Source organism: Phacochoerus africanus, chromosome 12 (genome assembly GCF_016906955.1).
Source record: "Phacochoerus africanus isolate WHEZ1 chromosome 12, ROS_Pafr_v1, whole genome shotgun sequence".
NCBI classification, from domain to species: domain Eukaryota; kingdom Metazoa; phylum Chordata; class Mammalia; order Artiodactyla; family Suidae; genus Phacochoerus; species Phacochoerus africanus.
This window is the reverse complement of record NC_062555.1, coordinates 72,294,223-72,434,216: the sequence shown is the minus strand read 5'-3', so window position 1 is coordinate 72,434,216 and position 139,994 is coordinate 72,294,223. Positions and strand designations below refer to the sequence as shown.

Sequence of the window (139,994 nt, the reverse complement as noted above, 5' to 3'; positions counted from 1 at the left end):
CCTGGAAGGGAATCCAAGGGAAGTTATTTCATCAGCAGGAGACGAGCGCTGGGGTCGCCGGGGAGGGAACAGGGCCTTGGCTGCACCTGAAGTTTTTTCGCTAAAAATAAGAAGGAATTGAGTCCTATACACTATTAAAAAAATTGTCTAAGAATATGTATGTATGTATGTGTTGACATACTTCTTTCTGGGCATCTACCTGGACGAAACTATAATTCAAATAGATGCATGCATCCCTATGTTCATTGCAGCGCTATTCACAAGAGCCAAGACATGGAAACAACCTAAATGTCCATTGACAGAGGAATGGGTTAAGAAGGTGTGGTACAGATACACAGTGGAATATTAATCAGCCACAATAATCATGAAATAATGCCTTTTCCTTGACTAGAGACGATCATACTTAGTGAAGTAAGTCAGAAAGAGAAACACAAGGATCACGTGATATCACTTCTATGTGGAATCTAAAAGATGGCACAACTGAACCCTCTACAGACAGAAACAGACTCACAGGCGTGGAGAACAGACTTGTGGCTGCCGAGAGGGAGGGAGTGGGATGGATGGGGAGCTTGTAGTCAGCAGACCAGACGGAAGCTATTATTATACGTCGAGGGGAAAACAGCAAGGTCCTGCTGTGTAGCACCGAGACGTATGTTTAATACCCTAGGATAGACCGTATTGGAGAAGAACATGAAAAGAGTAAATATGAGTAAATGGGTCACAGTGCTGTACAGCAGAAATGAACACGACATTAGTGAATCAACTATACCTCAATAAAGAAAGAAAGAGAAAGAAAGAGCTTTGACAAAGCTGACCTTAGAAAACAGTTATTTATACTGAGATGCCACAGGGGTGGGAACTTGGACCACAAACTGGTTGGTGGGAAGGGCAGAGTCCCTGCCGTTACCAGCAGTGAGTGTTTAAGACTCTAGAAAAAGAAAAATAAAACACAACTCTCACTGGGGCTTCATCATAAATCTAAACACTTTGCTAATTGCCTGTCACCACTACAAATAATGTGCGTTTGGGGGGAGCTTTTTTTAAAAAGCCTTGGGAATAAATCAGAACTTTCAATTCATTTGGAGACAGATGGAAGGAAAAAAGGAGGGGGGGAACCTCTAGGATAACAGAGGAATCTGGAGCTTTATCTGAAAGGTGTTACTGTGTAACGTGAATAAGAGAAGGTAATCGAAAGTCAGCTGGACACGGTTTCCTGTACAGTAACATTTTCTTCTAGTTTCAAGACCCAGGAGCCAAAGTGGCCAATGGCACTTGGGAGGGGTGTAGAATGCGAGTCTCCTGCAGGTATGCCCGAGAGCCCCCACCTCTCTGCAGGCCTGCAGGGCCTCAGCTGTGCTTTTAGTGCCTCTTCTTCAACCTCTCCAACGACCATTTGTGGCTCGGCGACACTTGTTTTTTCCAGAAAGTAGAACTCCATGTAATATCAAATTACACCACGGCTAGTGCCATGCTCCTGAAAACCACTTCTCAAATCCCACCAAGAGTCTGACACACAGAGATGGCCTGTCCCTGAGGGAGGGTGTCCCTGGAGCATATTTGGCCCACAGTGTGCTAATTTCTTCGAAAGATGGCTGCGTTCCAAGAAAATGTTTAGAAATTTAAATGCAGAGCTTCAATTCAGGTGCTGATAATAATTATCACAGCAAAGTCACTGTGCTGAATTCCCTTTGGGTTTTACCAAGAAAAAATGTCAAACAGACATCAAATTTAAGATAAAAATCTACAGCAAATTATTGAGGGGTAACTAGATGGAATTCAGAGGATTTTAGGGCAGTGAAAACACCTGTATGACACCATAATGGTGGACACACTCCATACATTTGTCCAAACGCAAAGAAAGCACAACACCAAGAGTGGTCCTGATGTCAACCATAGACTCTGGGTGATGATGATGTGTTGGTGCAGGAGCATCCATTTTAGCAAATGTCCCATCTGGTGGGATTGCTGGTGGTGGGGATGCTGATGGTGGGGATGCTGATGGTGGGGATGCTGATGGTGGGGATGCTGATGGTGGGGATGCTGATGGTGGGGATGCTGATGGTGGGGATGCTGACGGTGGGGATGATGACGGTGGGGATGCTGACGGTGGGGATGCTGACGGTGGGGATGCTGATGGTGGGGAGGTTGATGGTGGGGATGCTGATGGTGGGGATGCTGATGTGGGGATGCTGATGGTGAGGATGCTGATGGTGGGGCTGCTGATGGTGGGGATGCTGATGGTGGGGATGCTGATGGTGGGGAGGTTGATGGTGGGGATGCTGGTGGTGGGGATGCTGATGGTGGGGGATGCTGATGGTGGGGACGCTGATGGTGGGGATGCTGATGTGGGGATGTTGATGGTGGGGATGCCGATGGTGAGGATGCCGATGGTGGGGATGCCGATGGCGGGGATGCTGATGGTGGGGATGCCGATGGTGGGGATGCTGATGGTGGGGATGCTGATGTGGGGATGCTGATGGTGGGGATGCTGATGGGGGGGATGCTGATGGTGGGGATGCTGATGGTGGGGATGCTGATGGTGGGGATGCTGATGGTGGGGGTGAGGTTGATGGTGGGGATGCTGGTGGTGGGGATGCTGATGGTGGGGATGCTGATGGTGGGGATGCTGATGGTGGGGATGCTGATGGTGGGGAGGTTGATGGTGGGGATGCTGATGGTGGGGATGCTGATGGTGGGGATGCTGATGTGGGGATGCTGATGGTGGGGATGCTGTTGGTGGGGATGCTGATGGTGGGGATGCTGATGGTGGGGATGCTGATGGTGGGGATGCTGATGGTGGGGATGCTGATGTGGGGATGCTGATGTGGTGGGATGCTGATGGTGGGGATGCTGATGGTGGGGAGGTTGATGGTGGGGATGCTGATGGTGGGGATGCTGATGGTGGGGATGCTGATGGTGGGGATGCTGATGGTGGGGATCCTGATGTGGGGATGCTGATGGGGGGGATGCTGATGGTTGGGGATGCTGATGTGGGGATGCTGATGTGAGGATGCTGATGGTGGGGATACTGATGGTTGAGGATGCTGATGGTGGGGATGTTGATGGTGAGGATGCTGATGGTGGGGATGCTGATGTGGGGATGCTGATGTGGGGATGCTGATGGTGGGGAGGTTGATGGTGGGGATGCTGATGGTGGGGAGGTTGATGGTGGGGATGCTGACGGTGGGGATGCTGATGGTGGGGATGCTGATGGTGGGGATGCTGATGGTGGGGATGCTGATGGTGGGGATGCTGATGTGGGGATGCTGATGGTGGGGATGCTGATGGTGGGGATGCTGATGGTGGGGAGGTTGATGGTGGGGATGCTGATGGTGGGGATGCTGATGTGGGGATGCTGATGGTGGGGATGCTGATGGTGGGGATGCTGATGGTGGGGATGCTGATGGTGGGGATGCTGATGGTGGGGATGCTGATGGTGGGGATGCTGATGGTGGGGATGCTGATGGTGGGGATGCTGATGGTGGGGATGCTGAGGTGGGGATGTTGATGGTGGGGATGCTGATGTGGGGATGCTGATGGTGGGGATGCTGAGGTGGGGAAGGCAGTGATTAGGGAAGGGCTGGGGTATGTGGGAATTCTCCGCATCTTCTGCTCAGTTTTGCTGTGAATTTAAACAGTTCTAAAAAAAATAAAGTCTATTTAAAAATCTATAGCAAATCATTGATCAAAGCTATTAAACTTCACTGAGAATCAAATTGGGACGTTATTTTTTTCCAATGTGACTGTGAGTTGCCTTAAATTGGAAGAACTGTTTTTTACCCACACAAAGAAGAAAAGGACATGCAAATCACCACCACCGGCTGAGGCAGAGGAATTCTGAGCATCTTCCCCAGCTGGTTCGTTTCACTCTTGCCAAAACCATCAGCAGACTTCCCACATCCTGGTACCCCCACGGCCACACGGACCCCTGTCCCAGTCCCCTCCTGAAACTTCTCTGCACCTCCATCAGGTCGCCTAGGTCAAACCCTGACAGCTGGAGGACCTCTGGGCTCAAGAGACCACACGCGGCCACAGGGCATCCTGGACGCAACCAGCATCAGCATCGGGACTTCTCTGCTGGTCCTGGAGCTTCCAGATTGTACTGCTGAAATTTGTCAAAGCCGTACCTTCCTGAGAAGTGGCGAGAGAAACATCCAGTTCTGCTTACAGGTCCCAGCACCTCCGACGTGTTCCTGGACCAGCAATGTTGACGTTCACCAACAAAGCGGATGCCTAGCCAGGGTTTGGAACTGTAATTATTTGTCCGTGTAAAGAGTCCAGGGCAGGTGACATTGCATCCTGCTGTTTAATTTACAAGGTAGGTTTTCCAGCATCACTGCATAAATTCCCACAGCCCCCCTCCCCCTCTAAACAGTATTATTACCCCTTTATGTACGAGGCTCAGAAAAGCATGAGGGACATGTGAGGTCATGGGAGGGGAGCAGGGGCCCTTGCTCAGCCTTCCTGTTGCACCACGAGCATTCCAGGCCACCCCTCTACTCTCAGAACTCCAACTGCTGCAAAGCAAGAATCGTCTTGTTTTTAGATCCACCTGCATCCCAGAACGAAAGAACCCATGAGGTGGCAGAGACATTCCGGCGTTTGCTCCTTGTTATAGCTAACTTGGGTCCGGTTAATAATACAATAACCAGCACATAATAGGCTCCAGGGCTAACTGGCCGCGATAGAGTGTATGTAACACAGGTCCAGCCTGAGAATACGCTTGCAGGTTTCGCCTGCACCCACGGCCAAAAAAAAAAAAAGAATTAATTCTATTTTACTATTTGTTGTGGAAATATGGCAGCCGTGTGGAAACCACCTGGAAGACAGGAGGCGGAGGCAGCCAATTTGTTTAAACAGCATCGAGGATCCATCGCCTGCACGGAAATGAAAGCCTTCCCAGCAAAATGATTTATAAATAAAAGACGAGGAACTACCGCATATTAGAAATGATGCCTTTCCTGCCTGGTGCATCGTAAAATGCTTCCTGGAGCTCACAGAATCCCGCACGGCAGGAATGTAAGGAGGAGACCAGTGTCGGGGGACGTGGGGGGCCTGTGTGGCCGCTGGGAAGGGCTGGGCTCCTGGCTGCGTGGTGGTCTGGGGTCTTAATAAACTGGAAGCAGCACAGCTGTGAACCTAGTGGAACATAATCCATGTAGCAGGACAAAAATTAGTCCCACACCATCTATCAGCACCGTTTCATCACCCCGAGAAGGGGGCTCTCTGACGTGAGGACGAATGTTTATGAACCATGCACATTTCCTGACATTTTAAAGGGAGAAAAAAGATGTGCCGTGCAAGGCAATATGTTTATTTGAGGAGTAAATGCCTGACTTTTTCAGCGAGATGGCCCTGAATGAGCCAAGGCCGGAGCAAGTGGCCGGCAGGGCGTGTCCATCGTCAGAGCATCGGCCGCAGGCCAGCAGGAGACCGGAGGGGACACCTTCCAAGAACCCGAGACTCTTCTTTGTCCACATGTGATGGATTTACTGACAATTCACATGAAGACTCAGCCTTCCCAAGAAAGCAGAGGAGGAAAAAGGCAAAAGACTGTCCTTGTCACATTTCAATAGAGACAAATGACTCAGCGCTCACAAAACCAGCAGAAACGGGGCATGGGAAGAATGCTCTGTGTGTTACAGGGACCGCTTTTAAGTACCTCTTAACTGAGTGTGTTCTCAGTAGATTCTCTCCCACTCATTTGCTTTACTTTTCTAATTTTTTTTTTCTTTTTAGGGCTGCACCTGCAGCATATGGAAGTTCCTTGGCTAGGGGTCCAATCAGAGCTGCAGCTGCCGGCCTGCACCACAACCACAGCAACAGCAGATCCGAGCTGCATCTGCAACCTACACCACAGCTTGTGGCAACACTGGATCCTTAACCCACCGAGCGAGGCCAGGGATGGAACCTATATCCTCATGGATACTAGTCAGGTTCGCAACCCACTGAGTCACAACCGGAACTCCTGTTTTCCTTTTTAAAACAATACGACAAGTACAGAATTACTTAGAAAAGTGCTGTTGACTAGAAATACAGGCAAGCCACATTGGTAATTTTAAATCTTCTAATTCACTTTGAAAAAGTAAAAGAAGCCAATGAAAGTAATTTTAATAATATACTCTGTGTGAACCAATATAACTGAAGTTTTATTTCATTAACTCATTGATACAAAAAATATTGATGCGGTCATTACCCACTTTTTGTCACACCTAGTCCTCAGACCCTGTGTGTGTTTTCCACCACCTGCTCATCCGGCTCAGATGGGCCACATGCCAAGAGTTCCGTGGTCACACATGGCCAGCGGCTGCCGCATTGCACAGCAGAGAATTCAAATATCTCGTCTTATCAGGTTCCAGAAATCAGATATTCTAAATAAAATTTTATTATAAAATGTATTCTACACTTCGACACTATTTCCTTGGCAATTAAGACGGCAAAAATAGAGCCATTTCGTGGGATGAGGGCATTTGGGGTCAAGTACAGCTATGGTTAAAGAGACACTTCTTACTCCTAAATGTCTGGACTAGGAGATCTCCGACCCGTCAAACGGGAAGCACGGCCCTCGTCATGCAGGAGTTTATCTCCTGTAGGAGGAAAAGTTAAAGGATTCTTGGTGCAATGAATTCCATCTTGCTTTTAACAGGACGTAGATTTAAAAAGCTGAAAATCATCATATTAATAATAACAATAGCAAATGAGTGAACAGAACACAAAAGAAGCAGACTCGCAGATACAGAGACATACTAACGGTTACCAATGCGGAGGCGGAGGGGTTAAGAGGCAAAACCAGCAGGTATAAAATAAGCTACAAGGACGTACTGTACAGCGCAGGAACCATAGCCAATATTTCGTGGTATCTTTAACTGGGGTACAGCCTTTGAACCTTGCGAATCACTCTGTTGTGCACTGGAAACTCACAGAATATTGTACCCCGACTGTGCCGCAAGAGAAAAGAATACGTCTAAAAAAATAATAGCAACAACACAACACCATCGACCGCACCCTCCATCCCAGAGCCCACGGTTATACAGTCCTCAAAACTCCGTGAAATAAGTGCTATTACTAACTGCATGGTATTTATTTATTCTTTGGCCACACCCACGGCATGCAGAAGCAAACCCGAGCCACAGCAGGAACAACGCCAGATGCTTAACCCACTGAGCTCCTAGCCAACTCCACGGGCTTCATTTAAAAGTTAAATAAATAAATAAATAAATTGGAACGTAGAGAAATAAATACCTTACTTAAAGTCACAGAAGCCGGCACAGTGTTCATCCCGCAGCCCCTCCCACCTCCCTCTGGTGGCCGCGTGGAGGTCAGCATCCCTCCCCGTCCCCGAGCCCCAGCACTTAGGACAGAGGTGATCCCTGGTGGTCTGTGTGTTTTCCTGGGAGAACAAAGAATACAAGGAAAAAGGAACGGAAACGTAACCCCTAAGAATTCCTTTTGACCAGCTTTCTAACTATTTTGAAGGGAGTCCAGGAACCCAGACCAGAGCTGCGATTTTACCCTGTAATTCAGGTCCATCGTGGTGAGAATATGTCACCCCTGAATCCTTTGTCCCCTGGATGCACAAAGCATTTGCTTGGGGACACTGAGGAAGATCGCCAAGCAGAGGGAAGGGGACCTTATGGGAGAGAGGTCAGGAAGGAGGAAGGGAAAAGAGAGAGAAATGAGAGAAAACACAGGAGGGCCAGCGTCCCTGGGAGCTTTGGGTTTTGCCGGTGCTTGTTCCCCTCTTGCTGAAGACGCGAGCCTTAGCTCAGTCAGGTGCTTCCCTCTCGTGTCTGAAATGCAGAATGCAGACGTCAGGCTCCAGAAAAAAGGAACCAAGTCATAAACCCCGTCCCTTTGCCGCTCCGGAGCCCACCCACCTGGGGGCTCATTTTCATTACCATCAAGAAAAAAACCCCAGGAGTGAAATAATTACCCGACTGGATGGCAGGCTTGCAAATCGGGGACTCCTCTCTTTTCCCTCCCAGTGGTTTCCACCCCCGAGATCCAGAACAGCCGCCCTGCACCAGTCTAATCGCCCCCCTCACAGGTGCCGCAATGACTTCTTTCCGACACATTTCTGGGTGGTTGCAGCATCGGTACCTCGCACGTTATTCGTGTAGCCGGTGGGCTGTTGTGATTCCGTTTTGCTTTCTACAGTTTTAGCCGCGATACTTGCTTCGCATCTGCAGAATAATTCGAAGTAAAGTCCCACCTGGAAACACGGACCATGAAGGCAGGACTTCGAGAACAGGAAACCACTTCTGACGTTGCTATACCTCAGTGTGCTCAGAGCTCTCAGGTCCCAGAACAAACCATCACATGGCTGCGTGGTGAGTATCACGTGTGACCAGAAAGAGCAAGTCAAGAGGCCGGAGCTGCTGAGTCTTCCTCCTGGACACAGCAGCATCCTGGGCACCCAGGGAGCATCACAGCGTGGGAGGCGCCACACAGGGGAAGGGACTGCCCGAAGCTTCCAGCATCCTTCTTTCTCTTTTTTCCTTTTTTGACCACACCCTCAGGATATGGCAGTCCCAGGCCAGAGACGGAATCAGAGCTGCAGCTGCAACCTACACCATAGCTGCAACAATGCCGGCTCCTTAACCCACTGCGCTGGGCAGGGGATAGAACCCAAGTCTTTCCTGAGTCCTTCCTTCTCTCTTAACTGAAGACTGGCTGAGCCATGGTCAGGTCCCAAACATTGCAGGCCTCCTTGAGCAGGCAGCAGCAGAACGGAGGACAGAGCCACCCAAATGTCCCTGCTGTCCAGACATTTTATGTGGATTTCTGCATGGAGATTGAAGATGTTGGAAAAATCGTAGAGTCCTCGGGGTTTGTGAAAGTCCTGCAGACTTGGCCAGACCGCAGGCCTGACCTTCTGTCTTCACAGGGAAAATGGAAACGGGGCTGGATATCCGAGTCCGCACCTCGAGCTGGGGACCTTCTCACAGAGGGGGCAGTGGGCTCAGCCGGGTCCGAGACACAAGTCTGATTTGCCGGAGTTTCTGTAGCCGAGGGGTGACAGAGCAGGCCTGTGACGGAAGCGTAAAATGTATTTGTCGCAAAGCCGTCCCTTGGGGACACTTTCTCCATTTCGATGTTGTCTTGTTATTCTGTTTTCAGGAGGTGTTTCCCCTGCACACTGGCTACTCTGTTAATGGGGCCGCCTGTAGGGGGCCCAGGACCACAGTTTAAACCTGCCTTGGTTTCGCACTCCCAAACCCTGCAGAAAATCAATCAGATCAAGAAGTGAAGAGAGCTCTCTCTTCAGTTGAACGTTGAGAATAGAATGAGAAAAACACCAAGTGTTCATATGTTTAAAAGAGCACCCAGGAGTCTACAAACCTACAGAAAATGATTAGACAGGTGCATCTGATCAGACTCGGAAAAGCCCGGATTCTGTGCCCATCAGCACCTCCCTTAGGCCAGGACCAGTGTGTGACCATGCCCCCCTCCTCATCACCAGGCCCAAGAAGAAGACTCTTCAAATATCTGAGAATCCAGTTGGAAAAATAAAGACGCAGAGAGACATTTAATAAACTTTAAGTTTTGCCTATGTAATAACTCCCGTTATTTTTAAAATCAACTTGGGAACAAGGACGGGAGATTTTAATCCTAGGACTTGATTATTTACTGCTGTGTAAATTCACGCTTCTCCTGAGGTCCGGCGACAAGCCCAAGCCTGAGGCGATGCCTGTACTACGGGACTTCGGTGTGAAAGGAAGACACTTCTTTACACCGATCGCCTTTCCATGGGGAGAGAAGACCCGGCCAAGGCCAGACGCACGGACCCCGCCTCCAGGGAGCCTCGCAGCCTCTCGAGTCCATTGGGGTGGCCAGCGAGGCGAGGAGGTTGATCTGTCCTCATGTTCTGGCGCCACACGTTGGGCCACACCACCCATTGCCCCTGCTGGACGCCCAGCCGGCAGACCACAGGTCACCTGGGATGGGGAGACTGAGCCTCTTGTTGGTTCTGTTCCTCCTGCCCCCCTGCCTCTCCTCCGAACTCACCCCTCCCCTTGCCCCGCCCCTGCCCCACCCCTTCCTCTTTGCCCCACCCTGCCACGCCCCCTGACCCGCCTCCTTCCCCTCCCCTGCCCCACCTCCTGCCCCGCCTCCTGCCCCTGCCCCTTCTTGGAGCGAGACCCTCCCAGAGCCCCTGAGGTTGGGAAATTGAGCGACTCTCGAAACTCTTCTCTCCTCTGGTTTCTTATCTAATGTCTACTTTGCACGCGCTCACCTCCCTGTAAAAATGAGTTGTGTCGCAATAACAAAAAGTAAAATCAGTAGTAACAATTAAAAACAAATAACCGTAATGATAAAATCTCCATTATCACTCATCACTGCTAGGGCCTTAAATTGTGCCTGAAGTGGAAAACAGCACGTTATGACAGGTGTGCACGTCTTTGCCAAGATGAACGTGCTTTTTCAATGTCCACCAAGAACCTGTTTCCCGTGTTTCAATACTTCAATGTTCTTTGGCAGAAGAGGTGGAAGCTGAGCTGATCCCGCAACGTGATCAATCTTATCCCAGACCCCACACATCTGTCTTCAGCCTTCAACCTCCAAGTGGCTTTCTCCTCTCTGGTTCGCTTTGGGGGAACAGGAGCCATTCCTGGAAACCTCCTCTTCCTGCGGTTAAACGGTCACAGTACTGCTTTTCCTCCTGTTTCCTCCACAGGCTCCCGCTCTCCTGTGATTTTATTCTCTCCTTAGTCATCGACGGTCTTGATCCCCTCCTGTGACGTGCACCTTCCCTTCAAGGGTAAATCCCTTTAATGTGAGGGTGAAGCAGGAGGCCCAGGGGACCAGGGCTCTGACACACATCAGCCCGTCAGCCAAGCTCCAGCAGGACGGCCCTGGTCTTCCCAGCCGTGAGCCAAGAAGTAAACAAACAACCACCAGTTCATCGACCCAGTTCACGCGGTGTGTCTGCGAGGCTCAGTAAAGGGCCTTTAATGAAGGCGGTGGCAAAACGCCTCATCCTTCCTCATCTCCTTCCTGACACATTTCAGATGGGGACAGCTTGTGTGTGTGTTACACAACCAAGAACTCAATTATGCACAAGCGAAGTTGGTACCCAATAGCACTTATTATCATGATGCTTTAAAATAAAACACTTATGAGTATCTCAACCTAGCATGGAGGACACCATAGACTGTATTAAAATATTTTAAACATCTTTATACAGAGAATCACTACGTACTTGCTTGCTTGCTCTAAACACTACGTATACAACCTAAGGAATAGACGAGGTGCCCTATTTTATTTCAAAAACCATGTGATTTCATGTCATTAAGAAATTGCCTAAACTTACATTAACATGGGTTTGTTTTTTTTAGATAATCACTTTTTTAGCATTCCACTGCCAAATTGACTAATCTTAACTATGCCTCGATGTACACCTGAGAGAGAGAACGAGGTTGGAAATGCATCTCTATAAAGAGGATAAGTGTTTTAGTAGTTTTCATTACAATGAACATACATAAGATATATGTCACATCATAAAAACACGATAGATACTGGACAATAACATCAAACATAGAAATGAAGTGAATCTCTCGATATTAGTTTTTTAGCCCATCTGTATGCAGGTCGCCAAACAAGATCTCTGTCTGGAAAAATATCCCCCATCACTTTGCTTTGGGCTAAAAGAACGTGGTCAGATACCCCCATCCATGGACCCGCTGATTTCCCAGAAGAAATCAGATGCAATCGAGGGAGTGTAATCTCATCCTAGAAACTACGTTTAAGAAAACACTAAGGTGTACTGGGGACCACCAGTCTCCCAGCTGCCAAGGTCAGCTGCTTCCACATAATGTGGGCTCCCCATGACTTCTGAAATGTGTGGGCCTCTAATTCAAAAGCATTGCCTTGCGGGATCGCAGAGGCTTATTTCACACGCCCTGCAGGCGCACTTGACAGAGTAGAGGGGCCCACTGGTGAATTTCCCACCTGCATGTGACTGACTCTCTCCAGGGTTCCGTGGCTGTCTGGCTGCAGTGTTACGATTGCAGCGTGGAACAGAGCTGTTTCTGCATCAAAATACGCTTCCTTTCCCGAAGTGTGTCCATCATCACAAGAAGCTCTTTCGAGACTGTTCTGATAGCCTTGGGGTTTTATCATTTGCCCAAGATGAGCTCCTTTGTGTGAATTTTATTTGTTCAACCTCCTGAGTGGTTCTGCCTATCTTCTCTTCTCTATGAAAATAAAAATAGTGGTATAGAATAGTCTTCTGAAAGCTTACACTTTATATCCTTTTAAGTTAAATATTCCCTTATTTTCTGGCCCAGCTCAGAGCTGGGGGCACAGTTAGCGCAACGCAACGTTTATACTGTACCTGTGCCAACCACATGCCCTGCATCTGGGTTCTTGCCCTCGGCTTCGGCTTCATGTTTTCAAGATTCGTCCACATTGGAGCTGGTGTCAGTGCTTCACTGTTTCACGGCTGACTCTGCTCTATGGAGACATCCCACTGCCTTTATCCATTTGTCTGTTTTGCTTTTTGATTTTTTGATGAACTTCTAGTTGATTCACAGTGCTGTGCCAATTTCTGCACTACAGCAAAGTGACCCCATCACACACATGTAGACACGTGTTTGTTTCCTTTTTACATCCGAACCTGCAGCCCATGGAGGTTCCCAGGCGAGGGGTCAAATCGGAGCTGCAGCTGAAGCCCGTGCCACAGCCACAGCAGACTGGAGCCGCATCGGAGACATGCACCGAAGCTTTGCAGCAACGCCGGATCCCCAACCCACTGAGCGAGGTCACGGGTCGAACTTGCGTCAGACATCATGTTGAGTTCTTAACCTGCTGGGCCACAGCAAGAGTTCCTATGTATACACTTTTCTCATATTATCTTCCATTTTGTTGTGTCCCAAGAGATTGGATCTAGTTCCCTGGGCTGTACGGCAGGACCTCGTCACTCATCCATCCTCAGTGTAATGGTTTGCATCTACCAACCTCCAACTCCCGTCCACAGGTCTGTGGATGGGCAGCTGGATTATTTCCACTTTTTGGCCGTCGGGAATAAAGCTGCTGTGCGCCCTTGTGTGCGAGTTTCTGTGTAGACCCGCGTCTTCATTTCTCCTGCGTAGATACCTAAGAATGAAATTGCTAGATCATCTGGTAACGCTGTTGAGCCCTTTAAAGAACTGCCAGAGGCCTTTCAAAGTGACTGCAGCGTGTTACATTTCCACCAGGAACACGAGAGGCTTCGGTCTCATTTAACACATCCTCTTGACGCTTAATGTTGTTTGACTGTTTGACTCCAGCCATTGCGGAGGGTGTGAGGTCGTCTGCCACTGTGGTTTTGACTTGCGTTTCCCTGATGACTAATAATTGCGTTGGAGAATTGGCTCTTGTGCTTTTGGACCATTTGTGTATCTTGTTTGGCGAAATGTCTGTTCGGGTCCTTTGCCTATTTTCAAATTGGGTTATTTGTCTTTCCATTACTGAGCTGTGAGTGTTCTTTGTATATTCCACATACAAGTTCCTTATCAGACAAATAATTTGAAGATATTTCCTCCCATTCTTTGCGGTGCCTTTTCACTTTCTTGGTGTTCTTTGAAAACCGGAGTTTGGGGAGTATTTTGGTATTTGGTTTTTGTTTTTGACCCTGCCAAAGGCATGTGGAGGTTCCTGGGCCAAGGATCAAACCTGAGCCACCACAGTGAAAATGCCGGATCCTTAACCCACTGAGCCACCAGGGAACTCCAAGAGTTTTAAACGTTTGATCATGTGTAATTTTTTCTTTCTCTTGTTGCTTATGCTTTGGGCATCGTAGGTAAGCATTCTTGGCCAAATCCAAGGTCGTGAAGGTTTGCCTCCTGAAAGCCAGATAGTTCTGCTCTTACCTTTAGGTCCTTGATCCACTCTGAGTTAATTTGGTGTTTAGTGTGCAGCAAAGGTGCAGGGCATGCTTCCTCACGTGACCATGTGGCCCCAGCACCGTTTGCTGAAGACTCTTCCTTCCCCATTCAGCGGTCTTGTCACTTCTGTCAAAAACCAGCTCTCGAGTCTGTGAGAACGTCCTTATAGACCCTCGGTGCAGTTCCATGGACCGTCTGTCTAGCCTCGTGCCAGTACTGCAGCCTCTTGACTGCCATGCCCTGCAAGTATGTGTTACAGCTGGGAAGTGTGAAGCCTCTAAATGTGGTCTCTTCCTCGGGATCATTGTGGCTCTTCTGGGTCCCTGGCAATTCCATGTGAATGTGAGACTCGTATCGTCACTTTCTCCAGGGTGGAGGCTGGGACTCCGACAGGGATCGCATCCACTGCAGATGACCTGGGAGAGTATTTCCATCGTAACACTGTTAAATATTCAACCCATGCACAGGGGACTTTTTTCTGTTTACAGTCAGACCGCAGAGCTATGTCGGGTTTTGTGCCAGATCCCTGGAACAAAGCCCATACTGCAATAAAGTGAGTCATGCACAATTTTTTGTTTCCTAGTTCATAGGAAAGTCTAACTTCGACCCTCGTCTATTAAGTGTGTAACAGCAGGATCTGAACACTGCGATGTACAGCCCTTAATTAAATAAATAAGACGTTATTGCTAAAACTGCTCACCACCCTCGGAGCCTTTAGGGAGTCATAGCAGTGGCCTCAGCTCCCACGGGCCGCAGATTCCCCATAACTAATATCATGACAACGAAACAGTCCGAAAACATTGTGAGAATTACTCAGATGTGACACAGAGACAGGAAGCGAGCAAACGCTGTTGGGGAAAGGCCACCATTAGACTTGCTGCACACAAAGTTGCCACAGACCCTCAATTTGTAAAAAATAAAATAAAGCCAAGTACAAGGAAATGAAGTGTGCCCATATGTAGATTTTTTGAGTTGCTTTCAACAATGTTTTGTAGCTTTAGCCTACATTTAGCGCTTTTGTTAAATTTATTCAAAGTATTTTATTCTTTTTGTGGGGTTTGTGGGTGGAGTTGTTTCCTTAATTTCATTTTCAGATTGTTCATTGCACGTGCATGGAAAACACCATTGATTTTTAAATATTGATCTTGTACCCTGCAATCTGGCTCAGCTCATTTATTACTTCTAACAATGTTTTACTGGATTCTTGGGGATTTTCAATACACAGATCACTGATTTTCATTACTTTCTGTATTGAACAAACCTTTCAATGGTGTGTGTTGCTTGCCAGCACTATTGTAAGCTCTCTACAAATATGAACTCATCTAATCCTTGGAACCAGCTCCTGAGCCAGGGCTGTGTTTATCCCCCTTGGCAGATGGGGAGCCATCTCTGCCCATCTGAGACCAGTGCAGGACCATGAAGGTGACTTCAGTTGGCCCAGCCTTTGTCCCGTGCTCACCAGCACACGGCCCTTCGCTGCTGCGGTCACTCTGCCCCCCCAGTCTCCCTTGGTTCACCCTCCTGCCCTCTCAAGGCCGAAAGCTCTGCTCTCCGGCTCTGCAGGGTTTATCCTCCCCCAGGAAAACAGGTCCCTCGCAGCTGGCAGTTACCTCGATGCTACAATGTTTCTCCCTGGGGTCAGCGATGGGCAGCCCTGACATGCAGGAGGTGGTGGTGGAGCCCAGAGTCCCGCTCCAGCGAGTTGGGTTTCCATGTGGGCAGGGAAGGCAGGTGAGCCCCCCGTGTGTCATCTTCCCATGTCCTTGGAGAGGACGGGCTCCTGGGATGGACGACCCTGCTGTGACTCAAGGTCCGGATGTTTCGCCCCGAGGTTCCAGAATCTGGGGCAGAGTTGCACCTGACGCTGATGCTGTTAGAAGTACAAGGAGTCCTCCAGGGTTTATTTACGGTTAATTTAATTGATCTTCATATGATAATAAAAGCAATAATGTTCATTGTAGAGAATGCGAAAAATACATCAGAATATAACGATTAGGAATTCCCATAACAGCTCAGCAGCAACGAACATGACCAGTATTTGTGAAGATTCAGGTTCAATCCCAGGCCTTGCTCAGTGGGTTAAGGATCCAGCATTGTGCTGTGAGCTGTGGTGTAGGTCGAAGACTCGACTTGGCTCTGGCGTGGCTGTGGCTGTGGTGTAGGCCGGCAGCTACAGCTCCAATTCGACCCCTAGCCTGGGAACCTCCATATGCCATGGGTTTATGCTAAAAAAAAAAAAGAAAGAAAAGAAAAAGAAAAAAAAGGCAAATAGTCCAACTCAGACGCAGAGAGCAGAACGGATTTCGGGGAGGGGCGGGAGCCACGCTGTTCCAAGGGGGTTAAGGGTCCATGACAATGACCTTGACAGGCCCAGAGCCTGCTGTTCGGCTTCCTGCTGGTGGAAAGGGGGTTTCCTCTTGCGAACAACTAAACTGAGTCTCAGACTGAGGCAAACTTGCCAAGATGGCCAAACAGCCAGGACTGCACCCACGTGGTTGCCCTCAGCCAAGCCCTGCGCCCTGTTCTGCTCGGCCTGCGCTCTCCCGCGCGCGGCGGGAGGCTGGGGCTGATGCCGATGGGGATGGGCCTCCGCACACCTGCCCTGAACCGAATCACGGAGACAGAGTTTGGGGTGAAGCAGGAAAGAGTAGCTTTCTTGCTTGGCCAGGCAAAGGGGCACCACAGCAGGATAGGGCCTCGAGGACTGTGCGCCCCCAAGTGGGCTGGTGAGGAGTCTCGCAGTGTCAAGGAGCGGGGCGTGGTCAGCTCGTGGGCCTCTCCTGATTGGCTGGTGGTGAGGTCACAGGGCGTCAGCATCATCTGCCTTCGGGGTCCAACCACACCCGGGTCTCCCCGTGCTTGTGGGCAGCACACAGTGGAATTTTTCCACCTGGTGGGGCTTCAGCGCCTGCACCACAACCCCAAGGACGCGGCTCAGAATATTATCTGTAGTCCTTGAAGAACTAAACCTCCTTGACTTTGTTGAATGGCTAAACTATTATTTTGTCTTGCTTGACAGTTTTCCTCTCTTACTCCTCTGATTCAGTTCATCTTTTGACGAAAGTTTTTCCACAGACAAAAGGCAGGCGGAGGCCATGTGTGAGGGCGTATCCTGGGGAGGCCCCCAGGGTCCTGCGCGGTTAGAGGGGTGGATGCGTGCCGCGCTGGTGAGGACGCCCGACGCTGGAAATGACACAGCACGTGTGTCCTGCGTGTCCCCTGGTGGGGAGTGAGGGCCCAGAGCTGTCAAAGACCCACCAAACTAACCCAGCCAGCACCAGCCACCGAGGCTCAGGAGGGAGCAGAGCTGTCACTCACAGAAGAGCCACCCTCACCTTGGGCCGGGTGGAGGGGCAGGGACAGTCAGAGGAAGGCCAGGTGACCCGGCAGTGGGCACCAGCATCCACTGTCCTCGCCCCTCACAGCGCCAACCCCTGGCCCCGGGCAGGAAAGGCTTGCACTTCAAAGACGATTTGTGGCGGTCTGTCACCTTTGTGTTCTCAGCGAAGAACGACCTGGGGCTGGCGCAGCGATGCTGGTGCCCCTGGCTGGTGCCGGCCCGAGGGACACTGTAACCAGGGAACCTGCCGCTTTCTATCGCTTGTTCATTTGCATTATCGTAATTATCCCTTCACGCTGGGCGTAGCTGGCTGGCGGGTGGAGGCTGAGACAGGACTGGTCAGACCAGGGCTCTGCAGCCCCTTGGGGGCGTCGTGCTCCCCCTGGTGGCCTCTGTGCAGGTCTGCACACCTAAGAGCCATTAGGGTGACAAGCAAACCCCAGGACAGTGCTGCCAGGAGGGATCCAGGGCCACACATAATCCCTTGTGCTCCTGGAGTGACTTGAATAAAATGACAGATGCGGCCGGGGTTTCTCCCAAAGCTGCCTGCCGTCGAGGGTTAAAGGGCAGGGTTTGCATTCGTGCAAGACCTTAAAAGCTGACGTGGAGCGTGTGAATCTGTCATAACCATCAAGGCTACATTAGATTAGCATCGTTCCCGTTGAGTCCGTGTCCTCACGGTGCATGGAACTGGGGCAGCTGAGGCTGCTCAGGCCTGTCCAGTGCTGCCCATGGCAGGCGCTGCTGGAAGTCACTCCATTCGATGCTCAGGAGGTGGACACCAGTGCTCCTCCCGCCGACCAACAGGAGGGGGGTCGCCGCAGCTGTGGAGCGGGCAGGGGGCGGTGCCCGGACTCAAGCCCAGGCAGCCATCCACAGAGCCTCCGTCCCAGCCGCCTGAATACACGGAGCCCACCCTGTGACGAGGACACACAGGGAGGCAGGGAGGCGGCCTGGAGGCCACAGCCCAGCGGAGGAAGACTGCTGCCCTTTGGTTCATCAGATCCAAGAGGAGGAGTGGCGAACAGGTTGACAACACTCTAGATGAAAAGCGAATTTATACACCAGCACACACGAGGGATGGCGAGAACGCGGGGGAGATGGGCTGAATGCTCGTGTCTCCGTGCGTGTGAACAAGCGGAATTCCACACCCTGTATCTCACTGTGGATGAACGGAGACGAGCTGAGCCGGGGAGCAGGCAACACAAAGCTCTGCTGGTAGCAAGAGCCTGGGGCTTTGCAGAAGCGCCCGTGCCCGGCCCGGGGCAGATGTGGACATCTGGACTCACACGATGCCGGAGAAGCTGCTGAGGATTCTAAGGGACGGGTCCAAACAGCTCCAGAGCCCACATGAGGGGCCCCCGGGGGACGAGGACGAGACATCTGAAGCTTCAGAAACGGTGGTAATTCAAATGAGGCAACTGTCAAATGCGGTGCCTGCCGTCCAGGAGTCCGAATGATGTTTGGCGACAACCAAGTGCTCATCTTGGAGGAAGGCAGACTCGATTCGTCATCCTGAGAACCAACGCACCGACCCTCCCCGGTGGACCCGGTGGGTCATCAAATCGCCAACAGCGGCAGCCGCTCTCACAGGACTGGCTTCTTCCCGGGGAAGGAAGGAGCCAAGACAGCTGGACACAGAGAAGGGCCGAGGCTCCAGGAGGAGCAGCCCCGCTCTGCTCTTCTACGTGAGCTTCACCTGAGGCCCCTTCCTCAGTCCACTATGCATTTTGCTGATTCGTTGTAGCGGTGCCGTTTTCTGAGGAAATGACTTCTGGAACCCATGGCAGGGTCTTGCAAACTCAGGCAGAGTTTTCTGATTTTTGTGCATCTTCCAAAAAAAAAAAAAATGCACCATTCACGTGCTCCTACAGGTTCCGCCCGCCCTTTCCTCTCCCACCTGAGCTGTGACATTCTTTCAGCACCTCCGTCCTTTCCCTCCCTCACCCAGGACCTCGCGAGGTCACCCTTGGGGACGAGAAACTCAGGGGACATTTATTTCTTGGGGCCGTGAGAGCTGCAAGGCTGAAAGGCTGCTTGATGGGCCTGAGGCTGCAAGGCTGCGTTTTCCACCCCCACCCCATCCTTCCCAGCCTTCGCCTTGTTCATTCCGGCCCTCAGCTCCGTCCCCCAGTGCCCCAGAGGAGCTGTGACCTGACTGACTCCTCGCCCTGGAGTCACACCGCTGCTCTCGGCTGGGTGTCCCGGCAAACTCGTGCCCCCCGCCCCATGCCCCCAGCACAGTCACGCCTCACAGAGGACCAAGGTCCCCCACAGCCCAGCCTCAGAGCACGAGGACATGAGGACTAAAGCGGAGACGCTCTTGTTAGAAGGAGCGAGAGAGAGACAGTTATCTCTTGGACAAAATGGTGGCAGGTTACTTGGGGTCCTGCCGGGGCTAATTTGACGGAGCTGTTCTCCGTGAAAGCTCCTGGAAAACCAGAGACATTGAAAAGCGACCACCTGGCCTGTGGTTGTGACCGGGAGACGGGTGGAGGTCCTTCCTGAGAACCACCCAAGAGCTCGGATATCTCACCGCTGGGACCCCGGAATGAGGCATAGCAGCGAAGTCTAACTGCATCTTTGCCAAGTTTGGGCACAAGCACGGGTGCTGCACTCCTGCCCACGGGCACAGGCATCCGCCCAGAGGCCCAGACCTGCGGACGGCACTGAGGACAGGCTGAGGCCACCTGTGGGGCGTGGGGGGAGGCCCGTCCCTGCCCCTGGCAGGTGGGGAACCCGAGGACCGAGGGGCTCCAGCCACGTCCAGGAGCCACGAGGTCTCGCCTCGCAAGCAGAACATCGGCTGGAGGCACAGAGCCGTCAGGACAAAGTGACTCGAACGGGCCTGCTTCTCCCTGTCGCCCTCCCGCTTCGGACCGTCCTCCGTCAGGTTGTAACCTGTGGTGGGGCCATTTCTCCCATTCCTTCGCACTCAGGATTTCATTGCCCAGCCTCTGGGCTCCGGGAGAGGGCGCTGGTTCTTTCTCCTGACTCCACTTTTCCTCCTTAAGCATCATGTTCCATTTCCTTAGTGACAACTTTGCCCAACTGCTTTGTCTTATAATCCACATTGTCCCCTGTCCCGGCGGAGCAGTCTTCATACCCGGAACCTCACCCACACGAACATCCTGTGTGAGGGCAACTCTGGGGTGTGGACCCAACAATCAATACAGACTTCAAGGGGAGTAGGAAAGAGGCCTGGAGAGTTCCCGCTGGGGCTCAGTGGTAATGAATCTGACTAGTATCCACGAGGATTTGATCAGTGCTTAAGGACCCGGCGTTGCCGTGAGCTGTGGTGTAGGTCGCAGGTGTGGCTCGGTTCTGGTGTGGCTGTGGCTGTGGTGTAGGCCGGCGGCTATAGCTCCAACTACACCCCTAGCCTGGGAACTTCTATATGCTGCAGGTTCAGCCAAAAAAAGCAAAGAAAGAAAGAAAGAGAGAGGGAGAGAGAGAGACAGGGAGGAGGGAGGAGGGAGGGAGGGAGAGAGGAAGGAAGGAAGAGGGAGGGAGGAGAAAGAAACAGATCTGTATTAAACCACCACATTTTCTTTTTTGTGTGTGTGACATATGTCTCCTTTTTGTGAAGTTTTATTTTCAAAAAGTTAATAGCTATTTAAGAAAATAAAATCACTCCAACAAGAGCAATATACAATTTTTTGTGTGTACACTTGGAACACCACCACCTTTTCTGTATTGAAGCACAGTTACAGTAAAATATAATATACGTTACAGGTGTGCAACATAGTGATTCATAATTTTGAAAGGTTCTACTCCTTTTACCATAAAATATTGGCTCTATTCCCCATGTGGTACAAGACATCCTTGTAGCCAAATCTCACACCCAGTACTTTGTATCTCTTACTTCCCTCCCTTGAAGGGAGCCGTGGGTGGACTTCACTCCCCGAGGGCGAGGCCAACTTGGCCAAGGCCACCACTGATGCTACACGGGGGGAGGCAGCTCCATGGGCCACTTGCATCCTGGAAGGGGCGGCATGGCACTGCCCGGAGCAGCACTCGCCGAGGAGGGGAAAAACCAAGCCTTCCCTGCTGCAGCCCTCCTGCCAAAGGGCCATCTGTGGCTGCAGCACGCGGGGTCCACGTCCCACCAGGAGCTCGCCTCACAGGCAGGGGAGCGCGGTGGGCCCTGCAGGGTTCACAGCGCTGACCAAGGGTCTCCCTCCAGGGCCTTCCAGCCTCAGGCATCCCCTCGCTGGCCACGGCGCGGCCACCAGGACCTGTGAGCGGCTAGTGGCGGGGTCTCTGGACACCCTGATTGGACGCGAGCCAGGCAGAGGACCGGCGATGAGCCTCACAGGGACCTCAGACGCATGAGGGGGTGAGGTCTCTGGAGCTCTAGAACCCGGGGCTCCCGATCGCTGCCTCCAGGACAAAGAGCGGTTATGGTGCATCCAGCCACTCTGCCCGAGCGGCCAGGCGGGACCTGTTGTCAGGACAGCCCACAGCACATGTGCCATGTCGGGGCACAGAAGGCGTCCGCACGGAGCGGCGGCCACGATCAGGGTCCCCAGGCATTTCCCCAGGGCCCTGGGCCATGCGGAGGCTCCAGCAGCCGCCCTGGGAGGGTGCGCACAGACCCCCAAGTTCAGCCTCAAGGCCGGGATGCGGCTCTCTTGGCCACCAGTGGGGACAGGCGGGTGGCCCCGTAGCATCAGGGCTGAGCTGCCCGAGGCTCTGGGTGAAGCAGGAATCGCCAGGTCATGACGTGCAGAGCAGAGCTTCACACAATTTGAGTAAATACTTGCAGGAAGGAATTTAATGTGTCTTCAAGATGAACCCGTCCAGAAGTGCTGTGGTAAAGGACATTCAACAATTTATTCACCAGGCATTGGCTTTACACTAAGAGGGGCCATGCACCGGGAGATAAGGGAGCCTAACTCACCCTGGGGGAACCCGAGCTCGGCGCCAAAGCTCATGGTCAAAACCCCTCGGCTCCCGCAGGGCTAAATGACAGGTGTCTCCTCCTGCAACTTTGACCAATTCGCTTTCAATGGCCCTAAAATGCAGCCTCAATCTAGGATGCTTAGGCTTCCTAGAACATGTTCCCTGGTCGTACTTGGATGATTAGCAGAGATGATTAGCTAACAAACTTGGGAAATTGTTTTGTGTGGTCAGTTTATGAAGAAACGGCTTTCAGGAACTGAAGGTATGAGGTTGGCACAGTCTAGAAAAATACCAAGTCAGGACCAGAAGGCTGAGATTAAAAGAAAGAAAGTTACTCTCCTTTTTTATTGTTGTGGTAAAATCAACGTGCCATAAAATGTACCAGCCTCGCCGTTTCCGGGGCAGTAAGTACATTCACGTTGTCGCACGGCCGTCACCATTCCCCTCCTCCAGAGCCTTCTCTTCCCACATTGAGAGTTTGTCCTCCTTCGTCACCAATTCTACTCGGCCCTGACCTCAGCCCCGGGCACCCACCAGCCTGCTTTCTGTCTCTGTTATTTGACCCCTGAGGGACCTCATGCCAGTGGCGGCATCATGCTGGGTTTGTGTCTCTGTGTCTGGCTTAGTTCCCTTAGGTCGCGTGTTCAAGTTTCATGCACATTGTAACGTGTGTCGGAATCCCCTTCTTTTTTAAGGCTGAATCATATTCCCTTGTGTGTCTGTACCCAGTTGTGCTGTCCATTCCTGCATCGAATGGACACTTGGGTTGTTTCCATGTCTTGGCTGTTGTGAAGAGTGTGCAAATATCTGAGTCTCTGCTTTCAGCTGGTTTGGAAAATTACCCAGAAGTGGGATGCTGGATTCCATGCCAACTCTAGATTCCATTTTTTGAGGAACCACCACTGTCTTACGGTGGCTGTACATCCCACCTTCTCTCCAGCGGGTGTGACTGGTGCATGTCCTCACAATGCTTGCTAGTTCCTACTTTGGTTTTGGTTTTGGTTTTTGTGTAGCCATTCTACCACGTGTAAGTGGTAGCTCCTTGCGGTTTTGATTTGCGTTTCCCTGATGATTAGCGATGTTGAGCATCTCTTTAGAGGCCTGCTGGCCACCTGTGTATCTTCTTCGGAGAAATGTCTACTCAGGTCCTTCTCCCACTTTTTACTGTTAATAATGTCAATCTCAGCACCAAGAACCTATGGCAACAGTCCGAACAGTCTTTCCTGAGAGACTTTTATTTACAAACGTCTCCCGAAAAGCTTGGCTGTGAGGTATGGAAGCTTACCTTTATCCAGGGAGAATCATGCAACCTCAAGCAAGTGCATACAAAGCAACTTAACATTCAGTCCATTAAGCACTCAGTTCCCTGTGTGTAAGGTCAACCTATTAAACAATGTTCCTGTGACCGAAAATGCTCTCTTTCATGATACAGTCAAGATAAGCGCCATTATCGGAAGTCATCTCTCCTGCTACCCAAAAAACGCACTTTCTAAAATAAAGCCAGGCAGCTGTCTCCCTGATTACCCTCATAGTGGTGCTTCTGTCCCGTAGTCCCGTCCCAGCTCATCACAGACTCAGACCTCGCACAGCCTGTTGTGTGAGCCCACCCCCTCCCCCAGCTCACCTGGGTGGGAAACAGCAGGGCGGAGGCTGAGCCAGGTCAGCTAGAGGGAGGTCCTCTGTCCCTTCACAGTGTCACAGTGTCATGCGCGATCAGATCCCATGTTGTCATTACTGCCCTTCCGGTCCACGAAATACCACCCGTCCTGTCTTCAGAAACACATTAAATGTTTAAGAAGCGTCTAGGGCTCTTTGGAGAAACAGAACCAACAGGGGGTACATTTTTTCTAGATAAAGATAGATAGTAAGAAATTTGCTCATGTGATTGCAGGGACCTGGTAAGTAAGGATGGGGAGGCCAGCAGGCTGGAGACCAGGGAAGAGTTGGAGCTATGGCTCAAAGGCATCTGCTGGAGAATTCCCTCTTGGTCCAGGGAGCTCAGTCATTCTTCTATCCAGGCCTTCAACTGATTGGACCAGGCCCACCACACAAGGGAGGGCCATCTGCTCTACTCAAGGTCCTCCTTTTTTTTAAATTTATTTTTATTGAAGTATAGTTGATTTACAATGTTGTGTTAGTCTCAGGTATACAGCACAGTTAAATATATATATATATATATATATGATTATTTTCCATTACGGTTTATTACAGGATATGGAATATAGTGCCCTGTGCTCTACAGTAGGTCCCAGTTGGTTATCTATTTGATAACATAGTGATGCGTGTATCTGTCGGCCCCAAACTCCTCATCTATTTAAACACTTTCACAGAAACATCAGAAACAATGTTTGGCCACATTTCTGGGCACCAGGGCCTGGCCGAGGTGACACATGGAATGACCATCCCAGGCAGCCAGGAGAACAAGATCATTAGAGAAACAAGAAGGGCGAACAGAATGTAAAAGCAGTACACACACACACACACACACACACACACGCGCGCGCGCGCGCCCGCAGGCACACGCACGCACGTGCACACACGCACGGGTCCAGCGAGCTGTCTGCACTTCTTCGCTGGTTCTGCGGCCCCTGCCTTTCGTAGCGGGACTGAACAACCACAAAGACACAAGCAGAAGAGAATCTGGAAGGAAAGACAGACTCAGAGTTGGAGTTGAAAACCACCAAAAACCCAGCTCCTTCCAAGTGAACCCGAGACGTTTTTCCATCTCGGAAGTGAGTCTTCCATGCCCGCCCCTCCCCATTCTCGTGGAATGTTCCATGGAATCGGGACAGTGGACTCGTAGGCGAAGAAGACCGCGCTGGCCTGTGGCTGCAGCAGCGGGAGCCGGGGCAGGAAAGCGGTTCGATTACGTTCCTGGCTGCGGTGAGGGGTCCCCCGAGGTGGGGGGTCAGATGCCGGAGTGGCGAGATTTTCCTCTCACTCAGGGCTCGTCCGCGGCAAGTGTCGCCGCCCGAGCAGGTGGGGTGAGGGGAGGGCTGGAGAGCGGGGTGCACCTCCGCCGAGGAGCCCGCACGGGAAGCCGGCACCTCGCCTGCGTGACGTTGGGAAATGAGAGAAAGTGGTTTTCAGCCCCTACGGGCCCCCGGGCAGCAGCAAATCCGCACGTGAGAGCCTCTACTTAGGGGTCAAAGACACACAAGCTCAGCTTTCACCTCTCACTTGAACATTTATTTTTGAACCAAGGAGACCTATTTCTTTCGTTTCTCCGGTCCGCTGCTCCAGAAAGAGAGGAAAATGAGAAAGACATCCACAACTTAAAACAAAAAAAAAACAAAAAACATGGAGGAGCTCCCATGGTGGCTCAGTGGGTTAAGAACCCAACTAGTTAGTATCCATGGGAATGTGGGTTCAAAGCCTGATCCAGCTCAGTCGGTTAAGGAACTGGTGTTGCCATGAGCTGCAGTGTAGGTCACAGATGAGGCTCAGATCCTGTGTTGCTGTGGCTGTGGTGCAGGCCGGCACCTGCGGCTCTGATTTGACCCCTAGCGTGGTGGGAACTTCCACATGCCATGGGTGTGGCCCTACAAAGAAAGAAAGATGACATGGAAATTTGGCAGGAACCAGGTTTGCAGAGGCTTGTAGATTTGTGTGGCCCTAAGCTATGCACTGTTCTCCCAGAGCCTCCAGAAGGAACCAGTCCTGCCAGCACCGCGACTGTAGCCCAGTGAGACCCCTTCCAGACTTCTGACCTCCAGAGCCATGTTATTACACATGCATCGTTTTAAGGCTCTATGTTCATGAAGTTTGTTTCAGCAGCACTGGAAACTAATACACTCACCTGAGGCCAAGGAGGAGCTGAACAGCTTTCCAGAATCACCTGGTTACAAACTAGAGCAGGGCAAGGATGGCCAACACCGTGGAGCCAGGCTGCTGTGGCCTCCATCTGCAGCATGTGATGGAAGCGGCCACAGGCTGGGCAAAGGCGGGACACGGGCTCAGCTCCAGCAGCTGCAACCTCGAGTTACCTGCAACACCTGTAACAGCCCTGTGGCTGCTCCCTGCCTCCTGAGGGCTGACTCCTGCCTGAGAGGCAGCGTCGTCATGGGGTTGATACCACCAACCTGGGCCCGGGTCTGAGTCCCAGACGGCCCTCCTCCTCCAAGCTGTGCCACCTTGGGGCTTGTTACTTAACCTCTCTGTTCCACCATTTCCTCTTCTGCAGAATGAAGGAATGAATGTGACCTGTCATCGGGTCAAGCTCTGCAGGTGACAGGAACCCCGCGGGAACTGGCTTTTATGATGATGGAGAGGGGGGACACTGAAACACATTTCAGGGAGAAGGAGCACTTTATTGATTTAGCACCTGCTGCGAAAGTTTAGTGAAGTCAATGGGCAACTTCACTGTTTTCAAGACCAAAGTTTACCCTTCGTTTTGATTGTCCCCGAATAGTCTAGTTTCGTTTCTGATAAAGAGCACCATTTATAGCCTGCCCCGTTTGTTGTGATTCAGGTTACAGGATCTCAGGAAGAAAGTCCGCTGCCACCCCAGCCATCACGGCCCCATTTCTGGGAAGAGGTTTACTGATGAATTGAGCCAAGTTTCATTTCCATCAGAGAAAATGGCTCATTACTCTGGGACGGGGGAAAGTGGCTAAAGGCACCCTGGCGTTTCCATCTCCTGGGCACTGCTTCCAGAAACCAAATGCAGCTACTCTGGTGCCCTTATGTGGAGCAGCTCGACTCCGGAGCCGCCCCTGGATGAAACGACAGACCCCTGTGAATTCACCCCATCTTTCGCAGGGCCCCAGAGAGGCGGGGTCAAAAAATAATGGTGATAAAGGGACACAGAGAAGTTTTGTCTTTGCTGCCAGACTTTAGTTGACTCTACATCGTGCTGCATTTAAAATGTAAAAATGGGGAGTTCCCCCTGTGGCTCAGCAGCAACAAACCCAACTAGTATCCATGAGGATGTGGGTTCAATCCCTGGCCTCATGCAGTGGGTTAACGATCTGGTGTTGCTGTGGCTGTGGTGTAGGTTGGCAGCTTCAGCTCCGGTTCAGCCCCCAGTCTGGGAATGTCCATGTGCCAGAGGGACAGCCCTCAAAAGAAAAAAAAAAGTAAAAATAGTAAAGTGTTAGGGTCTATCTTAAATAGTTCCATCCTTGTTTCCCTTTAAGCCAAACTCTTAAGGTTTACTAGGCTTTACTCTCAAGTTGGAATGTGGACTCACACCCGAGAATGCAGGGACCCAGGGACCCAGAACGCCCGCACCTGTCATAAGGTAACCCCTAAGGGATGGCTTCTAGAAGTGATTGTGGTATAAATTCTTTACAGACTTGAAAGAATTGCTTCTTGGCTTAAGCTGTACCTACTGCCTTCAATCCTTTCGGGCCTTAAACATCAAGCTTACATTCCAGAAGCAGGAAGACTTCCCTTTGCGGTTCATTTACATGGACCATTCAAATGGCTGAATGTACGTCCAAACAGAATGTGCTCCGTGCGGGAACGCTAATGACACAACTGCGAATCCATTAGTGCCTGAAAACACTGTGCCGGGTGACAGCAGAAAATCAGGTTTACAAAAGCCCCAACCTTGGAAAGAAACTTGCAAACTAGTATCACATACGAAATATTAGAAAACAAAGTATAAACTCTTGCCTCCAAAAGAGCTGCATAAACGGTAATGTAGTTCGGATGGAGGAAAATTGATCTTGGAGGATAAGGGGGGGCTTCAATGCGTACAAACTTATCGGACCCGAGAGGCAGTGTGCTTTCCTTTGCACCTGTCCGAGAGAGAAGATACAGAACTTCCGCCCTCAGTCCTGCGTTATTCCGCAAGCACCGGAGAAAGGGATTGTGAGCCTGATCGGGGATGTGCCTGTGGAGGAAAGGAAACCGTCAACATGATTCCCTCCCACTCCTCTCGGTCTGTCTACGCCCCAGCACCTGCTGCACAGGGAAGCGTCCCCATCACTGTGGAGGCTGGCAGGCTGAGCAGAACGAACCTCTCATGGCTCAGCTGTTTGTGTGCAAGAAAATAGTCCCTGTGTTTCTTCCAAAGTGGCTGCAGCAGCCGCCGTGTCCCGGGATGCCTGGTTCTCCAGCCCTGTCTACCCTTTGTCTTACCTCTTGTTGGGACTGTTCTAGTAGATGTGAAAATGCTCTCGTTGTGGTTACAATTTGCATTTTCCTAATGACTAATGAAGGTGAGCTTCTTTTGTGTGTTCATTAGCGGTTCATATATCTTCTTTGGTAAGATATCTATTCCAACCTTTTGCGCATTTTTTATGGCTTGTTTGTCTTCCTGTTATTGAGTTGTCAGAATTTGTTGTATAGTCTACATATAAATCTTTGTCGGAGATGTGTTTGTAAGATATTTTCTCCCAGTCTTGGCTTACCTTTTTGGTTTCTTGTTGAGATGTGTTTTGAAACACAAACATTTAGGTGACATCAGTTTGTCAGAGTTTCTTTTATGGACCATGCTTCTCGTGTCCTGTTTTTTCTTTATCATTTTAATAGAAAGGATACTGTTTCTATCAAGTATTATAAAACAGTGATTCTTCTTTGTTATTAGAGTTTGTTTTAATTCAAGTATTGGAAAGTATCTCCTCATATACTTAAATGTTTTCCACCTCCTGTTTTCCTTCTCCTACGTTCCCCCATTAAAAGGGATAATATTAAGCTTAAGTTCTAAAAAAGAAAGTTATTTCCAAACTCCTTGCTTTTAGGCATATCTTTCCTATCTTTTTGTGCCTTATTATTAATATTTAACCAATGGCTGTCGATAACTAGTTCCAAAGGGCCACAAAACAACGGTGCCATGCTGGGTAGTTGGTGTACTTTCTCTAGGTATGTCAGCCTGACACGTTGACTTATCCACAGGCAAGAAGACACGAGGGAAAGGCAGTTAAATCCATTTCTGAAGTTTGCCCACTAGTAAGTGGCTGAGCTAGATTCCAATCAAAGCCCAAAGCCCAAAGCCCGCGCTCATTATCTATAAACCATCTTTATTATAGTTATAAATGCATAAGTGGTTGTGTGTGGGGAGGTCCTTGAGAAGGGCAGCGGGCTGCCCGCACTTGCCAATCCCGATCCCAGGCGACTGGTCATGGGCAGGTGTCCTCGTCTAGTTAATGTGAACTAACAGGCCTTTCCTCACAGGACTGTGAGGGTGCTCACGAGAGTTAGACCCACTTAACGGGCTTGGGATGGTGCCCGGCCCAAAGCATGACCCTCACCAGAAAGCTGCCCAGCGTGACAGGTCCCACTGCCGGGACCACACTCCCATTGGGATCATGGCGCAGCAGGTCCATGAAACTTGCTGTGCTGAGCATCTTTGATAAAAGCACCCATGGCACTCCCCTTGTGACCCGGTGAGTTAAGAACCTGACTAGTATCCATGACGATGTAGGTTCAAACCCTGGCTTCACACAGTAGGTTAAGGATCCTGCACTGCTGCAAGCTGCTGCGTAGGTTGCAGATGCAACTTGGAGCTGGCGTTGCTGGCGGCTGCAGTTCCAATTCTACCCCTAGCCTGGGAACTTCCATATGCCGCAGGCACGGCCCTAAAAAGGAAAGGAAAAAAAAAATCTTCCCCTGCAAGGCAAAGTTATTCAGAATTATAGCATATTAGTGTCTCCGCAGTATTCGCCGGATGTGATTTATAAACATCACCAACATGGCAGCGAAAAAAATGATTGCAAAAGAGTAAACTCTCGAGTGCGTATTTTACCATCAATGATGGATGAAGCATGTCTCCCAGCACATTGTGGCGCCCTCCTGCAGAGACTCCCGGCATATAAATTCCTTCCTGGGTCAAGCAAGTATGACAGATATTTAGGAAAGGATCCCAATTACTGCAGGTTCAGATGTTTGAGGCATCTTCATTCAACAAAGTAGAAAAAACAAAGATACAGTAAAAAGTTGTAGCTGGAAGTTCCTTTTTGTTACTATGTAATTTTTAAATAGCTTTGTTTTAATAAGAGAATTTGAGGAATCTGGAGGCGTCAAGTGAGTCAAAATGACCCGGTTCCTTTGAGGTTTAGGAAAAATGGTGACACTCTGGCTTTCCTGTCCTTTCTGTGCAACTGTGAATATTCCCTCTCTTCACTGTGACTAAAATAGCTGAAGCTTCGTGTGAACTCAGCTCCAAAAGTCCTCGTCGTGATTCAGCATCTTCTTAAAGAGGTTGTTCGGAGGACTCGGAATCATCACTAATTCATATCTCTTGAAAGTAAAATTGCCTTCATTGGAGCCAGAGAAATACTCAGGCCTGAGTCCTGATGGTTTGCAAAATAACGCAGTGTATTTATATAACCCAACATCCCTCCGTTAGATCTCTTCCCTCTAAAGTCCAGATCCTTTAAGGGGATGTCACGATGATGGTTTATATTCCTTGGCGCCGGCTTCTTGACCGCAGGCAACGTCAACTCAGGGCACCTAGAGCAACTCACTGAAGGGGAACTTGAAAACAAAAAGCAGTAAGTCCCTCCTGGCATTCAATAGACCAGGCGCCGTAGAGAGAATCAATGGACTCTGGTTCTGTTCGCTCACAATTTGTCGGGAACTGGTGATCACCTTTGATCAGTGTCACTCAGCCACAGCCCTTGCTGGTCCCACCTAGTTCTCAGACCCCAGGACCCCGAGACCTCTATTTCTCCACCCAAGGATGTTCTTGTTTGTTACAGCTGCACCTACCGCATAGGGACGTTCCCAGGCCAGGGGGCGAATCAGAGCTGCAGCTGCTGGCCCACACCACAGCCACAGCCACGTGGGATCTGAGCCACATCTGTGATCTATGCCCCAGCTTGTGGCCACGCCAGATCCTTAATCCACAGATCGAGGCCAGGGATCGAACCCACATCCTCGTGGACACTAGTCGGGTTCTTAACCCGCTGAGCCACAATGGGAACGCCGCCTCCCAAGGTTTTTATTCCATAATTTAGTCCCTGCCTCTAAACTTGGTCCAAGTCCAGTCTGTATGCAGAGTTGACTTATGCTAAACTGTGCTCCCTGACATGTCCTGGAAGATTGGGGAGGTGGGTTATAGGAATGACGCCTTTCTGATCGGAGTGGTATCTTCCGTTCCCCTTGGAGCGTTGGTTTTCTTCTTTCTGCCGTGACAAGGGTAGAGCTCTAAGCTCATTTTCACCAGGGAACCATTTTCCTCCTAGAAGAGGGGCTGAGAATTCTTTGTTTGTGTTGCACTGTGACACGTCCTAAGGGGTAACTCTAGACACCGCCCCCCCCCACACACCACACACATCAGGATTTCTCAAGTACAGTACTGCTTATTCAAGCTCAATGTCATGGGGGTTAAACACGATGATAAAACATCTGAGACCTGTTGACTGTATGAACATGGTGGCTGACCAGATGTATAATGAGAACAATTCACAAGAGGACTGTGGAACGTTACTGCTCGGATGCTATAAAGGAGAGTTTCAACCTATACCACGATGGATAACTTTTTTTTTTTAAAGGACACTGCCACCTGTGCTGGGAAGCAGTCGCTTCTGAGGAAGGGCGCTATTGCAGCAAATTTGACATTTAAGATTCAAAGGAAAATATGGTGGTTCTGCATGTGCAAGGGATGGTGCCACGCATTTATTATAATCAATCCATGGCTGTGTGAGTTATTTCCCACTCAGGGAAACAATTTTGTGTGGATATTTCATCTCATAAACACTTAAGCCATAATGAGCCATTTCATTCTCAAAGCAAATCTGCTGGCGCCTAAGATGCAGTGACATAGCTTCAGTCTTCATCGCTTCTGCTGGAATTTAACAGAATACCCATATTTGCACATCACGCAGAAGGCTCTGCTCACGTCCTTCTAGTCTAATTTGCACAGATTTCCCTTGTGAAGGAAGAAGTGCTTTCTGGAGAAGTATTTTAAAATGCAGGTTCTGGGGAGGTCCTGCTGTGGATGGACTTTGCCCCAGCTGTGGCGGAGGTCGCAGCTGTGGCCTGGGTTCGATCCCTGGCCTGGGACCTTCCATATGCCATGGGCGTGGCCAAAAAATGGAGTAAAATGCAGGTTTTATTATTATTCAGGGATGATGGGGCCAGCAGGTCAGAGCAGACTGCCACTGGCAATAGGAGGGGCTCACACACCACCTGGGTCCGAGGGGGCACCAGGGTCAGCGGGGAGCTAGGGAGGGGGCAGTGTGAGGGCAGAGCCCCTGTGGAAGGGCTGGTAGAGTTAGGATTGGCCCCTTTGAATAATTTCAGTGAGTTCTGGACAGAAGGGGCCAGTTGTCAGGTGCCTGGCCCTGCTGAGGGGGCCTGGGGGCGAGGGGAGTGGCAGGGCCGACAAGAGCTGGGTGAAGGGGAGGTCTGAGGGTGGGCTCCCAGCTGGTTGCTTTGCATACAGAAGGTGCTCCCACAAAGCCCTAGGAATCAGCTACCCTGGTGGGGGAATCAGGTCTTCCAGGTGCCTAGGCAATAAAATGTGGGTCCTGAGAGCCCCACTTTCTAAGCTTCTAAATAAAATGATGCACTGAGACTGCTCAGGCCAGCGTCTTGTGCACCGTGTGTGCTCCGTAAACCTCGGCTCCATTTATATCACAATAATGGGATTAAAATCCCGGGGAGAGTGCCTGTGTGTTTTTAGCTGGGGTCTGGCCGTTCTGTCCTGTGATAAGCAGATTAGCCAACGAGGAAAGGGCCACGATGAGGGTTAATGCACTGTCCCCAAGTCAGAGTGATGGAATCCCCAACTGCACTGTTAAAACCCAGAAAGAGGAGGAGAGCAAAGCCGCAGATATGTGGCCATGAGCCCAGCGTTTCACAGGCGACCTTGTCCCACAGCTTGGTTACCGGTGGTAACCCCCAAAGAGCTCTAAGAACTGAAACGAAACAGAAAGAGTGACAGCTGGCCCCGGGGCTCAGCGATGCATCTGGTGGCCTCTAGGTCAGGGCGCCTCTTCTGGGTTGTATAGAGAAGTAGAAGCAGTCCATTTCAGGGGAAGGAAATCCCGCCCATGCATGAAGTCCAGAGAACTCTGCATCTTTCTCGGGACTGTGCACCCACGTCACTTGTCCCTCTTTGTCACCATTTCCTAACAGCCCTTTCGAATGTGAAGGCAGACAGAGCCATTCGCAAATACTGAGCTCAGAGGCACTTCTCCAAGCCTTGGTGTCCTAAGTAAGAAAAGAATAAATTCTGCGTTGGCTACTGCTGATGTCAAGTCCATGCTGTGTCTGAGGAAGCACTGGATGCTGACGGGAGAAAGGCCGAGCTGTCGAGTGGGGACCCAATAACCCCTGGGCATGTGGGAAGCTTTCAAGTCTACTCTTTGGCGCAGTATTCACGCTCTCCTTTTTTTTTATTAAGGTATCACTGGCGCACAGCTCTAAGGTGTTTGCCTTCTGGGTGTCTAATGGACGGCCTGGCGACTGTAGTTAACACCGCACTTGCCCTTGAAATTTGCAGAGTGGAATTCAAGTTCGTCTCATCGTCTCATCAAGAAACCTGCAAGGCTGCCTAAAGGGCTGTTTCTGTCTCCCTGCCGTGACTCTGGGGCCATCGTGTGGCCAGGAGACGGAGCACCTGTGCCAGAGGCTGGGCTTGCCTGGTGGGGGAGGAAGAGACCAAGGGTAGAAAGGGGGGTGGGTCTAGAGCTTGGGGGGCTGCCACCGGAGCTCCATCACATCCTCCTCCATCACGCACAGGCATGACGTCACCTGGAGGGTGAAGACCCTGTGTCCCCAACAGGCCCGAGGGATGTAGGTCCCAGAGGCAGAGGCCTCCCTGGGAGAGGGGAGGCAGTAAAGAGACACTTGCCAAGGCGCCTTTTCATTCTCCTGAGCTACTCTGGGAGAATAACCTGGTATCACATGACAGCTCTCCCTCTCTCTCCCTCTTCCTCGCTCCCGGCCTCTCCCTCCCTCTCTCCCTCCCTCTCTCCCTCTCCCTCCCTCTCTCCCTCCCTCTCTCCCTCTCTCTCTCCCTCTGTCTCTCTCTGCCTCTCTCTCCCTCTCTCCCTCTTTCTCTCCCTCTCCCTCCCTCTCTCCCTTCCTCTCTCCCTCTCTCTGTCTCCCTCCCTCTCTCTCTCTCCGCTTCTCTCCCCCCTCCTCTCTCTCTCTCTCTCTCTCTCTCTCTCTCTCTCTCCCTCCTTCTCTCCGTCCCCTCCCTCTCTCTCTCTTTCTCCCTCCCTCCCGGCTCCCTCTCTGTCTCTCTCCCTCTCTCCCTCCCTCTCTCGCTCCCCTCCGCTCTCTCACTCTCGTCTCTCTCCTCTCTCCCTCCTCTCTCTCCCTCTCTCTCTCCCCCTCCCTCCCTCTCTCTCTCTCTCTCTCTCTCTCTCTCTCACACACACACACACACACACACTTTCTCCCGCTGCAGTGGGAAGCTTTGGCGGGGCTTGGGTCTCTGTGTTCCAGCAGGAGCTGGGTCTGGAGGCGGAAGCCTGCCCCCTCCCCAAAAACGAGCGAACCCCGTGTGCTGGGTTGGGATTTTCCTTTCTCAATATTCCAGCCATGGAAACGCTGATGAAACCTTGTTTACTTGCAACTGCTTTTCAGATCTGTGTCAGTTTCCTGAACTCCAGCTTGAGCCAGGGAACAAAGCGAAGGTGGCAGGCAGGCCCGAGCCTGCACGTAGGACCATCAAGCGGGAAACTGGGCGCAGCGCCATCACCCAGGCACCGTGGGGAGGTGGGGCAGGGCAGGTGCGCAGCGCGTGGAGCCCGGTCCCTGCGGAGCCGCTCGGAAGAAGGGGCCGGCTCCCCTGTGGACACAGATGCCCGGTCGTCCTGCCCTTTGTGCTGCTGAGCGTGGGGCCTGGTCCCAGCCTTGGAGGAGTAACAGGAAGACACAGAGCAGGAAGACATCAAACAGGAAGGAGGGAGGCGGAGGGCACGGAGAAAGAGAACAGATGCGCCATGTCCCAGAGCAGGGCAGGACTTTGCATGGTTTTTGCTTTTTTTTTAACTGCTTTCCTGAAATATCCTTCGCAAACCATTTTTTACACCATGTATTTCACCAGGAAAGGAATCTTATTTGTCCCCCACGCCTCTGGAATAAGTTGCACAAAATAGCAGCTGCTCTTACGCAGCGGGATGCAGTCACACAGGCTCTGGCCTCTTCCTTTGCATTAAAGGAATCACTACAATCTCCACCCCCGAGCTGATTCCACCCAAGACACGGGGGTTCCTACCCCAGCAGGGGCGAGCCAGCCCCTCCCGGCTGCCTGGAAAGACGCCCGAGTGTCCAGCCTTGTGACCACGGGACTGCAGCCCGGCCCTGGCATCCGCCCAGGCCATCCCCAGACACGTTCCAGGGGTCCAGGGCTGGGCTCACAGCTCCAGGCTGGGCCATACAAGGAAGCCCTTGCCGCCAGGATGGCCACGGCCACTACCCCATGGGGTCGGAGGGCTGGGGATGATGGGATGGACACAGCCATGCTGCCCCCCCACACCATTGGGCTCTGGTATGGGTTTTGATGGAAAGCCACCGGCCCTCACCAAGCGACCCTTCCTGCTCTTCTCCCCAGAAAGGAGGGAAGTGAACCCCAGGGTCTGGAGGGAGGCCTGGTGGTGCATTTATTTCAGCACCTCACCCCCACCCTGCACTGAAGACCAGGCAGCCCAGGTCTGTCCTGGCCCCCAGGACAGCCAGCAGGGGCATGCGGACAGCTCCGGTCTCATGGATAAGCCTGACTCTCAGCGCCCAGCATGAGGACAGTCCCTCCTGGTTGCAGGCCCCAGCTGGCAGCTCCTGCAGTCCAAACTCCTAGCATCCTGGCAGCCTGCACCTGCCCAGCTGCTGGCCACTTCCCCCACCTGCTGTCCCTCCACCTGCTCTCCCCCGATTTGCTCTCCCCCCACCTGCTGTCCTCACACCTGTTCCTGCACCTGAGCTCTTCCCCACCTGCTGTCCCCGCACCTGTTACCACACCTGAGCTCTCCCCCACCTGCTCTTCCCCAACCTGCTCTCACTCCACCTGCGGGCCCCCGCCTGCGCCCAGCCTCCCATCCAGGTCTCCCACACCCCACAGCCACTGCCCAGCAGAGCACCCACACAAAGCCCTGCTTTCTTCCCACTCACATCCCTCTTTCTTGAGACCTCCATCTAGAACATTCCCAGCCCTTACCTCTCCCCTAGTCGCAGGTCTCATCACCACTCCTGGGGGCCAGCTGTAAGCCCCTAAGGACTCAGCTGGACCCTCAAAGGCGTCATGGTCATTCTCCAGAACTGCAGACCCAGTGCTGGCCCAGTCACAGCTGGCAGAGACTGGGCAACTAAGATACAACAGGTGAGTAGGAGGTCGAGGAAGCCAAGGCTCAGGAAAGGGGTGAAGGCCTTGAAGAACAGCCCTGAGCCTCGAAAACAGGCTGGCGTGTGGCTGAGAGCCTGGAGTTCACCGGACAGAACACCCACTGAGAGCTCCCCGCTTCACCTCCTGAAAGCAGGGGACACAAAGGGAGCTGGCTTAATCTCCTAGGGGGGATGTGTGTGCGTCCACACACACATATATAGTCATGCAGAGAAGAAGCACAGGCCAGGGAATGTTCGCCTCGGAGCAGCAGTCTAGAATGGGCCATCTCCAGGGAAGTCTTCCAGAAACATGTTTCATGGAAGAAAATCTTTGGACCTATTTGCTAATAAAATTTGGAGTCATTCCTGGAATGTCACCAAGATACAGCTAACAAGATATGAAAACAAGTTCCAATCATAGGGCCTCATTTTCCAAATGGAGAGTAAAGAACAGAACAAGAATAGCCTGAGGATGGCCCAGTCTCGGAGAAGAGCTGCAGCACCAGCTGATGAGCCTCTCTGCAGGATGCTCCAGGACAATTGATCTGGGCAAGACTTCCCTCTCCCCCCCCCCGCCCGCCTTCTACCATGTAACACCTTAGGGAGTTCCCACTGTGGTTCGTCAGGTTAAGAACCCGACTAGTATCCACGAGGATGTGGGTTCAATCCCTGGCCTTGCTCAGTAGGTTGGGATCCAGAGGAGTTGCCATGAGCTGTGGGGAGTCGCAGACAGGGCTCAGATCCTGCGTTGCTGTGGCTGTGGTGTAGGCTGGCTGCTGCAGCTCCAATTTGACCCTAGCCTGGAACATCCATATGCCTCAGCCTGCATGCCCTAAAAAGCAAAAAACAAACAATGACAACAACAAAACCCACTTTGGTACAAAACTCCCTCCAGAGGTTTCTAATTCTTCTGCCCACCTGGGAAAGTCCGCTCTGCTTGTAGGAGATCCTGCTGTATTATTTCTATGACTCCAAACCACTAGGAGTTAAGCAAAAGTCTGCAAAACCCATTAACCAAAAAGCAAGACTTTATAGAGAATCTTAGCATTTCCCCTTTTTAAAAATTTTTTATTTTTACTTTCTGGGCTCCAGGTGCCAGAAAGCTCACAGCCCAGCTTGTCGCTGAAGGTGGATGCCATGCCAACTGTACGCATGGGTCTGTATTTTACTCCCTCACCTAAGCTTTCCACTGGCATCTGACTCACCTTTCTGCAGGTCCTTTTGTTTTATTTTGTTTCGTTTTATCTTTTTTGGTTGCCTGACTTAAAAAAAAAAAAAATCTAGGAATAAGTTTCAAAAGAAGGTTCCTGAACCCTCCACTGAGGGCAGAATCTTGGAGCTGGAGAGGACAACCAGCAGCCAAGCAGCCTAAGACGGGCACCACCCATGCCAGAACGCGGTGGCCAGAGGGGGACAAAGGTTTCTATGTGCAGCTCCAGCGGCGAGAGCCTGGGAAGCAAATGCGTTCCAGCCAGAGGCCGAGGTCAGGTGAGGCGAGACCAGACGGGCTCCTTCCTGCCGCCTGGGGACTGGGTCTGGGGCCCAGTTGGGGGCTGAGAGCTGAGGCCCAGCAGACTGCCCCTCCCCTGTCAGAGACCCTGACCCACAGGGCAGGATGGGCCCTGCCGCCCTCCCCCTTTGCATCCATCCTCAAGGACCCAGCCCCGGGACCTACTGGGGTGGAAGCTGCTGTTTAGAACATGGGTCCTTAACCACACGTCCTCAATCCCCCTGTAGCTAGAGAACCAGCTTCCCGTCTCTAGGGGCTACAGTTACCTTGTCTCCTGAATCAGTCATCTTCCTTGCTAGTAGCAACGCTCCTTCAGGTTGTCTCCTGCCCTTGGGCTGGGTCTAAGCTCCATGGCCACAGGTGTTCTGAGCAAATCAGAACTTGGCAGGGCAAGGTGCATCCTGGAGCGGCTGCAAGGCCTCTGAATCCATAACTCCCACTCAGAATATGCCAAACACCACGGAACAGCCTGCATGGACTAAGCAGGGGTTCCCAAATGTTCTTTTTTTATGGTTTGGATTTTTTTTAAAATTAGAACACAGTTGATTTACAGCGTTGTGTCAATTTCTGCTCTACAGCATCGTGACCCAGTCCTACGTATATGTATATATACCTTCTTTTTCTCACACTATCTCCCATCATGTTTTAATCCAAGAGCCGGGATACAGTTCCCTGAGCTGTTCAGCAGGACCTCATTGCTTATCCATTCTGAATGTAATACTTTGCATCTACCAACCCCAAACTCCCAATCCATCCCACTCCCTCCTCCCTCCACCTTGGCAACCCCAAATCTGCCCTCCATGTCTGTGAGTCTGTTCCTGTTTTGTAAATAGGTTCGTTTGTGCCATGCTTTAGATTCCACATAGAAGTGATATCATGTGGTATCTGTCTTTCTCTTAGGAGAATCTCTAGTTGCATCCATGTTGCTGCCAATGGCATTATTTTGTTCTTTTTTATGGCCGAGTAGTATTCCACTGTATATATGTACCACATCTTCTTCATCCATTCATCTGCTCGTGGACATTTAGGTTCTTTCTTCCAGAATCTCTGGGATGCAGGACACAGGAGGCACCAGGGTAACCACAGTTTTTTAAAGAACAAACATTTGGCAGCAAGGAGAAATCTTGGGACTGATGCTTATTATCTGGCATTTTACCTGCCGCAAAGCAAGAGTCTATGCTAAGGTTCTCACGGTAACTGTGAGGGGGGGGACCCCAACACTTTCTAATGAGCAAGAGCTGATAAACAGAAATCAGTTCTCCTCACATAACTCGTGTTCCTGCAAAATCACAACCCAAAACTCCAGCCCGTCGGAGGGTTTGGGAGGAGGTATTAGAAAGTAACACCATATAGTTTAGAAAAACGGATCAACAAGAAGCAGAGCCAAGAACTTATTTTCAAAAGCTGTTTTATTTGCTAGTTGTTTGGACAGACCGTTGGTGACATTCGGAGAGATGTTCCAGAGAAGCTGTTGCGGAGGAGGCCACCTTCAGGGAGCCTGAGGGAGGGAAGAGTCGGGGAGTGGGGGTGCCGGGAGGTGGCAGCTTTAACCGTTGCTGGTGGTTAACAGCAAAAGGGCCGGTAGCTCGAGCGAGGAGCAGAGTTAAGGACTGCGAAGGTTTTGCTTTCTGTCGGTCTGTCTGTCTCTCTCTCTGTTTCTCTCTTTCCCTCTGTTCCCATCTCTCAGTCTGTTTCTCTGTCTGTCTCTCCCTCTGTCTCTCTGTCCCTCTGTCCCTGTGTCTGTGTGTTTCTGTCTCTCCGTCTGTCTCTGTCTCTCCTCCCATCTCTCAGCTCTGCTTGTATTTGTACAGCCTCTCTCCACCTGATACCCCGGTGACCCCCCAAACAGTCCTTCCCACAGGTCCTGGCAGCAGGGCCCGGGGTGTGGGGCCTGGAGGGCCAGCCTGCATCCTCTTCCCCTCGGGGAGATGGACAGAGGAAAGGAGCGAGTCCCTAGGGACCTGGTGGGTCAAGTGCATGGAACACGGCTCCTGGGACTGGCTGCCCGCTGGGGCCCTGGAGACAAGGGAGGGGCAGGGACGTGGACCGCAGGGCAGGAGGGACTCAGAACACCTCATGTGACAAAATGACATGATCAGCCCTGTCTGCTGCAGAGGTGCCTTAGAGGGGCAGAAATCGGCCCTAAATGAGTGGCCTATCCTGGTAAAAAGGCTGTATAGACAAAAGATGAGTCTGTCCCCGAGGAGGTTCAAAGGACCACATCATCCGGGACGAGGCCGCAGGGCCCGGAAGTGCCGCTTTACACAGCATCCAGGGAGGAAGAGGACCAAGCCTCAGACCAAGACCGTGGGAAGGGGCCTTTCGGCCCCATTTGGCCTGGGTTCCTTGTGCGCCAGCTGGACGTAGGCTCTAAAATATGATGGGGTCCCAACGGTGGGAAGCCACGGAAGCCACTGAGGAGGACTCAGCTTCCTGCCCCTTGGGCCTGTGACCAGGTGCCTCCCTCTGCCCTCAGCTGTGGCCTGGCCAGTTGCCAGGCTCACAGGCCCCCTAACTGCGCTCTGCACGCAGGGATCGCGTGTGTACACGTGACTGGAGGGAGAGGTCCATGGCTTATATCAGCATCTCACAAATTTACACCCCTAAATGTTCAGAGCTCCTGCTGCCAGCTGGCACGTGCCCCTGGCACACGCCTGGTCCATGGGTGTCCGTCTGCAAAGTGAAACGCATTACTGTTATAGCTTTCATCTCGGATATTCTAGCGTGTTGGCCCTTGAAAGCTGGCCATGAACCACCTCAATTCCGGTAAGGAAGCAAGGGAGCTCTAAGAACCTGTCATTACAAATTCAAACGTGTCAAAGTCAACAGAGAACCCAGGCCTCAGTGTAGACAGACAACATGCAAATTAGCAGGCAGATCTAGTATTTCACAACTAAAACGCAGAGTGACCAGGTTAATCGGACCGTACATCCCGGGCAGGGTTCTCCAAGAGGCACAGCCAGTGGGCTACCCAGGGAGAGGTGGGGGAGGGAGCCAGGGGGCACCAGGGGCCCTTCCTGGGCCCTGGGCGGCGGGGTGAGCGCCCGCGTCGGGGAGGGAACCTGCTTTACTCAGTTGACTGACTCGGATGGTAATCTCACTGGAAACATCCTCACAGACACATCCAGAGACTGGGTTTTGCCAACTATCTGGGCACCCGTGATCCAGCCAAGTTGACGCATAACATTACCCATCACGTGGCAACGCCGCTAAAACCATCCTGGTTTCTTGCCCTGACGGGGAAATTCCCAGAGACCTTCTTTCAGCAGCGGAGCCCTCTCCCCTTCCCTCTGTTCTCCGAAGCAACCGAGCAATTGCCGGGGAAGCTCCTCAGAGAGGGGAGGTCTGCTTCTCCCACCGTGTCAACGCGTCTGCCCTCCTTCTGCTGAAGGTGCAGGAAGAAGAGGAGGGGTCCCGCTACTCAGCTTCCAGGCACACACCGAGAAGGAAGCGGTTTTTCTGTGAGAGGCTCTGGTTTGCATGGCTGACCACATTTCCCGGAGGGATTAAACCCTTAAGGACCACGTGCTTCGCAGAAACCAGGAGACTGTCTTTCCTTCCGTGTTTCCCAGGCCAGATGTGGGCTCTAGGTGGTTCAGGACAACACGACTCCGTGTCAAGGGTCTTGGAGAGCATCCACTATTTTCTACCTCGTTCAGAGTCTAGCTGTTAGACAGAAAGCAGGATCACTTTAAAATGTGGACCAGGACACTGAGGACAACTGGTGGGGGTGGGGAGCATGCATCGAAGGCAGCGTTTCCTTGTTTAGCCAGTGCTTTCATTTACTCATGGACTTTGCAAAGTCTAGGGAAGGAGGAGCGGGGAGGCACCAGGAAAAGGGCAGATGGTTACAGAGCTGTGGTTGCAGATTAGCTCAAAGTCAGCTCAGGGGTGCGGGTGGAAGGAACCCGCCAAAGCTGAGGCATCAGAGGTAAAGCCTTCATCCCGCAGGGGGACAGAGGCCTCTCCAGTGAACCCCCCCAGCAGTGGGGCGTGTACAGAGCACACCCTCCCCTGCTGCGCCTTCAGATGAGACTCCAGACCCCAGCTGGTTGCAGCCTCTGAGGCCCAGAGCTGAGAGCCCAGCAAAGCCTGCCTGCAGCCCCGGCCCCTGGAATACTATTCCTGTGATGTAAGCGGGTGTGGGTATAAACCATCAAAGCTTGGCGTAATTTTTTAGGCAGCAAGAGAGAACTAGCACGTGGCATGGTCTGCTGGACATAAAGCTGGATGCTCGACAGGCGTGAATTCTCCCTCCTGGATCACCGAATTCTCTTCTAAGGCCAAAGTTTAAAAACCAAAAACACAGTACCTCCAGTCAAAGGGTTACTAAAACACATGTGCTGCAAGAGAAAAAGAGTGCAGCAGCTACATATTTTCACAGTGGCCGTAGCCAGCTCTACTTTGTACCCTGCGAGACTGAGCAATGGGCCAAAGCTTAGGGCCGTAGCCAGAATGAGGAATTCCTGTCTGAAACACAAGCCTGCTTAAGAGACCTAAGCTTTTGCCAAACAGACATAACCTTTGGGGTCTGACAATGCTGAACTTTCCTGTGTTTAGTGAACTGCAGTATTTTATTCCCAAAATGATACTTTTGTTGGAGGAAAAGACAGCTATAAGAAGCAGAAGAAATTAAAATGTCCAGATTTACTTACATCTTTATGCACGTGCACACACATAGACACACACCCCTGCCTCCTCACTTATGAAGATATCCTGAATATACTTTCATGTAATGTACAGCTTATCTTCAATCCCTAACAGCAATAGAAAACAATGTGTATATTTATATAATAATTTATTTAGCCCCATTGTTTGGACACTGAGCTTGTATCTATTGTTTTCTGCAGTACAGACCATTTGCTGTCATGTGGCCAACCCTCTAAATTACAAAAAATCAGTTTTATAAGAAGGTAAAGGCCTTTTGGCTAAATTAAAATTCGGTGTGGAGCAACTTTTCAAAGGGTAGAATGCTCTAGAAAAGGATGGATGATTCTAGAGCACAAATCCTGGGTCGGGGTGCCCTGGGCAGAGCCTGGCTCCCGTCCCGCACTGGAGGAGTGAAGGGCACCCACGGGCCACCTTCAGATGCCCACTCTCTGCGCAGCATCACTCACTCAGCTGAACTCATTGGCGCAGGCGCTCTCAGATTCTGCAGCCATCAGAATGCGCTGGGACTTGTTAAAAATGCTATTTCCTGACAGCATCTCTGAAACTGGACTTCGGTGGTACTGGTGGGGGGCGGGGGGTAAGGCCAGGAGATTCGGATGACCACAGACGTTTAGAAGTTTCTCCATCCCTTCTGGCCCAGGGCAGAGATCAGACCTCTGGCCTTGTCCACAGCAGCTATTTGTTTCTGTTTTGCAATTCACTGTTGATGCTCAGACAGCGGAGCAGGAGGATAAGGCAAGCGCCCAGGGCAAGGGCGCACTCCCCAGCCTCTCTCCAAGGCTGCCCGGTAGTAAACAGCTGTGCGTGCGCCTCCGTCTCAGGCTGTTCCAGGTGACAGGAGAGCCTTCATTTAAGCTCTTTTCCCTTTGTATCCGCTCCGTGCACGTTCGTGGTGCCTCTAGTAAGTGATACCGCCCCCACCGGAACGGCTGATGCGATCCTTTAAGAAGCTCTTCCCTCCGTACCCCAAGCTCAGTGCTCTGGGCAAGACTGCGCGCCCAGGAGCATCGGTCCGCGCGACCGCGGCGGGGAGCTGGCCCGTGTTAATTTCCCTGAAATGTCTGTCCCCGTTCATCCATCACCGGGCACTTTGGACGTGAACGTCAGGGAGTTCCCAGTGCAGCTGCGGAAGCGTCTGGCTGGCCACGCAGGACACTGCGGTTTCCTTCGCAGGCGCTTGGGTCTTATCGCCCGGCCAAGACTTTCCTGCCCTTCTCCTGCCCCTGCCATTCCCAGCGTCAGGGTGTCCCCGGGGTCCCCGCGCGTCCTCTACGGCCCCGTCCCTTCTCCTCGTGTGCCAGGCCCCCTGTGGGGACCGAACCAGCGCTTCGTCACCGCCCGCCGGCGACGCCCACGGTCGCTCCGCGCCCGGAGACTGGCGCGCGTCCTTCCTCCCCGACCTCAGACATCGCCCGCGGCTCCGAGCGCTGCCCCCGGAAGGAATCTAGCGGGAACCGGGGGTGCCGCTGTCGCGACGGTTCGGTTCCCCCCCGGCCGCCGCGGGCCCCGCGCCCAGACCTGCCGCTGCCCGACCCGCGACGCCCCCACCGCGGCGGCGACCCCGCCCACCTGGAGTGCCCGGCCGCCGCCGCCGCTGTCCCCCCACCTGCCGCGCTCCGCCCGGCTGAGGCCCCCCCCACCTTCGGGGCCAGCTCTCGGGTGGCGCTCCCCCCGCCCGCACCGGCGAGGCTCCGCCCACCTGCGGGAGCTCCCCACCCACCTGTGGTGCGCTCGCGTCCCCGGCCGGGCTTCCGGCCCGTCAAGCTCCTCCCACCTGCGAGGCGCTCCGCCCCCCCGCCCCCCAGGCCTGCCGCGCTCCCCCGGGAGGTGCTCCCCGGAGCCCGGCTCGCGCCCGCCGAGCTCCCCGCCAGCCGGCGCCCCCGGCCCCGCCCCCCTGCCACCCCCGCGCCCCCGCGCCCCCGCCCGCCCGTGGCTGCCCATTGGCGCGCGCCGCGCGGGCGGGGCCGGCGGTTCCAGAGGCGGCGGCGCGGGCGGGGCGCAGTGGCTGCTGAGCACCCTCCCGGCGCCGTCTCCGGCCTGCTCGCCATGGCCCACCACGACGACTCCCAGAACCCCAAGGGTTCCTTCCGAAAGTTCCTGGAGCACCTCTCCGGGGCCGGCAAAGCCATCGGCGTGCTGACCAGCGGCGGGGATGCCCAAGGTGCGCGACCGCCCGCGTGGCCCCGGGCGGGCGGCGAGTGGAGGGGACCGGGGAGCAGGGATGGGAAAGGGGACCGGGGACAAAGGCTGAGGTTCCCGGGAAAAGCGAGGGGCAGTCAGGGAGAAACGAGGAAGAGAGGTGGTCGACCAGGGGGAGAGAAGCCCCGCGCGCAGAAACCGCAGGGGTACCTTCCTGGAGCGGAAGCGGGCGCGGGCCCGGCAGCCTCAGGAGTCACTGCGGAGCCAGGGCAGGGAGGCATGTGGCAGTAGGATCCCTCGCTGGGAAAATCCGTTTTCCACCTCTACGCTTATTTTTTAAATTGCGGCTGGCGGTGGGGTCTCCGGGACCCCGTGCTCGAGGTCATTTCTCATCCGAGTGGTAGGATGAAGCCGGACGCCCCTCCAAAGCGTGACGACGGCGCGGCCACGTCCGAAGCCGCGGTTCCCATCCCAACTTCGTCGCCCACCCCCAATGTCGTGGAAATAACAGATCGGACCCCGTGGCGCGTCTGCAGCCTTGCAACCCCTGAGCGGCGCTGGCGGGGTCTCGGTTGCAGTCGGCGGGAAGCGGCTGGGGCGCACTGGGGTCCCCGCCTGAGGATGCCCTGGGGGCGGCACGGCCTTGCGTTTCCGCTGGGAGATTTTAAAAATGGTTTTCCGGCGCTCTAACCTCCTGTCCCCTTCCGGCTCGTCACCAAACCAAAAACTGAAATGGGTCACTAGGCCCTTCCCCCGACCCCCCCCCCCCACCGCGCCCCAGCCTCCTCTGGATGGGAAGGACCAGGAAGCGGGGACTCCCAAGCGTCACAGCACCGGGAGTGCGGACTGCAGCTGCCGCCCTCCGCCCCCAAGGGTGGTAGCTGATTTCGAGGAGAAGGGGACCCATGCTCCCGGGCCCGAGGCCTTACGAAGAGAATATTTGGATTTAAAGCGGGGATGACACAGCCGCGCCACGGCCCCTTGCGCTGGGCGCACGTGGGGGCGCAGGGGTTCCCAGAAGGCTGGGGTTTCCTGATCCTGGTCCATCCCTGGGTGAGGCGAGCCAGCCTCTAGAAAGTAGCGCCGTGCTGCCCAGGCGCTGCCCCGGCGGGTGCGTGCTTAGAGCCTGAAGGATCACAGGCCGGGGACGCCTCCTGAGCCGGGTTTTGGTTTTTATTTTACCCTCTTCCTCCTGTCCCGGATGAGCTGAAAGGCCCTGATGCCTCATCTTCCCCAGCTTCCTGGCCACGCTCCATGGAGGGATGCTTAAGTGATTGGTCCGGCGCCCTCGCCGGCCGCCCACCCTGCCCCGACCTTCTCTTCGCCCTTGAGTGGGGGCGGGGCCGGGCGGGTGCGGCAGGTGGGGCGCTGTGGCTGCAGCTCCGCCCGCCGCGGGCGCGTACGTGATGCCCGGCCCGTCACTGCCCGTGCGTCCTGCGCCCTCAGCTCTGGGCACCCCACCTGGGGCCGTGCGCTCCTTGGAACGTGGGTCCCCCGCGCGTGGGTCTGTTGGAAGCCCCTCCGTGTGCTATCGAAGGTGGCTTTCGCAGCATCAGTCGCCGCCCCCTGCCCCACAGGCCCGCCTTTGCCTCAGAACGAAGCTGGGCTGTTCTGATTTGGTCTTCTATTTGTTGTTCTAGTAAGGTGTCCCCCGGTAAAAACAATGGAGAGAAAATGCTGTGACATAGCAAAGGCTGGAATTGGGGGACTAGCAAAGTGAAATAGATGACATCGCCAGCATTGCTTAAATGAACACCCCAAGACATGCCAGTGGGTGGCCGCGCCCGGCCTCGCTGTCAAGGGGCCTCAGAGGCAGGTGCGCTGGGAGGTTAGTCTTGCCCAAATTAGGAAGCATCTTGATGGACTCTTACCCCAGACTTGGAAACAGAATAAAACGTTGGCACAGAAAGAGGAACTGGTCTCTTAATCCTCCTGGCTTCAAGGTCAGAGTTTCAAGGTTATTTTAGACCTAAGGTACTACTGTCTGTTGGGAGGAAAAAAATGGGTCATTCTTTTGAGTCCTTGTCCAAAAGTTTGCTCAACTACCTGGTAGCTGGTGCTCAGGCAATTGAGATTGTGATGCAACAGGCAGAATCAGCCTTCTCGCTGTGATGCAGGCTTTGCCACTTGTGAGCAGTTATGAATAAGAGAGGCAGTGAGCCCACACCTCTTCTAGTCAGTGGAGAAGGGTCCTGGGAGACTGAGCTATCCAAGAATGTGGCTTGGTCAGGGTCCTGTCAGGTTAACAGGAGATGGCACCACCCATGATGCCCTGGTGTTCTGAGCGGGCGCATCTTGGCGGCCCCTGGCGAGCCCACCCTGGCCGGTCTGCTGGGCATTTTCCCTCAGGCAGAGCCAAGGCTGCTCTCTCCGTTTCTTCTTGGGCTTCATGCCGAGCGCCACCTCCTGTTTTGATCCTGTCTGGGACCTGATTGAATGTTTGGAGGCGTTTCTTTCCGAGAAGCGGCCCTTGGGATGTGCTCTGGGTGGCAGACTCCCGGACCCTCTCACTGTTTTACCATTTTATCTTTTACCCTTTTATCTTGACTCTAAGTAATATCGGTGCTTGATTTTCCCTTGGCAAGGAGAGTTTGGCTCACAGCTGAAGACCAAGGAGGATTATCACATGTTTTCATTCCAGGGTAGTTTTCTAATCAGATGCACAATTGCGGAAAATTCCACGTGGAGATGGCCAGAGCTGCCAATGGCCGGGGACACTCCTAAGTTCTAGGAGCTTTATGGGCCTTATCTCCAGGCCTCATTACATCACTCCAGGACCCACAGGACTGCAGGTCTTGGTTTTGGAGGTGGGGAGAAGGACTCACAGAGAGAGAAGTAACCTCATTTAGACGACAGAGCTCCTAGGTGGCACTTGGCTGGATGTAACCCAAGTTCTATGAGTCTCATCCCGAATGCTCCCCACTAATCCCCGCCCTTAAAGGGCTCTTCTCAGGTGAGGCTGTAACATCTAATTCCTACTCAAAAGGGAGCAAAGGCCTATTGGCTCGAAACTATGCAGATGGTTTTTAAGCAGCTTTAAGAACAATGCGTTTGAGAGCATCAGCGTGGCTAAGTCGATGTGCCGCCCGATGCTGAAGTGATAAAGTGCTTGTTTTCTGATTTGTATTATTTTATATTATATGCTTATGGAATTATGATTATTCCCCCCCCCCAAATGAAAATCCCTCGGCTATATTCCTGACTGCCCCAGCCCTGGCCATTAAGGAAGGCAATTTCTAAGTCTAATTTTTTTTTTTTCATTCTTTGGGTGACTTCCATTGTCACCAGGAATGTCTACAAATTTACATTGATTTTTACTTTAACCTGAAATAAGTTCCAGGTCGATGGACAGACTTCCTGTGACGAGGTTCCTACAGCCAAGCAAGAGTGTGTCACATATCAAAAGTGACTCATTGTCTCAGACACAAATTGAGGGCTTTGGGAGGGCCCGGTGCTGCCAAGCAGGCAGAGAAACGGCCCCAGATGGTGGACTGAACAGGGAAGCTGTCCCTTTTGGCCCTTGGTAAAGTCAGCATGAAGACAGTATTTAGGGAACGCTCATGCAGATGGGGTCTGGCTAAGCCTGTCCATTCATAGGAAGAGTCACTAGTGGCTCGGTGACCGTTTGCTCAGCAGAGGCCCTAACGCTTCCACCTGTGACTCACCCATTTCACACATGGGCAAGTGAGCTTTGAGCTGACCTGACTTCTGAGTTCTAAGAGGTCGGCCTGGGCCACGTGGCCACCCAGCCGTGTGTTTCTGGCACCCAGCACAGTACATGGCACTCAGCTGGTACCCACAGGTTTAATGGTCTCCCCCCTGGAATCTCCCTGAGTGAGGACCACTTTCTTCTGCAGAATGGCAGGTGACAAAGAGATGATTGACCAAGCAATGTCTTCTTTGCTCATTAAGTCATTTTGGCGAATTAAGCCCTCACAAATCAAAAGCACTCTTTTAGGGAGTTCCTGTTGTGGCTCAGCGGGTGAAGAACGCAACAAGTATCCATGAGGATTCAGGTTCAATCCCTGACCTTGGTCAGTGGGTTAAGGATTCGGCATTGCTGCAAGCTGCATAGGTCGCAGACACAGCTCAGATCCCGCATTGCTGATTCCACCCCTAGCCTGCAATCTTCCATATGACACAGGTGCAGCCCTAAAAAAAAAAAAAAAAAAAAAGAGAGAGAGAAAAAGAGGAGAGTCATATCTGCAGAGTCATATCTGGAAACAACACATGTCTGAAGATCAGAACTTAAAAACCATGATCAGAAATTCAAGGTACAGAGTTCCCATTATGGCTCAGCGGAAATGAATCTGATTAGTATCCATGAGGTTGCAAGTTTGATCCTTGGCCTCGTTCAGTGGGTTAAGGAGCTGATATTGCCATGAGCTGTGGTGTAGGTCACAGATGTGGCTCAGATCGGGCATCTCTTTGGCTGTGGTGTAGGTCAGTGGCTATGGCTCCAACTTGACCCCTAGCCTAGGAGTCTCCATATGCTGCAGGTACAGCCCTAAAAAGACCAAAAAAAAATTATTTAAAAAAGAAAGAACCTCGAGGTACTAGTCAACTCGGGTCGATGTAGGGGTTCCTCTCTGAACTTGAGCGCTGCATCCAGGCCCTGCTGGCTTGTGTGGTCCTTGCATGCCCACCCAAGCCCTGCCCTCACACAGCCCCCTAAGGTGGGAACAGTGGGCATCTCGCTTCACGCGCCCTGGGCCCTTACTGTCTGGCTCTGTGCATGTTTGTCTGTGAAGGGCTCTTTCTCGCCAACAGTGTAATCATTATTTTAGCAAAAATTACTGGGTCTCAGAGGCGGCCCCTTAGAATGCTGGTGTTAACCCCATGAGTACCGTGGGAAATCCACGCATTTTCCCTTTTCTAACGCAGACGCCCTGGGTGACACATTTAAGTGGCCCTTGGAACCTAGACATCTTGACATCTTTCCACAAAAGCAGGTTGTTCCCTGTGGTTCCAGAAAATGGAAAGCTTTGACACAGGATGCCTTTCACCCCAGAGAACTGGGGCTATTTGAACACCATCTAATGCGCTGCCAGAAGCGGTTACACTGGAAGGGTGGAGAGAGGGTGGCCTCATGTTAAAGGCAGACACAGGACACAGAATTGTACACCTGCTGTGACTGTGATGATGCTGGGAAGGTGTGTTTGGTTAGAGAACAGATGGCTGAATGTTAGGAAAATAGCCGAGTCGCTTTCGAGGTATTCTCTCGGTGAGCTCCGGGTGCTGTTTTATTTGTGAGAAAGCGGCTGCCAGGGCCTTCCTCCCACCCTCTCCCACTGCCAGCCCTGCCTGTTCGGGGCTCAGCTTTTGTGCTTCAGGATGAGAAGCAGCAAGACCTGTGGCGGTGCAGCAGTGACCTGAGCAGGAAGGGGCTTCCTGAAGGGGAGGCCTGACCTCTAGTCTGGTGGGAGGGGAATTGTAGGTTTGCAGAAAGAGGTGGAAGCACCCAGCCCCCTCTCCTTCCCTCCCCTCCCCCTCCAGCCCCCTCCTGCCCCTCCCTTTCCTCGCCTCCCCTCCCCCTCTCCCCCAGGCACTCAGGCCCAGGGAGGCCCTGCTGCCCCCAGGGCTCTCGGCTTCCTTCTTTGTCCTGGGTGCAGACAGCCACGGGGGTCTGGCTGAGATGCAGGTTCTGGTTTCCTGGGTCCAGGGAAGGCCTGGTCGGCTGGATCCAGCAGGCGGTTCAGGCCATCTGATGTTTCCTATGATGGGATTCTGACCTTGACAAGGATTCTGATCCGGGAGACTGATGAGTGGGGGCCCTCGTGCAACGGCCTGAGTAGGTGTTCCTCTGAGTAGCAGGAGTTGAAGGGCAGCCAGCGGACAGAGGACCTCGTGCAGCTCTGGTGGAATATTCTCATTTCCCTTATCATTTAGTCATCCCACAGGTTAGGGACGCCTCCCCAGGTGCCCTAGGCTGGCAGTGGAGCCCCTTCTCCCAGGTGCCTGGGGGGTGAACATGCGCATTTGGTGCTGAGAAGGAAGCTGGACCTTTGGGCAGGAAGCCAGGATCCAGGGACAGCCCCGCCACAGGGGTGGGGGGCGGGAGGGGGCAGGGAGAGGGGCAGCAGGAAGCAGATGGGAGGCAGGTGTGGGGCCAGCAGGTGGGAGAAAGAGAGCAGGGCCAATGGGGGTGAGGAGGACCACAGGGAGGACTTGGGATTAACCTCATGGGACCTGGAAGCCCCCTGGGGTCCAGCTGCCTCTGGTGAGGGAGGTTTTGGGGAGAGGAGAGGGGAGGGGGCCCTCGTGTCCCCAGGACCAGCACTGGGCCGAGGGTGGAGGCTTGAGGGGTGGAGTAAGCACCCAGTGGGCCCCGTGGTGGGTTAGGGTTGGGCTGGGAGTAAGGGGTTCAGCTGCAGGTGGGAGCTGGACCTCTCGGCAGGAAGGCAGGCAGGGCGAGGGCCCAGGCGGAAGCAGGCAGGTGGGTAGAAGGATGCTCTTGAGGGCGGTGCTTGTACCAGGGGTTTTGTGGACACCAAGGGAAACCTCTGCAGGAAAGTAGCCACTTTGGGATCTGGAATGAAACATTCACCACTTGCCGCTGGGGAGTGTGGCAAGATGTACACACTTTGCGGGTGTTGGGAGCAGATTCAGGGCCCAGGGCTCCCGCAGAAACGCGGCCCCCTTATACATGTGGCTTTAAACCCATCACCACATTTAGAAATGCAACAGAAACAGGAAATGAGTTTTCAGCTTCTGTTTTATTCAATCCAATTTTCAGTCCATCATCAGTACAAAAGGTTATTAATAAGATATTTCACATGTTTTCCATCCCGAGCCCTTGAATCCAGCGTGCATCTCACCCAGTGCGTGTTGGCATGGTTGGTGGCAGTGCCGGTGGCGGGGGTCTGGAGGGAGGGGTGTGCGATGCAGTCAGGGCCAGAGGGGCTGACCTGGTTGTTCATGTTGAAGTCTGGTGGCACGCAGGGGACTGCTGGCAGTGGTCTGGTGTTTGCCATGGACGTCGGGATGCAGCACGTGGCAGGCATGCTCCCACCATGGCCCTGCCTGGAGTCCCTTCCCAGAGGTCCCCGTGTCCACCTGGCCAGAGTCCATCACCATCTCCCAGCCTCTCTCCAGGGGGCTGCTCCAGCCCCCCTGCCACCGCCATTCTCCCCCTTCGTCCTTGTCACCTCCGCCTCCCAGTGTGATGTGAGGGTTTGTCCTGTGTTGTTTACTGGCTGTGACTGTGCCACCACCTTCCCATCTCATCATACATCACCCAGCACTGCCCCAAGAGGGAAGACACCCCATGCCTGTGTCCTGACGGAGGGGCGGCTGAATGAATGAATGACTGAAGCCCCCACGGGTCTATGCCCCGTGGTCCATAGCCGCTAAGGCAAGCTCGGTGATGGGATGCTGCAGGCTGCTGAGAAGCTTGCGAAGTGGTTCCCAGGGGAAGCAGGGTTGTGACACCTTCTCCCAGGGAATTTCCCTCCCGCACCTGAATTATTAAACTGCGCGCTTCCTGGAGAACAGCAGCAGCAAGAATAAGACAAGGTGTGTTTTAAGTTTGCTTTCTGACATGTGCCAGCATCCTTGCTTTGGTGCAAACAGGAGAACACCAAGCGTGCGGGGAGAAACCTATAGGAGGTCTGGGCAACCAGACCTGACTTTTCAAAAGGGAATTTAAATGTTGAAATTACTAAAGAGTGATTATGAGCCTTGAGAAAAATGCAGGGGAAATGACCCAACACGCTCAGAAACGGCTGCGGATCACAGAGGAAATAAAACCCCAATTATTTTATTAGAACCAACACACTCCTTGTTTTTTACAAATTACTCGATGCTTGATTTTTATCAGAACAGAATCTCGGGGAGCATGCTGGCGCACTGCCTCACGGAGCCCAAGGAAGAAACTACCTCCATGACTGTTTGTGCTTCCTGCAAGATGCCGCAGTGAGAAGCTAGTTGAGACTAGGGGTGCAGCGAGAAAACAACAGTCTTCTCTTTCTATTATCCTAAGTTTTGCACCTACGTTTCTCACATTTACCACTTGGCTGCTCCCTAGTTTTTTCAAGATTTGTTTATTTTTGGTTCTCCTTACAAGTCTGAACGTTCCCTGAGGACCCAGGGTTTTTCTTGCAAATGATGAGGCAGTTACTTTCCAAAGATTAGGATTCTTACTTGTAGCAGGGTGAGAGTTTCCTGTGGAAATAACTGTGAAAGTTGTTTGAACTCCCCAGGCTGGCTGCTGAAACAAAACCAAAAGCTAGAGGAAGGACTCTGAATGTTTACTCAAAACAGCAGCTAGAGTGCTCTGCACCCCCCGGAAGGGCACCCTGCCCAGGACAGCCCCCAGCGGAACCCTCATCCCCGCCCTGCTCACCCGGGAGGCCGCCAGACCCCAGATCCAGAGGACCCGTGTCGGGACCCAGTCCGGATGTCAAAGAATGAAAGAAAATCTGCTTTTCCTGCTATCCTTGCTCCCTGTCCTCTGGACCCACCACGGGCCAGCCCGCGGCCCCCAAATTCCAGTGGAGGGCTGACCCTCCCCAAATGATTAAACAGGAACGGGTGCCAGCAGGCATTTTTTTCTCAGTTTCCTCCAGGGAATTAGGAAGACTTTCAATTCAAAAGCGGGAGTAGGGTTTCAGTTCCAGCTTCTCATTTTACTAGTTTCCTCCCCTTGACTGTTAATTTGCCCACTAAGAGCCTGACTCCCTCGGGCTTCCTGGGAGCTGCAGCCTGATGCTCAGGTGCTCAGCCCGTTATCACTGGGCTGTGGGCGGATCACCTTCCCTCGACCAATCAGAAGGTGGCAGCTCTGAGAGGCGGAGGCAAGGCGGGCAGGTGTAGCAAGACACCCACGCCAACTGAAGTTGATAAAAAGCAGCTCCACGCTGAGGCTCGCAGACGCGCGAGGCTTCATTCCCCGGGAAGGGAGCAGGAATGCTGTGCTCCCTGACCCGGGGCCCCCAAGACTCCCCTCCTGCCAAGGGGCCTGATGCTGGCTGAGAGGGGAAGGGCACCCCAGGGGGCAGGCCGCTTTCCCACGTGAGTCTGGGTCAACAGCACGGGGCAGGGGAGGAATTCAGGATGCAGGGCTGCTGTGAAAGTGGCCAGGCCTTGTGGGCAGAGCTCACCCAGGCTTGTTTTCACCCCACGGCGTGTCCCCTGGGGTCACCTCTGGATTAGGCTCTGCTTGTCACAGTTTCTTTCCTTCGGTCATTTCCTTTCCCACTTGCACTTTCTAAAATCTTCCAGTGCGTGTTCTGTATTCACGTCTCTATGGAAGACGCCAGGAATAAGTTCTCCAGACGTGGAGGGGTTGGAAAAGCCCAGCCGGGAGCCGGCGTTAACCTGCCTGCCTCCTCCCCAAAGCATCAGTGGGGCGCCAGCGTTTGGTGCTCATTCTCTTGATTACAGGGGCACGGAGTAGTCCAAGCATCACGGGGTCTGTGGGAAGGGGCTGGAGGAGCTGTGTTTATTCACTGGGTTAAGGCCTCAGGCCCAGGCCACAGGGCACACCTCGGTATGAGCAGGAGGGTGGGCGGGAGAAGGAAGCTCAGAAACGCCTGGAAGCTTTCCTGGAGGGGCCAAGCCCTGTCCTGGAGGTCAAGAGAGGGCAGCTCAGGGTCGCGGGGGCAGTTCTGGGATGCTGCAGGTGGAGCTGTGTAGACCGGGCCTCCAGGTGGGACCAAGCAGGTAGGAAGAGCCCCCCTGGCTGGGTGGAGGTCTCACCTCAAGGGTTGGGTTTTACAGGCCCTGGGAAATTGGGGGAGAAACATGGGCATTTCTGAGTCTGGGAGACGAGTGTTAGCTGATGCCAACACAGAGCACGTCTCAGAAAGTGTGACGCTGGGATAGGGACAGTGCGGCTGCAGGGTGTTTGTGTCATTGCCAAGGGGTGGCATGGGACAAGACATGGCATCTCCAACTTCATCTTTAGTGGTTTTTTACCCTTGCTTTTCAGAGTTTTAGATGTAGAGCAAAACTAAGGGTAAAGTACTGAGATTTACCGTCTACCCTGTGGGCCCCCCCCCACGTGCAAACCCTTGCTCACCATCAAAGCCCCCACCATCAGCATCCCCACCGTCAGCATCCCTACCGTCAACATTCCCACCAGGTGGTGCATTGGTTACAACTGATGCACCTGCACTGACACAGCATCATCACCCAGAGTCTGCAGTTAACACCGGGTTCACTCTTGGTGTCTCATGTTTTGTGAGGTTGGAAAATCCTCTGTGCTCTGCCTGTTCATCCCCCTCCTGCTCCTCCTCCAGCACTCCCTGGCAACCATATTGTTTTTTGCTTTTTTTTTCTTTTTAGGGCTGCACCTGCAGCATATGGAGGTTCCCAGGCTAGGGGGAGAATGAGAGCTACAGCTGCTGGCCTATACCACAGCCAAAACCTGTGTTCTCATGGATACTAGTCAGATTCATTTCCACTGAGCCACGACGGGAACTCCCAATTGTTTTGGTTTTTTTTTTTTTTTTTTGTCTTTTTGCTATTTCTTTGGGCCGCTCCCGCGGCATATGGAGGTTCCCAGGCTAGGGGTTGAATCGGAGCTGTAGCCCCCAGCCTATGCCAGAGCCACAGCAACGCAGGATCCGAGCCGCATCTGCAACGTACACCACAGCTCACGGCAACGCTGGATCCTTAACCCACTGAGCAATGGCAGGGACCGAACCCGCAACCTCATGGTTTCTAGTCAGATTCGTTAACCACTGCGTCACAATGGGAACTCCCCAATTGTTTTTTTAAATATGTCCGTGGTTTTGCCTTTTTCAGAATCTGTAATTTTTTTTAAACAAGAAGAACATAGTTACAAAATCCTTTTATATAATAACAGAGGAGAAAAAGCTACTTTAATCCTTTCAGCCATAGAGTGAATAATGTTAGAGGGAGACAGGATTCAGGGGAAATTTGAGAGAAAAATATCAGTTTTGTGGGCGGGGGCTGTTGGGGGTATCAAGAGTATCGGCTTGTGCAACACAGAAAAATTGTGCTGCTCTGAGGGAGGACACGGGACAAGGAGGAGATGAGGATGAGGGTAAATGATTTGCTGCATTTTGAAATGCTGAGTTTCAGGATATATGAGACAGCCACCAGTGAACCAAAAGGTCACTCAAGTCCTTCATGCAAGAAACTAGGTTTGAACATGAAGTAGTGAGACTAAAATACATAATGTCTGCATGCACGTAGACGTTTGCTGTGCATTTAACATGAATTTATTTCCAGGATACACAGCCCCCTCCAGCTTTTTCAGCTCCATGAACATGGTAGCCTTTCACAACTGTGGCCTTTCAGAGGCAGCAACCTTATTCTCTGGCTCCTCCTAGTTTGAAAATTTGTAACCATCTTCTGAGAGGGTTTGCCATACAAGTAGATACAAATTGAGTCTCTTTGTCTGTTGAGTGTCTTTCTGGGCCCCACAGTGCCTTCATTTGTTTCTTAGTTACCAAAAGTACTGCTTACTTTGTGGTCCGCCTTCTCTAAGATCTCTGACATTTGTTCCTGAAAGTTAAATGTACACAGGAGGTGGATGGGAGCTATTGTGGGTCCAGGAGCAGCTAGGTACCCAGGTGCGGCCTATTCTGGTGCTCAGGGCTGCATCCTCTTCAAGAGGGATGGGGTTCCCTTTTCGCTACTCTCCAGATAGCCTCACCCATCAGCTGAGACGATGGTACAGGGTTCTGCAGGTGTGAAATCCAGACCTGTTCACATAGGTCCAAGCTGCGGTTCCATTGCACAGATGGCTGCCCCAAAGGAGGGCTTCAGTGGCAAAGCCAGTTGGGGTGCAGCCGATTTATAAAAGTATATATTGCACTTTTAATTTTCTCTAAGGCCCTCTGAGGAAACGTGGGAAGTGGCCTAGATTTACCTTGATTAGGTAGTATTTATAGTATATCAGCTTGATTTGACTTTTCTTTTAATAAAATTGCATGACTTGTTTTGTGCTTAAGGCCACTGTCGAAATTTTTCTTTTCCACTGGTAGTGGGTAATAATTTTTCATCTCCTCTGCAGACCAGTGGGCTTCTCAGCACTGCTTTCTTTGAATTTGGCTGCCTGTAAACAAACCTCTCTCCTCTCTGTTGTTTTGTAATTGAATGGAATCGTGTACAAATTCAGCCCAAGGGGAGGTGGCTCATATGCCGAGTGTGCTTGCGGGGTTGTTCTGAACGCACAGCACTGAATGGGGAGTTCCGTCTGCAAGACGGGGCCTCAGGACGCGGGTCTCTGCCACATACTTGTTTCTCTTCCTCCCGGCACTGGTCCCCGGGGTGAGTGTCCTGACTTTTCACCTGAGGAGCCTTCTGCGAGGGGACACGTTTCCCCCACTGTCACAGATAGCAGTGCCAGCCTCGCCCAGTCTGGTCAGTAACTCCTGCCCCTCTCTCTTTGCAGGGATGAATGCTGCTGTCCGAGCCGTCGTCCGCATGGGCATATACGTGGGGGCCAAGGTGTACTTTATCTACGAGGTCAGTGTCACCCCTCCTGCTTTCTCCGACTCTCAGGAACCTGTGCCTCCTCCTCCTCCTTGGGGGGCAGCGGGGGGAGTCACACCTGCCTGGGGCTGCTGACCACAGGTGGAAGGTGGCCAGTGACGGTACACTCAGGCGGCCTGCAGGGAAGCCCAGGTTCCATGGGGGCCTCACGGGCAGGGAGCGGGGTGGGGGGGTTGCTCTCCCTGATCTAGAGGCACATCTGTGAGGTTTGTGTGAAGGAGCATTTTGCTGTCCACCTAGTGTTCCTCTAGGATTAATGACCTCAAGCTGGTATTATTTCCGTGTAGCTCTCGTTCCTTATAGAAGTGATAGAGTCACTAAAAAGGCAGGATGAGTTTGAGTAAACATTATGAAAAACCAGGAAAAGTGGCCGCTTTTAGCTTTTCATCATTAATGTAAAACCCAGACCACCTGCCCTGCATCTGTTTATGCCTTAATTTCAAAATGAAGCATCTGAAATCAGACACCAGGGAGAAGGCCCATCATCTCCCGCTTTTGAGACCCTCGCAGCTCAGGAGTTAGCTGTGTTTAGAGGGAAGGCAACCCTAAAGCTTCGACCACATGGTCTATTTTCAAAATCTAGTAGGAAAACGAACAAACAAACAAAACCTTGTATTTAGTTTTTAGGGAAAAACCCTTATCTTTAGTTTTTAAGTTTGTAAAACATAACAAAGCTTTAAAAAATGGAAATAAGACCATAGGTTTTGTGGGGGGTTTTTGTTTGTTTTTTTTTTTTTTTAGTTGCTTCATTCTTCCAAGATCACTGCCAACATTTCATTCTGATTCCTCCCGGTACTACATACATACATTAAAAGACTGAAAGAAAGTATATTAACATTACAGCAAATGTGTTTTGTTGACTAAGTTTTTTAGCCACCACTGAGTTAGGACAATTTTCTGTGTGTCGCATACATTCCATGACTATCGCTTAAATATCTGGGTAAAATTCCATCGAATTGATGTCTCACTCACCTGACTCTGTACCTGCTTGATCCCTGCACTCTCGCATCACTGGAAATATTTAGGTCACCACCCATTTTTCAACTATCCTAACACAGCAGGCTCGAGACGAATATTTGAAGCCGTTCTGTGCATTGTGTCCTTACTGTGAGCCCAGGATACGCACCCATGGAGTTAAAATGGATGGTGCTCGTAACGGGTCTGTGGTCTCGCCAAAGGGACCTCTTTGTTCCACAAGGTGGCCCCAGACCCCGCCAGTTCTGCATGTGGCCTCACCTCCCGAGAGCCCACTTGGGCTCCCATGTCTGTTTACTAAGTCATTTTCTCCACTTGTGAAGATGCTGCTCAGTCGTTGCTCTTTGGTCTGAATGACCATTTGTTCGCTGGAAAGATGCTTTTTCCTGGGCTTAGGTTTGCCTTTGAAAATGGTGGTTCTATGGGTTGGGGATTCGTATTTACCCGATTTGGGCCAATGTTAGCGTGGTGGGTTTCATCAAAGTCTCTCCAGAGCTGTAGTTTTGTTATTCTCTATTCGGGTGTGTTTAGGGTCAAATGGCCCTCGTGACTGTCCTGAGCCTCGCCTGGTGACCGATGGCCCCACCATGGACGTGGAGTGAGCATGTGGCCGCCGTACTGCGCTTGCCAACCTGGCTTCTCCCCCTTCAAGCTGATTTTTCCTGGTGCTGCTGCTGCGCACGCTTTCCTCTGCCACCTTCTTTTATTGTACCTTGGGGAGGGGGTTGCTCTGCCCTAGAACTTGAGAGAAGATGCCACCACCTGATATCTTTTCCCAATGAGAGAGAGAGAGTGGTGTTAAACGTTGTCTGGGGGTCCCCCCCCCCCTTCCTGGTATCAAGCGTCTCTGTTACAAGTAACAAAATGTTTCACATTCTGGTCAGGCTTTTCTGTTACAAGTAACAAAATGTTTCTGTCTCTGAAGACCAGTTTCCTTCTGCTTCCAGTTTCCAGCGTGTTCCCCAGGAAACCTTTGATCTCCTGGCACACTGCCCTTCTTGTCACCTCCCGGGTGGCAGTGCAGGTCCGTCCCTACAGTGAGTCACCTGATCTTCAAGATGACCCTGAGAGTCGGGAGGGAAGGAAGTCGGTTCAGTTATTTCATGGAAGAAATGGACCAGCCGTGGGCAATTCACTTTCTCTTTGTCACTTCTTGTCACCAGCGGGGCTGGGACGAGAGCTCAAACCCCATCAGAGCAGCGGAGGGGGCGTGTTTCACCTCCGGACGTTGCCGCCTCGGAGACCTCTTCTGCCGGCCCCGTTACCAGGGGGCTAGAGGTCCTTGGCACGGCAGGGAGGCATGTGAGCAATGCTCTGCTTAAACCAAGGGCGCAGTCTGCGTTTGTGGTGATTGTCGCTGGTGGGAAGGGGTGGGGGAGGGGCTGGCGTGCCTGTAGGCTCTGGGGGTCTTAGAACCGGCGGAGTAACTGGTCACCTTTAAGGCGTCCTCCTCAGATTGAAGGATTCTCCTGTGTGGTTCTGCTTGTTTATTGGCACTGCGACCCGTGGGCGTCTGTCTGTATTCTGGAGATGCTTTGACGCATCCGACCTCTACCTCAGACTTCGCACATTTAAAAGCGAAGGAGGTGGCTGCATCGCATAAGCCCAACACTGGGGCTTCCTTTGAAGAACGTTCGGGGTCTCTCTGGTGGCGTCTCATCATAGAAGAGCTAAGTTTATACCTGCCTGGTTATCAGCCAGGAAAGGGCACCAGGCCCACTTTCCTCATAGGTGAAGGGGTCTCAGTCCTGGTGTTCTGGGGCCACAGCACTCACGTCCCCCTGGGTGGGAGTGGGGACAGTTGCCCAAGGGAGCCCCTCTGCCCGCCCTCCTGTGTGGGAACAGACCCACCCCTGCAGGGGCACCAGGGGTTTCTGCACCTCCTCCATCAGGCAGATGCTGAAGGACCTGGTGTGGGTCAGCACAGGTGCAATTCTCACGTTCAGGGTCACTGCTCTACGGGCATCTTGGGGCATCCAACAGAGCACAGCTTCTGTGGGTCGGCACTGGGGGTGACCAGATCTTTGGAGTTCTTAAGCTCTGGAGGGAAATGGAAACATCCTGGAGGCGGCTGCATCTCAATCCACGTGGCCTAATGGAGGTGACACACTGCTCCCCCGACACCCCTCCTCCACCCCAAGGAGGGCAGCTTAGTGGTGCAAAGGGGCTCCTTGGTGCCAGCCTCACCTTGGGGCTCGCTGGAAATGCGTCTCTCAGCCGGCCTGGGCGGGGGCTGGGCACTGGTGCTGATCAGGGCAGGCAGAGCGCAGCCATGCCTTCGCTGCCGATGTGACTCCACTGGGTCTGGTTCCAAAATCCAAACATCCCGAAAATCTGCCAGTGTGTCCCCAGCTCATTTGGGTACAGTCCTCAGTAAGGCTGCATGTAACCCTTCATCACCACTTTGCGTGACCATCCCCGGGAGGGGATGAGGTCTGTTCACTCTGCTGCCAGTGGCAGGTGACACGGAATGTCCGTCCAGCTCCCTAAAACCCCAGCCTCCAGGATCCTGGCATATCTCTCCTCTGAGGGTCTGGGAACGACTGTGGACCCACATTCGTAGCTGAGTGACTCTAGGCATCAACACCTTAGCCTTCCAGCCTCTCTGCGCCCTCGTCTGTCCCATGAAAACCCTCTCCACCCTTCCTGCCCTTGGGAAAACTGCGCATCAGGCGAGGGGGCCGTGAGGCCATGCGGGCCTTTGACTTTTCTTCTTGTTGCCAGGGCTCAAGGGACCCACTTCCCTGTGGCTGTCTCTGGGCTATGGATGGCCACGCATGCCTGTCTGCTGCCCACATCATGTCCTGATGGACCTGGCTTCCTTCCTTGCTGCAGTGCTGTTGGCACCTGCAGCCACCAGACTGTCCCATCAGGAGCCAGGACTACTCCCGAGCCCACAGCAGTGACAGCCAGAAATGTCCCCAGATCAGTGACAGCCAGAAATGTCCCCAGATGTCAGCAGAGGTCTCCTCATTGGGGACAACCATCCTACACCCACTGGGGCAGAAATTTAGAAGACATTTGGTTTTATTTTTTAAAGCATCATTCAGCGATTTATCCAACAGTTTGTCCCTGTCTAGTTTCTAAGTTCACCTAGAGCTTTTGAGGTTACCAACGCTCTGAAACAGTTGAGCAGGTCCATAGCCATCCTTTAAATGGAGCATTTGGGGGCTTTTTCTTGAGCAGAAAGCATGCAGGAAGTACCCTGGCTGGAAAACACTAGTATTTCTGCTGGGGTTTGGGCTGGCAGTGTGATCTGTCCAACTGCCACTGGCCTGCTGCAGATCTGGGGCGAGTCCACCCATGGTGCAGGCCCAGCCCTTGTGCACCGTCCCAGGAGGGATGGGCCAGGGTGTGGAGGAACCATTCTCCCCCCCAGTGAGCCATGGCTTTTTCCTTTTCCGATAGTGTTTTTCCTTAGAAACGTACAAGTGCCCTCAGCTCCTTGGAGCTGGTGGGGGTGAGTCTTTCATGTGCCTTTCGCCGCAGACTCTGCTCAGGGTGGACCATCAGGTTGGGTGGATCAGAAGCAGGATGGGGAGGGTCCTGGAGTGACCGGCTGCTGTGAGCAGGGCCGCAGAGATAGCCTCGCTGTGTTTAGTTTAACATACAGGTTCAAAATCCTATCAGCTGCAAGGTTTCCTGCAAATTAAAAAAAAAAAAAAAAGCTTGTTATGCTTACTACACCTTTAACTGACCAACTTAAAAGTTTTCCTCCTTAAATGAACTTGGGCCCAGCCTCTGTAGAAGGCAGGGCTCGGCCGGCCTTGTCTTCTGCACACTGAAGAGAATCTGAGAGCACAGCCCATCAGATTCAGCAGCTAATCTTTTTATTATGAAAAACACTGCATTTAAATGGGTGAGAGGGAGTTCCTGCTGTGGCACAGTGGCTTAAGGATCCAGTGCTTGCTGCAGCCAAAGCGTAGGTGGCAGCTGTGGCTCGGATTCAATCCCTGGCCCTGGAACTTCCATATGCTATGGGTATGGCCAGAAAAAGAGGGAGAGAGAGAGAGAAAATAAAAATCAGTGGGTCGGAGGTGTCAGGACTTCTATAAAAGAACAGGAGCCTCAGAACAAGATCGGGAACTATTTTTTGGCCCAGGGAGAGGCTTTCTCGCCAGAGCCCCGGGTCCCTTTTGGACCCATCTAGAGTCCGGGCTGCACTTGGGTGAGGCCCTGACACCCCAGCCTGACGTCTAGCAGTGATGCGTGAGCTCTCGGTATCAGTTAATAGACTGGCATCCTGTTTCCCTTCCTTGCAGAAGCCCCTATTCACCGCGAGGCATGTCATTTTTCTTTGTGGACGTGGTGACCTGCCTGCTGCTTTCACAGGTTTTCACATGAGAGCTATCGTGTTGTGACCCAACAGCAATGAAACCCCACTCTCCCAGTGAGGGCAGCTGCTGTCCAGCCCAGAAGCCAAGGCTGGCCTGAGTGGTGGATTCGAGCTGGAGGGAGGGAGAGGCAGGTGCTTTGCTGGGTGCTCTGCGGTCCTGGGCCGTGTGGATGGGAGGGCTGGTGAGGCCACTGCCCCGCACCGAGAGCTGTTTAGAATGCCGACCTTGGAGGCATCTGGCTTTGTCACCCCCGCCTCTCCCCTGCCACACACCCCCCACCTTGTCCCCCACACTTTCTTGAAGAACAAGGAGGTGATCAGAATGGTGCTGTCGCCTCTTCTTGAGGTTTGACACATCCACCTGCATTTTAACTTCCTCAAAGACAAAGCTCCTTAGCACAGAGTGCCTGACTGAAGACAGAGATGCTGTAGGGTGCAGGCGGGCGCGTCACCGTGGCTGAGAGGGAGCATTACCGCCTGGCCCTTCGGCTGGTGTGCCTCTAACTGTGTTGGTCGAGGTCCCTAAGTTAATGAGGGCAGGTGACTGCAGGGGGAGACCTAACTTCTCCGTGGAGGGCTGGCTCATGCACACCTGCAATAATGAACAATTACAGCCGTGGGCACCTCTTTTATTTTGTGCCTGCTCCGTGCCAGCTCCAAGCTAAATCCTTCCTGTGTGGCCTGGCTTGAACCCCATGCCGTCAGCGTCATGCCCATGGCCTTAGACCACGGACTCCCAGTCATCATTTTAGTGGTCGAACTGCAAAAATAATCATCTCCTCCCTGCCTCTGCCTCACCCACAGGTATCACCAGGGAGTTAAGTAAGTCGCGGTGAGATAAGAGGCCTGGCTCATGTGACTGGCTTTGTCCTGCTGTGACTTTTCAGTTTACAACTACCAGGAACTGTGTATTTTGAGCTTTGGCTTAAAGAAATCTAATAACCCCCGAGGGCTAAATAAATCACGTCGCTTTTGAGTGGGTTTGCAAAAGTACAAAGTGCAGGCTGTACAGTGACGCGTCTTAGAATTTCGGAGTTGGCCAAGGCTCACCAGGGGCAAATCCAAAGGCATTGTCCCCAAAGCCATGAAATCCATGAGCAGGGGTGACTGTGGGTTCCCTGGATTGGAGGGGTCCCCATGTTTAGAAGACGGAGGGGGCCAAGCAGGCTCTGGGGCTGTGGAAAGAAGTATACCATGAAGTTCTGGGGGCTGAAGAAGCCGTGATTCCTCAACCTTGGAAGCCATTGACATGGAGCGCCCTCGCCCAGCAGCCTCTTCTGCGCCCACACCTGGGTCTGCGCGGCGATGTTTACGAAGCCTTGAGCAGTTCAGAGCCGACACCTCTCTATGTGCTGGCTCTTAAATACACAAAAATCTTCATTTACTGAGGAGTTAACTTGGACATTCTTCATCCCATCGGCAACAAAAGTATTTCCTCGGAAGCAGGACAACCCTGGAGAAGTCTCTAAATGCTGCTGATGACACACTTCCGAAGTATTTTCTAGAAATTGATATCTCTTTTAGCAGATTATCCACTCTGGTCCTTGGACCGCTTGCCATTCAGAGCTGTTGATGGAAGGATCTGGGAAATCAGATTTGGGAGAAGCATCACCAAGTTGAGAAGACATGTGGCTCATCAACTTCTCTTTTCCAAAAGACAAGCCTAGAGTGAACAGCACAGAAGCACCTTGCCTCGTTTCGGTGCAAGAACTGGCCTTAAGGCTTCCGTGTAAAAAATCAACAAACTCGGGGCTTATTTGCAGAAAGGACTAGAGGTGGACTGGGAGTGCTTCTCTGTAAAAGTAATCCGAAAAATGAAAGCGAAGTTGTCATCAGGCAGAGTTACCCCTCCAGAAATTTTCTTTTCACACTCGTCTTTCTCTTCATCCATATGTAATTATTGCAAATATGTCTTTTTTAAGTTTTAAGGTATAATTGATATTCTAAGAACTGAACATTTAAATAGGTACAATTTGAGTCTGAACATATGCAAACCCTGGTGACACCATCATCACAACCAAAGAAATTATATGTACGTAGAATCTCTTTAGTGTATATACAGAATCTCCAACACCTCCCAGAAAAAATAAAAATAAGATAAATTAGAAATTATTATTTTTTTTTTTTTTTTGGCCATTTCTTGGGCTGCTCCCGTGGCATACGGAGGTTCCCAGGCTAGGGGTCGAATCGGAGCTGTAGCTGCCAGCCTACGCCAGAGCCACAGCAACGCGGGATCCGAGCCTCGTCTGCAACCTACACCACAGCTCATGGCAACGCCGGATCCTTCACCCACTGAGCAAGGGCAGGGATCGAACCCGCAACCTCATGGTTCCTAGTCGGATTTGTTGACCACTGCACCATGACGGGAACTCCCTAGAGATTAATTTTAAAGTTTGCTATAGCCCAAGACTGAAATTTCAAGACTACTTTCCCTGTGGGTCTTTAATTTTAAGCAATGCATGTGAGATTTCTTGTAAGAAAGAGCAGTCTGCAGGTGAACCAGCTCTTCCCTTCTTAGAACAGATTTAACAGATGCCTTAAAACCACTCCTACATGTGCCGGTGTCTCCTATGTTATCAGCTAGGGACTGTGCTTACTTTGCTCAAAACAGTCCTAAACAGGTGAGGGTGCTTTTGGGGGCTCCGGGGTGATCTTAGATGTGACCACTGCTGGAGCTGATGCCATCAGCTGAGTGTCGCCACAGTTCATTTATGAACCGGGACCCATGTGACAATGCTACTTTGGGTCACAAACTAAGCATGGCTTCAATGGTTTTATGATTTGTTTTTCTTGGGTGAGGCACAGAACTGGCTCTGGAGGCAGGTTCTGAAAGAGAATTCTAGAGAGTGTTTTGGGCTCAGGCTACCCTAGAATAAGTATGCAACCTTGTAAGGGGCTTGCCTCGAAAAGGCTCACCTGAAATTCCCCATCACAGTACGTTTGTGTCCGACTCGTCTTCCTCACTTAGCAGCATCTTCTGTGTTAGCCAAAGACAGTTTGAATCGGTGGTTGGTAATTATTCCTCAGATGTTCTATGGCCAGAGCGAGTTTGCAAATTAAAGACTGAGTCATTTCCTCTGACCCAGCCCATGTGCGCAGCCCAGATGCCCTGAGCACAACACTGGCTAAACCGCCCCTTTCCCCCTTAGTCACTTTCTTTGTTGTATGTTTCTAGGTGACACAAAGAAACCACGTGATTTCTGGAGAACATTTAACTTCTCAAAATAAGTGTTATGGTTTACGGAGAAGTTTTCCATGTTCTGGCTCCAGGAGCAGTGGGCTTAGCAAATGTTTTGATTAAATCCGTGTTTAGGTTCTCAGAGATAACGGGGCGGGGGGGGGGGGCGAGGACGTGTTTCTCTTCCCAGTATAGTGCGTACTGAGCAGCAGATCGTCTATGGGGTTCGGCTGAGGAGCAGGGGGCACAGGAACAGGTCACCTGAGGCTGAGACAGCCCCACGGCAGCCTCTGACCCTCCAGCTGTCCCGTGTCACCCTTGTAAGCAGTGCAGGGGCAGTGACTCTTTTTACCCAGCTGTTGCGTGTGCAGAGTCGTCCCCAGTGGCTGTTGCCATGGGGCTCTACACAATTTTCGCAGAAATTTGTCCCAGCCTCAGGTCAGCCCAGGGGTCCGTCCTGCTCTGTCTAGGACAGTCTGGGTTTGTGCGGCTGCTCTGGCCTAATTACAGTCCTGTTCACACTCACTCCCAGCAGTGCTGGGGTCTGGATGACCAAACACCACCCCTCCCCTCGGGGTCCACGGCGGCACAGTGGGTGGGGTCGGAAACCCAGCCCGAGGCCCACTCACCTGCTCGCTCCCAGGCTCCGTGGAAGGGAGCATCCATGGCCTGCGGTTTGCAGAGCGGGGCCCCAAGCAGGCCCTGCTGTGCTGCCCTCCAGGGCGAGGGTGCTTCTCAGCAGGGCCCTGGGCGTCTTGAGAGAGAGGTCACTGAGGGCGACCCGAAGGCTGGACTCTCTCCCTTCTGTAATCTGTCACCTGTCACTTATTCACCGTCTGTCTCACCTGTCATCCATCACCTGCCCACCGTCCATCCAGATGCCTGTCTGTTGTCTGTCTGTCTGTGTTCAACATCCTGTTGAAGTAAGCTCCTTGGGGTCACTTGGCAGAGGAGAGGCCTGGTTGTGCCTTTGCTCCTGGGCAGCAGGGGGTCTGCGGGGTCGGCCCCCATCTACGCAGCTCACATACCAGGACGCGACTCAAATAGCCCCTGTGATAAGCGCTCCCTGCCAGAGGGGGGCCTGGGTCCCATCTCAGCCCGGCTTGTCACCCCTCTCCTCCACAGTGACAACCACACCAGGCTCTATAAATGGAAGAGGCTAAGGACGCACAGCCTCTGCCACTTTCAGGAGGAAGGGGATGGGGACACAAAGATAAAAGGGGCCTCAGAGGTGGAGGTGAAGTGTGTGTGGAGGGAAACCCACTGCTTCTGCGTGAGGGCAGAGCCCAGCCTGTTCTGAGGCCGAGGAAAGCACGTGTCACGTGAGCGACACAGGCCATCACGTGATCCAGGTATCTGGGTGTGGATATAAGTACTGACATAAGATTATGCCCAGTGTATCATAACAATGTGTGATTTAACAGTTCTGCTACATAGCATGTAATATATATCAATACATAAATATGTGCATTGCATATCATCTGGTGTTATCTATGTGACAACCAGGAAAAGAGAAAAGCATGGAGTCGAACCGAACAGGGAGAAGCTGAGACAGGAGCATATTCTACTACGTATACAAGTTCATAGTATGTGCATATTACATATAAAATACGTAAATATGGGTAAGTCTGATGTTAGGTTCTATGTGATTATAGTGTTTTACATGTTAGCACATAATGTGTTAGATATCACACATAGTATACGTTACATTTTGACGGACATCTCACACTTACGAGTGTACAAATCCATCGCCCATGTCTGCACTGTTGATTAATTTCTGCACAGGCTCCAGAGTCAGTGAGCTGTTTCGTTTTTTTAAATCTGCATTCCTTTTATCCTTTCTTCTTGACCTTCGTGCGGCTGGGAGCAGGAATCCACGAAGCCAATCTATTATGATCAACTTCCCCAGGCCGCTAATGCCTGTTCCCTCTTAGGGGCAGATGCCCTGGAAAGCGAGCCGCGGAGATAGAGCTGCACATGCGCCTCGCTCTCATTCCTGATCTGGTACAATGTGCGGGGCGGTCGAGATGCATCTGGCGTTGAAAGTCGTTGTCTTTGGTCTTCTAGGCGTCGCTGTGCAGGTTCACCCAGGGACCCTCCGTGTCCCTGAACTGTCACCAATGGGGCGGTGAGGCAGGTGGTGATTGGGGTGACATCCCGCTGTGCTTTGGGCCCTTTCGCGTGTGTGTGGAGAGTCGCCTGGATCACCCGGCAGGTGGGGGACCTCACGGGCCTGCTTTCTGGGGTGCGGTGCAATGGACGCCACTGTCCTCAGTGAGTTTGCACTGAAATCCCGACGGTGTTGGGGTCCCCTTTCAATTGCTCAGGATCTGGGGGACAAGAGGCAAGCCGTCTTACTCCCTCGAGGACTCTGGCTGAGTCTGGGTGGAAATTCCCACGCCCGGAGAATGAGTGGGAGGCTCCCCTGTCCCCCACTCTGACGGAGCAGAGGTGTTGCACTGTGTCTTCTGACCCTCAGGCTCTCAGGAACCCAGATTCCTTGTCATCGGCGTCGCCACTTCCCATCCCTTACAGACCACGTGAGGGCTCCACGCAGTTGAGCCGAGTCTTAACAAGCTGTCCTTCTCTCCGCCAGGGTTACCAGGGCATGGTGGATGGCGGCAGCAACATCGTCGAGGCGGACTGGGAGAGCGTGTCCAGTATCCTGCAAGTGGTAGGTGCCAGTTTGTTTCTTTGTTTCTCCGAGTAACTGCAGCCTGAGACCTTCTGTGCTTATGCTCAGTACTAGTTCAAACAGACTAAAGCACTCCCTGGTATCCCTCTCCCCTTGCATGAAACTTTCTTACTTTGCCACTGAATTCAGTTTTTACAAAGCCTTACCCCATGCACACTGCGAAGTGACCCCGCAATAAAAAGTGACACAGGATGGCTAGTGGTACGTGTCGGGGATTTGGTACTTTTCAGAGCAGGTTAACTCTGGGGCAGCTTTGATTCATCAGTGCCTTGTGTTTGGTGACGAATCTCCTTGCCTGTTGGGTTTGGAGGTCACTTGGCATCCGTGTAACAAAGCCTAGGAGGATCCCGACTGGCTGCCTCAAGGGAGTCAGTTGGGAACAGGGCATCTTTGTCCTGCCCTGACCCGGGCGGGGCTGGTCTCCTTGGGGCATGAACCGATGAGGTCATGACCGCTTCAGGCGAAACACTTGCTTACTTGGCATTTAAAAGAAACCCGCCTGAATATTTTATGCCTAATAATTTCCTGGAACCATGTAGCTTAGCGAGGGCTCCAAACCAGTTGAGAAATATAGATTAAGTAGAAAGAAGGGACTTCGTGGAAACCTCTTTACTTACAGTTTGAATTTTTAAAACATACCTATTATTCTGTGACTCGGGTTGAGTATTTTTTTAGCTGAAAGAAACCAAATTGGTCCATTCCCTCTGAAGGTGCTAGGCAATGGAAGAAGGTATGAAAAAATGTGGTATGGACTCATACATGGAATATGATTCAGCCATAAAAAAGAAAATCCTGCAATGCAGGTCAACACTGGGGACAAGCCCAACACAGAAAGACAAACACCGCAGGATCTTCCCGAGCTGCGGAATTTAACAAGCCAGACTCTCAGACACGGAGACTGGTGGTTCCCACGGTGTCATCTAATGTGAAGGTCTATGTGAGGGGGGCTGCAGCAACAGGAGCTGCTGGTCAAAGAACACAAGCTTCTGGTCACACGATGAGGAAAGGTCTGGACCTCACACACAGCGTGGTGACGTCGTTAGCTATTCTGTGGACTTGAAAGTGGCCAAGAGAGTCAGTCTTCAGTGTTCTCACCACACACGCACACCCAAAAGGTAACCGTGTGAGGGGCCAGAGGCGCTAACTTGACTGTGGTGTGCCTTCCGTGTGTACCGGCGTGAAGTCACCGTGTTACACACCTTAGAAACATCCGCATTGTATATTTTGCTGCATTACCTACTGGAAAGTGGCTAAGAGAGTAGATCTTGAAAGTTCTCACCACAGACAGGTGGCCGTGTGGATTGATACATACATTAACTCACCTTCTGGGCGCTCAGCGCACAGGGTAACAGGTACCAAGTCATCTCAGCGTGTGCACCTTAAACACACAAGGTCATGTGCCACCTGCTTCTCAGTAAAGAAGGCAGATGTGCCTTTTAGTGTCCATTGCAGACTCGGAAGTCTGCACTTGAACCCTTTTGCTCTACTGCCCCTGGGAAGAGGCGGAAGGAACGTTGGACAGCCGTGGATCCTAGGTAGACTGACACTCGCAAAACACCAGGACAGTGTCATCCGAATTCCAGGCAGTCAACCTGGGTGTGAGGAGAGCACGTCCCTTCTGCTGTGCTGGGTGTGCAGAAAGATAGGACGCACACGTGTGGGTGGTGCAAGTGTGGGGGGGTATGTGTTTGTAGGTGGGCGTGTATGAGTGAGTGTGTGTGTGCCTGTGTGGGCGTGAGGTCCACTTTGCAACATCTGGTTTCGTCCTGGGGTCCTGTCCGTGTTACTTCCTCCGTGTTGAGGAGTTGCTGACGTACCTTCCCGGTGTTAGAGCTCGCATGACCCTCTGATCGCTCTCGGTCACACCCAAGCCCAGAGGTGGTGCCCTCCGGCCAGGCTCTGCTGTGCCAGGTCCTGATGTTGCCCCCATCACACTGGCCGTGAGCATTAACCATGGCCTTGGCTGCTCGTGGGCGTCTTGCTCGACAAGGTGGACAGGCACTTGGGGGCACAGGTGAAGTTTAAAAGTGCGTGTGATTTGTGTCAAGGCATCCTGCATTTTTCTAAATGCAACCAGGGTCCTTTGCTTTTGCAGAACCAAGTATGAAAAGTGGTGATTTCTCTCTCCCAGAAATCTGAATAATCCAGCTAAAGTTTTCTTAAGATTTCGCCTTTGAAAGTGGTGGTCGGGGGGCGGAGGGAATCGGGCAAGAAGCAACCCCCTGGGCTCACAGGTTCCACTCTGCATGCACCTGTGCTGAGCCCTGACCAATAGAAAGGGTGCCTTGTGGCCTGGGGCCGCTGGACACAGTACTTCTCTGCCATGGCTGATGACCGGGGCTGGGCCACCTTAGGCTGAGAAAGGGTGTGGGGTCCAGAAGCCCCCACAGGATGGCTCTCATCATCCTGCAGACTCATGCTCCGCACGTCTAGCTGGCGGCGGCTGCTCATCCTCATGGCCGCACGCGGCCCCCTTTGGGAGGGACACAGCATCTTTATCCACTACATTCTGGGATGGTGCTAAAAATGGGAAAACTCCAAACTTTCACAGTTGACCATCTCAAAAGAACAAGAGGATGGAGACCCACCCTTTGAAAGTCCTGTGTTCGTACCACACTCTCGGGTGCCCAGCTGTCCAGCTTTCTGTCCAGTCAGAGGAGACACACACACACGGTTCTCTTGCTTTTTCAGGGAGGGACGATCATTGGCAGTGCCCGCTGCAAAGACTTCCGCTCTCGGGAAGGCCGCCTGAAAGCTGCTGCTAACCTGATCCAGCTGGGCATCACCAACCTGTGTGTCATCGGCGGGGACGGCAGCCTCACGGGGGCCAATATCTTCCGGAGAGAGTGGAGCGGGCTGCTGGAGGAGCTGGCCAAGGATGGTAGGCTGGGCTTCCTCACGCTTGCTCCCCGGAGTCTCTGCCACCCACGCCTCTGCCCTTCCCTTCGGAGAGCAGGAGTTCCTACATTCTGCCCTTCTTTTTCTTTCTTTCTTTTATTTTATTTCATTTTTTTGGTCTATTTAGGGCCACATCCATGGCACATGGAAGTTCCCAGGCTAGGAGTCGATCAGAGCTCCAGCTGCCAGCCGTGGCCACGGCCACAGCCACAGCCATGCTGGATCTGGGCCATGTCTGCAACTTACACCACAGCTCACGGCAATGCTGGATCCTTAACCCACGAACAGGGCCAGGGATCAATCCCACATCCTCCTGGACACTAGCCCACTTGTTACCCCTGAGCCACAACAGGAACTCCCCACTCCAGCCTTTTAACTATCCCAGAGGTGTTTGTGCCGGTGGTGACATAGGTCCAACAGCTGCCACCTCGGGACTTAATTTGTGCCTCGAATCATAGTGATAACTCTCATGAGAATAGCGTTATTCTGCCATCCCACGTGCCAGACCCTGCCCCACCTTGATGGTGACGGTTCTGTGTTGTGCTCATGGCAACATCTCAGAGGGTGTGTATTGATCCCCACTTCACAGGTGGGGGCCAGGCCTCCAGGTGAAGCCACGTGGCTATGAGGGGGAGCCTGGCTCCCACCCGCCCCCACACACCACGGCCGCCCTCACCGTCAGCCCCCCTGGGGTCTTTGGTGTTGCAGGACGTGGTCTAGACATGACCACCTGCTGCTGGATGGTCCTGAGCTCGATGGGAGAGGACTTCTGGGAATCTCCCATATTCCGGGCTTTTTATCTTTGAAACCTGTTGTTCCCTAACTCTAATTCAATATGAAATATGACCAGCGGAAGCAAACGGGACTAATAGCATAAACTGGAGCTAAAGCAATTACCGCAAGTTCTGCACGTCTGTTTGGGGACAAAGAGCAGCTGTCGGACGCCAGCAGCCAGAGCCTGAGGGGCACCTCTGTCCACCATGGCTGGTGTAAGGCAGGCGTGAGAGGCGGTGACACGGGAGAGGAATGGCTGTCCCCACCCTGACCCTGGCACTGGATCCTTTCCAGCAGGGCTGCCAGCCCCGTCGGTCTTCCCTGAGAGCAATTAGTAGATCTTCACTAACTAACAAGCCCCCACGGGCCATAAGGGGTCAGTGTAGCCATCACACAGAATTCTGAAGGGCCTGATTCTGGGATGGTGATGGGTCTTCATCAGAGCAGATGGAAGTTGGATCTTTTGCACCACTGGGAACCTGCAATCCTCCTTTCCCTGAATTTGTCTCCCTGGGTCAGCAACCTTGTCTGGTGTCCGACGTCACGCCACCTTTGTCGCCAGCTCCGCGTCTGTGTGCTTTGCCGTGAGCAGGGTTCGGCACTCAGGGCCAGAGACAACAGAGCAACAAGCAGGAGATGCCTTGAGAAGCGTGCTTGTGCTCCCGTGCCACCCCAGGCATCTGGCTTGTTCCTCCCCAGGCAAGATCGACCAGGAGGCAGTGCAGAGACACGGGCACCTCAACGTGGTGGGGATGGTGGGCTCCATCGACAACGACTTCTGTGGCACCGACATGACCATCGGCACCGACTCGGCCCTGCACCGCATCATGGAGGTGGTGGATGCCATCATGACCACCGCCCAGAGGTGGGGGCGCGGGACGCGGCGGGCGGGGCCGGGGAGACCTCCGTGCGGCTCCGGGAGCTTTCCGAGACGGCCCTTCTGCCGCACGCCTTGTCACTCGATATCAGAAACAACTTCGTATTGGTTGCCTGGTTTGCTTTTCGGTTTGGTTTTGTCTTTTAGGGCCACACCCACAGCATATGGAGGTTCCCAGGCAAGGGGTCGAATTGGAGCAGCAGCTGCCAGCCTGCACCCCAGCCACAGCAACGCAGGATCCGAGCCGCGTCTGTGACCTACACCACAGCTCACGGCAACGCCGGATCCTTCACCCACTGAGCGGGGCCAGGGATCGAACCCAAGTCTTCGTGGATACTAGTTGGGTTGGTGACTGCTGAGTCACTGTGGGAAGTCCAGGTTTGCTTTTTATTTTCAACTTTGAAAGGTCCCTCCCTCCCGACTGTAAAAGAAGAATGTGCTCACCGGGGAGAATTTAGGGAACGGGACGAGTTGACCACGACGGCAGGCCTGCCCGGGGTCCCCGGAGGGAGTCATGGGCAGGACGATGACGTCGTGCCCACGTGGCGCAGACTCTGAGGGCACGGCCTTGACCAGTGTCGCCTCCGTGGCTCCGGGGCTGCCTGAGCAGGGCCACAAAAGCCAAGGGGGTGGACAGGCCAGGGGCCTCTCTTTCCCGGGTGAGGCACGGGCCCCTGCCCCGGGCCACAGCCGAGGGACCTGCGCAGTGGCAGGCCACACCCGGCCTTCCCAGGGTGGCCGAGGCAGTCGGAGCTTCCCATTCGCAGAAGGGCTGAGGTCACCGGGTATGGACCTGACTCTGACTCCGTCTCCTGCGTTGGCTGAGCCGCATCCAGCCCCCAGTTCTGGCAGGAGCAGCGGTCTCTGCCAGCAGAGCCCTTACTGGGGACAGCGTGTCTGGGCACAGGCAGCCCTGCTGTAAAACCCACCAGGGCCCTGTGCCCGCTGCCCCTCGGCTCCAAAGAGCGAGAGACACACTCGCAACGGCGTCTGCTTTGGTAGAAAGGGGGTCGTTGGCGGGCAGCTCAGGCACCTGCCGTCTGAGGAAGCGGCCTTCCTGCCTACACTTCCTGCTGAGCCACGTCTCCTTCGTCTCTTTCCAGCCACCAGAGGACCTTCGTTCTGGAGGTCATGGGCCGGCACTGCGGGTACGTACGGGCGGGCACGGCTGGGGGAGAGAGGAGCCCACGCGTGGACCCTGGGCACTCCGTGCCCCAGCGCCCCTGCCCCAGGAAGGGGCCCCGGGGCCGGCCCTCAAGGTCACTGCTGTGTCTGTGCAGGTACCTGGCCCTGGTGAGCGCCTTGGCCTGCGGGGCCGACTGGGTGTTCCTTCCGGAGTCCCCGCCAGAGGAAGGCTGGCAGGAGGACATGTGCGTCAAACTCTCGGAGGTAACGGCGCTCGGCCTCCCCGGCCCCGCCCGCGACTCTGCCCTTGCTGCCCTGGCCGGGCTGTGCGGCAGCTCTCAGCACCCTCGGTTTGGACGGGGTTTTAAGCAGGCTGACGCTTTCTGATCCGAGGGACTTCAAGCTGGTTGCCTGGGTCTGGGCAGGTCGGCCACGCATGGGTCTGTCCCCTCCCACGGCCGCAGAGCCGCGTGGCGCGAGAGACCGCTGCAGCTTTTGCATGTCTCACCCCAAGCAACAGTTTCAGCGGTCGGTGGAGGAGGCCAAGGGAGACCTCAGCCTCGGGGATGTCAGTCTGCCCTGTCCCCATGTAGGGGTGGCAGGAGGTCTGCAGGTTGACTCCCTGTCTTGCACGTGGCTCAGCTCACGGCCTGGTCACACGCGGCCTGGTCAGTGTCGAGCAGATCCCTCTGCAAGGCTTCTACCTCAGGCCTGCAGGTCCTCGTATAAAACACGGTCAGCTCTCAGGACGGGATCCCAACACGTGGGGAACGTCCCTTTCGTCATAACCGTCTCATCACCGCGCTGTTGGCAAAAACGCAAACACACGGCTGAGCGCAGTTAGGGTCGTGGTCGGCAAACACAGAAGCGTTGCGTGCAGCCAGGACCCATGTCCCGTAAGACATGGCTGTCACCTTCAAGGTAACAGGGTCCAAGAAAGGAATTCCAGCAACATGTCGCATAAGCTTTGCTGACCCAAAAACCTGTGTATGAAATGATTGGTAAAAGCTGTCCCTTTTCTTGGGAGACTCTGCCCGTTTTGAGGCTGTAGCTCTGGGCTCTCGCCAGCCAGGGAACACGGCCCATTCGTTGAAGCCACAAACACATTCATTGCCTCCTGGTTCTGGCCTGGGGACGTGGGCATTGTCCCCTGTTGGCCAGGGGGTGTGGCAGGAGCGGCTGGTGCGGGAGGCGAGCCCTGGCCCTCCTGTTGGACAGGCGCGTCTTTGTGGCACCGAGAACGTCCACTAACTACCTGCCCAGGGCATCATCTGGGGGCTGCCCACCCCTGCCCACCGTCCTTCCTGCTCCCGAGTCCCTGGCCTGCCCTCAAGCCCAGACACAGCCTGGAGGGAAGCTCAGAAGGTCACAGCGAGGCTGTGGTGCAGCAGGTCCTGGGCGTTGGTGTTGGATTTCCTGCTGTCGTTGCTGTGACCTTGTGGTCTCGCCTGCAGGCTCCGTGGGTTGCGGGCATTCCAGGTGCCCCGTGAGCAAGGACAAGAACAAGCAGGAGTCTGGCTCCCCTTCAGAGCCTGTGGGCAGAGTCAGAACCAGTGGCTTAAACTCACTGGGGTGGAGACACTTGATGGTGCTGTGCCTATAATTCATTTGTCTTGGTTTTCCATGTAGCTCTGCAAGGATTTTTCTAAATATCTTGCCAATAGTCAGCCAGGAAGCGAGCCGTGAGCGTGCCCTGGTCACGGGCACCTCAGCACAAGGCTGAAAGGACTTGGAGGCATTGGAGGTCCCATTGCTGGACCGTGGCCATGCCACCTGCAGGGCAGACCACGTCCCCCTCACATGTCCCGAGTCCCTCAGAGGTAACGTGGTGCTCTGAGGATCCAGTGACTCGGTCCAGGAGGCAGTCAGTGGACTGGCCACCTTCCCGCCTAAGTGGGCAGATGACCCTGTTGTGGTTGAACCGCATGGGAACGTTCCATCCTACGGGGAAGCGTGGCCGTCGGGCCGACCCACACTTGTGGTCGAGGCATCACTTCCGTGTTTGCTCTTTCGCGTTGACGCTAAAACAGGCATCCTTGCAGCCAGATCTTGACACCTTGTAGAAAACGGTTCTGATTAAGTGTGGCACGTTTCACACCCATCACTAAACAACCAGCTAGCAGCCCGCGTGTCTGCGACGCAGGACGGGCCGAGCCCCTCCCCGCCCCCGCCCGCCCAGGCTCACGGTCCCACCAGCTCACAGCCCCTGCAGGAGGGCCCTCAACTCGGGACTTTAGAGAACAGACTCGCTGAGACAGGGGGGGCATCGCTGGATGGGGCTGTGAGGACGGCGGCCCCAGGGGTGGACGTCACCACCCGGGCTCTGCTTTCTCCTCGGTACCTCTGCCCAGGCCAGGGCGGCCCTGCCCATCACGGGGGCGGAGAATCCCCGGCCCTCCCTAGGGCGGGGCAGGGTCCAGGGGGAGGTGGCTGGAAGCGCTGGCTTCCAGATGCAGGCCCGCTCCATGGTGGAGGCTGGCCTGGGAGCCCGGCCCCTGTGCTCATCACCTCGGGTCCAGGTCACGGCACCAGCTGCGGCCGCCTCGCCTGCGGGGCCGTCACAGCCGCTGCGGCGCCTCCAGGCCTGCCCGTGTCATTAGGAAACACGGCCCGTGAAGCCGGTGCCCTGTCCTCCCGGGGCAAGGCCAGCCGGGTGGGGCAGAGGCCCCGTCTTGTCGTGAGGGACGGTTTAGGCGCGTCTGAGGGTCTTATTTTCTGTTCCTCAGAACCGCGCCCGGAAAAAACGGCTGAATATCATCATTGTGGCCGAGGGAGCCATCGACACTCAGAACAGACCCATCACCTCGGAGCAGATCAAGGAGGTGGGTGTCCACCCCTCACCCGGCACCTGCCTGGAAAGAGGCAGTGTCAATGCCCCAGGCGGCGGGGGGGCTGGAACGGCGTGCTCCTGGATTTTTTGTTCTTCTTATTTATTTATTTATTTATTTATTTGTCTTTTGTTGTTGTTGTTGTTGTTGTTGTTGCTATTTCTTGGGCCGCTCCCTCGGCATATGGAGGTTCCCAGGCTAGGGGTTGAATCGGAGCTGTAGCCACCGGCCTACGCCAGAGCCACAGCAACGCGGGATCCGAGCCGCGTCTGCAACCTACACCACAGCTCGCGGCAACGCCGGATCCTTAACCCACCGAGCAAGGGCAGGGACCGAACCCGCAACCTCATGGTTCCTAGTCGGATTCGTTAACCACTGCGCCACGACGGGAACTCCTTTTGTTCTTCTTGATAGTTCAAAGCATTTCATAATGACTCACAACCTTAGTGGCATGAGAATCACCCAGCTCCTGACCTCAGGAGAGCCCGAGCCTCTGGAATACGGTCGGGAGCTTCCCGACAGGCAGAGGAAACAAGGCAGGTGAGTGGGCTTAGAAGGCTTGAGCTCCCAGGGGTGCCAGCTTGTCAGGCCCAGGAGGGATCAGCTGGGCTGCCCGCTTACCAAGGTAACCACACCGGAGAGACCCATTGGTTCTGGTTGAAGCCGCCCACCGGGGCAAATGCGGAATCAGCTTGGCTGTGCCCCTTGGCTTCTCTGATGCCTTGCATGTGTCCGGGACCAGCTGTTCCCCTGACTATTAAGCTATCGAGAGAGACCTACGAAAGTCTGCCAGGGTTTGTGGATGGAATCGACGTGATCAGAGCAGAGATTTTTCTCCCCGCTTGAAGCTGAAGACTGGTTGTATAATATTAGAGCCAGAGGGGACCATGGGGTTCCTACCACCCAGCCCTTCATTTTTATAGAGTAAGTGAAGTCCAGCGAAAACAGGTAGCCTGCGCCCAGCTGGGTTCACGTGGGCCCTGGATGGAGGGACACCTGGATTTTATTGTGTTGTGCTTTTCCAGTGCAGCCTTACACATTTAAGGAGATGTTTACACTTCATGCAGTAGCAATGCTTTAAATAGCTGCAGCGATAGGGCTTCTTAATCACGTTACTTATGTTCATTTGCAAGGGAGGAGAGACAAAGATTTTATTTGCTCATAAAAGCACTCGTTAGAAAAGAAATTTCAGCAGTTCCCCTCGTGGCTTGGTGGTTAGTGAATCTGACTAGCATCCATGAGGATGCAGGTTCAGTCCCTGGCCTTGCTCAGTGGGTTAAGGACCCAGCGTTGCTGTGAGCTCTGGTGTAGACCTGCAGCTATAGTTCCAATTTGACCCCTAGCCTGGGAATCTCCATATGCCTTGGGTGCAGCCCTAAAAACAAAAAAAGAAGAAGAAAGAAAGGAAGGAAGTGAAATTTAAGAGCTCCTGTTGTGGCTCAGAGGGTTAAGAACCCTACTGGTCTCCGTGAGGATATGGGTTGGATCCCTGGCCTTGCTCAGTGGGTTAAGGATCTGGCATTGCCGTGAGCTGGGGTGTAGGTCACAGACGTAGCTTCAGTTAGACCCCTAGCCCAGAACTTCCATATGTCACAGTCTCGGCCCTAAAAAGGGAAAAAAAAGGGGGGGGGGGAGAGTGAAACTTAGAAACTAGAATGTTCTTCCATGCAGCCCTGCAGGAAGGGTGGGACGCTCTGCGCCCAGTTCCCAGCCGCCGGCCCTGAGGACGAGCTGATGTTCTGGGCTGTTTATTTCCCCGCAGCTCGTGGTCACGCAGCTGGGTTACGACACACGGGTAACCATCCTTGGACACGTGCAGAGGGGCGGGACGCCTTCAGCCTTTGACAGGATCTTGGTGAGTGGGGGAGCAAACGTCAGCATCTTCACAAGCAGAGGCGCGCTTCTGGGGTCACCAGGGGGCCCGTCTGCCACCGAGACTGGGTGACCCTGAGCAGGGCCATCGGTGAAACGCATCTCTGCCCACAGCGTGAGATGCTGCAGCTTGTGGTCTCGCTGGGAGGCTTGCTGCCCAGAGAGTTCCTGGGCCCTGGCCACCCAGACCCTGGGAGACCCCACCAAACATGGGGAGTGCTCGGGGACAGCAGAGACCCGGAGCTCAATTCTGTCTCCTGCTCTCCCCGCCCCGACCTGCCCACCCGCACCCTGCCGGTGCCCAGCCGAGTCCCTCTCGTCGGTGGAGGAGCCGAGAACCAGCCAGTCCCCCTGAACCAGGCAGGGTCTCCACCCAGGGCACTGCGCTGGTCTCCCAGTGGGCAGAGGGCCCCTCTGACCATCTCAGTGTCATTTCCAGGCCAGCCGCATGGGTGTGGAGGCTGTGGTCGCCCTCCTCCAGGCCACCCCGGAGACCCCAGCCTGCGTGGTGTCGCTGAGCGGGAACCAGGCGGTGCGGCTGCCGCTGATGGAGTGCGTGCAGATGGTGAGGCCAGGGGCCCCTCCCGGGATGGGGGCAGCTCCCCTCCGTTCTGGGACACTGGGCACAGCCGCCCTAACAGTGACCGGCCTGTCAGTGTCAGGAAGGAGGTCCGAGGGCCGCCGTGAGCGCTCATGCATAGGTCTGAGAGGCCGGAGCCGGCTCTGCAAGGACTTGGGGCCTCCCAGGGGGAGAGGGCCACCGTCCAGCCACTCCTGCCCTCCCGCCCCCAAGCCTCTCACATCTGTGATGTGACAGCCGGACAGGCACCACCTCCTCAGGCCTGGGCGATAGGCACCCGAGGCTCGCCCTTGAATGACAGTCCATCCTGGTGCCTCCAGCAGGCGGGCCGCAGAGCACAGCCGGCCACTCACTGACCCGGCTGCTGTCCGGTGCTTTCCTAGGGGTCTGGCGTGTGTTTATCTCCGCAGACGACATCAGGAGTAGGGGCGGATTTCTCACTCCGCCCACGAGCACGCTGAGGTCCAGAAAGACGGATGACTTGTCTGGGGTCCTGGGGCTGCAAGGGGTGGCTCCTTGTGCTGGTCCCCAGGGGCTCTGACCCCGGAGTTCCCCTCCTCCAGTCCCCGGGAGGGGGGCCCTTCTGCTGTTCTGTTGTCACCAGAGTCAAATGGGGACTCTCGAGAGCCTGGCCTGGGAGATCCACTTACCTTCGGCCTTTCTCTTCCGGGATGGACCCCCTATGATTTCAGGACCCGCTTACCCCGGCCAGCAGTGCCACTGGTCTTTCTGTACCAAGCTGCCAGGGCGGACAGCCTGGGCCCCCCTCCTGGCTGGGCGGTGCGGGCCGACCCCTCCTGCCGGCCGCAAGGTCTCTGTGCAGGGATGAGACGGAAAGATGGGGCCGGTGCCATGTCCCCAGCCCAGATCCCAGGACTCACGGGGCCCTGACCTGTTCTTTCTTCCTTTCATTGTCTCCGTAAAGACGCAGGATGTCCAAAAGGCGATGGACGAGGGGAGATTTAAGGAGGCCGTGAAGCTCCGAGGAAGGTGACTGTTCTGAAAAAACTGTTTTACTGGAAGCCTTTGTCCCTCAGGCCTAGAATGTGCTTCCAGGTTGCGCTTGTAGCTCAACGGGAGAGAATTAAAACAGGTCCCGTGCAAAGCCCTGTCTCTGCAGGTCGATGGTCCTGATGACTGGGGGGGAATATGCGTTCATTTATTTCTTGGTGGGGGGGGTCACTCAGAAGCTGATGGGATTGGGACAGAAAGTGCTAGCATTTGGGGGAAGAGACTGGCTGCTCCCTAATCGCCCTGCCCCCAGCCCCTTGGACAGCGTCCCTCTAGTCCCTGCAGACACACAAAGCCTTGCCAGGCGAGGCGGGCATGGGTCCTGGGCATCCCAGACAGAAGCCCTTGCACAGAGGGGGCTCATGTGGCCCTCTCTCCCCTCATGAGCCCCTCCAGCTCCGTCCACATTCTGCCCTTGGGTCCGACACTGCCCTTTTCTCCCAGGAGCTTCGAGAGCAACCTGAACACCTACAAGCGGCTGGCCATGAAGCTGCCTGACTGCCAGATCCCAAAGGTAGGGGATGGTGCCCGTGAGGCACCCCGTCCCTTCTCCCCAGCTCCGGCGACGCCTGGGTCCTGCCCCGCCTGAGTGTCCTTCTGCCCGGGTCTCGGCTCCCAGGGGCCACCCCGTCCCCGCTGACCCTCTCCGGCTCCTTCCCACCTGGACATCCGCCCTCGAGTCCCAGCCCCTGGGCCCTGCGCTCCCCCGTGCGCTCCGGCTGCGCGGGTCGCGGTGCTAGCCGGATGCGCCGTGACGCTGACCCGCCCCTTGACCCGCACGCACCCACACGGCCCCCTCCCCCAACTTTCAGACCAACTGCAACGTGGGTGTCGTGAACGTGGGCGCGCCCGCGGCCGGCATGAACGCGGCAGTGCGCGCTGCCGTGCGTGTGGGCATCTCCGACGGACACAAGATGTTCGCCGTGTACGACGGCTTCGAGGGCTTCGCCAAAGGCAACGTGAGTCCCGGGGCCCTGGCCAGGGAGGCCCCTGAAGGGAACATGGATTCTGGCTTCCTCGAAGGCGGGCGGGAAGGCCTCTTGGGCGTCCAGGACTGGGCGCTAGGTGGGAAGCGCGTCGGGCGCGCCCCGTGGGCGGTGAGGTGCGACCGGTGTGGTGAGTGATGCCCGAGGCAGGTAGGCAGAGCATCTGCTCCAGCAAGAGCCTGATGAAAAGAGGAAGTGCTTGAGCACCTACTGAGTACACTTGCTGCTCCCCCAAGACCTCTAACTCCCCGGTAAAGCTGAGATTCCCCCCCCCCAACATACCACCCCCAGTTTCCTTGAGTGACAGCTGGGGCTCGGAGACAGATTACCTTGGCAAAGGCCAGGATATGGGGCCTTAGACCCCCTGAGGCTGCAGATGCTCCCTCTCAGCCAAGCGTGCCCCCCCTGCCCCCATCCAGGTTTCAGTTACCTGCATCCAGCCACCGTCCACAAATACTGAATGGACAATTCCAGAATAGATAGTTCATACGTTTTAAACCGCACATCCTTCTGAGCAGCGTGGTGAAATCTCCCCACCCTCAGCTGCCTTGAATCGCCCTTTTGTCCAGCATGTTGGTCACTTGGTAGGCACTTGGTGATCAGACTGGCTGTCACATATGGCCATGCTTGTGTTCAGGTGACTCTTATTTAATAATGTCCCCAAGGTGCAAGCGGGGTGATGCTGACAATTAGGATCTCTTCTTACTGTGCCTAATGTGCCCACTAAACCCAGTCCCAGCTATGCGTATGCAGGAACAGACGCACACCCTGCAGATAAGATATATATTTTTTACTTCCTTTTGGTAGGATTTAGCCAACTAAAGCATCCACACCATAGGCATGACGGGAACGAGATGAAGGGCCCTTCCTGTAGGCAGGAGGGCCCGGTCCTTGGGTGCACCTCACTCGGGAACCTTAGCATCCTTAGAACCTTAATCGTTGAATCATCAGCCTTGGCTGTTTCAGCCTCGCAAGGAGAGCCGTCTCCTAACGCTTCTCAAATCCTTCAGACATGCAGCCTGTCAAAGGTGCAGACCTGAGCTGTCTTAAAGCTTTCCAATTCCCTTTTGCTGTTCTCTTAAGCTGTTTCTTTTCTCTGTTTGCAACCAGATAAAGGAAATCGGCTGGGCCGATGTTGGAGGCTGGACCGGCCAAGGAGGCTCCATTCTTGGGACAAAACGGTAATCTCCCCATCTTAATTCTGAGCTGCTCTTAGCAGGCAGGAAGCCGTCTTCCCTGGGAGCAGCTGGTGCACACACTGCTGCTTTCATGTCCCAGAAAGGAACCTGGAAGGATGTTGGCACTGGGTGCCCCTGCCCTGCTCCAGGGGGCCCCAGGCCGTGTTGTAGGAGGTGATGAGATAGGCCCCTGAAAGGAGACAGAGCAGAGAACCCGGGATCGGTTCCTCCCGCGACCCTTACTTCCACTGATTGGAAGAACTGAATAGTTGCAGCAGCCCCACGTCTGACGGAAGGTGACACAGACAAGGGATGACGGGACTGATGGTGGCTCTATGCCCTGGGACCACAGGCCCCAAGCCTCTGGGTCCCCGCTGGGGCTTGGGGGGGCCACTCCACACAAAACCACAGTTTCCAAACTGTGTTTCCTTCTTGGGCACAGTGGGGGCAGGACGTGTTTCCAGGTGCTCAGCTGTTTCCTGTGACCCCAGGGGTGCAGCTGTTAAAAGGTCACCTTTTAATGCAGGAGGAAAGCAGCTGGCCGGTACTCAGGTCTAAGGGTTGGATTCCGTAAGGATGTCAGCTTCTGTCCATGGGAACCACCCCCTCCCCTGCTCTGCTGTGAAGCCGGCGCCGTGTCGCCCTGGGTTCCGTGGGGCTGGGCCATCCCCCAAAGAGCTCGCTGTCCTGTCCCCCCCGACGCCTTTGGGGGGTTAGTTTCTGACGGTCCAGCTCCACTTAGAAGCTGGGGTTCCATCAGTTGCCTCTGGGCGGGGCTGCCTGCCATTTGTCCCTGCCCTTCGCTGGCCACGTCGGAGCAGGTGGTGAAACAGGAGAGGAGGAGCAGGTGTGCGTGGCGGTGACCGGGGTGGGGTTAGATGGGATGCCAGGTCCGCAGGGGTGAGGAAAACACTGGACGTTTCCATCCGAGCAATGGCAGCTGTGAATATCCAGAAGCTCCTGTGCCTCGTGTTTCTGCTAACGAAGGCAGCAGGACTCTGAGGTCAGGCTGCAGCACAGTTGAAAAGTTTCTTCCTGGTTCCTTTTGAAAACACCCTCTTTAAAAAAAAAATTTTTTTTTGGCCATGCCCCTGGCACGTGGAAGTTCCCAGGCATGGGTCAAACCCACGCCGCAGCAGTGACGAAGATAGATCCTCGAGCTGCTGAGCCACCAGGGAACTCTGAAAAAACCCTCTTTTGAGACCCGGCTCCTGGCCACTCCTGCCTTGCCCAGCTCCCCCGCCCCCCAGCCCTGCTGTCCCCCCAGGAAGCCACGCGTGGCTCGGAGAGAGGGGCGGGGGGTCCTGCCTGACCTCGCCTCCTGCACCGTTTCAGCACCCTTCCCGGGAAGTACCTGGAGGACATTGCGGCGCAGATGCGTGCCCACCGCATCAATGCCCTCCTGATCATCGGTGGGTTTGAGGTATGTCTGCCCCCTCTGGCTGCTGCTGGCGGCCTGAGCGGCCCCAGCATTGTGCCGTCCGCCCTCGTCATGGACCAGGGACAGGGACAGGGAGCCGCAGGCCCAGCTGCTGCCGAGAAGCTGTGATGCAGAGAAGGGCAAGTGCGGCACACGGGGCAGAAAGCGCCTTGATGGGGCAGCGAGAACTCCCCGCCTAGGCTGGGCTTGTCATGCATAGGAGCCCCTCTCAAATGGGAAGCCTGTTGGCTGTTTGGCAGCAAGGAAGGCAGTTCTGGGGCCAGACGATTATTTCCTAAGGACAGGTTGGACCGTCAACCTTCATTTTTTATTTATATTCGGCCCCAACCAGCCCCAGTCCCTTTTCCATCTCCCTTAAAGGCAGCGTGAGAACCTCAGACAGGGACCCGCCAGCACCAGGCCCCTCTCCATCCCCCCCCCCCGTGCGGGGTCCCTGCGTTTCCGGGGTTCCCGTGCCCCCTCCCCACGAGCGCACACTCGCCCGCAGGCCTACCTGGGGCTGCTGGAGCTGTCGGCCGCCCGGGAGAAGCACGAGGAGTTCTGCGTCCCCATGGTCATGGTTCCGGCCACCGTGTCCAACAACGTCCCGGGCTCCGACTTCAGCATCGGGGCCGACACCGCTCTCAACACCATCACCGACGTGAGTGCTGCGGGTGGGCGGGCGGGCGCGGGGCCGGGCACAAGCCCAGAGCGCCGCCAACCCAGGGCACCGCCAGCTTTCATCTACCACGCTGGAGGCTGAGCCAGGCTTTGGAGGTTCCCTTTTTTTCCCCTTGGAATAGTGGGGAAAAAAAGAAAACATGTCTGACAGTCTGTGATTTGGCTCCTAAAGATTTCCCCACTGTTTCCTTTGCTGCGGCCAGACCTGCACACCTGTCGTCCTTGGCGCAGGGCGCAATGGATCACAGTGAATATTTATTTAATCACTTTGTGTGTGTGTGTGTGGCTGAGCCAAGTTTACCCCAAGCCCGTAACACCCTGTTGTGAGAAAGCCTGGGCCCAGGAGCCCAGCTTTGACGTTTGAGGGTAGAGCCTGGGCAAATTATTTTATAGTTTTGCTCACTCACCTGAATCCACCTTGGAATAGTTGTCATACCTTTGGCGGCAGCGGTAGCAACATCCCCATCGTCTGCTTGCGGACTGAGGAGGTTCACCCACTTCTGACATGGTGTTGACACTGTTTGAATGGGCCTTTTTTTCCCCAAAAGGCAGTAACGACATAGAAACACACTTTAATTCCTATTTTGGGGGAATCACCTGGACATTGGACGAACAGTATCTAATGCAGAATATGCATCTCTCCCTTTAAAAAAAAAAAAAAATCAGTCCCTCAAATTTTTCAGTAAATTTTCAAGTTTTATGTTGCTTTCGAGACACGGATCTCGTGAATTTTTTCCTAAGATTTTTTTCCTTAAACCCACATGGCATCAGTCTGCCTCCAGGGCTGGTAATCAAAGCAACCCCCTTGCAGCTCTCACAGTAGAATGGAGGGGGGCCCGTGCTTAGTGCTCGTTTCTCGCTTTCCTGAGCCTCTTCACCTTCTGGTGGTCTCTGGACTCAAACGCCCTCCCAGTGTCCCCCGTGCCCCGCTGGCCGTCCTCACTGTCCCCGCCCTCCTGTCCTGTCCGCTGTGGCTTGCCCCTCCTGGTGACACGGCGCTTTCGCTGCTGGCACACCAGTCAGCTCCAGATGGCTGTTTGGCTCTGGGTGGAAAGGGCACGTCTGTCTCTGAACGAATGGCACCGCTGCCCTACCACCCCTCCCGCGTAGCTGGAGTTGGGTCTGTTCACACACGCTCGCCGTGGTCGTTGGTGTCCTGTCACCCGGCTCTGGGCGGCCTGTGGGTCCTGATCACGGTCCGTGCTTGTCCCCTGCACGGTTCCACACGTGCCCCAGGCGGGAGGGCGGCATGCCCCACGGCTCCTCAGCCACAGAGAGCCTCCATCCACATGACAAACATGCATCGCGCGCGTGTGGTTGGAAGTGGAAACCAGAATAAGTCTGGGGAGGCTCCAGCTCATCCCTCCTGCTTCCCAAAGAGGGACTCGGATTTGTCATCAAGCCTGTAATTTAGGTTTCTAGCTGCTTGAGTTTCACGGAGCCTTGGGCGCAGGCGTGAAGCAGTGGATTCCGTGGGTGGGTGGACGTGCTCTGAGGGCCGAAGCTGGGGGCGTGTCCTGGTGGTGACAGGGGTCGGGGGCTGGCCAGGGCGACCCTCCCCTGACCCTCAGTGGACCTGAAGCCAAGGGGACGGAAGGCTGGCTGGCGTGTTGAAATCCTGCTTTCTCTGGGCGGGGGTGGGTGGGCGGCAGTGTGAGCCCCGGTGGAGTGAGTCCCTTGGACACCTGGACCAGCCTGGAGCCTGGCGGGGGGCACACGCAGAGAAGGGGCAGCTCGCAGGCTGCGCTGAGTGGGGACCACTCGGGAGGCCTCGGGGATGCGCCCGAGCAGCCAGCATTGGCTCGCCCGTGGGTCAGTCGCGTGCTCCCAGACAGGATCCCCCGTGGCCCCAGGCTGGTGTCCAGGCCCTGATGTGGGAGGAGCCGCCTCCTGGCCCCAGAAGCACTAAGGACAGGCCTGGACGTCTCCTATCCCGGCGGTTCCTTCTGTTCAGAAAGCAGGTGGTCCTGGCCCAGACTTTGCCCCCCCCGGGGGCATCTGCAGGCTTGAGGGACATCTGGGTCACCAGGACTGGGGCCGCCCCCCTGGCGTGTGGTGAGGGGAGGCCCTGGATGCAGCTGACCCCCGCGACGTCAGGGAGGCCCCACAGCAGGGCGCCCTTGGCCAGAACGTCCCCCGGGATGAGGGCGAGACCCCGAGGTGGCCTTGTGTCATAGCCGTCACGTCCTCTGGCTATTTGACCACTGTCCTCCTGTCCCCCCTCCTGTGCGCTCCGCCCTCGGACCCGTTGCCCAGAACATCCCCGGGGGCTTAATGCGTCGCGAGGTCCTGGTGTCCAGGCTATAAGTTAATCAGGCTGAGCTGAGGGCTGCGAATCACCCCTCACTCCCCCCGGATTGTTCTGGAACCACAGCTGAGTGAGCTTTGTGCTGCTGGGGTGCGGGGCCAGGGACGTGAGGCAGGGGCGCAGCCCTGCAGGGGGCCTGTGTTACACCGACCAGAGGCTGGCAGCCAGGCGTGTTTCCTGGAGGCGCTCTCTGGTCAGCGTCTTCTCTCGGGGTGGACAGCTCTGCATCCCAGGGCCTTGCGGCATGTCCTGGGCGGGGTTCCTGGCTTGTCCTGGCGATTGAGGGAAAGGAAGGGGTGACGGGACCCGGGGTGGAGCGTACCTACAGGTGTAGCACCCCTGCCCACCCCGCACAGGCACCCCGCGATCCAGAGTGTCCCGGGGGTGGGGGTGCACACAGCCCTGGAGCCGGTCCACCTGGTGCTGACGCCCCACCCCCATCACCCTGGTGGGGTCTGGGCGGCCCCCCCAGCGGTCCTGAGCTGCACTAGGGAGGAAGGAGGGTCCCTGCAGGCCCCAGGGGCTGGCAGGGGAGGGGGTGCAAAGCAGATAAGTGACCTCCTCTTCCTCCAGCCACTCCCTTAACCCATCCTGGGTCCACCATCCTTGCGTCCTCTGCTGCAGCCCCCAGCCGGGTCTGTTCTGGACTCTGGGGATGGGGTGGGGGGGCAGCCGAGGGCACCTTCCTTCCTCTGGGGGGCCCAGCTCCCTTCTGTGAACTTTCCTGAAGCAGGTGCCCCCAGGAGGTTGGGACAGAGGCCCACCAGCCAAACCTCCTGCTCTAGAGCCACGTTGGTTTCAGAGTTCTGGCTTCAGGGAGGTGGCTGGTGGCCCAGGTCCACTAACGAGCCATTTTGATGAATGCTCAGCACTGTGCTCTGACGTCAGAGCCGGACAGCATTACCCAGGCCCCCGAGCTGCTGAGTGAGGGTCCCAGGGCTGCATGGGGAGGGGGTCCTCGCAGGGCACAGGGGGGTCCCCAGGCTCCAACACTGCATCTGGTCCCAGCCACTGGCCAGGCCCCAAACTCACCTCCAGACGGCTGTGCTCACCTCTTCCCAGATGCCAGGGGGGTGGGCTGTTCCTCCCCTACTAACCCAGCACCTCCCCAGCCCTGCTCTGCTGCCCACTACCCCCAGCTTGTGCACCAGGCAGGGAGCCCTCCCTGGGGCTGCACTCCTGCCCACTGCTGGGTCTCCCTGAACCCCAATTTCCCCACTGCTGGGTCTCCCTGCACCCCGATTTCCCCACTGCTGGGTCTCCCTGCACCCCGACTTCCCCACTGCTGGGTCTCCCCTGAACCCCGATTTCCCCACTGCTGGGTCTCCCTGCACCCCAATTTCCCTACTGCTGGCTCTCCCCTGAACCCCGATTTCCCCGCTGCTGGCTCTCCCCTGAACCCCGATTTCCCTCCTGCTGGGTCTCCCTTTGTACTCTGAGTCCCTTGCACCCCTTTCCTCCCAATGCTGGGTCTCCCTTGCTACATCCTTCACCCCCACTGCTGGGTCTCCTCCTAAACCCCGAGCTCTCCTGCACTCCACCCCTCCCACCGCTGCTTCCCCTGCACCCCGAGCCCCCCTCACTGCTGGGTCTCCCCCTGCACCCGAGCACCTCCCCACCCCAGCTCCTTCCTCCTTGGGGACCCGCATGGCTGCAGGTTCCCTGCCGACCCCGCCCCCACCCCGCTTCAGGCTTTTTAGAGCTCCGTCCCTGGGGCCACCAGAGTTTTGTGTCCCCATCTGCGTGGTGCCCGCCACCATCAGCAACACCATCCAGGCACAGAGCTGAGCGTGGGCTCTGACACGAGCCTGAACGTGACTGTGGAGGTAAGACTTGTGTTTGCTCTGTCGGTCGGCTTCTCGCCCCGACAAGACGACCCTTCATGTGGAGCCACCCAGAGAGTCTGTCTGTCCCTCGAGCAGAAACGGAGGGACCCATCCCACCTCCAGCGTGAATGAGCCCAGCTTGCTATCAGCTCCAGTTCTCGTCTCACCCACCACCCAGCCTGCGTGTCAGGGGGAGCCCACCTGGACAGGGTGAAGTTGGGGGGCCCAGGGCCGCCCGGTCTGATGAGGCTGTGTTGGGGCCCAGGTGCCCAGCCCGCCGCCTGTCTGTGGGCAGCACGTGGAGGTGGAGCGAGTGGGGGCGGGAGACGCGTCAGGTGCCTGGGGCGGGAGGAAACCCTGGCCGCCCCCACGCCCCGGCCCACCGGCGGCTTCCTTCTCCGCGGCTCTGAGCGCCTCCTTTTCACCTTAAAGCCTCTTACTGAGCAGTTCCCGACAGTAAGTGAGAAATCCCTGCTCCCGGCGGGTGGGGTTCTCGGAGGATCCCCTGTCCCCCCACGAGAGGGCGCCAGCGTCCTGCGGGAGGGCCGGTCGCAGGGGCGCTGCCCGCGGGGTTGGTCCAGCCGCAGGGGATCAGCCGGCCTGGGTCCCATCCTCTGGCTCCAGAGTCAGAGGACCCCGCCCCATGTGCCGCCCCCTCCCCCCCAACCCCAAGCGCCAGCAGCCGGGTCCTGAGGCCTCTTACTTGTCAGCCCGCTGAGTAATTGGATGAGGCCGGGCGGAAGGACCTGCTATTTTTAGAGCAGACGCATTTGGGCCTCAGACACAAACTGGTCAGGGAGAGAGCCTTTGGAAAGGGCCTTGACACCCAACCACCACCCAGGAGCCCTCGCGCCCGGGCTGCTTGCCTTCATCCCCGCTGTGGAGCAGGTCTTCCTGCCCATGGTCTGGGTCCAGGCAGCTCTGGGCCGGTGCCGAGACGCAGGCGCCTGGCCTCAGGGGAGCAGCTTTGCTGGCAGGTGATGACAGGCTCATCTCTGCCTTCGTGGCGGTGACTCTCCACCTTGGGTGTCAGGCTGGGTCAGGAGAGGAACGTGTGTGACTGTGACTGCTGGGTCAGGAAAGGAAGGAACCTGCGCGCCCTGTGACCTGCAGCTGGGGTGGGCTGCACTACCCCCCAGTTCCTCTGGGACAGAGGCCATGTGGGGATGGGGGTTAAGTGTTTGAATGCCGCGTACAGGGCCTTGTGAAGACCCCCAGTTCTGTCCCCTGGCCCTGGGGGTCTCCCCTCTGCACCTGATGCCCCCCGCACTGCTAAGCCCCCTAGGCGTCCAGGACTTCCCAGCCTAAGCCCCAGGAGGGTGGCAGGAGTCGCGCTGCTCGGCAGCTGAATTTTCATTAAGTCGGTCTGATTTACTCGGGTGGGGGCTAATGATCCGTCAAAGGGAGCAGAGAGTCAGGAGTGGCCAAGCTGAGCCTGTTTGCTCATCAGGATGCTCTTTGGGGGGGAGCGCAGGGCTCTGGGTTAAAGTCCCAGAGTTGGTGTGTCACACGGTCGGCGCACGAGCCCACCTTCCCCAGAGACACGAGCCTGGGCCTCGAGCCCGCCCCCTCCCCACCCAGGATTCCACACCGGACTCAGAGCTGTGGGCAGCCCCACCACCGCCCTCGACGGGCCGACTGTGGGGAAGGGCGACTCCCGCTTTTCTTTCCTTCCTCGTCACCCACTGAGCGCCGCCGCCGCCGGCCCAGGCGTGGCCCGTAGGAGCCCAGCCCGCAGGTCCCGTCTTCGGGGAACTTTCCGTCTAGTGAGAAGCCCCTCCCCCATCATGGTCACTCGGACGGTGGCAGAAACACATGCTGTGGTGATTCCTGTGGAGCGAGGCTGCCGGGTGTCACCAGAGCTCCTGGCGGGGGACTGTGTGGTTCTTGAGACCAGGTGGTTCCCGAGGAAGTGACCCAGACCGGGCTGGCACCACCAGTGACCGCCAGCAACACACGTGCCCTCTTGGTTCTGGAGGCCTGAGCCCGAGGCCAGCCTCGTGGGGCAAACGCGAGGTGCCGGCTGGGCCCCGGGTCCCACTCCCATGGCTTGAGCAGCTGCCCGGCCCCCGGCCACATCCTCATCTGCAGGACCCACAGCACAGCGTCCTGCTCTGGTGTCCCCTGGCCTCCGCCCCCCGCCCCCTTGTACAAGGACACTTGTGATGGCATGTTAGACGGCTGGGTGACCCAGGATAATCCCCCATCTCAGAGTCCTGGATGTCACCCCCCCAAGGGGACAGTCGCAGGCTCCAGGGATGAGGACCTGGGCGTCCTCCATCCAGCCCCAGGAGCGGGCGGGGGAGGGGAGGCTCCTGTGGGCCCAGCCCCCGTGGTGGAAGGACCAGGCCTTGCGGGTCTCCAGGGCGGGGACAGCGGCTGCGAGGGTCTGTGTGCCCCTGTGGGCGCTTACTGGGTAAGCGCCGTCCGTGTCTGCAGGACGCCTGGGGCCGTCGGTTGTGGGTACAGTGAGCACGACCAGGCCCAAGCGACCTGGGGCTTTTCCGAAGAAAACCAGGGGCCGTCCCACTGACCGGCTGACGAGCTGGGCAGCGCCCCGGGCGCCCGAGGTCAGGGCCGGGCGGCGTGGCCGCGTCCCGCGACCCCTGACGGCGCCCCTCTGTGCAGACGTGCGACCGCATCAAGCAGTCGGCGAGCGGGACCAAGCGCCGCGTGTTCATCATTGAGACCATGGGCGGCTTCTGCGGCTACCTGGCCAACATGGGGGCGCTGGCGGCCGGCGCTGACGCCGCCTACATCTTCGAGGAGCCCTTCGACATCCGGGACCTGCAGGTACGCCGCCGACTCCCGCGGGTCCCCAGGCCGCTGCTGTGAGGGGGTGGCGGGGGCACTGGTGACGCGCCAGGACTCGGGCGCCCCCCACCCCGCGTCGTCGAGGCCAGCGACAGGTGTCAGAGCTGTCTCCTCAGTGACAGGGTGACAGCAGGACAGACTCATTCCAGGGCACCTGCTGCTCCTAAACCCGAGGGTGTAGGCTTTCTGTCGGGGGGCCAGTCAGCGCCCTCTGCCGAGGCCCTGCACCCCCGGGGGACACGGCCAGGTCTCTTCGGGCAGCGTGCTTCCTTAGAAACGTCGGCTCCTATGTGACTCCCTGCCGTTGTGCACACCCCCTCTCTCAAGGCACACGTGTGCCCCGCTTGGGCCTGGGAGTTTCCATGTGCAGTTAGCAGGCAGGCGGTCATCCTTCCCTGAGAAGGAACATCCCCGCTGGGGACCAGGAGCAGTGGCGGGAGGGATGGGCCTTAGGGACGCGCAGCTACACACCCCCCTGTGCGCAAGGGGAGCCTGCCTCCTGGGCCAGCATCCCGGGGACGCTGTGTGTGGCACTGACCCGTGACCAGCCCCCTGCCCCCCCGCAACATGGCTGTGGCCTCCGTGGGCTGCTGGGTTATTTTTCCGTGGCCTCTGCCACGGGCTGATGTGTCACCTGTCTGCTGTCCCCTCCTCCACCTGGGGAGCTCTGGCCACCACATTCACACCTGGGGTCGGAGGGCACCCAGCGCAGCGGTTCCCTAACAGACACTCTCTCCTAGTCCAACGTGGAGCACCTGACGGAGAAGATGAAAACCACCATCCAGAGGGGGCTCGTGCTCAGGTGAGGGGGGGCTCGGGTGGGGGGGGCTCGTGCTCGGGTGAGGGGGGGCTCGTGCTCGGATGGGGGGGCTCGTGCTCGGGTGAGGGGGGCTCGTGCTCGGGTGGGGGGGGGGCTCGTGCTCGGATGGGGGGGGGCTCGTGCTCGTGTGGGGGGGGGGCTCGTGCTCGGGTGGGGGGGTTCGTGCTCGTGTGAGGGGGGCTCGTGCTCGGGTGGGGGGGCTCATGCTCGGGTGAGGGGGGCTCGTGCTCGGATGGGGGGCTCGTGCTCGGGTGGGGGGGGGCTCGTGCTCGGGTGGGGGGGCTCGTGCTTGGGTGAGTGGGGCTCGTGCTCGGGTGAGGGGGGCTCGTGCTCGGATGGGGGGGCTCGTGCTCGGGTGGGGGGGGCTCGTGCTCGGGTGAGGGGGGCTCGTGCTCGGGTGGGGGGGCTCGTGCTCGGGTGGGGGGGGCTCGTGCTCGGGTGGGGGGGCTCGTGCTCGGGTGGGGGGGGGCTCGTGCTCGGGTCGGGGGGAGCTCTTGCTCGGGTGGGGGGGGGGAGCTCGTGCTCGGGTGGGGGCAGGGCCCGGCTTCTCGGAAACAGCATCTCCTCAGGCCTCGCGAGCCACACCTCTCGGCACCGCCCCGGCCCCCGACGCCAGGGAGCAGGCTCTGTGCCTCGTGTTCAGACTCGCAGGCGTTGAAGTAATTCCGGGAGAGTTTTATAAATTCGCCTTTGCTTCGTAGTCAGTTGTCTTGAAGGCGCTGCGGGTGGTTCTTTAAGGAAGGCCGCGTGCAGGGCCGAGCCGATGGGCGCGTGCGCTCCGTGTGTTTCAGGAACGAGAGCTGCAGCGAGAACTACACCACCGACTTCATCTACCAGCTCTACTCGGAGGAGGGCAGGGGGGTGTTCGACTGCAGGAAGAACGTGCTGGGCCACATGCAGCAGGTGGGCGCGGAGCGCGGGCAGCCGGGGCCCGCGGGAGCTGTTCAGCTGCGGGTCTTGTTTTAGCCACTTTGGAGGAAAGGGTGCTCCAGAGTGAGCTCCAGGATGACTGAAATCAACATCTGAACTGTGTCTCGGTTACACCAGCATCACCGGCTTCAGGGATTCTTTCTGCTGTTGGCGATGTTTGGGCAAAGGCTTTTCAAGGAAAATCGTCAACTTTCACGTAAATAGTGGCAGCGGTTAAGTGGAACCCTGGCCCGGGATCTTCTGAATGTGGTGGGTGACGGGGCGGGGGGGTATCAGACAAATGATACGTATTTGAGAGGTGCACAAAATCAGGGTGATTTGAAAGGTAGGATGTGAGCAGGCCACGTGCGTGGAGTCAGGGGGCAGTCTCCTCGCAGGCCTGGCCTCGGCCCATCACCTCCTCTCAGTCCCGGGGTCTCAGGAATGTGTGGCCGGGGCCCATCGATTCACTCAGTCTACTGAAATCACACGTGTACATTTTTGTGAAGCCCGCAGAGTTGATCATTTGCTCTTTTTTTTTTTTTTTTGTCCTTGTCTTTTTAGGGCCGCACCCACAGCATATGGAAGTTCCCAGGCCAGGGGTCCAGTTGGAGCTGTAGCTGCCAACCTACACCAGAGCCACAGCAACGCCAGATCCGAGCTGTGGCTGTGACCTACACCACAGCTCAGGGCAATGCCAGATCTTTAACCCACTGAGCTGAGCGAGGCCAGGAATCGAACCTGCGTCCTTGCGGATGCTAATTAGATTCGTTTCCTTGATCAGATTCTTAAAGGAGCTGTGACACTCCCCTCCCACCTCCCCCAAAACAAGGTTAAGGAATCCTGATGAAGATTCTGAAATAACAAAGATGCTACTTGAGCAGTCGCTTGATTAAAAGCCTCATCTTGGGGGGCGGGGAGCACTGCTGTGTCTGAAGGGCGGAGCTTCGGCCGCAGGAGTTACAGGCTGTGTTTTGGTTTGTTTGGGGCCAACTATACATAGGGAGATAGAAATAGGCAAAACCAAAAACAAACAAAACCAAAAGCCATACTTACACACTGGAGTCTCTCAGAAATATCGTGTAACTTTTGTTCAATAGTGATTTTAATTTCTATTCCATTTTAAAAGCTATAGCCAGGAAGGTTTTGCAGGTAACTAACAGTCATGTCACTCTCGCCACCAACAGGGTGGGGCGCCTTCTCCATTTGATAGAAACTTCGGAACCAAGATTTCGGCCAGAGCCATGCAGTGGATCAGCTCGAGGCTGAAGGAGTCTCTGGGGAAAGGTACCGAGCGGGGGGTGGGCGGCCTCGCACCAGGAGAGCCTGTGCTGGGGGTGGGCGGGGGCTGCCGACCTCCCCTAGATGCTGCTCGGGTTGGAAGCAGGAACAAACGCGACTTCTTCCTTTAAGAGAAGCCGCCCGCGTGGGAGGCTCCATTAGCACGACCCTGGGCGCGCTCTTCCCTTGGTTAATGCTTGCTTCAAGGATGCTCTGAACTGGCTCACAATACTTGGCGTCTCCACGGATCCCCTCGCGACCTGTCTGTGGAGAAAATGACAAGGGGGGTGGCACCGAGACCATCTCCTCTGGGCCTCCCTGCCCCGCAGCCACACGGGTTTGGTGACGTCACAGCCTAGCTTTGCTTTAGGGTTTTGCTCTGTAGGGTGAAACCTTCCAAAGCTTGGGAGTTCCCGTCGTGGCTCAGCAGCTTAAGAACCCGACTAGAATCCATGAGGATGCAGGTTTGATCCCCGGCCTCACTCAGAAGGTTAAGGATCCCGCGTTGCATGGCTGTGGCGTAGACCGGCAGCTGCAGCTCCGATTAGATCCCTAGCCTGGGAACCTTCATATGCCGCAGGTGCGGCCCTAAAAAGACCTAAAAATCGGAAAACCTTCCAGCCTTCCTGCATTTTGGTTCCTGTGAATGGAGGCGCGGTGCGCGTTTCCCTGGGACTCGCTTTGGGTTCGGCCTCGGCGCAGGTTTCTGGGAGGCGCGTCGCCAGGACCCCCCTCTCGCCGTCGGGGGGAGTCCAGGCTGATGCACAGGCCCAGTGGGGCCAGTTCTCCAATCCAGTCTCCAGCCCATGCTCCCCCGTGGGCCCCAAGATCACCCACCCTGGGCACCACCTGGCCCGTGCCCTTTGACCTCTGCTGTGATGGGACATGAGCCAGGCCGGCTGTGGCTTTAAGAGGCTAAAGCTCTAAGTGAAGGGGGGAAATACGGGGCCCTTGGTGCATATGGAATATTCCTGTTTCTTCTGCCACCTCTTTGGGTTTATTTTATGATTTTTTGTTTATATCATTTCTTAGGTTTAAAAATATTTTGGTTATCTTATAAGATTTTAAAATTTATTTATTTAGTTTGTCCTTTTGTCTTTTTAGGGCCGCACCCACGGCATGTGGAGGTTCCCAGGCTAGGGGTCAAGTCAGAGCTGGAGCCGTCAGCCTACACCACGGCCACAGCAACGCGGGATCCGAGCCGCATCTTCGACCTACACCGCAGCTCACAGCAATGCAGGATCCTTAACCCACTGAGCGAGGTCAGGGATCAAACCCACATCCTCAAGGATGCTAGTCGGGTTCATTAACTGCTGAGCCACGATGGGAACTCCAGGATTTTTAAATTAAAAAAAAAAAAAAACACACTTTTTTTTTTCTGATGGTCACACCCACGGCAGAGGGAAGTTCCCAGGCCACGGACTGAGTCTGCGCCACGGCTGAAACCTAGGCTTTGGAAACACTGGATCCTTTAACCCACTGCCCCGGGCCGGGGATTGAATCCTCAGGTCTGCAGCAAGCTGAGCTGCTGCAGTCAGGTTCTTAACCCACTGTACCACAGTGGGAACTCTAATACTTTATGTTCTAGGAAATTTGTATTTTATATCGTCAGTCACGTGACACAGACATCTCACACTTGTGACAAAGCTTGTCCTTTTCTGCAAGGAGTCTTTCAACCTGGAACTCAAGTGTAATAGCAGACTCACAGCCTTGTCCTTGAGTTTGAGCTTTTGCCTTACTCAGATAGTTGCCTTTTAGCTTTAGTTCTTTAATCCACTTGAAGTCATGAGAAGTTCAAGGTCTAACTTTCTTCCATGTGGATAACTATTTGGGTGCCATTCATGGAAAAATCCCTTTTTTCCTTCTCTGCAGTATAATCTCCCTCGTGGATCAGTGTCCCAACCCTAGGGACTATTTCTGGATTGTTGGTTCATTTCTTGGCGTTCAGTTATGGATGCTTGCCAATATTCCGGTTCTGTGAACAGTTACTGGTAGGCATGTCCCTCCTGGGCCTCTTCCAGGTCTGGCTTTTCTTGGCCCTTCGTGTCAAGATCCATCAGCTATGCTGTTTAATTGGGCTGGAGGGAAAGGAAGATGACACTTAGCAAATCATTCGGAGGAAGAACTGGCCACTAAACAACACTGCGTTTCAACTCATGAACATTTTCTCCTTCCACAGTCAGACCTTTTTATCTTATTAAAATATTATTTTACATAGTCTTTTCATAAGTTTATTTCTGACAGTGATCTTAAAATATATTATTGTAAATGGTATTAAAATTTCTTTTCACTTTTTTTTTGGGCGGCTTAGTTGATTTACAGTATTCTGTCAATTTCGACTGTACAGGAGAGCAACCCAATCATACATACACATACATTCTTTGTCTCATATCATCTTCCATCATGTTCTATCATAGCTGACTGGATATAGCTCCACGTGCTGTACGGCAGGCAGGGCCTCGTTGCCTACCCATTCTAAATGGAATTGTTTGCACCTCCACCCCACACTCCCCATCCATCCCACTCCCTCCCTCGCCCTCTCCCTTGGAAACTGCGAGTCCCGTTGTCCTCATCTGTGAGTCTGTCTGTGCTGTAGGTGGGTTCATCTGTGCCATTGTTTTAGAAAGTGATGTATGGTATTTGTCTTTCTCTTTCTGGCTTCACTTAGTATGAGAATCTCTAGTTCCATCCATGTTGATGCAAATGGTATTATTTTGTGCTTTTTATGGCTGAGTAGTATTCCATTGTGTATCTGTACCACATCTTCCTAATCCATTCATCTGTCAATGGACACTTGCCTGTGAAGCCATCTGGTTCTGGCCTTTTGTTGGTAGGGAGTGTTTGGGGGGGGGTTGGTTTGTTTGGTTGGTTGGTATTTTTAGGACTGCGCCTGCGACATACGGAGGTTCCCAGGCTAAGGTTCTAATCGGAGCTGCAGCTGCCAGCCTACACCACAGCCCCAGCAACGCAGGGTCTGAGCCATGTCTGTGACCTACGCCACAGCTCATGGCAATACCGCATCCTTAACCTACTGAGCAAGGCCAGGGATCGAACCCTCATCCTTATGGATACTAGATGGGTTCATCACCTCTGAGCCCGTACAGGAACTCGTGTAGGGAGTGTTTTGTTTTTGGTTTTTTTTTTTTTAATTTTTAAAATATAAGTGATGTACATTGTTCTGTCAATTTCTGCTCTGCAGGGAATGTTGTTATTACATATTCAATTTCATTTCTAGTGCTTGGTCTGTTCAAATTCTTTCTTTTTGATTCTGCTTTGGTGAGCTGTATGTCTCTAGAAAGTTGTCCATTTCTTCTACATTGTCAGGTTTTTAGGCATAGAATTTTGCATAGAATTCTCTTGTGTGTGTATTTCTGCAGTGTCCACTGCTTCCTCCTTGTTAATTTATTTTGTTTCTTCGGGTTCTCTCTCCTTGGTAAGTGTGACCAGAGGCTGGTCAATTTCGTTTACCCTTTCAACGAACCAGCTCTTGGTTTTTATTGATTTTTTTTCTATTGATCTTTTAATTTCCGTTTTATTGATTTCCTCTCAGATCTATTTCCTTCCATCTGCTGACTTTAGGTTTTGTTTGTTCTTTTTCTACTTCTTTTAGGCAGCAGGTTAGATTACTGATTTGAGATTTTTCTTTTATAAGGAAGATCTGTATCACTGTGAACTCCCTGCGAAGAGCCGCTTTCGCAGCATCCTATCGATGTTGAATGTTGTGTTTTCATTGCCGTCTGTCTCAAGGTGTTTTTTCCTTTTTGAGTTCCTTACTGACCTGTTTTTTGTTTTGTTTTGTTTTTTAGTAGCATGTTGTTTCATCTTCATGTGGTCAGTTTTTCACATTTTTCCTGTGGTTGATTTCAACTTTCATGCCATTTTGATCAGAGAAAATGCTTGAAATAATTTCTATACCCTTAAATTGGTTGAGGCTGTTTCACGCCCCGGTATGTGGTCCGTCCTAGAGAACGTTCGTGTGAACTTGAAGAGAATACATAGTCTGGGGTTTTTTTGGACGTCATGTCCTGAAAAATCAACTAACTCTAACTGTTCTATTGGCATAATTGAGGATCTTGTGTTGCCGTATCGACTTTCTGTCCAGAGGCTCTGTCCATCGATGTGAGAGGGGTGTTGGTTCGTCTCCTGCTGTGATCGTATTCCCGTCAATTTCTCCTGTTATGTCTGTTAGTATTTGTTGTGTGTATTTGGGAGCTGCTGTATTAGGGGCATATATATTGACGAATATAACGTCCTCTTCTGAATTGATCCTTTTATCATTAAAGAGGGTCCTTCTTTGTCATTTTTTATGGGCTGTGTTTTACAGTCTATTTTGGCTGATGTGAGTATTGCAGCTGCTGCTTTCCTGTCATTTCCATTTGCATGAAATAGCGTTTCCATCCCCCATTTCTATTTTTACGTGTCCTTTGCTCTAAGGTGAGTCTCCTGCAGACAGCAGGATGGCAGGCTCTTGTTTTTTCGTCCAGTCTTCCATTCCATGTCTTTTGATTGGCGCCTTCGGTTCATTGACATTTAAGGTGGTTCGTGATAAATATTAATTGCCCTTCTAAACTGTATTTTCCAGTTGATGCTGTTTCTTCTTTGTTCCTTTCTTTTGTTGGTTGGATGATTTTCTCATGCCTGTGTCCCCTTCTTTTTTCGTTTTGGTGAATGTATTGTTTGGTTTCGGTTTGTCGTTGCCCCGTTTTTTCAAGTATTTTAACCCCTTCCTTTATCTGCTTGCCTGATGGTCATATAGGCTCAAACATACTCTTAAAAAAAGTTTCCATGTTGTCACTCTCCTTGCCCACGTTTTATGATCTGATGGCCCTTTGTGCCTCTTCGCCTTTATCTTCTTGCTGTTCCTTATGTTTATTCTTGCTTTTACATGCAGGGTTTTGTTTTTTTCTTCCTTTCAGTTCTGTGTACCGGCTTATGTAAGTGATTGCTTTCCAACTGTGATTGCTCTCCATCCTCTGTCTTCTTACTTCTTTCCTATTGAGAGGAGACCTTTCAGTATTTCTTTTAGAATGGGTTCAGTATTTTGGTTTTTGATTATTGGAGAAATAAAGGCTTTCTTTCTGTTTTAAATGATACTCTTGCTGGGTAGAGTATTCTAAGGTGCGATTTTTCCCTTTCAGAACTTTAAATATATCTTGTCACTCTCTTCTGGCCTGTAGTGATTCTGTAGTGAAATCAGCCGATAGCCTTATGGGGGTTCCCGTATAATTAAGTCTTTGTTTTCCTATCGCTGCCTTTAGAATCCTCTCTTTAACTTTTTCTGTCTTTATTACAATATGTTTTTGTGTGGGTATGTTTGGGTTCCCCTTGTTTGTGCTTCCTGTATCTTGGTATCTGCTTCCTTTAGATTTTGGAAAGTTTTCAGCCATAATTTCTTCAAATATATTTTCTTTTCTTTCTCCTTTTTTTGCTTTTTAGGGCCACGTGTGCGGCATATGGAAATTACGAGTCTGGGGTTCAAATCAGAGCTGCAGCTACTGGCCTATGCCACAGGAACGTGGGACCCAAGTCACAGCTGTGAACTACACCTCAGCGTATGACAACACCTGGCCTAAGCCACTGAGCAAGGCCAGGGATCAAACCTGCATCCTCATGGATATTAGTCAGGTTCATTTCCACCGAGGCACAATGGGAACTCCTTTCCAAATGCATTTTCAATACCCTTTTCCTTTTCCTTCTGGAATCCCTATTATGCATGGATTGGCCCACTTTATATCATCCCATAGATCTCTTATATTGCTTTCCTGTTTTCTCTTCTGGTTTTCGACCTGCCGCCCTGACTGGGCGATTTCCATTATTCGATCTTCAAGTCATTTGTTCGTTCCTCTGCATTATTCATTCTGCTCTTTAGTGCCTTTAACTCAGCTCGAGTCTCTGAAAATGAATTTTCTAATTTCTCTTGGCTCCTCCCTACAGTTTCCAGTTCTTTCTAAAGGAATCTGCATTACTGTTCACATCTGCTCTTAACTCCTTCAGGCTTTTCACTGTCTCGTTTTTGAACTTGGGGTCTGTTAGACCGCAGAGGTCTGATTCATCGTTTGCTCCTTGAGGGGAATTCTCCTGGTCTTTTAACCAGGAATGGTTCCTAAGCATCTTCATTTTGCTTACATTGTTCTTCTGTGAGTTTAGGGAAAAAGTTATGGACTGCGGTTTGGGAGGGCTATTTATATGGAGGGGTGCCCCAGGTGGCTTGTGAAGGCTGACTGGTTTTTTGATGTGGGGGCTGCTTTTGGTTTGATGCGTGCCATCTCTCAGTGGATGCAGGCTCTTGGCCCTCGATGGGGTCCAGTGTACAGCCTACTGGCGGGAAGACGGGGGCACTGGGCAGGGCCTGGAGCTGGTGCCTGGTTGCTGGGCCCTTGACGGTGTTGGCAAGGACCCTTGGGGAGGTGGAGGCAGTGCCCAGAGGCTTTGGTAGTGGCAACAGCAGGACGTGTGTGTCTCCCAGGGACTGAGGGCAACGGGTGGCCTTCGGTTGCCGTGACCTCCTGGCGGCGACCCCCAAGGTGGCTGGGGTTGCAGGTTATGTCTGTTCAGGGGACATTGAGTGGGGGGGGGGCACGGCCACCCCAGGAGTCCAAGATGGCTGTGGTGGCTTGCACCCACCCCCTCAGCCCTGTGAGAGGCACCCTGCCACCCTGGGAGCTGGCATGTGCAGAGAAAGCCATTCCTGTGTGGTCTAGCCGCCTCCTCAGCTGCTCTGCTCCCCAGCGCCCCCGGGGCTGTCTCCACACAGCCCACCCTGGAAACGAGCTCCGAAGCCTGAATCTCAGCACCCAGCCCCCACACGAGGGTCTCAGGCTGTGGTGTCCGGGGCGGTGGCAGCAACGGTCGGGGCGGCTCTGAGGCTTTGAGGTTCCCCTTCCATCCTGGCTGCTCTCCTATCAGTTACGTGGCCTCCCAGGCCGTGGGCTCCTTCCCTCTTTCACGGCTCCCGCTCAGGACTGCCCATCCCGTCCGACTCCTTTATTTTTCTTTTTTCCACCGCATCATATGGAGTGTTGCTTGGCCGTTGGAGGTCTGAGGTCTTCTGTGCGCGCTCAGTAGACGTCTGTCACCCACTGTTGTACACGTGGGGGGTTTTTTACGTGTTTGTGGTGGAAGCTGAGTGCCCTGTCCTGCTCCTCCTCCGTCCGGATCCTGGTTCCAGTGTTAGCAGTTCTTGCTGCTGATGGACGGATACACCTCACTTGTGCTCGCTGACTTCGCCGTCAGTGAGGCCACACGCTGCTTGTAGATCCGGTTTTGCTTCCACTCATGAAGCGTGTCTACAGCCTTCTGATCTTTTCCTTGATACTTCTGGGCAGGTGTTTGTGTTCAGTCCAGGGGGTTCCGACAGACGCGGGGACAGAAGTCCTGTCTGGTCCCCACCTTGGTGGGAATGTGTCACCGTCAGTGCTTCGTGACTGGGAATTCTTACGGATATGCGACCCAAGTCTGTCTGCCATTTACCGTTTGCCGCTGGTCTCCGAGAGACTCTGGATACTGAGATGTTCGCGAGCTGTCTTTTCAGTCGTCGAGTTTTACCCACTTTGGCATCAAATGAGACGGTCCCGTCCTAGTGCTGAGCCCACCTTGCCTTCCTGGCGTGCACCTGCCGTGAGCATGCCGGCTCTGTGACTTGCTCCCCCGTCCTCACGTGGGGGCAGGTGTGTTCGAGCTTTCTAAGAGGTCTGGGGGTTCCCTGGGGCGGCGGGGTCAGGATCGTGTATAAGGATGTTGGATAAACTTCCCTATGACACCTTATCAGAGCTCTGCTTTCTTTGCAGGGAGAGCTGCTGAATTTCTGAACTTCTGTTTTTAGACCTGCTTGTGGGTTTTTATTTTGTTTTTTAGGGCCACATTGGCGGCATATTAAAGTTCCCAGGCTAGGGGTCGAATCGGAGCTACAGCTGCCAGACACAGCCGCAGCAATGTGAGACCCAAGCCACATCTGGGACCTACACCACAGCCACAGCAACGCTGGATCCTTAACCCCTGAGCGAGGCCAGGAATCGAACCTGCATCCTCATGGACACTAGTCAAGGTCATGTCTGCTGAGCCACGACGGGAACGCCCTGTTTCTTCGATCTTTCTCACTGTAATTTCTAGACATTTTCCTATTCCTCTAAATTTTTAGAAACTTCGGAAAATGGCAACACCCTCTTTTCAACACCGGCAGCACGTCTCACCCTCTTCACCCCCGACCTTGGTTATTTGTGCCCCTATCCTCTTTCACCCTTCATTTCCTGACCTGGAGCTTCCGTCTTATGTAGGAAAAAGATTTGTGAGCGATGATTCCATCTGCGTGCTGGGAATCAGCAAACGAAACCTTCTCTTCCAGCCTGTGGCGGAGCTGAAGAAGGAGACGGACTTCGAGTGAGTACGGGGGGGCCCAGCTGCCTGGGCAGGGGGTGGGGGGCCCTGCCCCCGGCTCACCCACGCCCTTCTCTGCAGACACAGGATCCCCAAGGAGCAGTGGTGGCTCAAGCTGCGGCCCCTCATGAAGATCCTGGCCAAGTACAAGGCCAGCTTCGAGGTGTCGGAGGCCGGCCAGCTGGAGCCCGTGCAGCACCGCGGCCCTGAGGAGCCCGCCGCCATCTAGCCGCCCGCCGCCCGCCTCCCGTTTTGTAAGGTTTAAGTTATTTATCAGCACTTGGTGCCAGTACTGTCGACGCTAATGCGTAACCCCAGGGCTCGGCCTGTGTCCTTCCCTGTCCGCCAGGTCCCAGCCCCCGCACGGGGCATCTGCTGCGTCTCGCTCTGTGCCGCCTGCTTCAGAAGCCACGCAGAATTAAACACTTGTGAAACTCCAACCACAGTGCAGTTTACTTTTAAGTGGGAGTCGAACATCTCGGGGGCTGGAGTTCCCGTTGTGGCTCAGCAGGTTAAGGACCAGACGTTGTCTCTGTGAGGACGCGGGTTCAATCCCTGGCCTGGGTCAGTGGGTTGAGGGTCCAGGGTTGCCGTGGCCATGGTGTAGGTCACAGATGCGGCCCAGGAACTTGCCTGAGCTGCTGGCCTCACAGAAGCCAAAAGATGAAAGAAAACCTCGGGGTCGGGGGCAGCCGTTGAGGGTCTGTCAGCAGCGCTGGGGGCGCATCAGGCAAGCGTCCGGTAGGGCCTGTGAGAGGCTGCGGGCACGGACGAGAGCACGCGGAGGAAAGCGGGGCCTCCCCTGGTGACACAAGGCGAGTGAGAACGGGCCCTGCCAGGCGGGAGCGCGGGACTGCCCCCCGCTGTGCGTGACGCCACTTGGGGGGCACGTGTCAGGGAGACGGCTACGCAGCGTCTGCAGAGAAAAGCGGGGGCAGAAGCAGAGGCCACGAGTTCAGTTCTGCTCAAGACCCCTCCGTCTGAAACTGCCCCATGGGTGGCGGGTCACAGCCCCGGGGCAGACGTCCCCCAGGCCCGGTGTGACCACACCGCTGGGGAAGTGGAGGCGGAAGGTGGGGCACCTCTGTTTTCTCGCTTCCCTTGTGCGTTTTCCCAGGAACTGCTCCAGCAAACTCATTTACAATAATGACTAGGAGTTCCCATTGTGGCTCTGCAGCTTAAGGACCTGACCAGTACCCACGAGGATGCGGGTTCAATCCTGGCCTTGCTCAGTGGGTTAAGGATCCGAGAGCTGTGGTGTAGGTACTAATATGGCTTGGAACTGGCGTGGCTGTGGTGTAGGCTGGCAGCTATAGTTCTGATTGCACCCCTAGCCTGGGAACTTCTGCATGCCGTGGGTTAGGCTCTACAAAAGAAAGAAAATTATGAGCACAGGTAGGCCAGAGTCAGCTTTTATTTTTAAAATACATATTCTAGGATTAATAAAGTAAAATAAGCATTTATATAATTAAAAAAACCTTAAATTATAGTTTGTGCATCTCCAGCAATCAGTGCGAGACTATTTCTTCAAGACCCTGACCTGCCAGGGCAGACCTTAGGCAAATTCTAAGAAGATACACGCACGATCAAGACTTGTCTAAGCAGAAATAACTTAAAGGCTGGATGGAGTTCCCGCTGTGGTGTGGTGGGTTGAGAACCCGACTGCAGGGGCTCGGGCAGCTGCAGACACACAGGTGTGACCCCCGGCCTGGGCGCTGTCGCGGTTACGGCTCAGACGCGATCCCCGGCCTGAGGACACCTGCTATCGTACGATCCAGGACGGGTCCTTCGCGATCCTCGAGTTTTCTGGTCCCAGCAGCGCCACGCCGCGTGTGCTCCTCCCGGTGCCCAGGTACCTAGGGGCGGGCGGGGTCACTGAGGCGCCCGCAGGGGTCGCAGGGTCTCCACCCAAGTCCCCGGTCCAACTCACCTGTTGCTCACGTCCACCAGCCCCTCGCGGCAGACGGCAAAGAGCTGCTCGCGGTGCACCTGCTTCATCTCATCCGAGAGGCCGTACAGGAAGTGGTCCAACCCTGAGGGCGAGCGCAGGGGAGGGGTGGCAGGTGGCGGCCTCGTGGGTGGCCCTGTTTCTGCCCAGGGTCACACCGCTGACCTTCCCCTCCCCCCTCGGGCAGTCTCCTCCTGGCTGGACGGAGGCAGGGCCAAGGCGGACCCTGGACCCGCCCGGGACGGGGGAGGGAGGCCAGCGGGGGGGTGACTTGGGTCAAGGGGCCGGGTGTGTCCAGTACCTCTGTCTGAAGGAGCCACGGGAGCGTCCACGCCGGCGAAGACGGAGAGCTTGGCCTCGTCAATGTCCTGCTGCGTGAAGCGCCCGGACCGGGCCCAGTCCACGGCCTCCGCAAAGGACTGCAGCGTCTCCATGGAGCGCGGGTCCCTGGGGACCGAGGAGTCACTTGCACACTCACCAAGGAGCCAACGGGCCAGGCAGAGCCAGGAAGTCGGTGTGGAGACCCAGCCTGTTGCCCCGCTTCACCGCCACGCGGAACACGCCTCGGACCCAGGAGTGGGCCGGGCAGCGACCAGGAGGGAAGAGGACACGCAGCCGGGTGCACGTGTCCCGAGGTCTCAGGCAGCAAGTGCCTCGTCTTCCGCGTCCAGCCTGCGTCTCGGGCGAGGCCTTGGCGTGGAGAAGAGCCGCCTTTTCCCCGAGGCCCCAGGCCCGGGACGCAGACGCCTGGGGAGCCAGGGCCGTGGAGCTTCCAGGTCAACCTCTGACACAGCCTGGTCCCCAAGCTCCAAGTCCGTCTAAGGTCCAGGTTTTCTGTCCCCCCCCCCCCCCGCTGTCCCTAAGACCTGGGAACTGAAAGGACCCTGCTGGGGGTGGGCACATGCTGACACGGTGACATCAGTGAAAGCGACTTTTCTGGAGTTTGCTCTGCATGAAATGACCCTGGAGACAGAGGGGCCAGCGACCCAGTGACAGACGCCGCCTCCCCACGGGCGCCGGCAGCCAGAGCCCCACCTGTAGGAGAAGAGCGTGAATATCCCACCGTGGCTGAGCCGAGCGCCGCCGCCGTAAGCACCGCCTTTCTCTCGAATTTCCACGTGCAAGAACTTGGCAGTCATCAAGCGGGCCAGGACCTGAAGGCTGAAACGACGAACGCAACGCAAATGAAGAGGACCACGCCGTCGGCGAAGCACAGGCGCCGGAAGCTCAGGAGGTCGGCTGCTTAAGGGACATCCAAGTGAAAACCAGACCGGACCCTCGTGACGTTGTATTTCACATAAAAACCAGGAGAGGCACGTGGGGAGGATGCCCTCGGAACCCAGCCTGGATGCCAGGGCCGAGGTGGGGCCGCAGGACGGCCCTCCGAGCCGCCGCCTCCCTCCGCAGCCTCACGGCGCGGGGCTGTCAGCGCCGCGGGTGCATCGCGCAGCAAACAGGCGTCACCGTTCTTCAGACCCGCTGCCAGCCCCTGGGCATGTGTGTGCACACATGCGTGTGTGCGCATGAGGCCTCCCTGCCTCAGAAAACACCCTCCAATGGCGACTTTCTTTCGATGGGCCCTGTGTCCCCCACTGCTGCCCTGGACACTCGAGGATGGTTCCAGAAGCGCCTTCACAGGGCAGCCCCGGGGACCCAGGAGGTGACCGGGCAGAGGGCAGGAGCGTGGAGGGGGGGGGACCCCACCCTGGGGGCACCGAGAGGTGGGCCAGGCCTGCTGGGACGGGCTCTGCTTCACACATCTTTCTTTAGAAATTTCTATCGTTCCTGTTCCATAAGGAACTGGCTGGGAAACTATAAAACAGTCGGCAAGAAGCCTACGACCCTGCCTCCCGGGGGCAGGGACCCCTTGTTAGGTTACCTTCTGAACCTCCACCCTCCCGTCCATCAGCACAAACGCTCACCCGCCCCCCCGCCGGCCCAGAGCCAGGGGACCAGCGGACAGGACAGCAGTGTGGGCGGCGACCCTCAGCAGGCGGCCGCCCGGCCGGTACCTGGCGTGGTCGGGGTCCGTGTACGGGGCGGTCCTCACACACTCGGCCACGTAGTTCACGGGGAACGGGAGCAGGAAGTGCGTCTTCATCTGGCAGGGCTTGAAGGTGGGGTCCTGGGGGCAGAGGCCAGGCCGCGTCACCACGGGGCCCCCGCCAGCCGGGCAGGTGCCTGGCCACCCGCCTGGGATGTGCACACAGTAACAGCCGGGCTGTCAGCCCGCACACGTCCTCCTTCAAACCACGACGACCCAGACGCCACAGGGTCACGCACTCAGGGACAGGCCACTCCACAGGGCTCGCGGTGTGGTGGAGCGTGACCTCCGTCTGCTCGCCTTCCCAGGAAGGGGCTAACCCACCACCACGACCCAGGGCTGGGGGGGGGAGGAACATGACACCACACGGCCGTGAAATCAGGTGGACTGAGCAGCACAAGGCTGAGTCACAGGACGGGACCCGAGGCGCTGTACCCGCCGGGGCAAGGGGCCCGCCCGGAAGCCTGGGGACGCAGCAGAAGGGCCCTCACCGTCACCAGCTTCCTCAGGACTGGGGCGCTCCTGCCGGCTCCGCCAGGGGCGGGTTTCTGAAAGTAAAACGTTTCCAAGAGGAATGAGGCGCGTGCCCGCCCCCGGGCAGGCTTTGAGGTCCCCCCGGGACAAGCGTCAGGGCGCGTCCGCTTAAGTGCACAAATGGGGGGCACTTCCTGGCAGCCTCTCGGGGCCGGGGAGCAGCAGGGGGAGGCTAGGGCCTGGGACGGGCCCGAACGACCCAGCGGTCACGGCACAGGACGGAGGCCCTGCTGCTCTGAGGCTGGCCTGTCCCGCGCCCGGAGGAAGGGGCCAGCGAGCGCAGGGTCCCCTCTCTGCAGGGGACGCCCTGCCGGGGTGGGAGACGCCAGGCCTCACCTCCACCACCTGCGGGCGCACCGGCTTCCTCTCCTTCTGGCTCCGGCTCAGACTCCGGATGAAGCTGTCCACGGCCCTCTGCGCCTGAGGCATCTGCTGGGGTGTGGCGTTCACCGCACATCTGTACAAACAAGCGCACACAGAAAGCCGCTGCTGTGAGAGGTGAACCAGCACCTTCTGTATAAAGAACACAAAAATAAACAGACCAAAAAAAAAAAAATTAAAAGGAGTTCCCGTCGTGGCGCAGTGGTTAACGAATCCGACTAGGAACCATGAGGTTGCGGGTTCGGTCCCTGCCCTTGCTCAGTGGTTTGAGGATCCGGCGTTGCCGTGAGCTGTGGTGTAGGTCGCAGACCTGGCTCGGATCCCGTGTTGCTGTGGCTCTGGCGTAGGCCGGTGGCTACAGCTCCGATTCAACCCCTAGCCTGGGAACCTCCATATGCTGCGGGAGCGGCCCAAGAAATAGCAAAAAGACAAAAAAAAAACAAAACAAACAAAAAAAACAAACACAGAGAGTGCTTAAAACAACAGATGTGAAATGGTTACATGGAAACCTGAAAACAAAACCTGCCCGGAGCGAGAGCAAATCGAGGCCACGTCCTCGCCAGGAAGCTGTCAGGGTAGAAACAAGCCTTTCCCTGTCGGCGTCTCACAGCCCATCAAGGGCTGCTTCTGACTAAGCTGCGCTCTCCCTGAGGGCACGGGGAAGCCTGGGAACAGAATCACTGCCGAGAGGGCAATGAACCAACCGGTCACTACAGGAGAAAAGTGTAAGCAGCCAAAGGACCACCAAGCCCTCAGAAACATCTTACGTGGCTCTTGCCAGTTCCAGAAGGTTCGGCAGGTTAAGAACCCGACTAGTATCCATGAGGACGCGGGTTCGACTCCTGGCCTCAATTAGTGGGTTAAGGATCCAGCGTTGCCGTGGCTGTGACATAGGCTGGCAGCTGCAGCTCTGATTCAACCCCTAGCCTGGGAACCTCCGTATGTTTTGGGTGCAGCCCTAAAAAGAGAAAAAAATTCCAGAGTCACAGATCCTGTCACAAGAAATTAGCTGAACCACACGGACGCTCACAAACTGGATCGTTTCTCTTTTGGGCCAGAAGCGCCAGGTCTGCTCTGGCGGAAGCACCAGCAGGCACCCACACAGCAGTGGGTGCCCTAGGCCTAGACAGACTGCTGTGCACACTGCTCTCGCCCTAAACCTGCACGGCACTGTTCAGTGCAGGGAACAGAAGGCCCACGTGGTAAGCGGGTTCCCCTGGCCAGGCAGAAGGGCTGGCAGAGCCCATGGTGCCTCGGAGAACTGCCAGGAAAAAACCCTGGGCGCCATCTGCCGAGACCCGCACGCCAGCCCCAGTCTGCGCTGCTGGTGAGGCCGGGGTCGCAAACTCACCGGCTGCTGGCCTTCCAGTCTCGCCCGCGCTGCGGAGGCTGACCCCACACTGGCGCGAAACAGTCCCGAGAGGAACCTCTGCGCCTGGGGTGGGGCGCAGTGAGAAGGGGCAGCGCCACGCTCGTTGACGGAGCACCTGCCGTTTGCCAGGGCCTGAGCAGCTGCGCGCCTCGCACGGCCCAGAGCACGCCGCCTTCCCAGGCGCGACGCCCGCGTGCAGGATCAACCCCGGCCGTCAGCAGGCCGTCTACATCACCAAGACCGCGGGTGGAAGGCTGGCCAACCCCCCCCCCCGCAGCGGCGGCGGGGGGCGAGGGTCCGACCTCCGCGGCCCGTACCTCAAGCTGTCCCGGTTCAGTAAGTGCTTTTTGATGCGCGGCAGCTTCTTCAGGACGGGCATGAGGTCAGCCGTCTCCGCGATCCTCTTCATCAGCCTCACCTGAGCCGAGACGGACGGATGAGGCCGACGCCCAGGCAGAGAGGGTCCCCGATGCGGGGGCCGCGGGGGGCCCAGCCTGGACAGGGGAAGGGTGGGCCCCGGGCTGGGAAGAGGCGCACGCGCCAGCAGGGCTTTCCCTGGGAGATGCGGCCCGTCACCTGGTCCATGCCCCCGAAGGCCTCCTGCAGGTCCCCTGCGGACGCCAGGGTCCTGCCCGCCCTGATGGACGCGTACAGGTGGCCCGAGTCGGGGACGCCGTTGGCCAGCTCCTGGGCCATCATCTTCACCAGCACGCGGAAGCGCTCCTCCTCCTCCAGGCGGGGGCTGCGGAGACAGAAGCTGGGAAGCGCCTGGGACCCGCCCGCACCCCCTTCAGCACGGGGGGGAGGGGGGGGGGGTCACAGGACTGTCCTCGGACAGTCCAGCCACAGGCGTTAGTGGCACACTAGCTTAGAGACCAGACACACGGGGAGGCCTGCGCCCGAAGGCCCGCCGGACCCGGGCCTCTGCCGCCGGTTACCTGTTAAAGACCTCACTCCACAGGTGCATCATGTCGGGGAGGTTTCTGTCGAGGCAGAAAGACGAGAAGAGCACACCCTGCACCAGGGAAGGAGGAGGACAATCAATCACGACGCGACTTCAAGGGAAGGAGACCCGAGGGACGCGGCCCGGCCCCGCTACCTGCTCGTAGGTGTCGAGGTGCGTGTCGTCGGGGAGCACCTGCGGGCTGGCGGCCAGGCCCCCCGTCTTCAGCTCCACCTGCTGCGCCTGCTCCCTGTAGTCGAGGCTGCCGCAGCCCAGCCTGCACGGGCAGACGCCGGGTCACCGGTGGGCTCTGCACGCCCAGCACACACGTGCCCGTCCCGCACTGAGCCTCACACAGCCCTGCTTGCCCTCCCACGGCAGCCCCGCCATTACTTGGTGGGGAACCTGCAGGATAAGCCTTTCTGTGTTTTTCAGCAAAGCGGAAGCCACCTCAACACTGACGATGCCTTAGAAGAAACAATCTAATCCCTGCTCCTGAGGCAGGAAACAATTCACACCACGGCGACTGAGGCCCGAAAGGGCAGGTGGTGGGAGTCATGTCCGCAGAAGGTCCAGGCACCTCCCCGGCACCCGACACAGCAGGTGCAGGGGCCCGTCCCTTCCCCGTGTGCCCGGAGGCAGGAAAGGAACCCAGCCTGCGGCTCTCAGGACGGAGCAGAGGGACAAGGACATGCGGTGGGGGCCCGCCCCAGTCCACAGGCCAAGGCCAGCAAGGCCAGGATCACAGGGTCACGACCTCAGCTTAGCGGGCAGGCCACGCGACGCGGCCTCCCAGGGTGACCCCAGGCCCACATGTCACATTTAGTGACTGGCCTTTCCTGATGAAAATAATGACTCTTTGTAATCATAAGGCTCGGTGGGTGGGAGCTGCATCCGCGTGACTACGTTTATAAATAGACTCACGTTCCAAATCTTAGTTGGAAAGCGGGATTTTCATCAGGAAAATCCTCAACGAATACCCAGCCGAACTTCCAAACACACCGCGGCACCCCCACGGGACGTGAGACCGAGAGGGGTTCAGTGGGAAGCGCGGAACGGTGCCCGGGGACGACGCGCGAGGAGAGCCGCTCGCGGCGAGGACGCAGGTCTGAGGGCACCTCGGCCGGGCTCTTACTTGGTGAGGACGCTGCAGAAGAGCGGCACGTACGGCCGCAGCTCCTCGGGCACCGAGTTGAGGCTCGCGAAGGCCCTGAAGTAGACCAGGCCGTTGGTGGGCTGGGCGCAGCACTGCACGGGCACGTCCCCAGCTGCGGCACGAAAGGACTTGCTGAACTGTGGCCACGTGACCAACGTTCAATGGTTTTAAAATACTAATGCTTTTCAAGAGTGGAGGTTTCAATGTCGTGTTAGAAAAAACAAATAGCCATTGGCTTGCTATAATTCAGACGCATTTCCCTACTGTACTTAGATTAGGGCAAACCTCCAAGTCTTCCACGCGGTGACCCGAGAGCTTCTGGACGCACAAAAGAGCAAGGTCGTCCTGGGGCTTTATAACCGCCCTGCGACCCGGCTGCCCCCGCCCCGCCGACACTCAGACCCTCCCTTGTATCAGCAGGGACCCTGGCAGGTCACGTCCACTACAAGTGACCTCACGTGACCCACCCCGAATGCTCCTCGTGGCCCCAACGAGTCGCATCCCCACCCCAAGAGGACCCGATGGCCACCGCACTCTGAATCCATCCTGCTCAGCAGGCCTGGCCTCTGGGCCCCGGGTCCCCCGGGCCGCTGTGGGGGCTACTTCTACGTCCCAGCAGCAAGCCCCAGACCACCGCAGAACGAGGCACCGACCAGTGACCGATTCTGTCATGAGCTTCTCGGAGAAACCAAACTGCGGGGGTTAAAGGGTGAGTGGGAGGAGTTCCCGTCGTGGCGCAGTGGTTAACGAATCCGACTAGGAGCCATGAGGTGGCGGGTTCGACCCCTGGCCTCGCTCAGTGGGTTGAGGATCCGGCGTTGCCGTGAGCTGTGGTGTAGGTCGCAGATGCAGCTCAGATCCCGCGTTGCTGTGGCTCTGGCGTAGGCTGGCAGATACAGCTCCGATTAGACCCCTAGCCTGGGAACCTCCATATGCCGCGGGAGAGACCCAAGAAATGGCAAAAAAAAAAAAAAAAGGGTGAGCGGGAAGCGAACCCGCAGCCCAGAAGCCTGGCCCACAAGAGGCTTCATGGGCGTGGCCACGGGCACACGACTAACTCAGGAGTAGCGAGGAGGCTGGGCCCCGTTACAACAGGCAGGCGGAGACACGTCCCAGAGGGCAAAGGGCATCCTGGGCACAGCCTGAGACCCTCACTGGACGTGGGACCACGGTGCAAGGCCACCTCCAAACTCCCTGAAAGAGCAGCAGCCGTGTCAGGGCCACAGCAGAAGCCAGTGACAGGAACGACGCAGGAGGACCCTGGGACAGAGTGACCCCTGTACCCCCTGCAGCAGCCCCGCCTACAGCTGGCGCCCCCCTCCCCCCGCCCCCAAGGGGACACACAGGTCCCGAGTCGCCACCTGCCGTCCATGGAATGTGGACGGCAGGGCTAGACACGGGCTTAGGGCCCCCGGAAGTCCTCCCCTTCCCCCGAGGACGCTGCGGTGCAACTGACCGCCAGCCAGGGCAGAGGACCCGCTGTCGCCACTGACCTGCCGTTGCCACCTCCAAGTCCGTGGCCGGGACGCGGGGCTCGATGTCAGACACCTTCAAGGCGGGCAGACAGGACGCGTCCTGCGGCTGACTCTGCTGCGCCTGCAATTCTAAACCTGGACGGGGACACGCGGGTCTCACGCCACCATCCCCTATTTCCAACGGCCTCCGAGGACCTGGGTCCCCAGCGCTGCGGGTTAGGGGCCGTGGGTCCCAGGGAAGCAGAGCCCAGCACAGGGGGCTGCGCGGCCGGTAGCGCTTCTCCTGCTTGTCACGCTCTGCTCGAGCAGGTTCCCCTCCAGCCCCCACTGCACAGAGACGGACCCTGGGACCGAAACTCACTGACAAATCACAAGATGCTGGTCCCGTGGACCCACGTCTAGGTCACAAATCACGACAATGTGTGGAACACACTTCTGGGCCCAATCTGATCTCACACAGACCGGGGGGGGCGGGGGGGAGAGGGTCTCAGGGGCATCCGAGGGCCCCACACCCGCCTCTGAGTTCCCGGCACCAGGTCCCAGGCCCGCAGAGGGTTGGGGCAGTGGCTCGCGGGCACCCCACCAGGCCCTGTGGAGGCCGCAGGGGCCAGCGCCCCACGCAGCCCTCCCCCGGCACTGTCACCCAGACCAGCAGTCTTTGCCCCCCCACCGTCACCCCTAGTGCCCTGGCCCCTCAGATCTCCCCCTGCCCCCCGCCCCCCCCCCCGCTCTGGTCCTGAGCACAACTCCCACACGCCCCCAGGAAACATCAGGCATCAGAGGCCACAAGAGAGCACCCCCTCCCACTAGATCACAAGCCGCCCCTCCCCCGCAAAACTGTGAGGCCGATGTTTCCACCGTATCAGTTTCCCATCTCCCTCTGCGTCCGGCTCACAGGTGCCCACACAGCAGACCCACCAACCCGAGGCGACACGGAGCGTCTGTGAACTGCCCAAGGGCCCTGCACAGGTCCCTGTGTGACACTTTTAGCGAGGGCCCCAGCCCCCCACGTGCTGGTGCGGACGGGAACACACTGATTTTCCTAAGACAACACACCTCCGCGGCCAGGCCAGAACCTGCCGACTCGGAACGCGGGCCCGCTGCTTAGGCGTGGATCGACCTTCTGTGCTCCAAAGGCTTTAACCACAGACGCAAGACGGCTGGGATCACATCAAACTAAAAAGCTTCCGACAGCAAACGAAACCATCGGCAACGTGAAAAGGTCTGCTACACAACCGGAGACGGTATTTGCAAATCAAATGGGATCTGGCAAGGGGCTAATATCCAAAAGAGCTACAGAAATCACTAACAAAACCAGGGAGTTCCCACTGGGGCTCAGTGGTTTCAAACCCAACTAGTATCCATGAGGACATGGGTTCGATCCCTGGCCTCGCTCGGTGGGGTTAAGGATCCGGCGTTGCTGTGGCTCTGGTGCAGAGCAGCAGCTGTAGCTGGGATTCGACCCCCAGCCTGGGAGCTTGCACATGCCGAGGGTGTGGTCCTAAAAAGCAAAAACGAACAAAATACAAAAAACAATTCAATTTAAAAAGGGGCTGAGGCCCTAAACAGGCATTTTTCCAAAGAGGACATGCAGGAGGCCAACAGACAGATCAGGAAAAGCTGCTCAACACCACTGGCCCTCAGGGAAACGCAGATCGGAACCCATGAGCTGTCCCTGCGCACCTGTCGGAACAGCCGGGATAGAGACAAGAGGTCACCCGTGTTGGTGACGAGGTGGACAAACTGAAACCCTGGCGGTGGGAATGCAAACTGGTGCAGCCACGATGGAAAACAGCACGCAGATTCCTCAGAAAACTCCAAGTGATGGTGGCACAAACACACACGGATAAATGGAGCAGGAGAGAACCAGAGACACACCCACACGCCTACGGTCAGTTACTCTCAGACCAAGGCTGGAGGTCTATCTGCTGGAGGAAAGACAGTGTCTTCACCAAGCGGCGCTGGGGAGGCTGAGAGCCCCACGGAAGTCAATGAGGCTGGAACACACCCGCACGCTGCGCACAAAACAAACTCAGGATGGCCCGAAAGCCTCACGTACAAGACACGACATCACGGAAGAGACGAGAACAAAGGCCAACACCCTGACACAAATCACGCCAGTGTTTTCTCAGCTCAGTCTCCCAAGCAACAGAAATAAAAGCAAACATAAACAAACGAGACTTGACCAAACGTACAAGCTTTGGCACAGCAAGGGAGACCACAAAGAAAATGAAAAACAACCTACAGACGGGGGGGGGGGGGGGGGGGAGTATCTGCAAATGAAGCAACCCAGAAGGGATTAATTTCCAAAGTATACAAACAGCTCATACAACTCAGTAACAAAAAAAGCAACCCAATCGAAAAGTGGCCAGAAGACCTAAACAGACGTTTCTCCAAAAAGACCCACAGACGGCAAACAAGCACATGGAAAAATGCTCAACATCCCTGATTATTAGAGAAATGCAATCAAAACTACGAGGAGGTACCACCTCACACCTGTCAGAATGGCCATCATTAGAAAGTCTACAAATGACAAGCGCTGGAGGGGGTGTGGAGAAAAGGGAACCTTCCTGCACTGTTGGTGGGAGCGTAAATCGGTACAACCATTATGGAAAAGAGTATGGAAGTTCCTCAGAAAACTAAATACAGATCCACCACAGGACCCGGCAATCCCATTCCCCGGGCACATATCCAGACAAAACCACAATTCAAAAGATACCTGCACCTGTACGTTCACAGCAGCACTGTTCACAATCGCCAGGACGTGGCGACAGCCTAAATGTCCATCCACAGAGAAACAGACTAAGAAGATGCAGTACACACACACACACACACACACACACACACACACACGCAGGGGACTATCACTCGGCCACGGGAAAGAAGGAAATCCTGCCACCTGCAACAGTACAGATGAACCTCAGGGGCATTTTCTCAGTGAAATAAGTCAGAACAAGATAAATACCTATGGTCTCACGTACACATGGAATTTAAAAACAAAAACACAAAAAAGCAAGCTCACAGATACAGAGAACAGACTGGTATCTGTGGGGGGGAGGGCAACGGATGAAGGGGGGTCAGAGGAGCACCTCCCAGTTATAAAACGAGCAAGTCCCGGGGACGGGAGGGACCACACCGTTACCGCGGTTGGTCACACCGCGCTGTGTGTTTGAAAATCGCTCAAAGAATAAACTGCAAACCTTCTCTTCACGAGGCAAAAACTCCATGAGTGGTGACGAACGTCTCCCAGACGGACTGTCTCGCAACCTACAGACACGTGCAATCTCTACACGTCCACCTGCAACTCACGAGCCGCGCCTCGGCTACAGTCTTTTCAAAAGGCAAGACGGAGCGTGGCAACCGGCACGCGCGAAACAGCCGTGCTCATCGAATCAACCACCGTCCGCAGGGACGCGTATCGACGGTATCTGCAGCAACAGGGGAGGACCTGGAGACGATCACGCCGGGGGACGTCAGACCAAGACAAACACCGTGCGATGTCACTCACATGCAGAGCTAAAAAGATGGTACAGGTGCCCTCTTCACAAGACAGAACCAGACTCCAGGACACTGGAGACAAACCCACAGTCGCCCAAGGGGAAGGGGGGGGGCTAAGCGAGGAGCTTGGGGTTAACAGAGCCGCACGACTCTACCTCAAACAGACAAGCAAGGACCTACCGCCCGGCACAGGGAACCACAATCACCATCCTGCAAGGAAGTGCAACGGAAAAGAGCACGAGAAAAGACACACATGCACAACCGGACCGCTTCACTGCACACGAGAAACTACTCCGCACTGGAAACCAACCACACCGCAATCCAAACAAATTTTTATGAGGGAGCTTAAAGTAACCGCATGTCTAGAGGAGAATTCAGAGAATACAGAACAGGTTAAGCGGAGCTCCCTGGTGGCCGAGTTAGGACCAGCACGTTCAACACGTGGCCTGGGTTCAAGCTGTGCTCTGAGACCTGAGATCACACATCAAGTCGCTACATGCCATGGCCAAAAAAAAAAGAAAGAAAAAGAAAAAAAAAGAAACAAACCATGGTCACATGTGGACATTAATTTTGTCTCTACGAAACTCAATCCCCTCGAAGTGAGCACGAGCAGAACGACTGTTTACCCGCAGTCCACAGCACCTCCCGATGAGCCTGACAGACGTCCTGTGCGCCCCGTCAGCCTCTGCTCTGTTTCTGTGGGAGTGGAGCACGTGTTTGTGTGCGCTGCAGATGAGTGTGCACGGACCTCAGCAGCATGTAACTCACATACGGGAAAATCTGCGAGTTCCAAGGTATAATCGAACGAGCTCTGACAAACGGACAGATGTGCTACCACCCCAGCCGGCTCCCTGCCCGGCCCCGGCCTCCGGCCTTCTGTCACCGGAGCTCCACCACCGGGGTCGCAGGTGTTCCTTTGTGCCCGCTGACATCAGCTGGCCTAAAGCTTTGTGCCTCATCGACTGCGAGCATCAGAAGCCGGTGCCCCCCGGGGGGGCAGAGGCTGGGCGCGCCCCAGCGCGTGGACCCCGTGTTGGTGGAAATGAGCTGTTTCACGTTCCACGTGGATGATGCTTCCTGTCTCCCGAGCAAACACTCAGGACTGGGACTGCTGGGTCCCTGCTTCCATGAGCACGTGCCCGCACCACACGGGGCTTCGTGGGCAGCTCCGGGCCCGGGCCCGTGCCTGAGATGGCACAGCTGACCCTGCCCACAGGGCCCGTTCTGAGTTAACCACACACTGCCACCCGACACACGCTCAGGGGCCTGTTCCCGCAGCCCCTGCTCAGAGGAGGCATTTGTAAAATCTGTCGAATGAATAAACCTCACAAAGCCGCCGCCTTTCCAGTTCTCCTGCCTTCGGCCGGACCACAGGGTGGACGTGCCGAGAACTGCGGCCATCCTGCTGGGCCTGAACCCTGCACCACCACAGAGCTCTGTAGATGTCCACTCACTGGCCACAGCGAGCCCTGCCCCCGACTCTCGGCTCTGGACAGTGCAGCCTGGATGAGGACAAGGGGTCACCAAGCCTGACCTTTCTCGTGGAGCCGCTGCTTGTCCTCCGGCGAAAGAGAGCTGACCTTTTGCTTCAGTTTTTCTGCTTCCATCTGCATTTGCTTCTCGGAATACTTGTCATCAGGCGTCATTGATAAAGTCAACTTGTGCTGATTATTCTGCAACAACCAGAGCAACAGAAAAGCCAAATGACACCCAGACTTTAGCAATAAGCCCCACACGCCGCCACCAGGGCGCTCTTGGCCCCATGATTCCATCTTTCTGTTCACGCCGAAGGTGACAGAACCTGCCCCAAAGGGCTGCGTGCGCGCAGCAATTCTCACGGTCCAGCTGCTGCGTGGTGACCGCAGGGTCCACGCCGGTACCACCGCCGTCAGAAGCACGGCCACCCTGGCTACTGTGTCTTAACCATACGTGCAGTGACACCCAATGCTCCCGTCACACCTTGGTGGCACAAAGAAACTGCTGCACTTTTGAATACCATAAACCCCTGGCTTTGGTCTAACTGAAGATAAAATACTTCAACTTCTATCTAGCCTTCGCCATACCATTCACTTCTCAAAGGCGGTTACTAAATTCTCCGCTCAGTATTTTATGAATCACGAGCACAAGACGCTGGCCTAACGCACAAAGAAGCATCAGGCGGCTTGGTGTGCCTCCTTGTTTGTTCCAGCAACTGCTGCCACACACGCACGACAGCTCACCTGTGACCCCGCGCACACTGAGGGCTCTGCAGCACGAAGACGCCACACAAAGTGACTGGTAACCTGGGGACCGAGGCCGAGGGCACAGAGCACAGCGCTGCTCCCCCAGGCGAGGTCTCAGCACCCCAACCCCACCAGGGACCATCCCCCCGGGAACACACACCAAGTACAAAATCCCACAAATCCGGGTAAGCGACCAGAACGTTCACCCACAGAGGCAAGCCCCTCGTGTCCCACACACTCCTACTGACAAACAACAGAAACACAGGCCGGGTTTGTCACACGTGTGCCCGCACGTACACATATACGGACAGAAAACACACAGGCGTGTGTTCAGACAAAAACCAACTTGCATCAGAATCTAGAAAACAGAATTGCTAAAGCTGATATGAGCACTTATGTCTGTAATTAATAATCAATAAATTGGTACCTATTTATTATCAGAAATTGACTTACACAACGTCGATTAATATTCCTAACTTTCATTATTACAAAATTCAACATCGAAATGAGAGACTTAAGTTCTCCAACTTTCTTACCTTAAAATACTGTTGCACTTTTTCTTGCAAAAACTTTGGATTGTCCTCCAGGCACTTCCTGAACTGCGCCACCTGAGCGCCCAGCTTTAGGAGCTCCACGGGGTCCCCGTCGTGGTTCCAGCAGGAAGCTATGTGCTGCGATGGGGGGCAGGGGGCGCTCAGCACCACGCAGGTGACCCGGGCTGTGTCAGCCCCAAGCACCCGCGGCCCGACACGTCATTAAGATCTGTTTCTACACTTAAAACCGCCCCAGACAACGATTCACAACATCACGTCCTTCTTCCTCCAGAAGAAGAAAAGCTAAACTCACTTCATATACATTTTTCCCCTAATAAAAAGCTTAGGTACGCTTTAAAAACTATGTTCTGGAAAATACGATCACCCTCAGATCAACCGTTAGCAGAAATCCCCGTCCATCTAAAGCACTTTGTGTAGGAGTTCCCGCTGTGGCACAGCAGGTTAAGGACCCGGCACTGCCACAGCTGCAGCTCAGATTTGATCCCTGGCCTGGGCACGTCCACATGCGGCAGGAGTGGCCAAAAAAATCAAAACTAAGAAGTACTCTGTGTAAATCAGTTAGAAAATAAGACACTAAAGAGCTAGCGAGAGACGGCGTGTGAAATCGACGTGAATTAACTTTCTAGGGACTCCCAGCCCCGGAACTTCCAAGATGCAAATGAAAGGCTCCGGGAATGAAGAACAATCTATATTTTCAAGAACCACGAATTCCAAAAGTAACCAAGCAAGAGAAACGAGGCGTGACAGCCATCACACACCAGCGTCAGGGCGAGTCCGAAGCTGACCGACTGGTGCTTCATCTGTATCTCAATCTTATGGAGCAAAGCTTCGATCCGATCAGCTTCAAATCCTTTCCTACGGAAACATCGAGAGCTCAGATGTGAACAGAAATCAGGGTTTTTGAACAACAGGGCAGCAGAGATACTATTCCAACAGCCCGCGTGGACGAGCGCGCTGCGCTCTGCCAAGAGCCGCCGGCGGGATCCCCACCCCAGGCCTGAGGACGGGCGGCCCCGCAGAGGACACGCACTCGATGACGCCATCCAGCGTCCTGTCCACGAGGTCGCGGACTGCCCCGACGTCCTCTTCCGCGACCCCCTGCAGGCCCACGCTGAAGTAGGCCTCCCGCGTGCAGCCGTTGTACCTGGAACGCAAACACGGGGGACGCGTGAGGGCCCCCACAAGTCTCCGTGGGCCCACAAGACGCTCTCCTGAAAAGTCAAAAGCGCCACAGAGCAGGTCAGAGCCCGCCACACCCCCAGGGCCTCCCGCGACAGCAGCGACAGCAGCGGCCCGAGTATTCGCCCCTCAGACAGGTCGCGTCCCCACTCCCGCCCTTTACACATTTCTAAGAATCCCCACACTGTAAGCTTGAGCCTTAAGGCAGAGCGAACCCAGAAAGGGCGAACTGCTGAGGTTTACAAACTCTTAAGCTATCAAAGAACATTTAACGACCTGATTCTCAAATCAGGCGGCAGGCAAAATGCCGTTCTGAGCTGCCCGAAGGGCTGTCTCGCTGGGTTTGTCTGTTTTGCCAAATGTCCCCTGCAAGGGACGCTACCAGCCTGTCCTGGATCCACAGCCGGGGCAGCATGGGAGCCGCCTCGCGCTACGGGACGTGAGCTCCCGGCTGTGATAGCCCCAAATGTGCCCAGACATTGCCGACTGTCACAACGGCCCCCGACGGGGGCCCAACGCCTGCCCCGCGCCCGGCATACCCGGCGTCGGGAGAGAAGCCCGTGCCGAGCCCAGACTCGATGAGGGACTGATAGAAAGGGGCGCTGGGGCCGCTGACCAGGAGCGAAGACAGGAGGCTCAGCGTGAAGGCTTCAAACGTGTCGGTGATGCTTCATGTGCAGGGAGGGAGACAAAAAGGGACAGCGGTCGGCCCTTTCAAACGTTGCCAAAAGCATTCAAGTCACCGTCGAATCAACGCTTTCGTTGCCCCCCAACTGAAGTTCTAGAAATGCCTGCATTTCAACTTCTATTTTTAACAGCTACGTGGACCAAAAGACCCCCCCAAACCAAAAGCCGTGTTTTTGTTGGCAGAGCGCTGACCCACTGGGATGTGGGGCGGGCTGCTGACCGCAGGCGCCAGGCACTCGGCGTGCGGTCACAACCGCACGTCCCCACGGAGACGAGAACCCCGAGGAGACGGGCCACGCGGCCCAGCCGAGCGGCTGCTGAGGCGGGACGGCCACGGCGCCAGGACAGGGCGCCTTCCCGCCCGTGCCCCGCCCGCTGGGACTCGAGCCCCATGTGTCCGGAGCGCTTCCGAGGCCGGAGCCCACGGGGTGGTCCCAGCTCAGTGGCCTTGGGAGCCACCCGCCCCCTGCGCGGCGCTAGGACACTCACTGTGGCAGGAGGAAGCTGACACTGACGGTGGTCTGTCCCGAGGAGCCGGTGGCCAGCGAGTCCGGGGCACACGAGATCTGGAACTCTCTCTGGGAGGGACAGGGCGTGGGCGGGGCGGGCCGCGTGAGCAGGTCCAAACGCCCCCTCCCCCCCCCGGGGGGGGCTACAACCGCCCAAGGGCCCCCAGACGAGCTTCCCTTCCTGAGCCTGGAGACACTCACCGGCTGGTCCCAGGGCTTCTGGGCCGGCACCGCCGTCTGGGGCTCGATTTTCTGAAATTTACTCAGCGCTTCTTCATGAATTTGTCTCAGATGCTGTTCCAGCGGGAAGTTCCCGTACGTGAAGAACCTGAAATTTCGAGAGAACAGCGTACTTCATCTGAGGCCAGAGACTAGACAGACGTCAACACCGGCGGCGTGGGCTGCAGCGGGCCGAGTGCCGGCCCCCAGGCCCAGTGCCTCACACGCGCTGCTGCTTCCCCCAAACGCCAGAGAGGCTTTTGCTCTTCTTGTGAGATGTGCTTTAAACAAACACAAACTGCACAAAAGGGGGTCAATGAAAGGTAAGTCTGGCCAAAACTGCTCTTCATCTTCCATCCCTGCTACACAGGCGCTACAGGAACCAATTGAGTTACATATTAAAATGCTTAGACCTTGGAGTTCCCATCGTGGCAGCGGAAATGAATCCGACTAGGAACCATGAGGTTGCAGGTTCGATCCCTGGCCTCGCTCAGTGGGTTAAGGATCCGGTGTTGCCGTGACCTGTAGTGCAGGTTGCAGACACGGCTCGGACCCCGAGTTGCTGTGGCACTGGCGTAGGCGGTGGCTGTAGCTCCGATTCACCCCCTAACCTGGGAACCTCCATATGCTGCAGGTACAGCCCTAGGGGGGTAAAAAAAAAAAAAGGGTACTATCTTCCCCCTTGAAATAACCTCACGAACATGGCTTTCCAGGAGTGTTTGCTGTATCTACAAATATAACCATCAGCATTCCATGAACGATATCTGAAACAAGCTATGCATCAAAAGGTCAGTAGCCAGGGTTCAAGGGTGGCAGCCGCCACTTCTGGGCACCTGTGCAGGGGAGGACCTGCCACCCAGCACAAGGCTGAGAGCAGGGGGGAGGGGGTGGGAGCTGTCAGTGTGGACACGAGGGGGCGCCCAGGAAACGAGGACCTCATCCAAGCGCACAGAGTTAACGGAACCCCTGACCGTGACACAAGCGAGGCGGGGCACTCAGCGCAGGGAGCACAAACCCCTCCACAGGCAGCCTACCTGGCGTTGCTGGGGTGGTAGTGGGTGGCGTGGAAGCGCCTCAGCTGCTCCCACGTGAGGTCCGGGATGCACAGGGGGTCCCCTCCAGAGACCACCGCATATGTGTGGTCGGGAAGCAGTCGGTTCTGAAGGTGCTGCGAGAATATCCTCTCGTTATCCGCCTTCAAGTGAAAAACACACGCGCATGAACACCAGCGCCACGTGCTGTCTCCCTGCAATCCGGCCACTTGGCTATGTCCCAGGCGTGCGCCCACAGCACCCGGCAGGTGGCCTGGCCCTCGTGGCACACAGGGACGTCAGCCACGTGTCCTTTTCGGCGGAAAGGTGTGTACGTGGGGTTTTTGGACGCGACGCTGCTGTGCGCTAAGAGCCCCCAGGATGCAGCTTTTCCTTTGCACCACTGGCAGGTTCCTGGGACGCGCCCCGGGCAGGTTCGCCTCGTAGGGGCGGCTCATCTGGCGACGTGAGCCGGAATTAGGCTCTGCAGGCCCCCCTGAGGCTCGGGCCTGAAAGGTGGAAGGGCCAGGCCTCACTCAGGGTGGTCAGGAACAGGTTCGGCCGGCACAGAGGCGGCAGGTCGCGGGCCATGGGGCCCGGCACAGTGGGGGGCTGCTGTCCGGTTCGCTGTTCTCTGGTCCTGCTCAGAGCACTGTCCCTGCTAAGCCAAGTTCTCACAAAGACAATCCTAACGACGGCTGGGGACCCAACAGTCCCCAAGCCCACCTGTATGTCACCGTTTACACAGCAGGACAACGTCAACGCCACACAGAAATGAGAACACTCACAAACGCGCCCTTCATCTCGTTGAAGACGACTCCTTTGAAGACCAAGGGCGTCTGCGGGTCGTTGGGGTCCTCGTGCTCCAGCCGCCATCCTTCCTGCCTGGAGAGCGACAGTGACCACGAGCCGACAGTGACCTCTGCTCAGGTCCAGATCGCCCCCCGATCACTACGTACCAGAAATCCAGCTCCCGCAAGCAGGGGAAAAAGGCCGCGTCCAGATACACAGACAGGAGGTTCTGGAAGTCCTTGGGGTTTTGTGTGGAGAACGGGTACAGCGTGTAGTCACTAGCTGGACACAAACAAAGAGGCTGTAAAAGACAGCAGTTCCCACACGACACGTGGAGGCAGCTCGACTCGCCCTCACAGCAGGCCCACGCTGGGGCCCCAGCTCGGGTCACCTGCGGGCCCAGGGGGACAGCCGGCCGCGAGCGCCCACTGCCCGTGCTCAGCTGTGCTCGGGGCCCACGGCCATGCCCAGCGCCAGCCCCCCACTGCCCGGTGCCCTGCGTCAACACCCAGACGCCAGCGCCAGAGACTGAGCTTCACGGCAGTGTCCCCCAAGAAAACGGCTGTCCCCCTGTCCAGAAAAACTCAGATACCTTTCTCCCAAACTCCAGGTTTTATAATCAGCCACCACGTGGCCTTCCTGAGGTGTTACAGACAGAGAAGGGCAGGTCAACCCCCAGCCCGCGGGTGCCCACCCCCCCAACCCGAGAGCGGGGGCGGGGGTGGTCCTCGAACCCTCGGCAGACCCGCGGGGCCGCGCGTCTCACCCGTGAAGGCGTTCATGAACGTGCACAGCGACCTGTTCAGCATCTTGAAGAAGGGGTCCCTGCAGGGGTACCTCTGGGAGCCACACAGGACTGTGTGTTCCAGGATGTGGGGTGCGCCTCTGCTGTCTGCAGGAGTCGTGCGGAACTGCACGCTGCGGGGGGGAAGGCCGGCCTGCGGTCACGGTCACGGGCCTGCTCCGCGGCGGGCGGGGGGTCAGCCCCTGCGCGTCCCCCCAACTTCAAAGCCCCGAGGCGAGGCAGGAGCTGCTACACGCACCTGAAGGTGTTGTTTCTGTCCTCCCTGGCCAGGTGCAGGTACTGCGCGCCCGTGCCATCGTGGCTGAGCCTCACGGCCGTCAGGGACAGCTCAGGGACGGCCGTTACCTGAACCAACGGGGGAAAGAGCGGCCGCTGACGCAGCTGGGAAGGTGGCCGGTAGGCCCGGGGCCAGCTCGTTGTGGGAAGTGGGCGGCCCCGCCCAGGGCTGGGGACCGGGGACCAGGAGCTCCACTCCTTCCCAAAGGCTCCCAGCTGCCTGCCCCACCTGCCCCGGTGCCCTGGAGGGAGGAGCCCCGGGGCCACGAAGTCTGCGGAGACCACAGAGCCTGCATGCAGACCCTTCTGCCCCCAGGCTGCCAGGGTGCTGGCCTGGAACCTCTGCTCCGAGGGAACTTGGCAAGGGCCGGGGACAGGAGATAAACATGGGACAGACGGGCCGGGGCGCTGAGGGCGGCTCCTGGGACTCGGAGGCTTCCTTTGGGTGACCAGTCCCTGGCGGTGAGTGGGGACTGTCCCCAGCTCCCAGCGGGAGCGCCAATCATTCCCCATGAAGCCAACCCATCCTCTCTCCACCGAGGAGTGTTGGGGGGGGGGGCCGAGACCTTCGTGTAAGTTCCACTGTCCTTGCACTGAAGCGACTGTGTCAAGCCCCGCTCCAGCCACCGGCCTTGCTGATGCGACTGGCTGGCAGAGTGAGAGCAGCACCCTGGAGGCCCTGCCACAAAATGCTCCGCGAGCAGCCTGGCGAGGCCCACCTGATCCAGAGCTGAGATTTCTGGGTACCTCAGTGCGCTGCTGTGCTTGCTAAGACGTGATCCATGTATTTAAAACTGGCTGCCCCATAATAGGGAGCTCCTGCTGCAGCTCAGCAGGTTAAGAACCCGTCTCTGTTAAGGATGTGGGTTCGATCCCTGGCCTCGCTCAGAGGGTTAAGGATCCGGCACTGCCGCAAGTTGTGGAGAAGGTCGCAGGTGCAGCTGGGATCTGGCGCAGCTGGGGCCGTGGCCTGAAGCTGCAGCTCAGATTTGGCCCTTAGCCTGGGAACATCCATATGTCACAGGTGGGGCCCTAGAAATAAAAATAAATAAAAACCCGTCTGTCCCATAACAGCTTTCACAGTAACTATTTTGCCAAAAGGATCATGGCTTATCCTCAATTAAGTTTCCATAAAACCCGAGACATAAAGGAAAAGAATTAAAGCCTCTGAACGAGGTCTTATTAACCCTGACACTATTAGAAACCCGACATCTTCTGAGCGCCTTGAGGGGCCTCACAAACGCTCTCGCCCGTGACCACAAACTCAAGCGGCTCTCCCGGACCCTGCTGTGCCCCCTGCCCCTCGCTGGCCCTGCTCCTGGCACACCCAACCCATGCCCACCCCACCCGGCAGACCCCTCTCCTGCGTCTTCCTCATACCCTCTGCCCTCCTTGCCCTGTTCCTCCTGCCGCAGCCGCACACGCGTCCTGGGCTGTGGGCTGCTCCCCTCTGTCCGTCAGAGAGGCAGGCGCCGCGTGCAGCCCACAGCCAGTCACTCACGTGACGTACGTCGCTTCCAATTACCGCGTTAGAGAAACGACGCCAAAGTTTACGCGCAACAAGACAAGGGCCAAGTGAAACCCGCTTGAACACCAACTTCAGCAACCACAGGCCCATCATCTCTTTTCTGTTTCTGAAACCACGTGGCTCAAAACCAGAAAAATTTTGCCTACGTTTGGAGCAAACTCAGCTCAGCTGATGGCAAAAGCTGACCTGAACAGATGTGGGGCCTTCTGTCTTTCTTGCAGCAGCCAGTGGGAGCCAGCCTGTCTGATGCAGAAACTTTCCAAGAACAGAAAAGGGGTCAGGGATGTGTACTCACTCAAGAGTGAGGCATTCCTTTCCTCTGCAAACTCTGCTCTTTTGAGGGCCTGCTGTGAAGCGGGGGAGCCAGGGCCTGGGGACGTGGAGGAAAACCAAAACCCGGGAAGCCTGGGCTCTGGGGCCTCACCGGGGACATACCTGGCTGACAGTGAACCCGTGGAGCTTCTCTCCGACCTGGTACCGCAGCGCCCTCTCACAGGCCGCGCTGCTCTCCCACCTCCATGCTCTGAGGTCCGCGCTGCTGCGTTTAAGGAAAGTTATCAAAGTGAGACTGATTTGCAGCAAGACTGGCTACACAACTCAGCAACAGGGCAAAGATATTGCCGTGTGAGAAAGAATTCAAAGAAAAACTTAAAGCTTGCATCTTCCAAACACTTCCCTAAAAATTCCCACTGAAGTTCTTTCAACTTTATCTCAATTCAGCTAAAGGCTCATCAGATCAACTAATTAAATACTGAGAACCTTCAATTTGCATATATCATGTATAACTGGAATACAGTATGCACCCATTTTTCCCTTACGTGTTTAAAAAAACGACTTGCACACCTGCACTCACACACCAGCACACATGCCTAACAACGTGAACACCACTCGTGAGCGCCCCAAGCCCCTCGCCCAGAAGGCCAACAGAGAAACCAGAAATTAGGGACTATTCAGTTGAGAAACTCAGTCCTAAGAATGATGTGGGCACGTGATGCTGAACCCCCAAAACACAAAAGATAGACACGGTATGCCTCTGAGTAGGTACTAAGAGGTAACACAATAGGAATGTGTATGGATGGTAAAAATACTAAGAAAAGCAAGGAAATGGTTTCTGTAAACCAGAAGAGAGATTTCATTTAAGAGAGGAAGAGTTAGGGATAATCTTAAACTGGGTATTGGCGACACAATTTATTTTTAAGTAATTTTTCTCTCAACTGTATTATGCATTTCATGGAATATTCTACACTAAGAAAATATTCCACTTATAGAAAATATGCACAGAAAACACCGATTCATTCGAAAACAAGCAATATTATGGCGATATTCTATAAAAACACAATATTTCACTCACTGATTTAGCAAACTCTAGAATTATGGGAAAGAGGATTTTAACCCAAAGACACCAAAAGGGCACCCCCAAACCCGACCTCCTCCCCCATCACTTCTTTCCCTGGTCTAACACCAGATAAACTCCACCATGAAGTAAACAATTAGCATGAAACTAAACAATTTATCTTTCCTTTTTTTTTTCCTCTTTAAGGCTGCATCCACACACATGGAAGTTCCCAGGCCAGGGATTGAATCCAAGCTGCAGCTGTGGCCACGTCGGATCCTTTAACCCACCGCACCAAGCCAGGATCAAACTAGAACCTCCACAGCAACAAGCTGCTACAGTCAGATTCTTCACCCACTGCGCCACAGTGGAAACTCCAGCAATTCATCTTTCTTTAAAAAGTGAAATGTGGGAGTTCCCGTCGTGGCTCAGAGGGTTAAGGACCCAACACTGTCTCCATGGGGATGTGGGTTCCATCCCTGGCCTCACTCAGCGGGTTAAGGATCCGGTGTTGCCACAAGCTGTGGTGTAGATCACAGCTACATCTCTGATTCGGCCTGCCTGTGGCTGTGGTGTAGGCCCGCAGCTGTGGCTCCAATTTGACCCCCGGCCTAGGAACTTCCATAAGCCGCAGGTGCCATTAAAAAGAAAAAAAACAAAACTAAAATGTTACGACGTTTTACAAACTCAAAGGGAAGGACGCTCATTCATATTTCGAAATTAAGTGCATTCTTTTCCCATAGACCTAGTCATTAAACGAGAAGTTCCATTCCCAGAGGCTCCACTTCCACCAAGAATGCAGGTTAAGTGCAGGTGCGGAAGCCTCAGGCCTCCTCGCCCCCGCCCCCCAACTACAGGGAAATGGGAGCAAATGACTCTTCAGACCCAAAACTACCGGTTCCTTTTACTCCTCGCATTAAAATCCTCATCACTGACAGTCCCTCAAAAGCCCCGACAACCTGCGGGCAGGGCCACCCGCTCTGGGGTCGCCTGAGGACTCGGAGGCAGAGGGGGTCAGGCCAGGTCTTCTAGGGCTTTACCCCAGGCTTCCCTGGCTGCACCACCCAACCCTAAGCCGACAGGGGCACCCTTCCCTTCGGGGGGCGACCGGGACTGGGCTGGGGCGGCCGCGGCAGAGGGGCCGCTCTGCCACCATGAGGGGCTAAAGGAGCCCCTCACCCAGGCCCTGCTGGGGTGCTCCGGAGCAGGAGCCCCCAGGGGAGAGGTTTCGGGGGGCAGGAGACCCAGAACAGGGCCCTAACCCAGGAGCCTCCGCCGCCCGCCCGCCGGCGTCCCTCCCTCCGGGCGACTTCCTGCGCCTCCCCACACCCCCGCCGCCACCGCCACCGCGTCACACCGGCCGCCAAGGCTCCGCAGCGCGCCCCTCGCCCTCCAGCCGCTGCGCCACATGGCCGAGGACCAGCACGGCGGCCGCCGCGACCCCGCGGATCCCGACGCACGACCTGGGGCGGGACGCGCCGGCCGCCACCCCATTGGTCCGTTCTCAGGAGGACGCCCTCTCCAATAGGCTGGCGAGGAAAGGGGCGGGCCCCCGCTGCGGCGGGGCGGGACCCTGGGGGCCGGCCGGCGACAGAGGGGCGGGGCCTCGGAGATGGTGGGCGGGTCTGCTCAGGGGAGAGACAGCCCCGCACGGCGAGGGGCCGGGGCTGCGCGGGGAGAGGTGGGCCTGTGAAGACGAGGGCCGGGCCTGCCCAGGTGAGGGCGGGCGGGTGCAGGGGAGGGGCGGACTTAAGCTGAGCCAGGTGAGTTGTGTGGTCCTATGGCCACGGGTAGGCACTGGTCTCCAGGATGGAGGTTGTGTGCCTACACCTCTGCGTGCTCACGCTTCCGTCGGCAGGTTCCTGCAGTGACGTGAGAAGGACGTCCAGCTTCAGGCTCCAGCCAGGCGCTTTAGCCCTGGGCTGTGTGGCTTCTTGGATAAGGTCCGACGACTGCATCGCATGGCTTTAGAATCACGATTCCATGATGCCATGCTCTCATGAATGGTCCCAAACAGAAGGTCCCCAGTAAACAGCAGGACAGGTCACGTGCCCCGCACAGTTGTGCGGGCCCACTGAGCCCCCCCAACACCTGCATTTCGTGTCTGTAAGGACTACATGCCATGCCCTTCTTAAACCTCAGGGAATGGCTCAGGTGGGCAGAACTTGAGCAGGTGGGCCTGCAGGGGCATTTGGGATTAAACACACCTGGGCACGGCATCTGAGGGACTTGGGAGAAGGCAGGACACAAGTTTGCCCTCAGTTTCTCAGAGCTTTCACCTCCTCCCTTCTCTCATCTCCCTCCTTTCTCCCCACCCCAAGGTCTGTAAAGGGACTCAAGGCTTCCTGCCCCTTCTTCCAGGCTCTAAAGAAAGAGCAGTAAGTAGACAGGTGCAATCCATCTGAGCGTAGAAACGCTTTGGCAGCAATGCAGAGCGTAATCCTGCAGGGAAAAGCCACCATATCTACAAAAGCTCTCCAGAATGAAGAGGATTCTGCAGTTAACCACGTACCTCTTTACTGAGAAGAGAACCTGGATGAACCAGGACGAGGTAATGAAAAGAAGCTATGGACACAAACATACCCCGTTGCAAATACCTTTCCTCCGGTAAGAATTTGGGTGATAAATGTTACTGAGTCACCACAATAGCTCTGTGATCTTGGGGGGATGACTGGGTGTTATTAACCCTGCTTGATTGCGCAGGAAGCGGAGGCAGGGGAGGTTATAACATTTTGCTCTCTGAAGAGTAAATGCTATATACATCCGGTAATTGCCACTGGGTAGAATGTTCCCACAGGATAAACCTCATTGATGGCTGACCTACACACAGACACACACAGAATTCATAAATCATTATTTTGAGCAACTGACGTAATACTAATGTTCATATGTGACCTGAATTTATATGAACACAAATCACTGCAATGTAGAAAAGAAACATCAAAAGTCCTCTATGCAATAGCCTATGTTGCAAAAACCTCTTCGGTGTTATCCTGAAGCACTATGAGTAAAATCAGCAAGTGCACATTGTCAGAAGAGTCAGAATAGACTCTGGCGGGGACTGAGGGAGGCAGTGGGGTGAATGGGGAGTGCCATGTGTAGCACTGTGTCTCCCCAAAAAGATGCTGCAGCCCTAAGCCCCAGAACCACAGAAGTGACCTCACTCAGTCCTGACCGAGGCAGTCAAGTAAAAACGAGGTCATGGGATGGGCCCCAAATCCCGTAGGACTGCTGTCCTTATAAAAGGGGGTAGTGGGTCCATTGACACACACACACAGGAGGAGGCCTGAAGAGGGGGCCGTGCTCCCAGAAGCCAAGGTGCCCAAGGGTGGCCGGCAACACCAGAAGTGGGGAGGGAATAACACCTTCTCCTTCGCAGCCTCCGGATGGACCAGTCTGCTGACCCCGTGCGTGAGCTCTGACTTCTGGCCTCCAGAACCATGAGACAGTACGGTCCTGTGTGCCCCCCATTTGTGGTACTTTGTTATGAAGCCCTTGGAAACGAATGCTGAGATGTCAAGGTTCGTTCACCTCTGCAGGAAAAACATGACGTGGTTTAGCTGAATATGCTGTTTTCCAGGATTGCATGTCACTGACAAAACACATGCTGCAAATTTTGCAAACCCCTTATTTCTGAATCCACCACGAAGCGCAAGTGATGACTGGTGGAACTGCAAAGTGAGTGTCTCCAAAGTTAACATGATAGAAAGTATCAAGTGTCAGGGCTGAGGACGAGGCATGAGGGCAAGCGCCGCAGGCTGGGAACCCTAATGCTCATTAGTGCAGATTCCTTCTTCCCTCAGTAAAGCGTTATTCTGTGTCACATGTTTGCCAACCACCGAACAGTTCTACTGATAAGTCTGCAGAAAGCATTTCATCTTTCTGTGGAGCTTGTAAAAGAGAAGAGGCCCGATTTTCCCCCAGTTGTCTCTCAACCCTCAAGCTTCCATAGTTTTATCGTCTTGGGTCTTAACTGCGACCTTAGCCTCAGCACTGGCTTGAGCCTTCCGTTTTGTTTTCTGTTTAAAATGACCCACTCAGAAACTCGTGTTGATCTGGCAGATTTGAGTTCCATTTCTGCCTCTGGCTGTTCCCTGATACCCACCTCTGACACATCACCGTCTCCCCTGAACTCTGTTTAACTTCAGGAGTTTCGAGTGGTTGTTCCAGAAAACCTAAGATGATGCCGAGATTCCTCTTGGCTAATACCCTTAATAAAAACAGGTTACATTTTTTTTTTTTACAAATTTATATATAACTATGGGGAAAAAAAGTTAAGACAAGGTTCATTAAAATAACAGTGGGGTATTATCCTATGTATCAGATGTAACAGTTTGACTCAAGGTTAGTGAGGAGTGTGAGGTTACAGGGATCGGTTTCCTCCATGCTCTACGTCCCACGTGGCAGATCCCTCAGCTCTACGTGCCATGTGGTATATTTCTATGTCTATGTACCATGTGGTACTATATATAATTTTTCCCTTTGGGAAAGCACTTAGGCATCACTTATACAAATTTTGTTTACTTATTTATTTATTTATTTTTTTGGCCACGCACGCAGCATGCGGAAGTTCCCCAGCCAGGGATCAAAGCCATGCCAGAGCAGTGACAATGCTGAATCCTTAACCCACCAAGCCACCGGGGAACTCCATTGATAGAAATTTTACATGCATGTACTCCTTTGCCAGAAATCTCACTTCATGAAAATTACCCCATAGCCACATTCTCGCAAGGGCACAATGATGTAGAAATAAAGATGTGCCTGCAGCCCTTTTAACTCTAACTAGCACTGAACAACGTACAAGTCTACCATGAAGAATTTGCTTTTGCTTTTTGCTTTTTCAGGGCCACACCTGGGGCATATGGAGGTTCCCAGGCTAGGGGTCCAGTCGGAGCTACAGCTGCCAGCCTACGCCACACGCACAGCAACGGGGGGTCTGAGCCATGTCTGCGACCTACACCACAGCTCACAGCGACGCCGGATCCCCTACCCACTTAGCGAGGCCAGGGATCCAACCTGCAACCTCATGGACACTAGTCGCATTAGTTTCCACTGCACCACAATGGGAACTCCAAGAAGAATTTTCTTAAATAAACTGTAACATGTTTATATAATTAAATACTACACAGAAATAAAAAAAGTGACATGTATCACTTTCCCATACCTCTCTCTGTTTCTAACTATCTAGCACAACTCAGTAAGGGGAAAACCAGCCAGATGCCAGCTGGAGCTCTCACCTGCCTGGGCGAATACACTCCGATTTGAGTGGGGGTCAAAAAGGAGATTTTAGTTGTGAATCTCATATAACATTTTAACAAAAGACGTTTACGAAAAGCTCAGGAAAGGGCAAGCCGTTCTCTGTTCAGAGATAGGGACTCAGTGTAAGAATGCCATTTCTCGCCAAAAATGCGACGCAATCCTAACAAAGTCACGATGTGATCCTAAAACGGAGCTGAAGGAGCAAAGGGTCAGGAAGCGGCAACGCAGTTTTGAAGGACAGTGTGGGAAACTTATTTTAGAGAGTTAAGAAAACTCTTATTAGGGACGTTTAGACCTATGACGTCTACGAAGCTACAGCAAACAAGACAGTGTGTCTTAGCACAGAGGAAGAGGCAGGCACAGAGGCCAAAGGAAGCTAGAAAAAGCCAGGAATAGACACCCAGAAGTAGGCCACTGGAGAACAGATTCGATAAATCTTGAAATTGATATGGAGAAAAGGACTGAATTGCTGCTTCAAACCACACTGCACCTACGCCGGGGACACAATGATACTATACTTCTTCTAAGGGCCTGAAAGTTTTACTTTTCTCATTTATACTTTTAAAACACGCCGTTTGAACCTTATCTCTGCTTCCTGTCATAGGAAACGCCTGAAGATTAAAACGCCCCGAGGATCAGCCATCAGGCTGGGCCTCTGACTCCCGCGCAAGGTCACCTCCTTGCTGAGGCAGAAAGGCGCCCCCACCGCGGCGGCGGCCTCCGTGTGGAGTCGCAGGTGCCCGAAGCCCTTCAACAGGACACGAAGCGACGTCCTGAATGTTGGAAGGAAAGCTACCGACAGGGAAGGCGACGCCTCGGAGGCTGCGCGCCAAGGGTCGTCGCCGGGTGGAAATGATCAAAGGAGGAGAAGGGAGGAAAACTTGGCACCTGCCAAAGGCGGGTGCGTTCTTGGGGTGTTCCTCTTCCCAGGGCAGCCATTCCTCCATGTCTGGTTGTTTTATACGGTTTCGCGTGTTTTAACAGCAACTCAAGCTCCCGTTCCCGTGTGAGTGATTTGGTAGCTTGCATAACGAAGCCACCACCAGGCAGAACCATCCAGCTCAAGGCTCCACGTTTGACCTTGGATCTGCTCCGTGGTCCTGGATTACAGGCTCTACACGAGAAGGCACTTTGTAATACTTTTGGAATTGGCTTCAAGGTCGGGGTGCCCCGTGTTCATTGTCATTCTTTTGTTCGTATGTTTTTTTGAGCTCCTAGGATAGGCTATGCACTTGGCTGCTGCTAAATTTTGGGTGAAGATTTAGAAGTTAGCTCTTTGGGCAGAGATGAAAGGCAGGGCCCTGCAGTTATGGACGCTCTGGCCCAGCTAAAATTAAGGTGTCCGCGGGGTGTGCCTCCAGGGCAGGCTTGGGAGAACCATTTGTCTTGCCTTTTCCAGCCTCTAGAGGACGCTCCTGGGTCTCCCTCCATCTTCAAAGGCAGGAGTGGCTGGTCCAAGCCTTTCCTCTGACGCCATTTCCCTGCATCTGGTGCCTCTGCCTCCCGCTTCCCTGACTAAAGACCCTGGTAATTACACTGGGCCCTCCCTTAGGTCAAGGCCATCTGCCTGGCGACCCCAATTCTTCCCTGACACAAACCACAACAGACTCCCAGGCTCCGGAGACCAGGAAGTGGCACGTTTGGGGCCATTATGCCGCTTAAGGCAATGCTAGAATCAGTCACTTCCTGAATTATGCGATGCCAGGGGTCTTTACAAAGAAAACATTCAGTTGTTAAAATTCATGTCTTTCGAATCTGTTGTTGAGAGTTTAGAATAAAATTGTCTGGTTTCTATTCCTAAAAAGAAGCAGTTTGTTGCTATCCATTCACTTTTTTTTCCCCCCCTCCTCTTACCCCCCCCAAGCTTATTTCTCGACTTTTATTTACTGGTCAAAATCATTGCATGGGACGAAGGTGAAGTTTGTTCCAGATTGTTGGTTTTTTTCAAGGAAACATTCTACAATGGTCTAGCGTATTTGTACAAAGGAGGAGTTTTAACATCCAGAGAGGAAAAAAATGATTGTGATTGAATTTGCACCGATCACTTTTTGGAGCTTTGAAACAGATACGTGTCCTTTGGAGAAAGAATAAACAGGAACATATAGAAGCAGACAGGGGGTAGAACTACCCCTGATGCCATTTACACGGCTCTTTTATGTATTCTTTTTCCGGCAGTGAAATAAATATTCATTAGTGAAATGGCCTTTTAGTGGAAACAAGCCAGAGGCAATAGCATATTTATACAATAAAAAGCTCAATGGGGGAAAAGCCACTTTTAATTCCTTCTCCGTTGGTCCTGTTTTAAATTCAGAGGCCAGTCGATGGACTGATTTCAACATATCTCAACATACTGAGCATTAAGATTACTTTTGTATCAATAATATCAATAACGTTATCAATACTACTAATCCGGGCAGCGATATGACCAAATGTCAAGTAATATACCACGTTTGGGGAATATTGACACTATTCCCGAAACGGGAAGCACGGGGCTGGTTCTACGCCTCCTTGCCTCTCTCTGCCTTTCTTTCCTCTTTCTTTCCCTCCCTCCTTCCTTCCTTCCCTCCCTCCCTTCTTTCTCTGCCTCCCCCAAGGCAGGAAGAGGTTCCGGGGACAGGGACCAAACCTGCACCCCAGCAGTGACAATACCGGATCCTTAACTACTAGGCCACCAGGGCACCCCACCTGGTCCTGTTTCTACTGTAAGGGTCTTTAGGGACCAGAGTTTGAAAGTACAAAGTTGGGGAGACTCTGTTCCCATATGAAATCCAGATCCCAGGAGAGCGAGAACTAAGATTCAGCAGCTGGTCAGGGCAGCTGGTCTGGGAGTTCCCTTGTGGTGCAGCGGGTTAAGGATCCAGCATTGTCACTGCAGCGACTTGGGTCACTCCTGTGGCACAGGTTCGATCCCTGGCTCAGGAACTTTCACATGCTATGGGCTGAGCCTCAAACTAACACACACCAACCAAACACCCAAGGGCAGCTGGTCAGAGGCAAAGCCCAGGGTCCCGAGGGATGTTTGCCCACCACCCTCTGAGGGGCTGTTCCCCGGTGCGTGTGCGGGGGTGGGTCTGGAGCGAACGGACAAGCTGGAAGCAGATGTGTCTGCTTTGACTCACAGCCCCTTTCTACACCTGTGTCCTTGTCTGTGTTTCCGGAGCAACTCCATGCCGAGCTGTCCACCGGCATTGCTGGCCGTGCTTTGAGAGTGGACAATGGCCTGAGCCGTCACGGGTCAGACAGACAGGAGCACATTTTCTCACTGCTGTGAGCGCGCCACCATCTTTCGCTTCTGGTTTTGAGACGGCGTCATGAGCTTCGGCACACGTGTCCCCACCACATTCACGCGTCAGAGCCCCAACGGGGCCTCAGTGGGGGACTCTGTTAGGAGCTGCGGTCTTTAAAGAGGTGACTAAGGTAAATGCAGTTAGGGCGGAGCCCTGACCCAAGCTGACAGCCGTCCTTCAAAGAAGACATGAGGACACACACACACAGGCACAACCAAGCAGGACGTGGGGAGGAGGCGGCGTCCACACGCCAGGAGAGTCCAGCCCTGTGATCTCAGGCCCCAGGCTCCACAGGGAGACGGTGAATGCTGGTGTCGAAGCCCCCAGCGTGTGGCATCTCCCCTCCCGCCCCGGCCCTAGGAAACCAGCACAGACGGCTACTGCTCAAGGGGGGAGGAGATGGAGGGATCGCAGGGACTCAGAACACTGCGTCCGGAAACAGACTCAGGACGTGTGGCATTTGCATATATGATGAAGGAAGCACGTTAAATCACTGAGGAAACAAATGATCATTTAAGAAATCATGTTGAGGGCGTTCCCGTTGTGGCGCAGTGGTTAGTGAATCCGACTGGGAACCATGAGGTTGTGGGTTCCATCCCTGGCCAGTGGGTTAAGGATCTGGCGTTGCCATGAGCTGTGGTGTAGGTCGCAGACGTGGCTCAGATCCCGAGTTGCTGTGGCTGTGGTGTAGGCCGGCGGCTACAGCTCCAATTAGACCCCTAGCCTGGGAACCTCCATATGCCTCAGATGGAAAAAAGACAAAAAAAAAAAAAGAAAAGAAAAAAAAGAACCATGTTGAGATAAATCAGTTCAATATTGACCTATTCTTTATACCAAAAGAGGTTTCTGGAGTTCTCTAGTGGCTCAGTGGGTTAAGGAACTTCCACATGCTGTGGGTGTGGCCAAAAAAAAAAAAAAAAAGATTCCAGATAGCTCAATAAGTTTAAAATAAAATGGTCTTAGAAAAACATAAAAAATGAGTAAATGTAAAACAAAATTTGGGAATTATTTGTAAGTATGGTATAAAAATCCAGAATCCACAAAGGATAAAACTGGTACATTTGTCAGTAGAATTTTTTTTTTTGTCTTTTTGCCTTTTCTAGGGCAGCTCCCATGGCACATGGAGGTTCCCAGGCTAGGACTCTAATGGGAGCTGTAGCTGCTGGCCTACACCACAGCTGCAGAAACATGGGATCCAAACCGTGTCTTCAACCTACACGACAGCTCATGGCAACGCTGGATCCTTAACCCACTGAGCAAGGCCAGGGATCGAACCTGCAACCTCATGGTTCCTAGTTGGATTTGTTAACCACTGCGCCATGACGGGAAGTCCTATAGAAAATTTTAAGATGTGTGTACAGTAAAAGTATCATTACAAAGTCAAAAGACCAACCAACCATAAAAAATTTTGCAACTCTCATAACAGAAAAAGACCTTGTTATAGAAATAATTCTTACAAATTTCTTAGAAAAATACCAAAACCCAAAAAATTGGTAAAGTTGGTTCAAAAGCAGAATTACAGATGACCAGTAAAAAAAGACCCTTGGAGTTCCCTTGTGGTACAGTGGCTAAAGGATCCAGTGCCATCACTGCAGTGACCTGGGTCACAGCTGTGGCGCAGGTTCGATCCTTGGCCGGGGAACTTCCACATGCTACAGGCTCACTCAAAACAAACAAACAATTCACCTCAGTCCTTAGATGTTGAGTTTGAGTTTTTTCCTCAAACTCCTGTCTGCAGACATTGGAATGTGAAACCATTTTTCTCCAATCCGGTTGGCAGAGATTTACATGTTTGAAACTGATCGGTTCCTCCGTAAGTCCGCCCACATAACCTGGTGGGAATAGTAACTGCTGGGAACACTTTAGAGCACGACTTGGCTCATCAACTGGTAAAATAATACCTGTTTCGGAAAGTGGCGGTTCTCTCTGCCTCAGCTTCCTGTGGGCACATGCGCACGCGGACAGCCGGCAACCTGCGCGCACGGCAGCTGCACGTGGGACACCCGGGTCCCGGGCAGGTGACGGCTCGCTCTGACTCGCTCTGACGGGGCCTCCAGCCCGCTCTCCGGGGGCGGGGCCTCCGCTCCCACCGCCGAGGGAAGGCAGGGACCCTTCACCACCCTCTCGCAGTCATGGGGGTGGGGCTGCCCAAACGCTGCAAACTGTGAAAAGTAGGGTCTCTGTTTTGTTTTGTTTTGAATTAACTTTTGTGTCAAAATACGCATCAGCTGAAACGGCCATTGTGACCCTTCTCAGTGCACGTCGTGTGGCGCCACGTCCGCTCACACGGTGTGGCCGTCACCGTTCCGGTCTCCAGGGCCTGTCCATCTGCCGCGACGGGGCGCTGTCCCATGGAGCAGCAGCTCCCGCTCCCTCCCCCAGCCCCGGGTTCCCGCCATCCCACCTGTGTCCGACTCTGAAGTCGCCAAGCCTCTCCTCCGAGTGGGATCACGCAGGACTCGGCCTTTTGCGTCTGGTGTGTTGTAATCAGCACAGTGTCCTCGGGGCTCATCCGTGTTGCGGAATAGTCACAATTCCCTCTTTTAAAGGCTGAATAATATTACGTGGTCTGTATTTAGCATATTTTGTTGATCCAGACATCCATCCATGGACACCTGGGCTGCCTCCACCTTCAGCGGTTGTGAAGAAGGCTGCTGTGAACATGGGTGCGCCGGCATCTGTTTGCGCCTCTGCTTTCAATCCTTCGGGGTATACGCTCAGAAGTGGATTGCTGGATCAGATGGTAATTCTATTTTTAATTTCTGAGAAACCACCAGTGTAATCTATTTTTAAAAATAAAAATGTTCCCGAGTTCCCTGGTGGCCTCGTGGATTAAGGATCCGGCATTGTCATCGCCGTGGCGTGTATTCAAATTCCTGGCTTGGGAACTTCTTCATGCTGCAGGCACAGCCCAAAAGAATGTTTAAACTAAAAATGTAGAAACAGATGTCACAGCAAAATCAAAACCATCTGGAAGCATAAAAACCCATGCTCATCTCGAGGGGGTGGTCATGAAAGGGGGATGAAGCATATTTTCCTTTCGCTTTACCCCTTCCCGAAACGGCTCTCTTTTTCAGGAGTGTACGTGGCTTCGGTAAGAACAGTGAAGAAGAATGGGTACAGTTCCCATCGACATGCTTTCCAACAGGTCAGCAGAAAACATCACACAGGAAGCCTCGGGCTTCTACCCAGCACCTTCCTTGGGTGAAGGTAAAGGGGGGCTGTTGCCAGCTTCTGGTTTTCTGCGTTCATTGTCCTGGGAAAAACCCACATTCATTCATCCGTCTGGGGCTCCTTGAAGACAGAGGCCGTGTGTAGGTTACATTAAAGCCACTGGTTCCTTGTGCCACTTGCGGCACGTGGAGGGCACTCAGCGTTTCTGCGCTTAGCGGCAGTTCGCGTTAATCCCTGAGAACAGGCCCTGGAGCTGCGGGTCATCCCACCTCGGCAGCCTTTGCTTTGCAGAGACCTTGCTTCCCTCTCTCCCGCTTCCTCTCAGCCAAAAGGGGCATCTCCGTGTCTCGATTCTTCCACGTGGCCTTGACGCCCGTGAGTTTCTTCATCGGACCGGAAACGTGTAAACTGTAATTTCCAGGGCATGGCTGAGGAGCACGTGGAGGGGCCACCGCGGTGGTGCATCCAGTTTCGTCGTTGGAAACGTCAGGATTCAGATCTCCGATCTGCGGCTCAGGAGCCACGCGACCTTCAGCACGGGACCTCAACTCTTTGTGTTTCGGTTTCCGTATTGGAGGGATGATATTACCCACCCCGCAGACGGTACAAAGTATTCGGCAGAGTGTCTTCTTCCCGTGAGGGGCTGAGGGAATGGAACTTTAAAGCTTTGAAGTTGACAGTACCAGTTACCACCGCTGTGATGAAACCTGTTGTTCTAAGAATCTAATACCGTCTTAAGGGGTCTCCTTGGTAAAGAAATGTCACTTTAAAACACATACAGACAGAACACAAGAGTTTGCGACCTGTTGTTTCTTTACAAATGACAAACAGATTTCTTCACCTGGAAATAGTTCAATTTGAAACTGATACTTTAGACATTGTTTCAATTAACCCGAAGGAATAAATACTGCGGGCTTGT

At 54.7% G+C, this 139,994-nt stretch overlaps 2 protein-coding genes and 2 long non-coding RNA genes across 6 annotated transcripts; 3 read left to right on the top strand and 1 right to left on the bottom strand.

Moving 5' to 3' along the window:
- The first annotated feature begins 44,476 nt into the window (after positions 1 to 44,476).
- Positions 44,477 to 103,309, top strand: PFKP (phosphofructokinase, platelet). Its single transcript, XM_047755570.1, has 22 exons — positions 44,477 to 44,678; positions 57,024 to 57,097; positions 68,210 to 68,287; positions 71,000 to 71,189; positions 72,680 to 72,845; positions 73,961 to 74,005; positions 74,138 to 74,246; positions 76,709 to 76,804; positions 78,573 to 78,665; positions 79,122 to 79,247; positions 80,188 to 80,252; positions 80,718 to 80,787; positions 81,086 to 81,232; positions 82,370 to 82,440; positions 83,773 to 83,860; positions 84,366 to 84,518; positions 91,301 to 91,465; positions 92,227 to 92,288; positions 93,098 to 93,209; positions 94,403 to 94,502; positions 102,770 to 102,872; positions 102,951 to 103,309. Exons 1-22 carry the CDS (start codon positions 44,564 to 44,566, stop codon positions 103,096 to 103,098), a joined length of 2,376 nt encoding a protein of 791 aa, XP_047611526.1. The 5' UTR covers positions 44,477 to 44,563; the 3' UTR covers positions 103,099 to 103,309.
- A 956-nt stretch (positions 103,310 to 104,265) lies between these two features.
- PITRM1 (pitrilysin metallopeptidase 1) lies at positions 104,266 to 128,814 on the bottom strand. Of its 3 annotated transcripts, none has more exons than XM_047754495.1 (27): positions 128,713 to 128,814; positions 126,458 to 126,560; positions 124,457 to 124,563; positions 124,180 to 124,331; positions 123,581 to 123,695; positions 123,410 to 123,506; positions 122,625 to 122,785; positions 121,573 to 121,699; positions 121,352 to 121,440; positions 120,715 to 120,843; positions 120,027 to 120,140; positions 119,755 to 119,851; positions 118,979 to 119,113; positions 117,755 to 117,893; positions 112,741 to 112,857; positions 111,227 to 111,359; positions 110,248 to 110,368; positions 110,087 to 110,163; positions 109,725 to 109,890; positions 109,466 to 109,566; positions 107,732 to 107,852; positions 107,353 to 107,409; positions 106,830 to 106,942; positions 105,853 to 105,978; positions 105,119 to 105,264; positions 104,800 to 104,902; positions 104,266 to 104,725 (listed from the first exon to the last, which is right to left on the bottom strand). In XM_047754495.1, exons 1-27 carry the CDS (start codon positions 128,763 to 128,765, stop codon positions 104,632 to 104,634), a joined length of 3,093 nt encoding a protein of 1,030 aa, XP_047610451.1. In that variant the 5' UTR covers positions 128,766 to 128,814; the 3' UTR covers positions 104,266 to 104,631. The 3 variants fall into 3 exon arrangements, with proteins under 3 accessions (XP_047610451.1, XP_047610452.1, XP_047610453.1); XM_047754496.1 differs by having other exon boundaries at positions 126,458 to 126,557; positions 128,713 to 128,805; XM_047754497.1 differs by lacking the exons at positions 126,458 to 126,560; positions 128,713 to 128,814 and having other exon boundaries at positions 124,180 to 124,351; positions 124,457 to 124,537.
- Positions 121,632 to 123,586, top strand: LOC125112358 (uncharacterized). The gene is made up of 3 exons (XR_007131128.1): positions 121,632 to 121,913; positions 122,304 to 122,378; positions 123,370 to 123,586. It is a non-coding gene; the product is annotated as an uncharacterized LOC125112358 (long non-coding RNA).
- Positions 128,815 to 129,146: 332 nt separating the features above from the next.
- Positions 129,147 to 134,391, top strand: LOC125112668 (uncharacterized). The gene is made up of 3 exons (XR_007131219.1): positions 129,147 to 129,962; positions 130,735 to 130,876; positions 133,219 to 134,391. It is a non-coding gene; the product is annotated as an uncharacterized LOC125112668 (long non-coding RNA).
- The last annotated feature ends 5,603 nt before the right edge of the window (positions 134,392 to 139,994 follow it).

What these genes read in the sequence shown, in the direction of transcription:
- PITRM1 (XM_047754495.1), bottom strand. Translation starts at nt 128,765, where the DNA reads ATGTGGCGCAGCGGCTGGAGGGCGAGGGGCGCGCTGCGGAGCCTTGGC. An exon ending in AGAAGCCCTGGGACCAGCCG is followed by an intron (nt 121,441 to 121,572) that starts GTGAGTGTCTCC and finishes TGTCCCTCCCAG; the next exon opens with AGAGAGTTCCAGATCTCGTG. An exon ending in GGCTTCTCTCCCGACGCCGG is followed by an intron (nt 120,141 to 120,714) that starts GTATGCCGGGCG and finishes TTTGCGTTCCAG; the next exon opens with GTACAACGGCTGCACGCGGG.
- PFKP (XM_047755570.1), top strand. Translation starts at nt 44,564, where the DNA reads ATGGCCCACCACGACGACTCCCAGAACCCCAAGGGTTCCTTCCGAAAG. An exon ending in TGCTGGGCCACATGCAGCAG is followed by an intron (nt 93,210 to 94,402) that starts GTGGGCGCGGAG and finishes CGCCACCAACAG; the next exon opens with GGTGGGGCGCCTTCTCCATT. An exon ending in AAGAAGGAGACGGACTTCGA is followed by an intron (nt 102,873 to 102,950) that starts GTGAGTACGGGG and finishes CCTTCTCTGCAG; the next exon opens with ACACAGGATCCCCAAGGAGC.